Raw genomic sequence first — 144,179 nt, forward strand, 5'->3', positions numbered from 1 at the left:
CACATGGCAAAGAAGTTCTACTGGATATTCAGATTACAAGCGATCAGTAAACACTTGTTGACTAATTGCTTGTCACATCTCTGGAAATAATCAGATTTAGGACAGAGACCAGGTCCACCGCTTTGATAGGTATTCGTACTACTGAACCACATTTCCCAGCATGCATCAGATTTAGGGAGGTAAAGTTTTTTTAGATGGACTACAACTCCCGGCATGCCGAGTCCTGTCGGAGCGGACTACACGCCCCGACAAACCAGGGCAAAGACTATCAGGACGCGGGGCGGGGCGGGGCTGGGCCGGTTTGACGGAAGAAGCGGCGCTGCAGCGGTGGCTGCGGCGGCTGCGGCGGCGAAGGAGGATGGAGGCGGTGGTGTTCGTCTTCTCTCTCCTCGACTGTTGCGCGCTCATCTTCCTTTCTGTGTACTTCGTATCCTTGCCTGAGACGGGCGGAGGCCGGCCTGGGGCCCTCCGTCCGAGGGACCGGGCTGGGGCTGGGCCCGTGTGGGGGCCAGGGCAGGGTCGAGGGAACGAGGGAGGTGGCCGGCGTCGGGCGCGGGTACCCTGGGTGCTGGCACGGCTGGAGGCGAGCCCGGGCTGGAGGAGGGCCCCGGTGGCCCAACTCCGCCCCTCACCTGGGGGTCCGAGCCAGCCTTACTCGAAGCGCCCGGGCCCGGCCTGCCCACCGCTTCTGCCTCCCGCGACGCCCGGACCCGCTCTGCCATGCGCCAGCACTGGCACTTGGCTTTTCCTTGTGGCCCTCGGGGCAGAGGGTCGAGGTTTACTTCTTTTTTAGCCCCCGAGAGAGAAGGATCACGGTTTGTCTTGCAGCTGCCCTGGGCCCGGGCCTTTCGCCTGATGCTCGGGGTCCGGAGAGCGAGGGCCCACGTCCCGGGGGGCGGTCTCTCGTGGACGGTCCCGCGCTGAGCCAGGCGGAGACGATTTGGCGCCTCTTGTCATTCTTTGGGCAACTCCCCCGCTGCCTGCCCCTTTGTTCTCGCGGGTGTTGGAACTTGTAGGGAATCTTTCACATCCCCAAGTTGACTCATTTCAAAAGCGAGTGAAATGTTTTCTTTCACGATGCGCTTTTGTAGGGAGTGCTGGGAACGGTTTGTTTTAAAAAACCAGCTACAGCTGATTATTTCGTTGCCCTTGTTGGTTGCATATCTGTAAATTTTAGTATCTGTACACGTAATTTAATTCTCCGTCGTTTCTCAACTTTTAATTTTCTCTGTCGGTGCATGTTTAAAACTTCCGTATTTTGTATAGCCGTTCGCGCTACAGTATTCAAACTATATTTTCCAGGCATTAATGGTCGTTGAACTCCAGAAGGCGTGTGGGGCTATCACTTTGCTCTTGAGGAAGCTTCTAGTCTTAGTTGTCACCCAGTGATGTAATGCACAATCAAATTTTAAGTAATTAAATGTAAACTAAGGAAAAGCATGAGAAACTCTCCATTTTATTTTTTCCCCTTGGAGATTATAAGCGTCTCTTTCTGGCAGAATTAAACTGTTTGTTTGCCAGAGCATTCTGGTATTAGGATGGTTGTACAGAGTATTTTTCAGTGTGGCTTTATAATTTATTATGAACTGGCAACCTGTCGAAGTGGGATAAGGCAAAACCTGGAATCAAGACTCCTTGCTTAGCTAGTTATTTGCTATGCACATTGTTTCACCTCTCTAAGCCTCAGTTGTTGTTTTTTAAATAGGGAATGTTTACTTTCTAGATAGATAGGTGTGTGCACTGTAGAGGTGTGCTCAGCATCTAGCAGCACAATGCGTGCCCCATAGCCAATGCTTAGTAAATGTTGCTCTGCCTTCACACCTCACCCCTCACTGAACAGCAGTGTTTGCTTTCACTGATGATTTCTGATGAGGAGAACCCTGACTTTTATTAGGCTTGGGGAACTTGAAAGTGCAGCATCCCTTAGGAAGTTTTTGGTGATCTACCTCTTCCGTGGCATAAGAAACTGGAGCTTAAGTTCAGAGAAATGAAACTTGGATTTCTTTTATTGCAGTTTGGAAAACTAGTCTTGATAATTTAAAATAACCTTGTCTAGGGAATTCCCTGGCAGTTCAGTGGTTAGAACTTAGTGCTCTCACTGCTGGGGCCCTGGGTTCCATCCCTGATTCTGCAAGCCAGGCAGCATAACCAAAAAAAAAAAAAAAAAAGCCTTGGCTTCACAAACTTATGTATATAGAAACATACTAGGTGGAGTTTTAGACTTAAACATTAAGGTACATTCAGGATGTGTTTTGATGAAATTCAGCATATTGTATCTTTGAATAGTTGTACAAGCTTAATACTAGAGCCGAGAGGTAGAAAATCACGAGTATACCTTTTGCAGGAATAAGAGTTTTCCTGGACTTTGAACCTAGAAGAAAACATGCAGAGAAGGAAAGGGGTGGATATTCAGAATTAGACAGTCGAGAGTAAAGGTGCAGAGACAGATGTGTTCATGGCATTTCTGGGTGATGGAAGAATAGGCCATCTGGAGCAAAAGGTTGATTTTTGGCGGCAGCCGAAGGTCAGGTTTGGAAAGGCTAGATTAAATTCAGTTTTGGAGGGTTTAAGAAGGGCTTTCATTTTTATCCGCTAGGCAATAGTGAGCCATTGACAATTTTTGACATAAACAAAGTGGTGTGTCATGAAGATAAGTCTGCAGAGTAGGTTGGAAACAGGAAAGACTGGAAGGTAAGAAACCACTGGAGAATGGGTTCATTTGGATCTGGAGTGGGGTGCTAATTGTGGGCAGGTGAAAGGAGGGATTAATGTGAGTGGCATAAGAAAGAAATGATTGACAGAACCTGGTAACAGTTGAATCTGAGATAATGAAACAATCCAGAAACAGCTTTCCATATTTTGAGCCTGGACAAATAATGCTTATGTCATTGAGAGAAGTAAAACAAATTGGAGGTGGAACAGTTTGGGGAGAAAGTGATGATTTTGATTTTAGCTGTGTTGAGGTAATAGGGGGGACTATCCATATGGAAATGTATAGAGTTTACTTGAGAGCATTTCTTTTTACCTATTTTATTGGACACTTTCAAACATAAAAGTAGAGTAGTGTAATAGATCCCATGTTTCAGTTATTTCAGTGATTTTGAACATTTTGCCATTTCTTTCTCATTTTTCTCCCAACTATTGTGAGGAGGCTGTGGGAGCATTTTAAAGTAAATACACACAGTCAGTGGGAGACTTTTCCTTTTTTGTCTGTCTGTCCCTCAGATTTTTATTTGTGTGTTCATATTTTGTGTTAAGACCCATTTTTTCTGTAAGTCCAGTGTAATATATGTTTACTGTGGAAAGTTTGGTAATAGGGAAAAGTATTGGGAAAACAAACTATCTGTAATCCAACTTTCAAAACATAAACACTGCTAACTTACGACCATGCTGAGTTTATAGTTTTGTGTCCTGTTTTTTTCATATCTTAGTTTTCAGATATTTTATGGATATATCATAAATAAACACTTTTTTTACTATTGGGAATTAAGGTTTATAACATTTAAACTGTTTATATGGGTCATATTTTCCATTTCTTGTAGCCACTGTTCGACACTTGAGGAATCCTGGTGGAATGTTCTGATATGGGTCACGTTAGAATTGCACATAATAAGAGGATTATATTGTGAAAATAACTTGTTGAAAGAACATAAATGAGAAAATTTAGGTGTCTAATAAATGAGCTTTAAGGAAAGAACTTAAATCTTTTCAAGTCAAATCTAAATCTGCTTTGCAACTGGGGTTGCTTTCTGAAACTTAAATAGTTATTATAAAAGAAATCTAATAATTCCTTATCTTGATCATCAGATAATTACATTGTCTGATTTAGAATGTGATTACATTAATGCTAGATCATGTTGTTCAAAATTAAACAAGGTAAGATGTTTCTTTCCTCGTTTTTCGGCCTTGAAGACAGTTCTCCATTTTCTGTACTAGAGATTATTATACATAGTCAGCATATGTGTATTTGGTATACACTGAGATGTTGGTGGAGCTCCTGTGCTTTGGAATATTTTTAGATCATGAAAGCATACCAGAAGACTTAACTTGAAATTTTGTTTCTTCACTCTTTTTCCTTGTCCCTTTGTCCATTACTCAGACTAGTAAAGGTTCATTATCAGGTAATTGTTTTTGTCTTCTGTGTGCAAACCGCCTCCTTCCTGCTCAGGGGAAAGAGCTCAGTGTGTCTTTTGTTAAATGAAAGATGACCTTCTTTTGTGGCTTGATGAGAAATTGAATTAGTTAATTTGTTTTCAGACCGTTTTATCTTTAGTATATAATCAAAATTTTATATTGGCAATAACACTGAATTTTCCAGCTTCTCTAAGTATGAGGAAACCAGTTGGTCCTGATTCATTTTATGAGATGAGTAGGCAAAAGTTTTTTGGATATAAAAGTTCATGTAAAGGGAACTTCCCTGGCGGTCCTGTGGTTAAGACTCTGTGCTGTGCAGTGCCGCCAAAGAACAACTTCATAAAATGTTTATATATACAATAAAATATTTTTATTGTATATAGAAAAATACAGTGCTGAAAAAAAAATACAATACTGAGAAACACGTTTTGGCTTGACCTAAAATTCTCATGGGTCTTTTCACATCTTCAGTCTACTTGATTCCTCTGACCCAGGAGGGAAATAGAGTTATACTTGAAAAGTTACAATTTCTGGCAAACTATATTCCTCCTCTCCTCTCCTCTCCTCCCCTTCCTTTTTTCCTTCCAATTTTCCAGAACATGTTTTAATACAATGATAGATTTAAATAAAAGATTTTAAAGAAAAAAAAAAAGATTTTGTTTATCTGGTATGCTTTCAGAGTTCTTGTTTTTCCTCAAGATATAATTGAAATATAACATTCATTAGTTTCAGGCCTCCTCATCTTTATTTTTAATTCTTTTAGAATTTAAATTTAAATTAATTAATTAAAAAAATTAAAGTCCTCCAGTGTGCCAGGCAGGGTCTTCCCCCTTTTTAAAAAATTGAAGTATGGTTGAATAGCCCTTCTCATCTTTAGAAGAAGAATTTTTTACTGAGAGATAAATCCATCTCGTATATGTATATGTGTATGTGTGTTTCATATTTCTTGCTTACTCAGTATTTTTGGTGGATGTTTTGTGGGCTTTCTTTTACAAAAATAAAAATTTAGATACAAAGAAAAGATTACCTGGGTTCTTCTATTGAGAAAGTAACTCCTTCAATTTGAAGTTAAGTAGTTTTTTTTTTTAAATGTTTGTTTTTGTGAACGTTATACTTGCACACAACTAAAGTTAGAGTATTAGAAAGCTCACAGTGAAAACAGCAGACCCTTCCTGACTCTTTAAAATCATATCTGTCTTGCTTCTGAGGGGCCACTGATTTCAACCCTTGAACTGTTAATTTTTTTCTGAAACTTACATCCATATTTCTCTATGTGCTTACGATGCTGCTTCTTTCTTTCTTTCTTTTCTTTTTTTTTTACTCTATTGCATGGGTTGCAGGATCTCAGTTCCCCTACCAGGAATTGAACCCAGGCAGTGAAAGCCTAGAATCCTAACCACTAGGCTGCCAGGGAACTCTCACTACTTTTTGATTTATCAGTTTTACACATTATCTATCGACTTCTGAGTCAGTATGGTAGATTTTGTTCTTAGGTACCAACTTCTAAACGTCACTCCTGTTTTTCTATTTTTGTTTGCAGGTAAGTTCATATTTAATGTTTATATCATGATGTACTATTATAATGTTTTTTATTGCTGAGCCTTATGGCAGACAGTGATCATGTTTTTCTATTTTTTTTTTTTTTTTTGGATAGCTTGTCTTTTCAGATAACATCTTTAAAGTCTTTCAGTATTATTTCCTACATGGCTCAAACAGAAAATAATCTATCAGTTGTTTTTTTCCAGGTGATATGTCTCCTCAAGACCTCCGTCCTCTTGCTATAGTCTGGAGCGGTTGCTCTTAGACCTTTTCACAGCTTCCATCTTGGGACTCCTGGTTGGATCTCCTGATTCTTGGAAATCATGTCTTCTTTTCTCTTGGCTTACTACCTCATTTTGCTGGAGTAGCTTCTTGAGATTTGGGACATGGGAATTAAGTTTTTTGAGACCTTGCATGTTTGAAAATGTCTAATCCTTTCCTTTGATTGACAGTTTCTCTGAGTATAGAATTCTAGGTTAGAAAAGACTTCTTTTTTTTTTCCGAGTTTGCTTGATCAATGTCTTTTAACTTCCAGTGTTGATGAAGTTGGGAAATCTGGTACATTTTGATCTCTTGTCCTTTGGATGGGATCTCTCTCTCCCCTTTTCCCCCACCCCCACCTCCACCCTTTCCAGAAGCTTTGGAATCTTTTCTCTGTCCTTGGTGTTATTTATTTGTGGTAATCCTCGGTGTTTCGGAATTTTGCAGGCTTCTGAGAGGTTCCTTCAGTCTGGTAAATTTTCTTCTTTCTCTGATGATGTCTTCCCCCTCTATTTTCTCTCTTCTCTTTCAGCAACTTGGATTTGCTTGATGTTTATCTACTGGGTTGATCTGCCAATTCTTTTTTCTTATTCTTGTCCCTTTAGTTTTTTTTTTTCTACTTTCTTGTAAGATTTGCTGTTTTATCTTCTGAATTTTCTAGTTTGTATATAGTTTATGTTGAACTTTTAATTTCTAAGAGCTTTTTGTTCTCTTGGTTCATACTTGACTCTTTATCTCTCTGGGATATTGATTATAGTAGTTTTTGAAATTCCCTTCTACTTCCTACATTATATCTGTTTTTTCCAAGTTCCTTTCTCTTTCCCCCTTATTTCATACTGAGGGCTTTCCTCAATTTCTGATTTGTTGCTGTCTGGTCATACTTTATGGTAAAACACTGAAATACTCATTGGAAGCTCTTTGGGTGGTCCAGGCTATTGACTGATAGGTGGACTTCACTGAGGGTGATTGGTTTCTGCCTTTTTTGGAGGTACCTGAAATGGCAGTTTTTGTAGGTGTTTTCTCTTGTGCCATTAAGGCACTCCAGAGAAGGATCCTCCAAACTCTTGCCTGGGTGATAACAAGTCTTGAGCTAGCAATCTGAGAACACATTGTTAATGAGGGAAGAGAACAGAGGCCTTGGTTGAAAGTCAGTAAACCAATATACAAGTATAATAAGGTCACGTGTCACTTCCTGAAACTTTTGTTTTAGGTTTGTGTTTATGTAAAACAAAGTGCAGCCCATAGTAAGAAGTTCAGTTTGAAAGCTACTGCTACGTGGGTCTGATAACATGGAGGGGAGTAGTAGCAGTAACATCAGCTAACATTTATTGAGTGTTTACTTTGCATGTGGCTTATGAATGTTATTTGCTCTAATTCTCAATAACAACCTCTTGAGGTGTAAGTATTATTATCTCCATTTTACAGATGAGGAAATCATGATTTAGAGAGGGTAGGTAACTTCCTAAAATTGCACAGCTAATAAATAGGATAGAGCATGGGTTTTACTCCAGGTTTATTTGACTCTGCAGGTTACACATACTGTGTGTATGTGTTAGTAGCTCAGTTGTGTTCCACTCTTTGAGACCCATGGACTGTAGTTCTCCCGGCTCTTCCGTCCATGGAATTCTCCAGGCAAGAACACTGGAGTTGGTTGCCATTATAGCATTATGTTAAATTGGTTACACTTTAAAAATAATTTACATATTAAAAATGTCCTTGTTGATTGCAAATTAGGTTTAAGGCCCAGAAAATCCCTTCTTCTTTGTTTATTAAAAAAATAAAAGTAGCCAAGAAAAACTGAGGGAATAAATTTCCTGGTGGTCCAGTGGTTAGGACTCTGCACTTTTCACTGTGAAGGTGAGAGTTTAATCCCTGGTTGCACAACTAAGATTCCACAAGCCTCCCAGCAGTGGGCCCCCAACCCCCACCCCCAAATGTATCTAAAATCTAAATGCAGGAGACCTGGGGCCAGTGAGTCTGAGCTTCTGTTATATTGATTGCCCGGACACTATGTAGTCGTGTGACCTTGGGCAAGTTACTTAATCTCTCTTGAGTTTTACTTTCCTCCTTTATGCAAGTTGGGAGTGCCAGTTTCTGGCTCCATAAATACTAGGTGTTAACTTCCATTAAAAGAAGTCTTAAAAAAAAAAAAAAACATTTTCTGCTCGTAGGAGAGGAAGACTATTGGTGAATTGAGAGCCTACCACAGTAGCTCTTGATACATGAAAACTAGAATATTACACAATAAAGAGCATAGATAAGGGCATTGGGTGCTATAAAAGCAGTAGTCTGGGATTCTTTTATCCTGGTCCTTTATCATATTTGTTCAACTTTGAGCTGATATTGTAAGCTGTTAAAGTACTTTTTTTTTTTTTTTCGTAAATGTGAGATTATTTTCCCCAGGGTTCTGGAGCTTGGAAATGTATGGATAGATATTCTGACTTGAAGGCAGCATGAATGCGGATATAAACCATCCCAAATTAGAGTAAGAGATTTTAGCACAGATATTGGAATAGAGAGTAAATAATATTCTGTTTTTTCTCTAGTTGTCATTCATACCTGCTTAGTGAATGAATCTGAACCTATGCTTAGGATAAAATGTAATTAAAGTTTAAGTGCATTATTTTTCAGCTGTGTCCTGATATATTTGCACGGGGTTAAGCAGTGATAGCAGTATGCAAATCTGGGATATCTGAGTCTAAAAATAATCTTGAAATACTAGCTTGGAAGATTTCTGTACTCCTTTGATTTAGCTTCAAGTAACATGTACATTATTTAGGAAGAACACAGCATGAGATGTGATAACTGTGTTCTTCCCTTGCAGTGGGTAGTTCCAGAATTGGTTGGCCATACTCTCGTCACTGTACTAATGCTCATTTCATTGCACTGGTTCATCTTCCTTCTCAACTTGCCTGTTGCCACCTGGAATATATATCGGTGAGTACTTTCTGTTTATTGTTTTGTTTAGAGAAAAAAATTTAAGATTTGACAGCTTTTTTTTCCTCCAGTAAAACATATGCTAGTCATAAATGATAGCAGAATGCATCATTAAATCAGCACACATTTTTATTCACTTTGGTATATTGGGCAAGTAGCAATTTGCATGGCTCAGTCTTGTAGTAAAAACACAAATTTACATGTGTAAGTTAAAAAAATATTTAATGTTGCACTGTCTAAAGACAGTGAGTTGTTTTTTCCTTATCTAACCTCAGAATATAATATAAGGTCTTTATTATTTATATCTGCAGTTTTTAATTATACTACATGAAATGCTCTGAAGAAAATTTCATTTTAAATCTTGCATGTTAGATAATGTAAAAATGTTATCCAGATATTCATGTGGGCTACTAGGATTTGAGGGAGAATTTAAGATTTGTGGACCTCAGAGAGCCATTGCATTTCTCAGAAGCCATAACTGAGAAACCTAACGGTGAGCAACCCAAGGTTGGACTAGAAGAAGCTTGGACACGAGAGAAGGAAGAGGTCATGAACAGTGCTAGGCTAGGACGTGCATGTTGTGCAGATGGTACAGTGTGAATGCCGAAGCTCAGGTGCTTAAACTCACCGATGCTCTCAAAATTACCCTGTTTTCTTACTTGTAAAAGGAATCATTGAGGAAGATTATCATTTGTAATACTGTGTACACAGTGGTATTCCATAAATATGAAATGTTATATGTTATCAGGAGCCCCATAGACGTCACAGTATGTTAAATGCAGTGTCTTCAAGATGCTTTACGTTTGAGTCTGAGTCTGTGGGAACACTGAATTGAATCAGTCTGGTTTGGGGACTAGGTGTGTGCTTTCCATGCCCTTTATCTTCTGCACCAACTTTGTAGCCCTATTCTCCTCCCCGCAGCACGGTCATACCTCCATCACTATAAAAAGTACAGTTCTTATCTGTCAAAACAGTATAATTTAATATTTAGATGTAAATTAAATTAAATCTAAATAAAATTCTTAAGTCATGTAAAGTTAGGCACTGCATTTGTGTCTGAACTATCCATTTATAGTCTTCATTGAAGAAGAGTTTTATTTTACCACAGTAGCATTTATTCTAAATCATTTCTGTCTTCTTGAAATTGGTCTTTTAAGGTAAGTACTGTTTATTTACCATGCAGATTGAGACACATCTGTTGATCAGCAGGAGCATCACATATGAGTGTTGTATTCTGGGTTTCCCAGGTAGCACTAGTGGTAAAGAATCTGCCTGTGCAGAAGATGTAAGAAATGTGGGTTCTATCCCTGGGTCAGAAAAATTCCCTGGAGTAGGAAATGGCAACCCACTGTAGCATTCTTACCTGGAGAATCCCGTGGATAGAGGAGCCTGATGGGCTAGTCCACAGGGTCACAAAGAGTCGGTCATGACTGAAGCAGCTTAGGATGCATTCTGGATGTAGAATCTCTCTTTTCAGTGTCATCTGTGAAATGGGAATAATGTTTGACACTACTCTTCTTACAAACACATTGTGAAGGTGAAGGGAATTGCATTAATTAATTTAGAACTTTGTAGATGAAGAAGTTTCTAAGAACTTGATCAAGTTGATTTGGTCTTTGCGGCTCCTTTCACTTGTCTCAAGGAAGATGGCTATAAATATTACTGATTCAGTAGTCTTCTACAAAAAATGAGTAAAAGGGTCTTAGTACATAAAATGGGAGAAGGCAATGGCACCCCACTTCAGTACTCTTGCCTGGAAAATCCCATGGATGGAGGAGCCTGGTGGGCTGCGATCAATGGGGTCACTAGGAGTTGGACACGACTGAGCGACTTCACTTTCACTTTTCACTTTCGTGCATTGGAGAAGGAAATGGCAACCCACTCCATTGTTCTGGCCTGGAGAATCCCAGGGATGGGGGAGCCTGATGGGCTGCTGTCTCAGGGGTCGCACAGAGTCAGACATGACTGAAGTGACTCAGCAGTACATAAAATATCCTTCTCTAGAATATCAGTGGATTTGTTTCAGAGGGCAGAAATTATACCAGAAATTAATAGTATTGTATCTTTCAGAGAAAAACTTAAGTCATGACCTGTGGTGATATCATTATAATACCCTGTCAATATATGGTCTGAATATAACTATGACTGATTCCTTTTTAAAGTTTGATTATTACTGGTTACTTATTTTTCAGTGTTTATGCTGATGGTTTGATTTTCTTTCTAATGTATGTACATCCTTTAACTTATCAGGTACATTATGGTGCCGAGTGGTAACATGGGAGTATTTGATCCAACAGAAATACACAACCGAGGGCAGCTGAAGTCACATATGAAAGAAGCCATGATCAAACTTGGTTTCCACCTGCTCTGTTTCTTCATGTATCTCTACAGGTAAGTTTACAGTCCTCTTGGCATTTCCCCGGATGCCATGCCTGCTTTTGATGGGTGAGATATTACTATTCTGTGAGATTTTATTTGGACATTGTAGAACTTATGGGAGTTATGTGAATTTCTTATGACTTACATAGTTTTTTTTTTAATGTCATGTCACTGAATCAGCATTCTGTCTGACCTGCAGTAGACTTACTCCATGTTATTAGTTACTCCTTAGCTGTGGAGGCTGTCCACACACTTAAAACTGTCTTTGCTCTTCTTTCCCTGCCCTAGTATCCAGTTATGAGGTCTTACTGCCTGTTTTAAGCATTTCTAGATGTCCTCTCAGAGACTTTCCCCCTCTTGGGTCTTCTGGGAGTCAGACCACTGACGGCAGTTCTCAACAGCTTTTATCCATCCTGGGCTGCTCTTTCTTGGTGTTAGGGAATTTAGGTGTGATGGCCTTCTCTCCAAGATTCAAGTGGTCTGTTCTGGTAAGATTGCATCAGTCTTCCAGTTAGATTGGAAGTAAGGATTAATATGAAGGATTAGCTGTCAGACACTGCAAGCCTTATGCTATCCTGCTTTAAAATTAAATTTATTACCTGAAGTTTTAGAGATGACGTGCCACTTCTTTCCTTACTCATTATAGACCCATAGGATAGACCAAAGAATAGAAAAAAAAATTGTCATGTGTGTGTATGATTTGATTAAGCCTTTAAAAGGCTAGAAGTCAAGGCTTAACTTTTGTATCCAAGCGTAATTATATCATATTTGTTTTCCTGAGGTAAATTTTAATTTTCACATGGGCATAAGACTAGTAGGAACAAACTTGTACTGAATTAAACTCCTGTCACTCAAAACAGCCCTAATAATTAGAAATTGTACATAGATAAGAATTTCTAAAAATTGCTATTTTTTTCTGAAATAGCTTAGAAGTAAGAGCCATTTTAGCCTCTGCCTGAAAAAGCAGGCTTCCTAAAATTCTTTTGCTGTGCTGATTCCACCCACTAGCATAAATTAGGTTGAAATTAGAGTTTAGATGGTTTCCTTTTTACTATTTATTTGCTTTCCTGTATTTTAAAAAATAGGACCAAAAAAGCACAGTAGTATCAGTTTCTGGTTCTCATACTCTATCTTATTGCTAATGTGTTTAATTTTTAATCCTAGCATTAAAGATGCAAAGATCCTAGCATAAAGAATAAAAAGCAAAGAAGTTTAATATTAAGAATACAATGATACACCTATTCTCATTTTTATTACTTTTAAAGTCAAACTATATGAAGGTATCATTACCATCATATATGTTCCCTTGTTTTTGTCAGAGGCAAAAAGCAAGGTGGTTATCCTTTCTTCATCCTCCTCTCCCCTCCAGGTTTTATGCTTTTGGAGAGTAAACTAGAGTGGATGCCTCCTGAGTCTTGATAACACGCGCTTCTGGAGACATCTAGGGGCAAAGCCAGTGTAGTTACACTTCCGGGTGTAAACATAGGATTAGGGAACAGTATCTTGCTTAGTAGAAAAGTCTTAGGATTTTAAAATTGACAAGACTTTCTTAGTTCTTAGCTACTGAATTTAAAGAGATGGGAAGATGGACTGAAGACTGGGGATTGGAAGAATCAGAAAGCAGTTGAGGTCAGGTTTAAGGAAGGGTCCTTTACAATGAAATAAAAGCTAGTAAGTAAAGTAGCTCAGTTGTGTCCTACTCTTTGCGACCCCGTGGACTGTAGCCCGCCAAGCTCCCCTGTCCATGGAATTCTCCAGGCAAGAATACTGGAGTGGGTTGCCATTTCCTTCTCCAGGGGATCTTCCCAACCCAGGGATCGAACCCGGGTCTCCTGCATTGCAGGCAGATGCTTTATCCTCTGAGCCACCAGGGAAGCCCAAATAAAAGATAGGCAACCTATAAAACTGGTTTGACTGAGGAGCTGCATTCCTCACTGAATGCATCCTTTTTCTTTCTTTCCCCTTCCTTTCCCCTTCCCTTCTTAGCTTACCATTTTTAGCCATGGTGCTGTTACCTTATTCCTTGGCATTTCCCTGTAGCCCAGGGATTCAGGATGGAAGAGTAATCTCAGAAGATGTCCTTGTAACACTTTTTCTTAGCTTTTGGTTGTCGTCTTTAAAAAGTGTTTGTAACTCTGAATCACCACTTTCTAATGTCGGGGTTTATGCTGCTCCTTCTAGACCACCTGCCACTACTTGCATGGTGTGTTGCACCACGGCACCTTGTAGACACTTGGGGTTTGTTAAACAGAATTAAAGGGAAAAAATGCCCAACTTCTTTAGAGATTGGTGGAATCTATGCCTTTGGAGTTTGTTGGGTACTAATCTGGTGGAAGCTACTACTTCCTCATGGTGTGACCCGGGGCAAGTTTCTTACCCTCTCTGTGCCTCAGTTTCTTCATCTGAAAATGAGATAATAATAGTATCTGCCTCATGGGATTATGACACGGATTAAATGAGATAATGCACATAAAGCACTTTGTTTTTTGCTGACCTCTAGTAAACTCTAAACAACACATTAAAAAAATTAGTTACTGCCATTAATTTGTGCTATGCAGTGCTTACTGTTAGTTTTGTTAAATTTGGACAGCTAATCACTTTTAGCAGTAGTGTAAGGGTATTTCTGTGTTTTTTAGTCATTTGATCTCAGAGCAAGGCTGATTCCTGTTAAAAATGATAGTCTTCTTACTCTTGTTAAATGTGATGGTTTTAATGGCGTATTTATTGAGTGATCACCACATGTCAGACACTGTATTTGACACAAAGGAGCAGCACAGAATCCCTGTGTCAAAGTTGGGACCCTGTTGATGGCAGTATGTGGGTGTCACCTGGAAAATGAAAGTGGACAGGAACTGAGGCATGCAGGGGCCAAGGAGCTCTGGAGGGAGGCCATGGAGCTCTGGAAGGAGGCCTGGCTACTGCCTGTGGCTGAGAGGCTGGCTTCTCAGAGGAGCTGCCAAAGCCGAGCGGTCATGCAGCCTGAGAGGAATGTAGGGTGTGAGAGGAGGGGTTCCAGGAGTAGGAACAACATGTGCAGAGACCTCCATAGAGAATTAAAGTTTCTTCCCTGGATATAGCCTGTTTTTCCTCAACTATAGTCCAACGTTGGTTTTAGGTTATACTCCCCACCCTCGCCTCTACCCCAGGTTTCTTTCTTTGCTTCCTTCCTTCTTTCTTGAAACATAAGAGCCTCTTGGTGCCCCAGTATAGATCTTCTTCCCTTTAGGTATTGCTTTATGCCCAAATGAGTGTCACCTGGTGAGCCTTAGGGATGCAGGTCTGTACAGAACAGACTCTGTAGGAACATTCCTAAGGAAACATTAGTAACATGAATTTCTTCTCTCCACAGTATGATTTTAGCTTTGATAAATGACTGAAGCTGGAGCAGCCGTGGTTGAAGTCAGCCTACACTACAGTGCACAGTTGAGGAGCCAGAGACTACTTAAATCATCCTTAGAACCGTGACCATAGCAGTATATTTTTTCCTCTTTGAACAAAAAATATTTTTGCTGTATTTTTACCATATAAAGTATTTAAAAAACATGAATTGAGTTTTTGTAGCTTTCTGGTTCTCAACTTTAGCCTGAACCCCCAACATGTGAAGGTGTGTTTGATCATCTGTATATAGAAGACAGTTATTTGTATGTAGGAAGAGGACTCATTCCAGCCTTGCATGCCAAAGAGTCAAGAACATGCTGTAAATGGAAAGTGTAATAGATAAGCAAGGTGGCTCTTCAGGTCAAGAGTACAAAACCATACTGTTAGTCTGGGCAAAGGAAGAAAGAAACTAAACTACCCTTTTGCCTATATTGTGGCAGCTTCTTGTATTTCACATGGTTTACAGATTTATGGGACTGTAAGCCAAATATCTTTTCATAAGAATGTTAACATAAAAATGACATTTCAAAAAAATATATATTTCTTTGCTGAATTTGTGAGGCCTTATAAGCCATTACAGGTATAATGTAATTCCTGCTTATAGAAAGGAAAATAAGCCAAAACACATTTTATCAAGAGCTTTCATTTAAAAGCCACTGCCTCCACAATCACCCTCAAACTCATACACTCTCACTGGCTCTTGCTGGATCCTGGTTTTGTATTCTCATTGATCTAATTATATTTGATCTCTCTGATTTGTCTTTCAATGGTTTTGGAGAGGTGATTTGGTGGAAGATGCTCATCAGGTTAGATGCAGGAGTAGCTGGTCATTCAGTGTCAGTGAAATTGATCCTGCCGCCAGTCTGCGTGGTGCCTGACTGATACTTCTGTCCTGCTGCACTGATCACTTTGTCCATGTCGTGGACATAGCAATATCTAAGCAAACTCGGTGCCTTGGAGTATTTGTCAACTCTTGCAGTTGAGAGAAGTAGCTTCGTAGGTTCTGTTGGCCAGGTGAAGGGAACCTAGCATTTTATTCTTGGTTCTCCTTTGTGTTTTAATGTCTCTAGGAGCTGGTATTTAGGCGAAACAGCTGTGGTTTATGACAGAGTCCAGAGAGATTCTTCAGTCTGTGGAGGCAGAATTGGCTAGCCAGATAAGTTGGGTGGTCACCAAACATCAAATGTTGCATGTCTTTTCAGCCTTGGACTAGGCCTTGGCTTGGCAGAAGCCAGAGAGCCACTAAGCAAAACTCCATTTACGGACAGACCCACATTTTGCGGATGGTGGTATGCCCTGGCCACACGTGAAAGGAAGGGTGAAATGGTAGCAAAGTAAACTTGGTTCTTTTGTTTTGCAAGTCTCAGAATTTGCTCCTTGGGGTTATCTTGTATTTTTTCCAGGGAAAGAGCCAAGGAGCTGTAACATAGAAGTTAGTTTGTTTGCATCTCTCTTACCTTTTCTATCTTAGGCACCTTCCTCTGTTTAAAAAAAGCTGTCACTTAACTCTGGCTGTATCCCTAACTTCCAGTGCCTCTAAATGTTCTTCTGCTCAAGCTTTTAAAGCAGTGAAGGTGTTGGAAAACTTAGAACTGAGAGATAAATAAGCTACTTCAGGAAGCTCAAAGGACTTCAGAGGACTGTTGAACAAAATGTTTTACCTTCTCATTCAAATATTCTTTTTTAAAAAATGCCAATATTCACAATGTTGTGTTAGTTTCATATTTATAGCATAGTGATTCAATTTTTATTTTATTCCATTATAGTGTATTACAAGGAATTGAATATATCAAGTATTCCCAGTAACCAAAATAGAAACTCCATGTAGTTGAGAGCATCTGGCTGTCAGTTTGCATGTCGTTGGGCACAGAGCAGAGGCTGAGCAGATCAGAAAGTTGCCTTGTTTATAAGACAGGAGCTCTTCTGAAACATTAACTGTGGTTAAAAGCAAAACCACCTTTCTTCTATTGCTTGTCTGTATCAAAGCCAGGAAAGAGGGTGACTCTAGTTTTTTGTTTTTTAGGGGCTCTTCTACAAATGATGAAAAGAGGAAAAGAGCAGTGACTTTTAAGAGCTGTGGTTAAGATGCTAAAGATTAATTTTCTATGCTTTTATCTGATTGGAGAGTTGCAGAGGCCCTTAGAAATCCTTTGGTCTAACTTCATCTTAGAGGTAGAGAGCAGAGCCCTGGGGACTGCATCTGGAATCCTGCTGGTTAGTCTAGTGTTCTCTCTCGCGTATCATTCCTCTTCCCTGTCTGTGAAGACAGTACCCAGGGCTCAGCCAGTGAAGGCTGCAGTGGCGTGCTCCTGGGTGCAAAACACTTTAATCTGTGTGTCCTGTCCTTTTCCTTCTCTCCCTTCAGTGGTAGCAGGTGCCCTTACTGATCATGGGACTCTCAGCTAAGAGAGCTGAGGAAGAAAGATCTAAGGTACAGCTTGGTTTTTCAAAACCTGACAGCCACCTTGTCATGCCACACAGATGACAAAGGAATACGAGTGTCCAAATCTGCTTCCCTACATCTGAACTTTGAGAGATAAGAAAGCTCCCCAATGGAACTTTTTCTTCTGTGGCTCTCACCACTTTCTCTCTGGTATTATGGTCATTTATATGCAATTCATCTCTCCTCCTAGACTGTACACTCGCGGAGGGTAGAGTATATTCTTATTTATGTTTGTATCTTCTTCCTGTTGCTCCTGGCACCTAATACAGTGCCTTGCACACAGAAACAGTAACTGACTGTTGAATGAACGAATAAATCTGACATAGAAGAAGGGGGATGGACTTAGGAAGTAGTTCTGGGTTCAGATTTTCAAGCCCTGCATCTTCCAGTTAAAGTTATTAACCTTCTCAAGCCTCAGTTTCTTCATATGCAAATTAAAGATGATACTACTTACAAGAAAAAAAACAAGTGAATCTGATTGTGTTGTTCTATTGCTCTTTCAGCTTGAAGTCTTAACTGATGTCCTTTACGTCAGAGAAGTCAGAAGTAATGGAGCAACATAATCAAAGTCTCCCGTCTTTTCGAGGCAGTGACATTATGCAATGTTCTAAGACATGCTAGGTTAGGAAAGGAAACAGCTGTATTTGGTGCACTTGAGACTTGTGAACTTTACTCACAAGTAATATTTTGTTAGTAATTGTGATAATTATGTACTAGGTATAATTATTCTCAAATGTAAATAAAATTGTTCTAATATATGGAAACAGGCAGCAAGACAGAAGGGAAATCTGAAATTCTATGCTTATTATCTAGATTGGTGCCACCTGAATGTATGTACTTAGGCCAAATTTACTATTTTGCAATGTAGTGTAACAAAACTTGAAATATTCTTGGTGTAGTGACACTACAGTGGATAAGGTCATTCAGAGAATGGGCTGTTATGCCTTTGTGAGAACTTGTCAGTGAAGCCTTTTGGTTTTAAGGCATATTTACCATGAAAATTCTAAGACAGTAGTCAAACTGTTTTGCTCTGAATATAGTCTGAGGACTGAGGGGCATTCAAAGCCTTAGGGATTAGCCTTGTGAACTTCGGTAACCACAGTAATAATTACCTTTAGGACATAGATGTTAAAGGGATTGATCACTAAGTTGGTACTGAGCTCAAATTCTCTTCAGAATAAATTCTTTGATAAAAGCTGTTTTTGCTTTCAATTGCTTCCCTCTGAAGCTGGGTGAGGAAGAGTGAGTGGGTGGGCAGTCCAGATCAGCTAGCTGAGTTTCAGAGGTTTGATTGTGTCTTCCCTGCTGTGTATTTGGTTTGTTGCTTCCATTTACGGAGCAATCTTGGTTTCATCTGTATTAGTTCCCATTCAACATTAATGCCTAGTCAAAAAGTGAGTAAGCTTAACAAAAACTGAATTTGCTGTTCTCCGGCAGAGCACCTTGTGTGTAGAGGCTGAGAGGACTAGTAAGGTGCCAAGTTACACCCTACTATATCATCTCTCTCCAGCCATCTCTCGTATTCTTGGTTCACTTTTAAACACCCTGTGTTTTATCAGTCCCCACTTTGTTACTGACCCAGGGGACGTAGTTAATCTTAAATATGATATTTTAAGTACCATATACTCTCAGGGTAAGAGACTGGCACTTGAACAAGGAAGGAGCTTGCATCCTTCGTGTGTTTTCACAGCTCAGTTCATTCAAACTGATAACTGTGAAGGAGAGGATGTAACAGGAAATCAAGTTCCAGAGTCTGATCTCATCACTCGATCTATCAGCAGCCCGTTTCACAGACTGGATGCAAGCCAGGTGAGGGCTGAACTCGACGGCCCAGTTAAAAGCAAGTTTGGCTGCCACTGCATCTAATCTCAGAGACCTGCAGGGCAAGGCTAGTCTTCTGGTGTAAGTCTATATAAAACACTAACTTTTGGGAAGACAGTAATAGGACTAGTCCACGTTAATTGGTGATTTTCTATTTTGCCAGCTACAGTAATCAAATGTAAGGGCATTATCCACAACCTACTACCTTTCCTCCCTCACCTATTTTGAAGCCAGTACCAGACATTACATATATAAGGTTCTTAAAACACACACACACACAGTCCCAATATCAGACATAAGTTGGTAACTACTAGTACTAAATAGCCAATTGGTGCTCTGGTTTGCCCCACTGGCTCAAGTTTTAATTTGTTCACATCAGGATCCACCAAAGATCTGTACATTTCACTTGATTAGTCTCTCGTAAGGCTCTTAATCTACTAAAGTCCCTTTTTTCCTTTGCAATTTGTTGAAGAAATGGTTTCATTTGACATAGCAATCAAGTCATTTGTTGTGTAGAACTTGTAGTATTCTGGCTTTTGCTGACTGCATCCTCTGCCATAAACTCTTAAAAAAAAATCGTTTGTAATTTTACTGTGTACATTCTCACCCATCACAATGCTGTCTGATAAGATACTGTTAGATCCTTTCTTAGGTAAGGGAACTAACTTAAGTACTTGCCTAAAGTGACATGCAAGTTACAGGATTTGTATTCAGGTCTGATGATTCCAAAACCACTGCTTCTAACCACTACTTTATAAAGTAATTGAGATATTCATATTTACTGTGGAGGTTTTCTTCTATAAAACTTCATGAGCCTGTTTTATTAATTATATGGAGAAATATCAAGAATTTCAAAGGTGTCATTTTCTTCTATGAACTACACAGTTAATTAGAATCAGTCAAGTGTGCCCTTAAATGTTGTACCTATCTTTGACAAGTTTTAAGTCAATTTTTAATCCAGGGTCAAGTGGCCATCTACAGACCAAGTAAAGTTTGTATGACATAGTGGCTAAAAGCATAAGCTTGGGGGCACCTGGCTTTGAATCCCAGCTCCTTCATACCAGTTAATTTATTTAAACCTACTTCCCTCATTTGTAAAATGGAAATTAGTATTTGCCCCATGAGGCTACCTTGAGAATGAGAATTAAATGAGAATGAAATGAGTGGCTCATCCACAGTGACTGGCCTAAAGCAAGCACCAAATGCATTAGCCCAAAGGAATACCCGTTCTGTAATCGTGTTACTTAACCAACTAGTGTATAGCTTTGTGGTTGAGTATCTGAGTCTTTGCAACCCCATGGACTATACCTATACAGTTTATGGAATTCTCCAAGCAATTTTACTGGAGTAGGTAGCTGTTCCCTTCTCCGTGGGACCTTCTCAACCCAGGAGCTGAGGGGGTCTCCTGCATTGCAGGTGGATGAGCTACCAGGGAAGCTTAAGCGCTGTGGTTGGCCCCTCTCAATACCATTCTTGCTCCTACTTTTAATTCTTGGTCTCAATGCTAAAGTAATGTAGCACAGTCCCAGTTTTCAAAAACCACCAGTAAGTGCCAGCTGACAACATAGTTACCTCATGTGTTAACAAATCTGACTCATGATCTGAAGATGGCTTAGAAATCTAAAAGTTAAAAAGCCTTGAGTCCCACGTGCACCTGGATTTAAGAGTTAAAATCACAGGTTTGGGAATCAAAATGAGTTTGAAAATCCCAATGCTACCACCTATTAACTGTATTAGTTTTCTTAAGCCTGAGTTTATCACTGAAAAAAAAGTGAGCAATACTTGCTTACAGAGAAGTTTAAATAATGTATATAAAGTACCTGGTATCCGATAAGCACTCCAATTATATACACAAACATTAGGAGAAAGTATACAAGGGAAAAGGAAATTAAAACTAAACCAGTTGATTTATCAATCAGTTCTTTCTGGACAAGGAAACAAAATCTTACTGAAAAGGTCTTCATGTGGATCCATTAACAGGGGAAAAAGAACCCATTTAAACATAGTGTGAAAGAACTTCTAGAACAAATTTTTCATTGGTAATAAAATCAAGACCCGTCTTCTGGATTCACAGGCTGAAAACTGGTATTTTTCCATTTGGGGGATGAGGGAAGGTTAGTATTTGGAAACTATTTGGTACACAACTCCCAATTCAATATGTAGCTGCATTTTAATATATTAAAAAGGAAATGAAGCCACACAGACGACTTAAATGAAGAACATTAATATGTTTATTTGAATTGTAGATACCGTCTATCACCATGGCTAACTATATCTTAAATAAGATGTTTTCCCTGAGGCTATAAAAAGATAAAAGGCTTGGACTCATTACATCCACTTAATACAGTGACCAAAGCAGCCGCTATCTTCACGTCAGAAAAGGAAATGCTCATGGTTGGCACACTCATCAAGTCTGAGGGAGAAGAGCCCACTGCCATAAAACCAGTGGCAGGCACCTAGAATTGTTGGAAGTACTGACTGACCACTCCAGTATTCCTGCTTAGCAAATCCCATGGACAGAAGAACCGGGGGGGCTGCAGTCCATGGGACTGCAAAAGAGCTGAATATGACTCAGCATGAGTATGAGTGACAGGGTGATGGGGAGATTTTGTTGAATGTTTACAGGTTTGTCTTTCTGGAAAAAATGTCAAGTCATGAAATGATGTAACTAAAGACCAACTTTTCTCTTGCTTAAGTGGAAGAGAATTGTGTTTTTAAAATACAACTCTCTATTGTCAGATTTATTAAGGTTGGGAAGTTTTCTATACCTGCTGGGATCTGGCATGAAGCTTTAAACAGAGGGATAATCTGACTACGCTAAATCTGCCAAGTGTAGCTGTATATTTAAAGACTCAAGTAGAAAAAGTTCCTCTTGCCTGTTATTAGAGCAAGTGGCAACCATACCTTCGAAGAGGGGAGCAGTGTGTGGAAGCCCGACTCTCTCTGCCTCACCAGTAGATCTGCTATCCTAAGCTGACTCTCCACTTACTACCTGCCAAACACAGATTTTCCACATTTGAAGTTTCTTCTACTGTGCAGAATGTCATCCTTAGCAGTAAAAATCATAAAGCCTACTTCTGTAGTAATTCACTGATGGGCAATTGGTTTTCACTTCCATAAATACAAGCGTACTACATAGCTTTGTATATATTGAATGTGTTCTCCAAGGAGATCTTTAAAGAAGATCTTTGTTATGAAATAGATTTTAATTTCAATTTGGAAATGTATTTTCGTCCCTTGTCAACATTTCCACTGCCTAACTGCACAATTTCAGATGTAGTAGTATTTTTGAAACTTTTCCAGTCCTGTGGCTACTGCTGGGTCTTCCAGACTTGCAGACATATTGAATGCGACACCTTGATGGCATCATCCTTTAGGGATTCCATCGCATCCACTAGTTTTATTAACAGCAGTGCTTCCCAAGGCCCACTTGACTTCGCTGCACAGAATGTCTGACTGGGTGACTGACCACACCATTGTAGCAATCCAGTTCATTAACATCTTTTTGGTACAGTTCTTCTGTGTTCTTTCCATCTCTCCAGCATCCACTAGGTCTCCACCATTTCTGTCCTTTATTGCGCTCTCTTTGGGTGAAATGTTCCTTTGGTATCTCCCAATTTTCCTGAAGAGATCCCTCCGTACCCCTTTGTTGTTTTCTTCTAGTTTTATACACCTTTTCATTGAAGGCGGCCTTGTCTCTGTGCTGTTCTTCGGAACTCTGTGTCTAGTTGGATATGCCTTTCCCTCTCTCCCTTGCTTTTTGCTTCTCTCCTTTGTCCAGCTCTTTGTAAGGCCTCCTCAGATGACCACTGTGTCTGCTCTTCTTTTTCTTTGGGATGGTTTTATTCGCTGCCTCCTGTATAATATTATGGACCTCTGTCTGTAGTTCTTCAGGTACAGTTAATTAGATCTAATCTCTTGAATCTATCTGTTATCTCCACTGTGAGAGCTGGACTGTAAACAAGTGAAGTTTAAGTTGCTCAGTCATGTCCAACTCTGTGACCCCATGGACTATATACAGTCCATGGAATTCTCCAGGCCAGAATACTGGAGTGGGCAGCCTTTCCCTTCTCCAGGGGATCTTCCCAGCCCAGGGATCGAACCCAGGTCAAGGCAGACTGCCAAAGAATTGATGCCTTTGAAGTGTGGCTCTGGAGAAGAATCCTGAATGTCTCTTGGACAGCAAGGAGATCAAACCATTCAATCTTAAGGGAAATCAACCCTGAATACTCACTGGAAGGACTGACACAAGCTGAAGCTCCAATATTTTGGTCATCTGCTGTGAATAGCCGAATCACTGGAAAAGTCCCTGATGCTGGGAAAGACTGACAGCAGAAGGAGAAGAGGGCGTCAGAGGATGAGTTAGCTGGTTGGTATCACTGATGCAATGGACATGAACTTGGGCAAACTTCAGGAGATAATGAGTGACAGGGAGGCCTGGTGCACTGGAGTCCATGGGGTTGCAGAGAGTCGGACACGACCGGGTGACTGAACAACAACATTTTTGAACATGTGGCATATGAGTCCTTTAAAATGCAAATGTTCCTGAAGATTTTCTAAATTAATCCATAATTACATACGATAGCTCTTTAAAAAATAACTGGGTAAGCAGTGCTTTGTTAGACACGGTTAAAAAATTCCAGGTGAATCTATGGATGTCAAATTCAGCAAACTGATTGTTCTAGGTAACAAGTACTATTTAAACACTCAGACTAATGGCTATTTGATTTAACACAGCTACAATTTCTTAATTATTCATTCTGTTTATTGAATTAAAAAGGAGTACAAACAATTGGTTAAGTGCTATGCACTGACATGGAAAAGGTGTATTAAAAAAAAAAAAACCAGAAAAGCAAATCAAAGTTAACGTAGTTTCAGTTGAACAAAAATTTAAAGACATTTAATATACTACACATTTATAAAATAAAAGTTAACAAAGGGTGTTTTGTAAATAATTAGTAGAACAAGTGAAAATAAATATACCAGAGACCTGAAGTTTTTTATGCTTTAATGAAATAACAAAGCAAAGAAATTTAAACTACTAAATATAATCTGAGAGGCAGTTAAAAACAAAAAACAACCCCCCCCACCAAATTTAAGAACACAATCCTTTGAAACATTTAATCAGTCCATAGCAAATAATTATTACATACCAAAAGCTCTAAGTGTTAACTAGTTCCACCACAATGCCATGTAAATCTTGACAATTTAGAAATCTTGAGATCAACACTTAAGTTCTTTTTTTGATCTCTACAGCTTGGTTTGTAAATACACACATGCTTTTGTGGATCTATTTCCCCGCCACACACACACATTTTCAAGGAGCCAATAAAATTTTTTCCACCTGTGCCTAAAAATGTTCTGATTCAGTTTTAGCACATTGACCCTGATGATGAAAATGTTTTTAAGTTAAAGATGGGGACACAATTTCAGTCTTATAAAAATATACCAGTATTAACCAAACCTTAATTCAGAGAGGGCACTTCACGTGTGCACGAGACTGTCAGTAAAACTGCTAAGAACCCAGAACAGCTGCTCCTAGGGCTTAAGTACTCTCTCTCTTTCATACAGATACAACACACACACACATTTTTATACTATTAGTTTCATTAAATCCAGGCTATCTGGACTAAGTAGATAAAAGATGGGTTTTGTTTTTGCAACTATAGGGCAGCTGCTGTAACAATAGCTTAACAACACCAAAAATTTTCAATTAAGTTCACCCTGTTTTTAGAAAGTGTCTAAGTGTAAATGCAAATTCACCTCTTCTCTTAAAGTTAGCGGTTTATATTAAATCAGGTATGGTTTTTGAAATGGAAGTAATGTTTTCGGGAACAACCCCAAAAACGTTGCTAAAATTTAAATGAGAAAGTAAAACGAAACCAAGATAAACATTTTAGATATGGGACAAAAAGGATATTAATAAAAATGTCTTCTTTCCTCCCCATTCAAAAGTAGTCATTCTTCTGCTGTGAAAGAAACTGACATGGATATTTCCCTTTCAAGAGATGTAAGATATATTTACCAGTGTGAGCAGAGGTGTTAGGGTCAGTTCTTGTGTGCAGGAACCTAAAAAAGAGAATTTCAAGATGGGGAGGGGTGGGGAAAAAGGGTTTTCTATTAATGTCATGGAATGCCACTCTACAGGGACAACACTCCTAATAATAAAAATCACCAAATTACTACTAGTGTGATTTCAGATTGATAAAATATTGACGTCATTTTAATTAGTTTATTTTTAAAGTTAGGTAATCCCTTTTTGTTCTCCCACCCACTAAAATGGGCCAATCTGTAGGGGTATTTGCAAACAAAATTTCCTCTGTTTAAACTACTTACCTGGTTAAATAGAACATTTACCTGGCCAGTAACACAAAGTGTAGCTAGCATGAACACTAATAAAATACAGAAATAAAAACTGAGGCCATCTTCCCTCCCAGCTAATTCCCTACTCTTAATTCACCACCCACACACCCATTTTAGGAACCCCATATCCAACACTGTACTATTAATAACCAGTTATTTGGAGGAAAAAGACATTTAATTTCATACGTGCTCTAGCCCTTGATCAATGAATAGTTAACAACAAAAACATTTTCAAGCACATGGAAATGAGCCTACTAACCTGATTTTTGGAGCCAAAATTCTCCACTCTATTTTGATCTATGTGCAAAAAGTATTGGTACTTTTCAGTTTATACATTTGTTAGTATCTTGCAGCTGGCTTGAAAATACTCTCACCTCAAGCCTAGAGACTACAGCACAGAGGTTTCAGTTGACAGCTATGAGTTAGACCATCCTGCCATCAGGTTCTTTGTACCATAAAGCCCTAGGTTTCTTCATGTATTTCACCTTTCTAGCACAGTCGCTGCACGGCACATGCACGAAATAGACGTTTACAGCAAGTTGGCACAGCAAAGTTCCAGTATATGTAGGAAGCTGCCGATTAAGACAGACTTGGAACACAAACTCACCTAGCTGCTACAGAAACCTTTGCATAGTTGTTACTCCATTTTAATGGAGTTATGTTCTTGTAAAATGTGCCTCACTTTGCCTCCACTTTTTTAAAGTGTTCTTAAACTGTATTTCAGAAGCACTCTGAAAACTCAGATCTAGGGGTGGTTGGGTGAAGGACAGTAGACTCTGAGTGCCAAACTGCCCCTGAACGGGCACAAATCCCAGTGAATGTTACAAATGTACCATGGCACACTGTAATGCAATTTGTAAACAGCTGTGGAGTTTCTATGCCCACATTTTGTTAGTGATGTTATCATAGAGATCAGGGTAATTAATGGCTTCAGGGTATACATGAATCACTTAAAATATGAATGGATTTAACTGTACTGAGGTAAACAGAAGTTGCCACTTAATTATATACAGTTACCAATGAAGATTTTATTCAAGCTTAAAGTAAAAAGTAATTTTAGTTAAGAAAAATGAAGTACCAGATAAACTGTAACATATAGTTATTTTAACTTAGAAATATCAAAACAGGAATTCTTGATTCTCTAAGTGGTGGTCTCTGCAAAATGGAGCTTAAAGAAATCTTTTACATTACCAATTTGATAAAATAATCTGCTGACCACGATCTGTCATCTCCTCTTACTATGAGCTTCTGGGAGAATCTGAGCTATTTTAAGGCCAATTTGTGTTTTTCTTTCTTCTCCCCTTCCCTGACTTGACCATTTCTCCCTGCTACCCTCCTGTTAACCACCCCCCACCCCCATCCCACCCACCAAGGAAGAACTCCTGACATCCAAGCCTTTCTTCTCTTCTTTGTGGATCCTGAAGAAGTCTGCTCATGGTAAATAATAAAGATTTGGCTGGGTCAAAAGGAAACAGTGTTAAGACTTTTTCTTCACCAGAATCTTATTTTGGAGATATTCCCACTCTTCTCAATGTAACAGCTATGGTCACCATATTCATCCTCTACTGAAAAGGGGAGGGAATTTCAAAGGAGACCAAGTATGCTGTACTCAGCTGTTATGGGATTTTAAAAGCACAATGTGAACATCAGGCTTCTGGCGTATTTTAAATGTGAAATTCTCAAAAGTGCTTTTCCATGAAGGAAACCTTTCCTTAAACTAAACAGGGAGGGGAGAGGGACACTACCCACAGCACCAGTTTAGAATGAGGTTCAGTATGGCAATATCTGAAAAACTGAGGAGAAATAGTGTTTAAATTTATGTATCCCTATGTCAAAATATTAAGGGCAATTAGAGAAATGATTATGAGGTTTGAAACCCAGTTTAAGTATGTTTGTAACCTGCTGAATTCTAACAAGCTCAATTATACTATAAACTTCCAAAGTGGTTATATCTGCTGATTTCTACTCTCTTGCTAGATGACACCAAAATGATTCCCCAAATGGAGAACAACTTGGAACAAGCTTTGTTGAAAACTTATACGGACTACTGATCTCTCATGTTGGTACAAATTTAAAATGCTCTTTTTGAATCTTGAATTTCTTCAAGATCAGGTACTGATGTTCCTTCGGGAATAAAACAAAAGGGGGAAAATCTTCAAAGCACTACTCTGAACTTTCTGTATAATGTCCTTCCAAGTACTGTTTCTGACCATGTCTCATGTGGTATTCCAGAAGAGCATCAGTTATACTGTGTATCTAAGTCATAGAGGAAACTCTTTTTTAGCTGGTTTAGATTCCAAATGTATACAAATGAAGTCACTTTAATCCTATAAATACTTCTTAATTTATTTTTAAAAAATTGTGCTGTTAACCCTTTTACGGGGCAACAAGCTATGTGAAAAGTACAAAACTTTTTGTCAAATGTAATATTGAGAGTGCTTTTGACATAGTTCACTGGTTTATCATCTGGATCAGTATATACTGCGCAACGGGCAAGGCTAGAATCCATGAACCAAGCTGCAAAGATCTCAAGCTAAATAAGGCGGAAAGATTTGGAGAAACAAAAGAAGGAAATTCTTTCCTATCCAATGTATACTCTTCAGACTAATGCACTCTTTCTATCAAGCCTTCTAAACTGTTAAATAAAGTTTTCCAAACAAGCATTTAAACTTCATTACACAGAAGAGCAACAAGAATGGTATCCTGCCAGACAAAAGGCAGGAGGGAAAAAAATATATATACTGAGTTCAATGGGTAAGCCTGAATGTAGCACAGTTCTTCACAACCGATGGGGGGATAATTCAACATGGTGTCCAACAACGTTCTAACGACGTGCTTCATCTCAACTGGTTACTATGAAGCAAGGTGTAAATGTTTGGCCCCAATCGGGCTTCAGAAATGGTTCTTTTTTCATGACGAGCATGTCAGTCCAGCTATCAATCATGTTTGTTTGCACCAAATCCCAAGCCATTAAAATACGACTAATTTTAAGTTAAACAGAAGTCGTCTGCTCCAAATTCGCCATCAACTATCCATGCTACTGCATTCCTCTGAATGAAGACAAGATGAAATGTGTATTGGGGGAAAAGAAGAAGAGGGGAGGGGGAGAAAAAAGTCACCAGTTAGAAAGTTTTGAAATCAGCATCATGACATCACAAAATACCTTAACATTAAAAAACAATCACATCAAGGCAAATTCTTGGTATTTTCATCATGATCATTAAAACTGTGTTATCTTAGGCTACATATTACAGTCTAAACCCATGATTATTTTGAATATTGGAGAACCCAAGTGAATAATCATATTGGAATCTTATACTTTAAAAAGAAATCTTGAAATAGTTACTCAGAGTGGAAACATTTTTATGGTAGAATAAATAGAGAAGAAAGAAATAGAAGAGAAGAAAGAAATAGAATAGAAGAAAGAACATCAGGCAGTCCAAGGTAAAACTGCATTATAGCTATTGTACTGGGTTGGCCAAAGTTTGTTCAGTTCCCCAATTTTACAGAAAAATCCAAATAAACTTTTTTGTCCAATCCAATATTGTATTCTTTTAGTGGCTCAGTTTGAAACTCTGCAATATTACCCTACTCTGTGTGTGTTTGTGGGAAGGACAATGTGTTAACAGCTCTATTGATACAATTCACATTCACAATGCACCCATTTAAACTGGACAATTCAGTAGTCATTAGCATATTCACATAGGATTGTACAACCATCAAGGCAATCAATTTTAAAACATTTTCATCACCATTAGAAGTCAATCAACAATCCTAAGCAATTACTAGTCTGCTTTCTCTACAGATTAGCCTATTTGGGACACTTTCATATAAATGGAACCACAATAGATACTCTTTTGTGTCTGGCTTCTTTCATAGCATATTGTTTTTAAAGTTCATCCATGTTGTAGCATGTATGAGTACTTCATTCTATTCCATTTTATACAGTCCTCAAAAAAAAAAAAGTGCAGTATGGATTGCTACTTATAATAAAAGGTCAGCAATTCTTTTTTTTGGGAACTTAAGTATTTTTAGTTAAATGACTTATAGTATCTTAGGATACTTATGGTTTTGGAATGCCATTTCCTTAGCTTCATCTACATTTTTCCCAAATGTCTATTCCAAACAGGTATTAATTAGAAAAAATGTTTTCAAGCAGGGGAAAAAGAACTCAGAGGATACCTTAATAAAAGGCATGTAACTAAGTATCTAGTTATAAAGAAGTTGTTTTCTTATTGTAGGTATAAATGAAAATCTTTTAGTGCTATACCTATTTGCAAAGAACAACTGAGAATTGCTTAATTTGACCCAGTTCTTACAACTGGACCAAGTTTGTCTCATCCACCATAATGAGTATCCACAATAATTAAATTACCAAATAGCACTGCAACTCTTATTCCACTGTAGTGGAGGCACAAACATATCCTTAAAGCTATGTCTAAAATAAATCTACTTACAAGGTAAATCTGTTACTATATACCTAGTATTTTCCTAGTTCTTTGTATCAAATGTTTATTTGAAGAAATAATTTCCAAAATGACTAATAAAATTTGAAAATTACATATAATCTCAGTTACAGATCTCTAAAGTATCTATGAGTAGGCCTTGAAACCTAAAAAGGGCCAACAAACAAACACAAAATCAATCAAGATTTTTGCTTTTAGCTAATTTCAGAGGTGTGTTAGTGAAATCATGTCATGTAGTGATCTACAAACACAAAAAGGCCCTAGAATGTTCTGAGTAACTCAAGAGTAGTTTTCAAACTTCTTGAGCTGTGTACCCTACATGCTTTTTACCCTTGTCTTTGGCTGTATATCCTCACCTACCAGTGAGATCTGGTACAGTTTGTACCATACAGATAAAAGCACAGAGAACATGCTTTTAAGCCATTCGTGCTACCCTGACAACCCTCCTCCTCTGAGAATAACTGAGAGCAGCTGGTCATCTTTCTTACTGAAAACACTTAGGTGGGACACACTGTGAACAAAAAAATCTGTTTATCCGTTTCTAGGTAAATTATTTCCTTTTAAGCAAACTAAACATTTCTGCTCTGAAAAAAGAACAGGTAAGTCATTTACATAAAATTTCTCATTATCTCTTCTTTCTAGCATATCTTGCTCAATTAAGCTATGTGCTTAACTTTTTAGCTTTCTGGCTTTGGGCTTTCTTCTGGTATCTGAAAGTAATGGAAAACACCTATTAGACTTAGATTTGAAGACCTGGTAGCACTCTACAAGTTAATTAGTCTTGCCATGCTTCAGTTTTCACACTCCAGAAATGAGGAAAAATACACTTCTCCATTTCTCTTATAGGGCTACACAGATTGGGAAAGACTAGAGATCTCTTCAAGAAAATTAGAGATACCAAGGGAACATTTCATGCAAAGATGGGCTTGATAAAGGACAGAAATGGTATGGACCTAACAGAAGCAGAAGACATTAAGAAGAGGTGCCAAGAATACACAGAAGAACTGTACAAAAAAGATCTTCACAACCCAGATAGTCATGATGATGTGATCACTAATCTAGAACCAGACATCTTGGAATGTGAAGTCAAGTGGGCCTTAGAAAGCATCACTACGAACAAAGCTAGTGGAGGTGATGGAATTCTAACTGAGCTGTTTCAAATCCTAAAAGATGCTGCTGTGAAAGTGCTGCACTCAATATGCCAGCTAATTTGGAAAACTCAGCAGTGGCCACAGGACTGGAAAAGGTCAGTTTTCATTCCAATTCCAAAGAAAGGCAATGCCAAAGAATGCTCAAACTACCGCACAATTGCACTCATCTCACATGCTACTAAAGTAATGCTCAAAATTCTCCAAGCCAGGCTTCAGCAATATGTGAACTGTGAACTTCCTGACATTCAAGCTGGTTTTAGAAAAGGCAGAGGAACCAGAGATCAAATTGCCAACATCTGCTGGATCCTGGAAAAAGCAAGAGAGTTCCAGAAAAACATCTATTTCTGCTTTATTGACTATGCCAAAGCCTTTGACTGTGTGGATCACAATAAACTGTGGAAAATTCTGAAAGAGATGGGAATACGAGACCACCTAACCTGCCTCTTGAGAAATCTGTATGCAGGTCAGAAAGCAACAGTTAGAACTGGACATGGAACAACAGACTGGTTTCAAATAGGAAAAGGAGTATGTCAAGGCTGTATACTGTCACCCTGCTTATTGAACTTATATGCAGAGTACATCATGAGAAACGCTGGGCTGGAAGAAACACAAGCTGGAATCAAGATTGCCGGGAGAAATATCAATAACCTCAGATATGCAGATGACACCACCCTTATGGCAGAAAGTGAAGAGGAGCTAAAAAGGCCTCTTGATGAAAGTGAAAGAGGAGTGTGAAAAAGTTGGCCTAAAGCTCAACATTCAGAAAACGAAGATCATGGCATCCGGTCCCATCACTTCATGGGAAATAGATGGGGAAACAGTAGAAATGGTGTCAGACTTTATTTTTCTGGGCTCCAGAATCACTGCAGATGGTGACTGCAGTCATGAAATTAAAAGACGCTTACTCCTTGGAAGAAAAGTTATGACCAACCTAGATAGCATATTCAAAAGCAGAGACATTACTTTGCCGACTAAGGTCCGTCTAGTCAAGGCTATGGTTTTTCCTGTGGTCATGTATGGATGTGAGAGTCGGACTGTGAAGAAGGCTGAGTGCCAAAGAATTGATGCTTTTGAACTGTGGTGTTGGAGAAGACTCTTGAGAGACCCTTGGACTGCAAGGAGATCCAACCAGTCCATTCTGAAGGAGATTAGCCCTGGGCTTTCTTTGGAAGGAATGAAGCTAAAGCTGAAACTCCAGTACTTTGGCCACCTCATGAGAAGAGTTGACTCATTGGAAAAAACTCTGAAGCTGGGAGGGATTGGGGGCAGGAGGAGAAGGGGACGGCGGAGGATGAGATGGCTGGATGGCATCACGGACTCGATGGACATGAGTCTGAGTGAACTCCGGGAGATGGTGATGGACAGGAAGGCCTGGCGTGCTGCGGTTCATGGGGGTCACAAAGAGTCGGACTCGACTGAGCAACTGAACTGAACTGAACTGAACTGATACAGATGTTCTGCAAGACAGTGTACATGAAGGGCCTAGCAGGTGACTAGGCACACAGGTACACGATGAATCCTAGTTCCATTCTCTTTATCCATCACGCACAGTTCATGCTAGTGTGCTACAAGGTATTAACAGACAGTGATCTGTAAGGATAAAACCATAAGCAAGATCATCCTGAAGTTGTTCAAATTTCATATACTAGCTAGCTTTCATGAGCACAGAAGTATGAAATACTTCTTGTCTAATGAAGCAAGATTTTTAGGAAGATTTTGAAAGTGGCAATACTAACTTGCCTGTAAATGAGGTGGCATATTCCTGCTTATTCTCACCACTGTCATCAATAAAACAAACAAAAAAATGCTGTTGCATATTAGATTAATTAAAACTCCTGTGGAGTGAGATACAGTGTACAATCTTTAAATGAGGGACAAAATCTATTATATCCTACACGTTAAAAAGTGCTACAACTTTATGATAAATTAAGGCAAGGTTTCATTTGGAAAAAAAACATAATACTGTATGACGGTTACCTTCAATATTCTGGTGGTCTATAAAAGGTGCTGGTCCCCATATCCTAACAGTGCCGTCATCTGAGGCGCTGGCCATCATGGATGGAATCTGTGGGTTCCAGCTCACGCAGTTGACTGTACGTGTGTGCCCTGTCAGCTCCGCAATTGGCAGTTCACTACGTTTGTGCCAGATGTAAACCTTGTGATCTGAATAACAGTAATTCAGAAAAAAGTTGGGAAAGTGTAACAGATTAACAAAACTGACTGATTTTAAGTTTTCTGCTCAATACAGAACATTTATCAGACTTGAAAGGACAACAAAAATAATGTGAATACCAGCATATTATTTTTTGAAAAATCCATTTAAATTTTAATAAAATACAGATTTTCCCTGTTAAAAACGATTAGCTTGCAAGTCATCACAGAATCTCCAATATTCTATAATACATAATGTATAATCACAGTCAAGACCTTTGAATATAAAGAAATCTAGGATGAAGATAAATTCTATGGAAATGAGAGGTGACAGAGAAGCAATGTATCCAAACTCAAACATGGCAATTAAGATGACAGCTAAATATTGAGTGCTTACAACGTTCTAGGTGCTAAATAACTCTTATTTAATCTTCACCATCAAGAGGTGGTGCTCATCCCTTTTATGGATGGTGACTGATGAACTGCAAGTGTAAGCAATCTCTTCATGGTTAACAGCTGGTAAACGGTGACCCTGGGATTGAAATCCCGGTTGTCCTGCTCACGTGTTTACTTGTGAGACTAGACAGCTGTCCTACAGCTGTATCATGATATGACTGTGTGGTAGTCTATTTATACTCTCATCAAGTGCCCATAAAAACCAAAAACCCCAACAACTTTGTTTCTTTGGATAAACTAATCTTCATAAACAAAACGAAACAACTGGCTAGTACAGAGCAGTGGTTCAGAGAAAGGGCTGTAGAGTCAGCCTGCTTGGTCCACATCCTCCCTGTGTTCCTGACCAGGTGTGCAGCTGTGGGCACATTTCCCGCTCCCTGCAACTTTTCTTCTGTAGATGGGGAGTCATACTTACCTCATCATGTTATGAGGATAAAATAAGTCTGTATATGAAGAAATGTTTTGACCAGAGTCTAACACACAGTAAACACCATGTATTCCCATAAAGAGTTAACTAAATATAAGTGATGGTTCTTGAACAGACGGCAGAACCCCAGGGTGAGTTAGAGAAGTGTCCCATCTGAAGAGCTGTCACTCAATTACATGATCAATGTGAGAACTTTCAGCAGATGTGCTGCCAACTGAGGAAACTTTACAATGGTGAATAGGTAATAAACTTGTGGTAAAAGAACATGCCCTGGTTTCAAAACTTATAAAGATAAAAAGTTGGAACCACTGTTGAACATTTTTTTGTGTATGGGAAGCAAAAGCTAAAAGGAACTCACTGATACTGAATTTATCTTTCCTAGAAGGTATTTGTTGTTCAGTCATTTTTGAAAATAATTTTCCTTGAATAAAATAAAACTTGAAAAAAAAAAAAAAGCCCAGACTAGCTATGTTTCCCCTTGGACAAAACAAGTCCACAAAGAAAGACTACAGGCTTTCTTGAAAAGTGAGAATGCAACTGAAATCTGCCTACTGAAATCTGGATGAAAAATGCTTTTGTGAACATTGTAAATATCCAAGGAGGATATTTATTGAATATGCAGCAAAAATTAAGAAAGATCTGAGCAGTCAAGGTCAGAATGACAGGCCTTATGATCAAGTTCTGCTTACTTTTATCAGTTTAAGGAATCCAGTGCCAATGCAGAGGAAAAAATAAGTTTTTCTCTTTATTATCAGCATAATGAAAAGGCTGGAGTAATGGCATAACTTTTAGGTGGGAATGCTTCCTATTGCTCTATCTTATATTGACATTCATGATTTTGGGGGTTTGGAAGGTTCTTGGAATGTATTTCTTACAAATAAACAACGAATGGATTACTGTGGACATCTTGGGAGAGAGCATATTTGCTATAACCACTTGGTGTTGAAAACATTTTTAGAGTCATTCTAAACCACCCGAGTCATGAGAATCCTAATCTCTTTCCTTCACAGTTATGTTTCATTTTTAGCCCTAAATAGAATATAATGTGGCTTAATTACATTATTCATCAGGCTTAGTTCTAAAGTTAGTTTGGGCCGAAAAAAAAAAAAGATTGGCATCACTAGGGATAATGGTGTCAATACATGTTTTTTAAAAGTACTTCTAGGCTACATATTATTTTTAGAAAGAGTATAGGGGATTGTCACAGTTGGTAAAGAATCCACCTGCCAATTCAGGAGACATAATAGATGTGGGTTCTATCCCTGAGCCATGAAGATCCTCTGGAGGAGGAAATGGCAACCTATGCTATGGTCCATGGGGTCACAAACAGCTGGACACACACAGACACAGATACACACACACAAACAAACATACACATGCCAGGAAGATCCTCTGGAGGAAGAAATGGCAACCTATGCTACGGTCCATGGGGTCACAAAGAGTTGGGACACACACACACACACACACACACGTGGGTCACAAAGAGTTGGGACACACACACACACACACACACACACACACACGATTGTGAGGCATAATTAAGAGGGGTACGGTCCATGGGGTCACAAAGAGTTGGGACACACACACACACACACACACACACACACACATGGGTCACAAAGAGTTGGGACACACACACACACGATTGTGAGGCATAATTAAGAGGGGTAAAAAACCCCACCAAGGAGCAGGATTAAATAGAGCATGGGGAAGAATCTTCGAGTAGGAGGAGCTAAAAAGCATGTAGAAGGCTTAATATATTTAAATCATATCAAATAGAAACCAATGGAAAATCTAGAAGAAAATAACATTAAATTAACAGATAAAAAAGATTTTTTGATGGGCAAGAAGTGAACTTCCAATTGTTACCTAGCAAGCCACTCTTCTCTTTTCTTAATCTTATCTGAATGAGATTTTTAGGGGAAAGAATGAAGGCATATGCTTCATGTGAAAAATCTAAATCTCTAAATGTCTCTTTGTCCCAATCCTTAAATACACCTTATACACAAAGGAAAAACTCATGTGTCACCTTGTGATCTTTATCAGTTTTTTTTGTCAAGAAAGGGAAAATAGAAACATCTCACACAGTAACTGAACATTACCAAGTGTTCACCAACATAATCCAGGTCCTTGGTCTATCTTGGAAAACTAGATTCAGTTTAAAAAAAAAAATGACTTAAGTAATTTGCTGCTACAGTACTAGAACAGCGAAGTAGGTACTCAAGAAAATGTGTTGAAAGAAAATTTTCAATAACCTGCCATTATTTGTTTCTATTACCTTAAAATGTACAGCAACTTTTAATACTGCCTCACTTATTTGTGCTTGCCTACTTTAAAAAATTTGTTTTAAATTAGACTACTTGAGGCACATACCTGCCTGATATACTGATGTTATTAGACTAGAGTAAGTTATTAAAAAAGGTAGTAGTTAATTCCATAATTTGAGCTTTTCTGAGACCATAAGAATCCCATGGTTTCAAAGAAAATCTAAATTATTTTCTTCGGTCATTAAAGAACCACTGAAGATCTAATTACAATCAATTTTGTCCAAGATCAAGTAAAACATCATTAACCTTGATTTTTAAGATACTATTAATATCTGAAAACCGTTCAATGTCACGAAAAGAAAAATACCTACAAAAGAGTAATGATGTAACTAAATCTTGATTTGACACATGCACCAAACACACTTCCACACAGCCACAACAGGCACTACTGATCTGTGACAATGAGGGACTCAAACCATCTCAAGAAAAGGGAAATCAACAGTGCACTGGATAAATGACTCATACAGTTTCTGATTTAACATCCTGAATTTGTTTGGAGACATAACTACCTTTACAAACAGAATTATAGAACTTTCAGTCCATCTGTATATATCTGTGAATCAACAGAGACACAATTTACCTTCACTGCCACTAGCGATGAAGTCTTCATTATGGCCTCCAAAACATGAATGAATCGTATAAAACCCTTGCGTAACACCTTGATACTTTCTTACTAAAACTCTGTCTTGCAAGTCCCATAAATGAACTCCCTGAAAGCAAAAGAGAATATAGGTATTTATTCTTAACGCAAAAGAATTTTAAAGAGTAATCTGTGACTAGGCATTTGCCTGATGAACATTTCCATTTTCTGTTTATGCAAAATGCCAATGTCCTGAAAAATTTCCAATTGACTCTACAAACTTATGGATCAAACACATGAAGTAAAATTTAAGAATTCATAAAGATATTTGTTTATATCAACTAAAACCCACGAATTTTAACTAAGCTAAATTTTCCTGAGAATTATGTTAATAAACTTACCTGAGTTGCTACATTTAACAAAGCTAATCGGCCATTCTTTGAAATAGTAAAAGACATAATGGGATGATCTTCTTGTACTCTGTAACCAAAAAATAATTTGTCAAAACCAACATACTAGGAATCAAGACAATTATTTAAATACAACAAATTTTGTCTGTAATCACTATTACATACTATATTTCAATCAAGAAAAAGAATCTGAGTTAATAATTACTAAGCACCCAAATTACCAATCAAACCAAAAACATAATAATAACTCTTCTTTTGAAGAAGCAAGTTCTACTACACTTTCGTTTTAATATAAATCAGATAACTGTTGTTTAATGGATATAAAGTATATTTACATGTTTCTATCTGTAAGGTCCTCGAAGTTATATCCCCGAATTCGCTGGTGTGTATCTGATGCCAGAACAGTCTTCCCGTCACTCAAGCACCAAAGACATTGCACTCTCACTCCTTCCCAAGAGTCAAGGAGATTACCATCTAAATCCTGAGGAGAAAATTACTATTAACTTCATTACTGAACAGCACTCAGAAAGCAAACAAAGAACCAAAAGAATCTTTTTTTTACCCCAAAAGAATCTCTTAATATATCTTTTTGTAATATCTATCTTTTCCTGAGACTGATCGCAACCTAGTTGTTCCTTAAGTATTTTCAATCATCAAAATTTATATAAGTCAAATTTCATTACAAAACCTAGGGGGAGGGGGAGAATCTTAGTAAATCTATCTCCCCTTCTATCAAGCATAGATAAATACAATAAATACAAAGAAAGAAAAGAATCCTTAAGTTTCAAGGGCTCACAACTTTTGGAAAAGAATTTAAACATCCCTTTAAAATACACTATACTGGGATTTGTACTATAATATTCAGAAGTTGTGATATAGAAAAAGATAACTAATATGAATTATAGCTGTATAGAACTTAGGAATCTGTTATGATGTTTTTAAAAAAATCACCAAGTTTGTAACATGCTCTACCAAGCAAAGCTCTTAGGATCATTATCTTCCTGAACATTCAAAGCTCTGAGTGGCAATCCTATTTTTACAGGTTAGGGAACTACCAAGTCATGCACCCTGAAGGCTTAAACACTGTAAGGGACGGGAAAGTCAGCAGAAACACACAAGGCCACTTTGAATCCAGGGAATTAAGAACTAATGGCTTAAATGCCAAAATGATGACTAGAGTTAATAATACTGTATTGCATATGTGAAAGTTGCTAATAAAATAAATCTTAAAAATCCTCATAAGAAAAAAATTTTGTAACTATGTATGGTGATGTTTGTTAATAAGACTTATTGTGGAAATCATTCCGTAATACATACAAATACTGATCATATTATGTCATACACCTGAAACTAATGTAACAATATATGTCAATTATATCAATCAATCAATGAAAGTACAGCATTAGCCCATGGAGAGAAAGTCAAGACATAAAATGCTTAAATTAGTATATTATAATGGTACTGACCACTTAAAATAACTTAAAAGAAAATCAGGGGTGTATCAATAAACTGTATTGGGACAACTGGGGGAAAATTAAATGACTTACAACCATGCTGAGATAATAGCACACTAGATTCCATGAGTCTTGCAGTCAGCTTAATGAAACTGATAATTTGTAATGGCAACATAAAAGCTTTTATGATAAATGACCTACACTGAATGATTTGATGGGGTTATGATATTTAACTTTAGTCTTAAATAAATAAATCTAGAAGGATCTATTGGAACCATGGTAGGCAGTGATATGAGACATGAAATCCAGATAATAGGGAGTAATGACACTGCATTTGTATCATTATCTACTTTGTCAAAAGACTTTTTACCTATTACTTACTTTTATTATCCCAACACTCCAAGATTAATAGGGCAGGTAATGATCAGAAGACACCTCAAATAAAGACTGGACAGTTTCCTGGCAACATTCATCATCACTTTTATTCCTCAAATATTTAAAAGTCAGTCTCCTCATGAAATACAGCATTTTTCGGAGGGTGGGGGCGGGGCGGCGGGAGGCCGAGAGAGATACAAAAAATCCAAAGGGCTAAAGACCTCCCCACCAAAGAAATTAATACTAAAACTTTTTGTCCCTATACATAAGAAACTTATTTATTTATAAGAACAAAATGTTTAGTAGGACAATCTTTTTTTAATGTTTCACTAAATTCAAAGCCTATACTTTGTATAAGCACTTGAAATGTGTTTTTAAAAAAGAAAAAGATTCCACAGAAAGTTCTATTGGACAGTGTTTATCTTAGACAGTCAAGTGGGTTTTCATATATTTTATAAAAGTTATCAAGTCAAGTGAATTCTTTATTTTTACAAAACTAAATTTGCTTTTAAGTAAATTTGTAGGCATCTGAAATAGGGCACTAAATACTCACACACTGATAGAACTGCCCACGCTGACCTCCAGTCACAAAGCGTTTCCCATCTGGATTCCAAGCCACACTTGTTAAACTGTCTTCATGAGATTGGCTCATTTTTGTCCTTAGCTCTCCCGTCTACAAGGAAATAAAACTGTGGATGAGATCTTCAAGATACTCCTCTAAAGGGAATGTATAAAGAAAAAGAAGAAAAAGGATAGTAACTGGGATATCTGGTTAGTTTAATACTCCTAATTAGTGAAGTAAACTGTTTAAATTGGCCTTACAGAACAAGACTATAGCATTCAGAAGAGAAATTAAATACTTGAAAAAAACTCAGGAGTCAAACAAAGCCTGGCATAGGTGATTCAAAGAATAGCTATGAGATAAACTTCAAACAGAACTCGTCTTAAATCAATTACATGCATAAATTAAAACACGTAATTTTCCCCAAGTACAATGATGAAAAGCCCAGCACAACATACCTATTGCTTCTGAGTTCTCACTTCTCTTTAGTTCACAGTTCTTTATTTTATTCTAAAATTGTAGTTCATGCAATTAGCAACTCCTTAAGAACATGATTAATAGGCAGAAAAACTATGCCCTTACTCTAGGCCAAGAGTGTAGGTAGTCTAAATTACATTAATTTCATATCCGATATGCTCAAAATGTAGAAGGGAGAATGGGAAAACAAAAATTATTTTTCTGATACACAACTTTATTTCAATTAAAAGTAACAGAAAAGAGTGAAGGACATTTGTACTGTTTAGCATAGTCATTTTAAAGCATTCCCAACTAAGTAAGACTATTTAGTTGGTTACAACCCTCAGATATCCTCCTGTTATTTTTTCTAAGTTATTCAACTTAGAAGGTAGACACATACCATTTAATCTAGTCTTGATTCCATTTTGTTCATGGATTAGAAACAGGATCTGAGAGATTAGAGCTGCCCTTGGGATAATAAAAAGTACATGGGCATAATTTTCCTGTGAGAAATGGGTAATCAAATTAAAAAAAAAAAAGAAAAAAAAAAGGGTGCATGATCAGGAAATGGGGCCAAGTAATAAAAGCAAAGAGGGCACAAAAACCAGAATGTCTTCCTTACACTGAAAAAGAAAAAAAAAATTCAGCAGTCTTAAACCCTTCCCCCCATATTGTTAACTATTCTCAAGTCACGATCTTTTGATATAAATGGGTAAAAAAAAAAAAAATTAGAAACACAAATACATATGCAACAACTGAATCTTCAGCATTTTCTATTTATAGTAAGTTCTGAAGGCAGAAATGGTCTTTTCTTCTGTTATGCTCAGGACTGTTTGAGTATGAGGACATTACAGGTATCCCCAGAATTTTGAAAGTTTGCTTTGTACCACTTGGCTTTTACAAAGATCTACATTAGTACCTGTTTTTGCCAAGCAAAAGACATCTGAAGAGGATGTTTGCTTTTACGAAAAATGTCTGTGCAAAGTGAAAACAGTGTTTTGCAGGGAGTTGTTACAGAGGCAGCATACACTCTGAAGAGTGAGAGTGGCTCCTTCCCAGGAACTACACTCAGCATCTCAGCATCAAGCTGCCATGGCTTTGAGCTATGTGAGCACCTGTGCTTTATCTTGATTTATTTTGTGCATGCTTTAGTAAGATGTGTCCTAAGGTAACTGCTTCTTTATGCCATTTTAGCTTATGAAAAATTTCACAGGAATAATTACTTTCAGGTAGCAGGGGAAACCTGTAATGAGCAGTCTACATAAAATCTAAAAGAAGCAATTTTGAAAACTGACTTAAAAGGACCACCCTTTTAGAACAAGTCTATAACATAACACACAGTAAAACAGTTAAGCTATAATAGTCAACTGTCCAGAAATTCAAAATTGAATTTAAAGAAGACTATACAGGCTGACTCTCTGTTGTGGCACTATGACCATACACTTCTTCTCCCTTTGAGGGGTGGAAATTGTCTTTTAGGTCAGATTCATTTTAAGCTTGAGAAGCCATCTGATCTACTCTGTGCTTTGCCACCCTGAGCCCAATCACAAATACAACACTGATTCAACACTAGTTTGATAAAAATGGCATAGACACATTTTGGGAACAACTGGGGATTTTTAAATTATCAGACAAATATTAGAGAATTATAGGTAAGATAATGGCATTTGATTATGCAGGAAAATATTACTGTTAAGGAGATACATGTTTAAATAGTGGTAAAATTTAATCTACTTCCAGATGTTTTGGGTATAGATATATAAATATGTATGTCTGTATGCATGCGTGTATATACACACAAAATGTAACAAAATGTTAATAACATCTGCTGAATCTATAGTGGCACAGATACAGGTCATCACTATATTCATATTTCAACCTTTCTCAATATTTCAAAATTTTCTTAATAAAAAAACTGGGGTGAAACATAAATCTTACTGTAGAATTAGATTTATGGCACAGGTACATTTTAGTATTCATCTGTCTCCTATACCATCTTATTGAGTCATTTCTACGGAGCTTTTATCTTTACTCTTGATAAAAATCAATTTACACAGGGGTCCCTAAACTCAAAACCATATCCCATCAGCTTATACTTTTACACCCAAACTGTAGCCTGAACTATTCCCCTGCCAAGAAGTTAAAAAAAAAAATCATTTAACCAGCCAGCTTATGGAAGAAACTTAAAAATAATTTAAAATGATTAACTAGAAGGTTTCCAAAATAGAGCCAATAGATGATAGGGTGAACTCAGTGCTGAGTTTTTCTAAAATGGAACTCTAGGTAAAGTGTTTAAGTTTTCATTTGGAAACTACAATAATACTCTTGATAGTAAGTACTGTAAACATCATTTAAATCTACTAAACTAGACTGTAACATTAAATATAGGTAAGGAAACGGTGCAATTGCCACTGGGATGGAAAGTGTGGTCATGTCCATGTTTCCACACTTGAAAGTAAGTTTTATATAAAACTGTGCAACCTCAAAGCAACTGTGAAATCTTTACTGAGGCACAAAGTATCACAGTAAAATAGTACATATTACAAACTACAAAGTACAACATCCCTAAAAATACCTACTGATCATTCTTTCAAAAATGCTCAACAAAATATTTAAATTTATAAATCTGGACACCTGGGTTCCATTTGATGAATTAATTATCTTTTATAAGAAATACATCATGGGAATTTAGGTTGAATGAATAAAGTTATAACAAAGATGTGCAGTATGATTATACTTTATAAAGACTAAACCAAGGATAAAATTTGCTCACTTGTACATTCCAAAGCCAAAGCTCAGAGCAGTCATCTGGGCCACAGGCAACAAGATAGTTGTCGTCAGGACTCCATGCAATATAAGAAACGCCGTAAGCATGTCCTTCTAATGTTTTAAGCAGTTTTAGCAGGTGTGTATCCTAGGAGAGAAAACAGACAACTCAGTTAACTCTCATTTCTAAAGTCACTGTTTTTTGGGCTTAAGAACTTAAATAGCTACAAAGATGCACTTTGATAATATAGTTTAATAGGAGGACATTTTCACAGATTTTGCCAATTCCCTGCCCCTAAGAAAACCTCTAACTTGCTTCATAAAAACTCATTCACGCTGCAACATCCGTTAAGCATCAACTACACACAGGGCACTGAATGCTAGATGGAAATAAAGATGACACAGGTTTTGTACTTACAAGACTTTCAAGGAAACTTAAAACAGGTAATAATAAAAGCTACCCCCTCCTCTTAAAAAGTTTTAATGAGATGTATCTTAGCATAAAATTCATCCCTTCTAAAGTATATGATTCAGTGGCTTTTAGTATATTCAGAGATTGTGCAACCATTACTGAGAACATTTTCATCACCCCAAAAAGAATCTCTATACTAAGTGGCAGTTATTCCCTATTCTCCCTTCCTCCAATCCTGGCAATTGCTACTTTCTCCATGGATTTGTCTGTTATGGACATTTCATATAAAATAAATTATACAACAGGTCCAGTTTTTTGTAACTGGCTTCTTTCACTTAGCATAATGTTTTCACAGTTCATCCCTGTTGTGGAATGTATCAGTATTTTATTCCTTTTAATTGCTGAATAGTATTCTACTTTATGCCTATACCATATTAAGCAACATCTGGATTGTTTCCACTTTTTGGCTATTATGAATAATGCTGCTACAACTATGTAAGAGTTTTTGTGCAGACCCATGTCTTTATTTCTCTTGGGTATATGTGTAGGAGTAGAATTGGTGGGTCATATGCCAATCCTGTGCTTAACAATGTGAGAAGCTGCCAAACTGTTTCTTAAGTGTTTAAACCATTTTATACCCCCACCAGGAAAGCTACCACTTATTTGGTGCTAATCAGTATTAGCACTATTCACAATCAATCTCATTTAAACCTCATAAATCTAAAAGGTTAAGAATTATTCTCCTCCCCCATATTATAGGAAAGGACATGAAGATTGAGAAAGGTTAGAAACAACTTGCCTTTACTGATAGTATTATCAGGGATTTGAACCTGAGGTGCCTGACTCTAAAGCTACATAGGATGAAATACATAAACTGCAAACATGGAGTGGCAAATGAAAAGACTGGAAAATTGACATCTTTATTTTAGACTAAAGGGTTAAATTTTATCCTGCAAGTGAAGAACGATTTTTAAGCTTGGAAATATACAACATACTTGGCTTTAGGAAGAGAACTCATTAACAGGGAGGAAGAAGAATCAGAACAAAGAGAGACGCAGAATAAGGATACTCCCAATAAAATAGCAAAAGGAGTACCCTGCTTATTCAACTTATATGCAGAGTACATCATGAGAAATGCTGGGCTGGAAGAGGCTCAAGCTGGAATCAAGACTGCCGGGAGAAACATCAATAACCTCAGAAATGCAGATGATGCCACCCTTATGGCAGAAAGTGAAGAGGAACTCAAAAGCCTCTTGATGAAAGTGAAAGTGGAGAGTGAAAAAGTTGGCTTAAACCTCAACATTCAGAAAACGAAGATCATGGCATCCGGTCCCATCACTTCATGGCAAATAGATGGGCAAACAGTGGAAACAAGTGTCAGACTTTGTTTTGGGGGGCTCCAAAATCACTGCAGATGGTGATTGCAGCCATGAAATTAAAAGACACTTACTCCTTGGGAAAGTTATGACCAACCTAGATAGCATATTCAAAAGCAGAGACATTACTTTGCTAACAAAGGTCTGTCTAGTCAAGGCTATGGTTTTTCCAGTGGTCATGTATGGATGTGAGAGTTGGACTGTGAAGAAAGCTGAGCACTGAAGAATTGATGCTTTTGAACTGTGGTGTTGGAGAAGACTCTTGAGAGACCCTTGGACTGCAAGGAGATCCAACCAGTCCATTCTAAAGGAGATTAGCCCTGGGCTTTCTTTGGAAGGAATGATGCTAAAGCTGAAACTCCAGTACTTTGGCCACCTCATGCAAAGAGTTAACCCATTGGAAAAGACTCTGATGCTGGGAGGGATTGGGGGCAGGCGAAGAAGGGGACGACCGAGGATGAGGTGGCTGGATGGTATCACTGAGTCGATGGATGTGAGTCTGAGTGAACTCCGGGAGTTGGTGATGGACAGGGAGGCCTGGCATGCTGCGATTCATGGGGTCGCAAAGAGTCGGATACGACTAAGCGACTGAACTGATCTCAACGAGCCAGCACAACAGTCACACAGTTAAGATAAGAAATGGGCCTTAAACTAACATGGTCAGGACTGAAAGAGGTTGTGGAACATAAAACTGACATGACAGAATGAGACAAAAAATGTTCAAAGACTATCTCTAAATTTCTGTTTTAGGGAATAAGGATGAACGTAAACAGTGTGAAGGAAGCAGAATTTGGGAAGACTAGACTAATGGAGACCAGTTTGGGCTAATTCCAGTGCTGATGGAAATTTCAGTGATGACCTACAGCAGTTAGAAATGGGTCTGGAACTAGTCTGATAAAACTAGATTGGGAATTTATTTTGAAAATTCAATAGTTTACAATGCCATTACTTCTGATTCTTCTTTGGGAAGATGATAATAGGCCTGGGGTATTAGATCATAGTATCATTAAGTCAAAGTAGCATGCATAATTTAATAAGCAAGTCAAGTCTTTTGGACTAGCCCAGTATCTTCTGGGAACAAACTTTCATTCATAGTGGTGTTTTAGATTTACACAAAGATTTGCTTCTAAACTAATGACAAGCTACTACAGAAGTATTTACCTAAAAAACTAATAATTTCATGCAATTAAAAAATAGAAAGCAAAAAAATAAAAAAATAAAAAAAAGAAAGCCGTGAAAGGAAAAGTTGAAAAGAAATGAGAATATTAATATTATATCTTCAGAAGTACAATGCCTTTATAAAGAGTAACCTATTCCAAATGGTAATATCATATTCATGCACTCCACTTAATTTTGCTTGGATTCTGAGGAGGGGAACGGGTAAAGTTCTTTATTGGGAAAAAAGGTAAAAAAAAAACCTGTTAAAGGAAACACCACTGGAATAACATCAATTCAAATATTAAGGTTCTCTCTATATATTCTTTCTATCCACTAAAAATACATATTCAAAAATAGAACTGATTTTCCTAACAAGTTTTTCAAATAGCATTTGACATAGAAAAATACCATGATACCAAACTCTAAAACCCACTGTTATCTCAGATTTAAATATAAGCACTGACTCTGCATTTGCCAAGCTAATCTGGACGTAAAAGCCCTTTACATGTAACCACTGTTAACATTTTACATAACCAGTATTCTCATAAAAACACTTTGGGAAACAATGGCATAAAAGTCTGACGTCTTTAGCCAAGTATAGAAGATCCTCCTTGATCTGGTTGCTACTTACTTCTTGAACTGCATCTCCTAGTCTACAGAGTCTTCACTCAAACTGCCCAGTCACGTTATCTTTTACCTGAGGGCCAGCTGTAACGTTTTGCCTAAATAATTTACTTCTCCATCTCAGACTTATTTGTCATACTTTTCCTTGCTTTTCAATTCCAGTAGGATCTTTTTTGAGTTCCTGTAGCATTCACTAAAGAATAACTACATGTATTATTGGGAGCCCAGTCCGACTTCTATCAAAAAGGTCAAGCACACAGCAGCGGCTCAATAAATACTCCCTAAACAAAAGGGACTCATACACTGCTGCTAAAAGAAAATAGGTAATAAAGAAGTTTTGATATGGTTGCTTTCTTTTCAGACATGTTATAAATATCTACTGATTAAAAATACTTCTTATAATAGTTCAGTTCAGTCACGTCAGATTCTTTGCGACTCCATGAACCACAGCACGCCAGGCCTCCCTGTCCATCATCAACTCCCGGAGTTTACCCAAACTCATGTCCATTGAGTTGGTGATGCCATCTAACCATCTCATCCTTTGTTGTCCCCTTCTCCTCCTGCCTTCAATCTTTCCCAACATCAGGGTCTTTTCAAATGAGTCAGCTCTTCGCATCAGGTGGCCAAAATATTGGAGTTTCAGCTTCAACATCAGTCCTTCCAATGATAAGGTTATGATGGATCCCAACCTATTTTTCTAGTCACATTTCCCATGCTTTGTCTTACTCATCCTATTCGCTTACTAAATAGTAGTTCTTATACTTGAAAATGCACTTCTTTATTTTCATTAACCACACACTGATATTCAGTATTTCCTTCAATCCTGAATATAGGCAATTAACAAGGCAGCATTGGGTGGTATTAGGTGACTATTAATAATGGAAATTTCAACTATTTTCACATATTATAGCTTTGGATATCTCAAAATTTTATGCTTGTCACTACTTCAAAATTTTTGAAGTTATCAGATCTGCTGCTAGAATCTGTTACTAAGCTTATAAAAAGCAGCATATTACTATACTGTATCTGTTTTTGTACTATTTTGATAATTATATTTCAGTATAATTTGGTTTACATTTATGATATATACTTGGGCTTCCTAAGTGCTTTGGATTACGCATTTAAAAACATTATTCTGAGGGGGTCCACAGGGTTCAGACTGCCAGAGGAATACATGGTACAATAACAGGAAAAAAATGCCTGTTTTAAGGCAGACTAGATCTTGTTCATCTTTCTTCATTCATAGCATATTGCAGGTACACAAGAATTGATGTATGCTCTCAAACTGACTCTACTCTTTTTAAAATATTTCCTTCTATGGCTCCCTTTCTCAATAATATTATTTATACTTTCTGATTTTAGGTGAATGATTCCTAAACCAAATACATCGTAACCTATTTGGAGTTATGTACTTCCTTAATTGCTTGGCTGAAAGAAATGGACGTACTCCTCTCTACAAATTTGTAGTTCACCTGGTTATAAAGAAAGACAATTTTGATTTTTGAGGGAACTTAATGCCAAAGAACACTCAACCTACCGCGCAACTGCACTCATCTCACACGCTAGTAAAGTAATGCTTAAAATTCTTCAAGCCAGGCTTCAGCAATACATCAACAGTGTACTTTCAGATGTTCAAGCTGGTTTTAGAAAAGGCAGAGGGACCAGAGATCAAATTGCCAACATCCACTGGATCATGGAAAAAGCAAGAGAGTTCCAGAAAAACATCTACTTATGCTTTATTGACTATGCTAAAGCCTTTGACTGTGTGGATCACAATAAACTGTGGAAAATTCTGAAAGAGATGGGAATACCAGACCACCCGACCTGCCTCTTGAGAAACCTGTATGGAGGTCAGCAAGCAACAGTTAAAACTGGACATGGAACAACAGACTGGTTCCAAATAGGAAAAGGAGTACGTCAAGGCTGTATATTGTCACCCTGCTTATCTAACTTCTATGCAGAGTACATCATGAGAAATGCTGGGCTGGAAGAAGCACAAGCTGGAATCAAAAGATTGCTGGGAGAAATATCAATAACCTCAGACAGATATGCAGATGACACCACCCTATGGCAGAAAGTGAAGAACTAAAGAGCCTCTTAATGAAAGTGAAAGAGTGAAAAAGTTGGTTAAAGCTCAACATTCAGAAAACGAAGATCATGGCATCCGGTCCCATCACTTCATGGCAAATAGATGGGCAAACAGTGGAAACAGTGTCAGACTTTATTTTGGGGGGCTCCAAAATCACTGCAGATGGTGATTGCAGCCATGAAATTAAAAGACGCTTACTCCTTGGAAGGAAAGTTATGACCAACCTAGATAGCATATTCAAAAATAGAGACATCACTTTGCCAACAATGGTCCATCTAGTCAAGGCTATGGTTTTTCCAGTGGTCATGTATGGATGTGACAGTTGGACTATAAAGAAAGCTGAGCACCAAAGAATTGATGCTTTTGAACTGTGGTGTTGGAGAAGACTCTTGAGAGTCCCTTGGACTGCAAGGAGATCCAACCAGTCCATCCTAAAGCAGATCAGTCCTGGGTGTTCACTGGAAGAACTGATGTTGAAGCTGAAACTCCAATACTTTGGCTACCTCATGCAAAGAGTTGACTCATTGGAAAAGACCCTGATGCTGGGAAAGATTGAGGGCAGGAGGAGAAGGGGATGACAGAGGATGATCTGGTTGGATGGCATCACTGACTTGATGGTTATGGGTTTGGCTGAGCTCCGGGAGTTGATGATGGACAGGGAGGCCTGGCGTGCTGCAGTCATGGGGTCGCAAAGAGTAGGACACGACTGAGTGACTGAACTGCACTGAAAATTTTAAATCTAGAATACAATACTTTTCGTACGCATCACTTGGCGGGAAAGAAGTGTGTGTGTGTGTGGGAAATGTTTAACAGAAGTTCCACAAATTACAGAAGATAATGAAGGGTTTGGGAAGGCAAAATGGTAAATGAGTCTTTTCTAACCTGTGTCAGAATGGTTACTGCATTAATCTGTAAATCAAATACTAACAAAGATAGCCGACTGGCAGAGAAATTGAAGAGCAGTAGGCCTAGAGTAAAAATATCCCTGGATTTAAGTCTAACTCTGCCATTTACAAGCTGAGAGAGCCTGGGTGTTTAACTTCTACCTTGGTTTCCTCATCTGAAAAGAGGAGACATTAGTATCTCAAGAGAGTTAATCAGAGGATGAAATTACAAAATGCACACACAGACTAAGTACAATCCTAGCATGTAACACTCACCAATTCTGATCATACGAATCTCTATGTATTATTTAAACAACACAAAAAGAGGTAAGACATGACAAAGATGACAAAAAATGCTCTTGGAAAAGAATGCCATTTATATACACATACTTGAAAATTATGTACTTAATTAGATGAAAAATTACCTCTTTTTATAATCTAAACATTCATATTTAGAATACATACCGGATCAACTTGCCATATGATAACTGTCGTATCTTTTGATCCTGTTGCTAATTTAGTGCCATCGTTAGAGAATTTACAGAACCATACTTCATTACAATGCTCTGTAAGTATCTGCTGAGTATAACATGGGAACTGCCTCCTAAAACAAATAAAGCCACAAATAATTACTCTTAAAATCAATTAAGAGTAATAATAATGAAAAATGTTAAAAAAAACAATGAAACATTTTTTGCTCGGATTAAGTCAATTCATATAAATAAAAATTAACCAGGTCTTCATGTTTGTCTGTATTAAGTAGCTGGGATCAGTTTGTTCTAGAAAAAATAATGTACATTTTCACTGATATAAAAGCAACTTGGTGTGACAAACAGAATAGGCACTATAGAGAATTTGGGGTTACAAGCTTTAGTATCTTTGCCAAACCATTTAACTCCTGAGTCTCAACTCTCTCATCTATAAAACGAGATGAATCTACCAAGGTTCTTAGGGTTCCTATAAGGATGAGAAATACATCTAAAATTCCTGGAATGCAATAGCCATTCAAAAGTGGACTGCTAGTATTACTTTGGGGACAGCACAAGAGAAGTGCAATATATGGTAGAGGCCGTAGTGGTCAAAAGTAAAGTCTTAAGAATGGGAGCAGTAGAGTCTGAGAGACTCAGGTTCATATTCTGGCTACTTACTAGCTGTGATTCTGAGAAGCCTAATCTCTCTAAATCTCAATATATCCAACCATAACCTAAAGACAAGAGTACTTTATAGAATTCCTTATATAAGGATGAAATAAAAAGGATGAGACAATGAATGTAAAGCATTTAGACTGGCTCTGATGTTTAGCTAGTATTTTATAAAGTTGCAGTTATTATTAAAGACAAAGAATTCTATGATTAACTTTGAGTTAAAGAGAAAAAAGTTAAGACTGACTATTCTCATTAAGTATCCACTTTTAAAAACCATTCTATCCTTTTCCAGTTATCAGGAACGTTCAGTAGAGCTTCCTGTGATAATTCCAACGTTATATACCTGCACTGTACAATCTGATAACCCTAGCTGTATGTGTTTATTGAACACTTGAAAAGTGGCTAGCATACTTGCGGAATTTAGATATTTTCATTTAATTTAACTTGAATTACTTTTCATTTAAATTTAAATGTAATCAGTGGCTACTGTTGGAACAATACAGATCTGTATTGTAAAAGTTACTTAAACATTAATGGGTAAACTCTTAAGTCTATTTTTAAAAATGTTGTTTCAGGTTGCTAACTGTGTCTGACTCTTATGACCCCATGCATTTGTAGCCTGCCACGCTCTTCTCTCTATGGGATTTCCCAAGCAAGAATACTGGAGTAGGTTGCCATTTTTTTCTCCAGGGGATCTTCCTGACCAAGGGATTGAACTTAAATCTCCTGCATTGGCAGGTGGATTCTTTACCACTAAGCCACCGGGGAAGCCCCCTCTTGTATGGGAACACCAAAGTGGCACTCAAATAGTCACTATTTTATGATTACTTAAGTAATCTTGTAAAAAGACTAGTAATTAAGCCCTTAGTTTATTAAAAGGCTAACTCTAGGGTATTAAAATGATAGTCTTTGTTTTCAAATAAATGTAAAATTTGTTAAAAATATAAGGACCTTCCTTAACCAAACTGAAAAAAGTAGCATTTTAATCAAGCTAAATAACCTAACATTTTATAAATCTTGGAGTTTGAAAGATTTCACATTTTGTTTTTCAGTATCTTAAAAATGAAAGCTCTGTTGAAATTTTGGAGATCATCATTAAAACGGTAGGGACTTTCATACTCAAAATACTTCTAACATCAAAAGTGAAGCCTGAATTCTTTTAAGTTAAACTATGCAGATGCATAGGTTATGGCAACAAAACCCAAACCAGAAAATTAATACCTGTTCTTATAAGTATTTCTAGTCAAAAGGTTACCTTCAACTAAAAAGCAGAGCGTCCATTATGAAAAGTACTTCCATGATCTTCATGAGCAGAAAATAATTTGGGCCACAGTTAAAACAGTCATAATGTCTGGGAGGGGGTGGATGGGGTTGGGGCATGCAGGGGGGGTGGGGGTGGGGAATAACTAAGTGGTCTCTGGCATACAAAGACAACAAAGGCTTGGATCACTGGCATTCTCACATAGGATCACTTACAATTTCTTTAAAAAAATAAAATAAATAAAGGCCAGATACAGAAAATGACCAACCAATCCCACAGACAAGTAAAGGAACAAACAGGCTAACCAGCTTCAGTTCTCAAGGAGTAATTTCCTATACAAACATATACAAATTTCTCTTAATTGTCAATTTCAGTGGTTCTAGCTGTATTTGTAAATGCTAAAGCAAACATGAATTGCTTTATGGTGACAGGATAAAAGTCTAAAACAGAATCCTAACATTTTAATAAATTTCATAAGTGAGTTTGTAAAATGTTAGCCTACTTTAAAATATAAAATGTTTTCCTCTTACCTACTACAAACATGATCTATAAGCAGAGACACAGAATCTAGATTACTATCAAGTTTGGTATTGTGATAGAGGCACCGATCCCTTTGTAGTTCCACCGCTTGCCGCAGGAGAGTCTGTAAACGCCGTGGGGGAAGCATCACTGATGGTGGTAAATAGGCTTTAATAGAAGATATTTTTAAAAAAGAGAAATTAAAATTAAAAAACAAAACAGAACAGTTTACTTTTATTTAGGACATTTGACTCATCTTCTCTTGCACTTGCCCCTACCTGAGTGATGTCCTGACCTTTAACTAGAGCAGTTCTGGGTGAAATGATGTAACATGTAAGCTTTATGAGTATTTGTCAGCAACTACAGCTATGCTGTCACTAGAATGAATATACTTGGGTAGGAGAGCTTTAAATTGCAAGCGAATCTTCTAAAACAACAGCAAAAACCTAACAAAAAAAATTCGACAGAAAATGAAAAGGTAGTGACGATGAAAATAAAATCTAAAGATATTTGTGTCCCACAGGTAGACGAAGCATCACTAAAAGTGTAAGAAAAATCTCTACTTAACAAGGAGCAAACCAAAATGGAGGAAGAAATCAAGTTCCAGGTTTCATCAAATTGTGTCTAATGCCAAGGTACTGTGAAAATGAAGGGAATAACTGGTGTTTTACCAATTTATTTCAATCCTTTAATGCCTTATCCCTCCACAACATTGTTTTCCGATTCTGAAGTATCTCCACTCTCACCTCAGTATGAAAACATAGGATATGGTTTAAATAAAGAGGGGAAGACAGTCTTTTATTATAAAGATGTGGCAAACAGGAAATGGCTACTGTAATTTGGAAGTTATATAAAAATATCTAGAGGGAGGGTAAAACAATTTACCAAAGGAAATTGGTGCTTTACGCTTGAAATCAACATAAAAATAGGTACACCTCAGAGGTATTGAGGGTTTGGTTTTAGATCACCGAAATAAAGCGAACATCATGATAAAGTGAGCTACAGAAACTTTTTTGGTTTCCCAGTGCATATAAAAGTTGTGGTTATACTATACTGTAGTGTCTTAAGTGTGCAACAGCATTATGTCTAAAAAACTGTACAAGCTTTAATTAAAAAACACTTTATTACTAAAAAATGCTAACCATAATTTGACAACTCAAGGTTGCCACAAACCTTCAATCTATTAAAAAATGCAGTATCTGTGAAGCACAATGAGGTCTGCTTCTATCTAAAACACTTGTGGCTTAAAGCTGTGGTTTCCATGTTTCTTCTCTAACCACAGTACTTCTCCCCCAAACAAAATCTTAAGGGGAGCATCACTACATAAAAGAAATGAAGGAGACATGCTCTGGGAACAGCATCTACTCACTGACTCCTGAGGTTTAGATTCTTTGACTCCATGGTGGATTCTGAAGCCTCTAGTTTAAAGGGCGTCCTAATGGATCTCCACGCTCATCCCTCCTATATAACCACTTGATAAGAGTATGTCTAGATATAAGTCTTCCTAACGGATTCATAGTATCCTTTCTAAGAGAACATATAGAAACATCAAAAATGAAGATGCTTACTCTGAAGTTTGTCCAGCAGTTTGGATCGGGAAGCTGTTCCTTTGCCTTCCCATTCTGCTTTTGCACGTAGGTCTTCTGCATGGCTACACATCAGATACCTAAAAAATATGACAAAGAGAGCACCAAATATCAAACCCTTTTCTTTGGATTAAACATAATTGATAAATACTGATTATACTCTGGAGATCTAGTTCTTATAAAAAATATATATCAAGAAGAAATTTATATAGTGGAGTCAATTCATTAATACAATCTGGCACCTGAATAAGAGTTATAGCATAAGAGACATTATTATTTGCTATCAATTAATAGAATGTATCCGTAGATTTGGTACTTTCCTCATAGCTCAGCTGGTAAAGAATCTGGCTGCAATGAAGGAGACCTGGGTTCAATTCCTGGGTTGGGAAGATCCCCTGGAGCAGGAAATGGCAACCCACTCCAGTATTCTTGCCTGGAGAATTCCATGGACAGAGGGGCCTGGTGGGCTATACTCCATGGGCTCACAAGAGTTGGACACGACTTAGTGACTAAACCACCACCACCATCCTTAGATTTACTGTTACGTATCATTAAACATATGTAGCTCTTATGGTGTGCCAGGCTCTATTCTTCACTAAGCACTCAACATATATTGGTTCATTTTATGTTCATAACGATCATCTATGAAGTAAACACAATTATTCTATTTTTATAAATGAGGAAACTAAGGCACAGAAAGCTTAAGGAACTGGCTTAGGAGAGGCAAAGTAGGAAAATAAATCCAGGCATGGTAGCTGTAGAACTTGCTCTTAATCACCATGCTAACTTAATTGCTCCTCAATAGTTAAGACAAAACAAAACAAAAAACCCCCAACAAAAAACCTTCAAAGATACTCATACTAAGTTAAATAAACAAAACCAACATATCTTCAAGAGTTTATCATAAATGCCACTCAAGAAATGGTATAACTGGATTATCATCATTGTGTGATCTTATGAAAGTTATGGGATCCCAAAGAAGAACATTTGGGTACTATTTTATTACTCACTATATATGCCGAAGGAGGTGTAAGTGCTAAATTCATGGATTCTAGAGAATACATGAGGGCCCACTGCTGGAAGTGTGAGTCTAACCTGGTTCTGCCTCTTCTCAGAAGAACTGGCTTTAAAAGTAAAAGAAGTGAAGGCATTAATCAAACATGGAGATTAGCCCTGGCAAGTAACTCTCCTCCTATTCTGCCTCATACTCTGGTCTCAGACCAATCTGTTCTTATTTGTAAAAAGGACATTAAGAAGGGAAGTAGTGAGGATTAAATAAGATGGAATACATGAAGTACTTGGTCTACTGTCTGGTATACAGAAATGTATCAGTTTACATGAGTAAACCTTCTTTTCTTAAACTGCATACTGCATTTAGCAAATTGCATTTAGCAGGTAAAGAATTTAATAGCCTCTTACCCAATAGCAGGACTACTTGTTCTCCTGCTATCTGCTATATAATATGCCTTGACTGGAGCTTCCCAGGTGGCGCTAGTGGTAAAGAACCCACCTGCCAATGCAGGGGACTGATGTGGGTTTGTTTCCTGGGTGGGGAAGATCCCCTGGAGCAGAGTATGGCAACCCACTCCAGTATTCTTGCCTAGAGAATCCCCATGGACAGAAGAGCCTGGCAGGCTATAGTCCATAGGGTCGCAGAGTCAAACATGACTGAAGCAATTTAGCATGCACACATGCCTTAGCTGTTGAGAATTTATTTTTTAATAGTGTAGTAATCAGACTCACAAAACCCTATGAAAGAAGTTGGACACTACAAAATTTGGTTTGTAAAATAACTTTTTAGGAGGAAAATTTATTAACAATTTTATGAAAAACTGTTTTCTTTAAAAAAATTTCCGAGTTATCCATGATTACTTCTGCTTCCTTTTGAAAATATACATTATACTTTAAGGTTTCAAATGCGTGTCTGTTCATGAGGGTCACATAGTATAACTCAAAGGACACTGAACTAAGAGAAAAAAACCATGTCAAATTTGATACCTGCCTTCTATGGGCTATTTCCTTACACGAACAATATATGTCACAGTTAGAAGATTAAAATCCAAGGATGAAGTTTAAGTTTTTTGTTGGAAGAAGTGGGTAGAAGATCCTACCATTTACTGAGATGAGGAAAACCAGAGGAAGAACAGGTTTGTGGGGGTAGGTGGAGGGATCACAGGAATCAAGAATTTTTATTCTGAACACGTAATTTGTTCCTATTATATACATATATATAAATACCTATTACACATCCAAATGGACACTATCAAGCAGGCTATTAGATATATACGTTGGGAGTTCAGATGAGGGTAATTTTATGAGCTATTGGCATACAGATGGTATGCGAAGCCATGGCATAGAAGGAGATCACCTAGGAAGTGTGTATAGACAGAACAGAGGGTGGTCCAGAACCAAGGTTCTGGGCACTCTAATATTTAAAGGGTTGATGTGAGGATAAAATGAGACTATGTATATAAAATGCTTAGCAAGGACCTTGTACATGACAAGTATGTTTAAAAAAAATGTATGCAACAACCCTAGAAACTTCACTGCTTATTGTATCTATAGAACATTATGCTGTAGGACTTTTACAGAAGATCATGAAATGGCATTTCACTGTCGATACATATTTCTTCTTTTCATTCACTTAAATACCTCTATTCTAATATGGAAAGCTTCCTAGGATGACAAAAATAGTCTGAACACACATAAGTGAAACTACCCAACAAGTATTACCCAAGAATTTAGCAATACTCAGATCTTGGGAAAATGTTAAAAGAAATGCAACTCTGGGATGGTAACCTTGATAAAAATAGCTTCTTCCTCAACCTGAAGTCTAAGAACTGAGCTTCCTTACCCACTAAGAACATGAATGCGCTCTGTATTGTATTTCAGTGGCGTCAATTCACAGCGTAGAACTTGAAGTGCCTCCAGGACCTTGCCATCCTCCAGGTATTCCAGGTACTTCTGCTGCAGCAGCAAAAACTTCATCCTCTGACATGACAGAAAGCAGCAGTCAGGGGAAAAAAGTTGATGGAGGTTTCAGAAAATGTTTGTGCCTAAACAGAACAGTAGAAACCATTCTACTATGCCCTTTGAAAATAATTTTTATAAAGCTTTAAAATGACTCAAAATATCTTTATTTAATAGGGTCACAACAGATGAAATGTGACTCTATTGCTCATTTCACATCTTAATAAAACTCTTTGAACGAATAATCTCAAATTAGAAAAGATCATTAGTGACCAAGGCATCAACGTTGGAGAAAACTTATTCTGTCCTCAAAACATTCACCTAGAATTTTACTTCTGTGAAAATTTAGAACTATTTCAAATATCCTAAATTTGCTTTTAAATTACTTCTCTAATGGGTATTGGGGGGTTTCATGCAACAAGTTTAAAAAAGATGGCAGAAAAACCAGTTAATGAAGGAATTATTCAAAAGCCACAATGTGAAAGAAGGACTAAGGAGACCAAAAGCAGAACTGCAGCCACTGGGTCGAAGCTACAAAGTGTCAGATTTTGGCTTATCAAAGGTAAGAGGAGTCGACCGGCAGCTGGACTAGAGGTTGGCGTGCAAAGTACTGGGTTTCCTATGATTAAAGTGGACAAGCACGAGCTTGATGGACTCACTCTCTCCAGGTGGCAATAAAGGGATGCCTACAACTGAAGGTTAAACTTGAAGGTCTTTGTGTATTGGTAACATCTCATCCTGATGCATTTCACTATGAAGCACTACTATCAACAATTTCCTCCTCACAAAAGACAAACCATTTCCAGCTTATGGTGAAGCCCTTTCACATTTAGTTTTTTTCTGATACATGTTTAATACTTTTAATGTTCCTTTACTCTGTTACTTTACTTTTAACTTGAAAGTGATCATCACTCATTTAGCAGCTTTCTGCTAGACAAAAGTTTTTACTAACATTAAGTTTGGAATTTCTTTTAAACCTTAAACCTAATTAAAGACCACTGCTTGGAGGGTTAGGGTTTCATCTATCATATTTGCTACTTGTGGTGCTTAAGCAAGCCAAATGATGCAGATAGAAAAGTTGACAGGAAATGTTAGTCATACTTAGAGATGCCAAGGAATATAGCAGTAAAGATCTCAAATCCATTTAAAAGAAAACGCCAAATGACTTTTCTTCTTCAATAAGATGCTTACTTTAAAAAATAAGGTACTGCTGTCAAAAATGGTGTGGAGAAATCATCTTTTACTTAAAAATTAACAGTATAATGAAATGGTCTACAGGATTTTCTTTTAGGGAGTATTTAGAAAGGAAAGCTTAACCTACAAGTTTATAAAAATGGTTTCTAGACAAAGTAAACAAAACATACCCTCCCATGTAACTTAGGCATACATTTAAATATATCTTTTACAATAGACATTGCTTATGTTTGATAATGATCTAATCTTAAACCGACAGTTAAAGAACAGAAAAAATTTTAAACTATGAGATAAGCTCCTGTAACTCTAGAAAAATTACATTTACCAAATTTTACACATAAAGTTAGATAGACAGTGAATGTTTCAGAAATAGGTTACCAAGATGTCTTGAAACATATAACCTAATGTTAATCTCTAGATGGCAAATAAAATATGTAAAGTCTACCAGGTGACAAAAACCAAAAGTCTAAATTAAAAAAATCTAAAAATCAAAGGATTTTAAAGTTATTATGGGTATTCTCACCATTTTATCTTCTGGAAAGAACATCAACTCTTTATGAAAATGAAGCATTCATATATTTATCAACAAACTGTTAAAGAGTTTCATTTTATAGTGTTTTTGAATCAAATTCAAGTATCTTTTACTTGTAGAATTTTTTCATTTAAATGCCATTGGTGGCACGTGTATTTAATTTGACTAAATTTTCTTAGTAATTGAGAATTTGGTGGAAAATTTTGTTTTAATTCAGGGCACATCTTAATTTGTGGGGTATAAATCATGTAGGTCCTATGTACTCCTCCTTGCCCATTCCAATCTGTGTAGGGACAGTGCCCCAAGAGCTACTTCCTATTTCCCCCTTACTTTCCCATCAATATCCTACTACATGTTCCTCTCTTTCTAAAGGGCAGAGGCAGGGCAGGAGAGAAGAGAAAGGCAGAGTAAAAACTTTGAGAGAAGCCAATATAAACACACATTTCTGCATGTACAGGGAATGCTATAAAAGCAGTGCAAGAACATTTCTCTATGAGTCATTTTATCCAGATTAAGACACAGAATATCCTCAAACAGATACCAATTTCTGGTAGTGTGCATGGCAACTAATGTTACTGGCCAAGAACTGCTAGAGTTTTGGTTGAGAAACTGTTTATTCTGCTAAGAATCAATTTCAGTATTTGACACATATGATAAAGATGGAGAAAGTAAAGCCATTATTTTAGTTTCCAAAATTTAAAGCACAAAAGTAAAAATACAATTTCAAGAAAATGAACATCTTTCACAAAAGATGTTAACTACTGAAAAAATTTAAAGAATCAGGCAAAATTAAAGCTTGCTGAGGTAGGGATATGGTTTTGCTATGCTTTTTTTTTAAGATCACATGCTTCTTAAATGAAGAAAAAAAGAAAACAGGTTGAGAAAATAAACTCTCCTTGTATCTTTCCCCACCTCCTAACTAGACCTCTGTAAGAGATTATTCTTAATCTCTGGTAATTTTTCAGCATCTTTGGTCCTAGTAGTAATTCTTTCTCTTTTATTATCTAACAAAAACTTGAAATTGGTAAGTGACTAGGTAGGATAGTTGGAAAGATAGTGTATGTGGTAAATCTTAAGGATTTAGGTTGTCCCCTCAACCCTATCCATTGTTTGGATTTATTGTTTTCTTCCATTAATTGAACTTAATGTGAAGTTCTGAAATTCAGAACTTATGATATACAGAAAGTCCGGTTATTAAGGGCAGACTGCTAGATAACTTAGTAGTGATTCTGACTAACTCTGAAACAAGGTTATAACCAAGTTATATCAATTAAATCATGACTCAGAGAAAGGGGAAATGAATTATATTTAAACCATGGCTTTCAAAATGTCTCCCCATTTGACTTTAAAATACACTAGTAAATTTTTGTATATCAAGTTAATATCTGAACACTTTTGTTAAGCATGTTTCTATTATATTAAGAATCAAACATTTCTCGACATATAAAGTTTTCTATGTTATTGATCTCAAATACCGAAATTATCTAGACACAGCTAAGCATATCTGAATCCAAACTGAAATATGTTGATTCACAGGCTCAGCTTCTAGTAACTCCAGAAAAAAAATTCTGCTATTCGTAGAATCACTTGACTAGGAACAATTTAAAAATATGGAGGCTGAGAGGGAGAGTGGACTGGGTCAACAGAAACATTCAGGTTTAAAAAGAAAATACAATTTTAGTCTAGACTAAGTCATCAAATGTGTCTGGGTATACAATTAAAATAATTATGTTTTTTAAAAAAACCCAAATAGTTGTCTTCTAAGGTATTATTACAAATTTATGCTTACATTAGATTATCTTTTAGCAATGGAGTGGAGGAAAGGAGTATATCTAAACATAATTAGGTGAAAAAATGCTGACCTAAATCTTTAAAAGCAATTGATATTAATATTTAAAGTGAGATACAGTTGGAACCCCTTTCTTTTATAAATACCTAAACAGTTTGATGGTGTGAGGCTCAGCCAGAGATTTTATCTTCATCTCTTATTAGATCCTAGAATGTTCTATAGACTGAACAGGCTGTAAAAAGAAAGGATTCCTCCTTATTATCTACAACTACCTCTCATCAGTTTACATGTTGCTTCTAATGCAGATTTCTAATGAGATATTTATAATCAAAATCCAATACAGAAGTCTCAAACTACTACAAATAAATAAGAAAAAAAGAAGTGAGCCTATTAATAATTCTTACTACGAAGTTACAGATACAATTTGGATGAAGCTTATAAAAGGAAAACAATCCTCCAAGAAATCACACATTTATTTTAAAATAGTCCACGGGCAAGTTCTCTACTGTCACCATACAAGTAGTGCTAATGTCCAATGGGAAAGGAACCCCAACTCTTATTTTGGCCTTTTAATTGTCTTCACATTAGGGTCACCTCCATTCTGTCAGGGCTAACAATTTATTAAAAAACTGCCCAATCAAAATTTATTTGGGTATCACTTAATAAAAAAAGCAACCCCCAAACATACTGATTGGGGAAAATTTACTTGCTAGAAAATCTGCAATCTTTCTGAATATAAATGTTGAACTTCTGTGTTTCCATTTTAAAAATTTACCACAGAGTTGATTATTTCATCAGTTTATTATCAGGCATCTAATTCAATAGTAACTTAAACATTTTAGTATTTTAAGTGTTTAAGGGGAAAAACCCCACAAAACACTAGATCATCAATTTAAATGACTCCACATTTGTTCATATGGCTCCTCCTTTATTTCACCTGAAGTCCATTCTCTAGGATTATATTTTTATAAAAGATTAAGAATTTGGAAACTCTCGTAATTAAGATTTTCTTAAAAAAAAAAAAAAATCCCAAAAAACAGAACAGGAGGGTATATTAGGTTTATAGACAAAGGTAGAAAGATTAATGTTTGACCCAATTAAAAAAAAATCAAAATGTAACAGTCAACAAACAGCTGGTTTCCTTACTTCACTTCCTATTCGCCTTCTTTCCCTCCCCCACCAGACAGGAAACTGCTTTTGACAACAAATGAATCAGCTAGAAGTTAAAAAGACAGCAGCCAGGAGCTGATTCTTCATGGTTCCCAATCACAAGGACTTAGGAAAAAAAACTGATCCCCTCCTTTCCCTCACCAACATCTACTGAAGAATTAAAGCCTATTAGTATAAAAGATTCATTAAGATTTATGAAAGAGGCTAACAGGTTAAACTTCGACAATGATCTTGTCAGGAAATAAGGGCAATAAGCAGAGCCCAATGGTCAAATTTGCGTATGAGTCCTCCACCAGAGTGATTTATATCATACAAACTTTGACACTGTCAATTCACACAACTGGAATGCAGGAATGGAAAATGGTGAGCACACCAACGGAGCTGGTTTGAATTAATTATAATTCCCAAAGATTTTTTTTTTTAAGTTACTTAATGTGGTCAGCTACTTAAGGTTATACAGATACACATACATCCCAAAATGTTTTCTTTACCAGCACATTCAGTATTTTAAAGAATAAAAGGATAATTTATCCTTGATCCTATAAATATAAAACTCCTATTAACAGTATTGAGTATAAAGATCTTTCAATATAACTTAGTAGAAAATTTATAAACTAGATTCAAAGGACGTATTTATTAAATATGATTTTAAAAATATAAAGCTCAAACTTTAAAACACAATCAATATTCATCTTAGTTTACAAATGTAATGATATGAAAATTACAGCCTTATCTTTTATAAGAGGCAGAAGCCTAGACTTATCAATAACCTACTAACATAAGCATAAATGTGAAACTAAGAACAAAAGTGTATTTACCACAATTATTCCCAACAACGTTTGAGAGATTTCAAGTGCGCCTCTTACCACAATAGCATGAGGAGAATGCACTAAAGGCTTTAGTTCATTCAGGTCATTTTCTGCCTGCAAAAATTGGTATAAGAGAAAAACAGAAATGTCACAAAATGCACATCAAATACATAATTTTAGCAGCAGTTACACAGCTCTATATGCCCTACTTTACCTTATCCCAGTCTCCTTCCATGACATGATTTCGGAATTTGGTAGCAGAAGGATGTTCTAAACGACATCCTGACTCTTGCATGAGGAGATCAACAGTCTGGCTGCAGGAGAGATACAGTGTAAAAAAGACCTGACCAACTTTAGGGTTTACTCTTCCAAATAAACTACTGTCTATGAAAACAGTTTCCAAAGTTCTTAAGCTAACCTCATGATGAAGGGAAAAGAAATAAACAGCTCTGATGTGCTTGGCTAAACAAGATTTTTAAACTGCCATCTATGTTTACATCTAAAGTCAAAAACCTTCTTGAAACCAGAATCAAAATAAAATTCTTTCTTCTTTTCCATTTAATGCCTTTAATAAAGTATAAAATTTCTAAAAATGTGTTGTAACCAACTGGTTAAGGAACATGAAAAACCATGATTTACATACTAGCCACATTACTACAGTTTGAAAGATTAAAAAAAAAAAATGTTAGTTCCATACAAGGTGATGGAAATGACCTGTATTAGGTAAGAGCCTTACATCCAGGTATTATGTCTGCAAAGAATTCTAACAAGTCAATCTCTAAAATTAAAATAAATCCAGCATCAAAAAATCATTCCCTTTCTCTCTATACTAAAAATAGCAAATTTACTATGGTGTAGGTTCCAAACAGTCACGAGTTATTTCCTCCTGCTGCTGTCAGCTTGCTTCTTGTCTCAGTAATAGGTTCTGTTAGCATTTACAAAAATCTGTTTTCACACTAATCCTTTTCCTTAGGGAACAAAGTGAAATCTTCCTTCGATACATTTCTTTCAGAGCTTAAAGGATTCACAACATGTGGTTTCTTCCATCAGATATTTTGATATCTCTAAGAATCTTTATCCATCTTACATACTTATGTTTCAATGCTTTCTTATTCAGCTCCATTTTTCAGCAAAAACAGTGCAATAATCTGCTTGAGAATCAAAATATTTATGTCACTCTTAAAAATGCTCTTTCACCTTCTTCCCAGAACAAATCTATAAATCCAAAAATACTAAGTGTAGGCTAGGTCTAAGAACTTATTCTATTTAATCTATGCTTTGAAGCTGGAAACTGACTGTTGCATGCTGTTTCCTAGTCTTATTCTGTCTGGTTCCTCCATCAGCCTCCTCCGTACTCTCACCAATCCTACCGTCCACCCCCAGCCCCGGCTTGGTTTTTCTTTGTGTGCATACAAAACGGGGGTGGAGGGGTTGGGGCCAAGGTCGTCTACCTTCACCCCATTTTAGGTACACAAGGCCATCTAAATTGTATCTGAAAATAAATGATTCACCAGATCCGATGTCCCTTTTTCAGAGGCAACCGCTTTCTTGGTATTACATTGGGATTTCAGGTAAGTTAGTGGTAGGCCTCTTGCACACACACAAGGGCCTTTACATGTCATCAACATGGTATCTTACTTCATTATTCCCATCAGATTTATTTAGCAGCCTCCTTCCGAGTGATCCCAGCCCCTCAGTTCCCATAAACACTTGTAACTGATTGTCTTTCCTGATTGGTAGTTTGCCTGGGTCGTCTGTCATGGTTGGGGGTGGGGAGGTGTCCCACAAAGATGCCTCTGAGATACACTTGAAAAACAAATCCTCCAAGGTTCATTATTTCCACCAGCTCTAATCCACCCCTCCCCCAACACATACAGAGACACACTCCCGCATCTGTCTTTACTGACAGACAATTAAGCACTGAAGGTGTGTGGAGAGGGGTGAATCTCTGGGCTCCTACGCCCCCTCTCCCCCAACCCTCCCAACCGCCTGTCTCCTCTCACAATTTGTCCGACAGATTGATTTTCCCTTATTTCCCTTCAGGTCAGCTCCTCCTCCCCGGTCAGTCTGTCTGGGCCGCGTCCTCCGGTGTCCTGGGCCCAGCAGTAATTCTCTTTGAGCTCTTTCCAGCGCGCCCCGCTCCCCTCGCCTCCCCGCCAGCTTCGGTCCCCTTGGTCCGTCCACACCAGCTTGCCTGTAAGGGATACTTACTTGAGCCCTAAGCCATTCAAGTGCTGTCCTATTAGCCTAATGACATCCTCATCTGACTGGGAGAGCCGCTTCTTCTTCTTGAGGCTGCTGCCCAGTTCGGGGGTGGCCAAGGAAGAAGAGGCGGCGGTGGTGGCGGAGGCAGCGGCGACGGTGGCGGAGGCAGCGGCGGCGGCCCCGCCGGGGACCCCGTTATTGACATTCAGGCTGTTGCTATTGTTGCTGGCGGCGGAGGGGGCGGAAGGCAGGAGCCCATTAGCGTGGGCCAGGTCCCCCGCGGACGACGAGGACGAGGGGGACGACTCCCCGTTCTGGGCCGACAGGCAGGCGAGTTCCTGGGTCTGTCCCTGGCCCCCGCCGCCCCCTCCTCCTCCTCCACCGCCGCCGCCGCCGCCGCCTCCTCCTCCTCCTCCTGCCCCGTTGGCCTGCATGATGCTGCCGCTGACCAGGCTGTGGCCGCTACTTCGGTGGGGGACGGCAGCGGCGGCGGAAGGGGCAGCAGCCGGGGGGAGTCCCACCACTACCACCACGGAGGAGGAGGAGGAGGAGGACGACGACGACGACGAGGACGAGGACGACGAGGACGGAGGGGAGAGGCCTGCTCTGCCTGCCGAAGCCCCGGGCTCTCCTGCTCCCTCCGCCGCCGAGGCTCGGGGTTTCTTCCGCGGGGGCGGGGAGGCTCCGCCGGTGTCCGAGTCGGAGGAGGAGGAAGCGGAGGCCAGAGTTTCCTCGCCGAGAGAGGCCGTGGTGGGAAGCCGGTGGGGCGAGGCGGGGGAGGGGAGGCGGGGGCCGGGGACAGGGTCGGGGTGAGGGGGGGCTGGGGAGGCGGGGAGGGGGGTCAGGGTAGGGGGTGAGAGGAGGGGGAGGAGGAGGGAGAGGAGGAGGGGGAGAAGGAGGATCCGGGCCCTTTCCCCCCCCCCCTCCCGGAGGCAGCTCGGGGTGCGCGGCCCGGGGGTCGGGCCGGGGGGGGCGCCGCGGGGCGGCTGCGGGGGGCTCGGGGCCCGCCGCTGGGCTAAGCCCCGGCGGTGGTGGCGGCGGCGGCGGCGGCGGCGGCGGGCGGCAGCGGAGGCAGCTGCCGCCTCTGTCCTCGGGTCCGCTCCGCTCTGCTCCCTGGTGTGTTGATTCTTCCCCCAGCTGCTGCCTAATGGAGTCCAGGCGCTCGCGTCACAGGAAATGCCTATACTGCCCTCCTCACTCACTTCCGGTGGCAGGTATGGAACCTATAGGGGGGCCTGTCACCCGGCACGTGCGCCGGGGGCCGGCCGGGCGGGAGGGGAGGAAGGCCGGCGGGCCGGCAGGGGGCCGACCCCGACCCCGACCCCGACCCGACCCGACCAGATCCGCCCCGGAGCCCGGGCCTGGCCGGCTGGGCCTCGCTCCCAGCGCCCCTGGCAGGGCTGCCTCGGCGAGGAGTAAGTTTGTAACCGCCCTCCGAGGCTGGGCGTGCACAGGAGGGCGGCGATCTCGATCGTGTGCGCGAGAAGTGTGCGTGTGGACCCCGGGGTGACCTAGAAACGCCAGGGGTGCGGAGGGACTGCAGATTCTCCATCCCCGGCCGAGGACGGGGCCGAGCAGGTGGCGAGGTTTTTGTCATGAGAACGATCAGGCACAGGGCTGTAGTAGGCCCTGTCGACTCGCTCAATGGTAACCAGGACTGGCCAGCTCTTGGTTTGAGTGTGGAAAATTCGAATTTCCACAGCCAGGTGCCACACACAGTTGTCGTGCCTGGGCCATCCCTGGAGGTTTGAGATGATGAGCCGGCCCCCTGGGAGACTCTGTGTTCCACCCAGGGAAGATGGAATAAGATGGCTAAGAGCGATATCTGATGGGGGCAAGGAGTCAGAAAAAGGCTGTGGGTGTAGAGAGGCGGAGAGGGACTTTGCTGAAGGGCTTTCACTTAGCTTTTGCCCAGCATCTCCTTCTCCCTTCCAGTTGCCTCTTGAGTCACTGCCTACTCTAGGCAGCAGTAGTAGAGACCAAACAGCTTCGTCCAAAACATGCATCTCAGGGAGAATTCAGACTCAATTTGAGATCCAGGCTTAAATGTTTAGGTGAACTGCGAGGCTTCAGCGTCGCTGTAACTTAACCCATTTATGTGGCTGTAGAAATACAACAACCAAGAGCGAGGCTGAGTCTTGATCGTTGGTGAATAGTCTCTCTCCATTATCCCAAGCAATTATTTACATATATGTGGTCGATAGCATATACACCTGACATGTACAGTGATTTTCTCAGACATTTAACAATCTTATTCTGAAGTAGTTTCCATGTGGAAAAACAGACTCAACAATAGAGTATATTACAGCTCAGAAATCTCAAAAGTTTATAGCGCAAAATAACTTTGAGACTTTTGGTTAGGTTTCTAAAGTTAGAAAAATTCGTTGCTCAGTCGGTAAAGAATCTACCTGCAATGCGGGAGACCTGGATTCGATTCCTGGGCTGGGAAGATTCCCCTGGAGCAGAAAGTGGCAACCCATTCCAGTATTCTTGCCTGGAGAATCCCATGGACAGAGGGGCCTGGTGGGCTACAGTCCATGGGTTCATAAGAGTCGGACACTAGTTAGTGACCGCCGCTCTGCATTCAGTTGTGTCCGACTCTGCGACTAAACCACCACAGAAAATAATTCTTATGAGAAAGTATTAAAGAATCCTGAGCTCTGTTGATCCTCAAACTTAAGGAAGGAAGAAGACCAATGCAAGATCTGACAGAGATTTAGCTTTTAGTCTCATCTCTTAAATATGCTTCCAGGTGGCAGTGTAATTTCAAGGTGACTCACATTCAGTATTCTTACTCACCTGAGACAGACCTGAGTTCTACCTGAGGTTCATAGGGCATTGCCATTGTATCCAGCAGAGCCTGAATTACTAGATAGTTAACACTTCAGAGAGTCCTGGTTGTATGCTAACTTTAGACAGCCTTATTATTAAAAGTGTTGTTATTGTTTATACAAAATTAAATTTTGCAAAGTCATTTATAATAATTTATGAGGCCCATAGCAGTACTGAGGACAAGCTTCTGAATAAAGTCTGTAGCTTTCATGAAGGAAACAATTACTTAGTGATAGCCACAGACAAGGCTTACACTTCATGAACAAAAGTAAAGGATGAAAGGCAAAGGAAACTGGTCTTAATTGGTGTCTAAACTCATATATATACACCCCAGCTTTTGTATGTTTTATGTGACTAAGGTGGCTGTTACTAGAATTTTGAATTTATGAAGTCCATGTGGGCACACATTTTTCTCCAAACTAAAATACAGCTGGAGACCCTGTTGTCTGAACTTTGAATGTTTTTAGAGCCAGGTTTGAAGCCCATGTACAGATGAATAATTATGAAATACCACTCTGTGCACACTCAGAATCTTCAGTAATACCGTATTACCTGCAGGATGCAATCCAGAGTTTATCTTGCTCTCCACAGATTGTTCTCCAGCTTTCTCTTTGACTTTGTTTCTTACTGCTCCCTTTATGAACTCTTCACTCTCCAAAATGTGCTGGCCTCATCTTCTGAGTCTGATCACATGCTCCCTCCCACCTTTTCTCTACCCTTCTGATTCAAGACTTGGCTCCTTTCTCACCTCCTTGGAGGAGTTTTTCCTGACTTCCAGCCTCCTTACCCTCCTTCTGAGAGTCATTTATTTAGACTTCCAATATTGAAGCCTGCTTGCAATATTTAACTAGAACCCCTTCAAGTCTTCAGAGAGGACTGATTCAGTCCCCCTGATTCTTCCCCTTTTCACCCTCCTCCTGGAAAAGACTGAGATAGATTTATGAGTAAAGGTCCAAGATGTCTTTTAAGAAAAAAAAAATTTGAATGTATATTCAGGTATTTGATTCATTTATTTTCATTTCCTGTGCTATTTTAACAGGTCTTTACATGACCAGTCCTGTGCTAGGTTCCAAATAAGAGGCAACTTTTATCCTAGAGATACTGAAGCAAAGACTTAGAGGGATGTAAAAGATAGTTGAGCTAATTTATGTCTGAGGACTTTCCAACTACAAGATGTCTGTGAGTTATGTACATTATGTGTCTCTCAACTAGTGTATAAATTCTTTGAGGTAGGATCTGTGTATTGTTCATTTAAGCCAATGTTTTTCAGATTTTGGACCCTGACCTGTGAGTCATAAAATTGCTGTATTGGTTGTGATTACAATTTTTAAAAATGAAATGGAAAAATGGAAAAGAGTAGGAAACATCTAAGTCAGTCACTAGTAAGAAAGGTCATTATTATTTTGTTAAAGTTCTGTTTTAATGACAGACATATCTCTCAGCTTTACAGAGCAAAATGCATCTCTTCTGTAGACCATTCTCATAAAAGTTTGCAGAACACTCATCTTGGACGGTCTAGACTGACAAAAGGCAACTCAGGAAATCAGTGTTAGACAAGTTCTGTCCAGAGCAGTGTCTTAGCCATAAAAATTAAAAGCTACTAGATTAAAAAATTAAAAGCTACTTAGATAGTATGGGTGTTCATAATAAAACATAAAACCAAATTTTCATAAAAGACTTTGTAAAAAAAAAATAGAAGAGACTGTTTACTCTTCTGTCAAGTTTTAAATTTAGTGTTAGCAACATTACTATTATTCAGTTTGTTAAATTTCTACTGGAAGAGGTAGTTCTCGGGTGTCCTTGGAGAGGGATATATTTGTATTTACATCTCTAGCATCATTTCTGGGGCTTCCCTGATGACTCAGATGGTAAAGAATCTGCCTGTATCATTCCTAGCTTTTCTTTGTTCAGGGTTCTAATACTGGCAAGCTGGACTTGTTGGACTTGGGAGAATTCAGGAAAGAGCACTGTTCTTGGAGTAAGAGCACATTTGATCAGCCAGTTGACCTTGGGCAAGTAGTTTGACTTCACTGCCCTGCACTCATTTCACAAAAAAGAAGTGTGGATAATGGCACCGGCCTACCTGCCTCAGAGACTTGATCTGGGAGTCAAAGAAGATATCAGGTATAACAGATAGCTGGAAAAAGACTATCTTGAAGGTTTTAAAACATAACTTAAATCTTCCATCATTTCAAAAAGGATTTGAGGCAATGAAGTTCTAAGAGAATTTAATAACTGCTCATATTTCTGAGCTGTGGACTCTATAGTCATTTGTTAACCCCAACACTGCCACTCCACTGGGTTCCTGTGCCTGACAGCTCTCAATACTGTGCTTCCGATTGGTCTTCCATGAACGGGGAGTTTCCAGTACCTGCATTGTACAGTGAATGGCACGGTAACCCGGCAGTTACTGCTCTGTGCGTGTCTCTCCAGCACTTGCTTGTCCTCCCCTCCTACAAACATTCTGCTCTTGGCCACCAGCATCCTCCAGTACCCTCCAGTACCGTCCACCAGTACCCTCCTGAAAGGGAGGGGTGGGGTGGCACACTGGGTGAATCCAAGTGCAAAGACAGGAGCCTTATACTTAGAAGGGAACATGTGGAAGTATTCTTTCTCCTCTCAGCTGAATACTGTCCTTTTTGCCAAGAAAACTAGATTGTTCTTTTCCCACCACACAGCTGGGTTAGACTGCTTGGAGTAGCTTGTTCTTGCTGCTCTGTCACAAAATGCATGAAACACGAAGATGTGTGTGCAGAGATATTCACTGAAGCATCATTGGTAGGAGCAAAAAGAATGGGGTCATCACCTTGTGCTAATATGGAAATAGGATCAAGATATATTGAGTAAAAAATGCCTATAACAAAAGTGTGCCTAATATGACTCACCTGATAAATAAATGAATAGATATGTATGCATTATTTTTTTCTGGTAGGCTAGAAGAGCATAAAGCAGTGATTTATCTTTGAGTGGAAGGACTGGGGTGGTTGAGGAGGGAGGTTCTGATTTTTCTGTTTGATACTATTCTGCAGTGTTTGCATTTTCTAACTAAATATAAGTATTTTTTTTAAAGTGTCAATAGAGGTTATTTGGATTTTGCTTTTTTGTGTATTAATAAGTGCCATGTTTTTAAAGTAAAGTTTCTATTTTTATTTTAATTTTTAAAATTTTTTCACATCTTTAAAAGTACACTCAAAACCAATCAAAATATTCATGATCATTAATCATAATAAAAGATGCCAGATGAAGCAGTGTTGTGTATAATTGATGACATTAAATATATTTGCTTTGTAAACATCTCTTTCTTTCCCATTACCTGCACTTCCTATGTTCTCAGATTGCTGACTGCACACACACACACACACACACACACACACACACACATTTCTCATTTGGTTAAATTCATCTGGGGAATAAAGGGCAAAAAGACATTCCTATTTATTAACTTTGAAAAGTAGATAAATAATTAATAGCCCCTGGAGTCCATGGACACTGGACAGCTGGCCCTTTGGGCAATCTTTCTTCTTCTCAGTTTCCTGTATGTGGTTCATCTCTCTGGCACTATGTTAATTGTAAATAATAATCAGTGGAAAAACACAATTATTGTTAACCAACAAATTCTAATTAGTATGAGAAAATATGTTTTCTGATTAGATTATACACAGGCCAGATAGAAGTAATGGTCTAAAGCCTAAACATTTTAAAGGTTTTAGGTGATTATTCGTGAAGTTTAAAAAAACTATTGAAAGAGTCCCTGCATTTCTTCATTTAATTTTATCTCAAAAAATGTGCTGTTTACTTAATAATACTAAATGTGTAGGCAAATGTGGCACAGGATGGTAGCCTAAATTTAAAAAGCTGAAGGAATTAATGAATGCCATTCATTAACAACAAAAGCGCGAAACAGTTCTTAGCTTTTTTTTTTTAATGGCTTGTGGAGCAGTCTTTGGCTAAGTCAGGACCTAGAGGGTTTTAGGACTTTCTGGTTCTATAATACCAGTGGGGTTTGTGTCTTTTCATAAGAGTGACCTTCCTGTGTACATCTGTGAAATACAAGAATGTCCACTTTCTAACTACACCTCTGACCCTTTCTCAGAGCAGCTTTTTCTCTATCCCTAAATTATTGACAAATATTATGAAAATAGAAATAGATGTGTTTGTAAGGTTCAGTCACAGAGTTTCAACAACACTGTTCTTTTCCTTTTGTTTCCTGGTGTCCATCCTTTGCATTCTTATCCTGTCTTTCCTATGATTGGACATGTCCACCACAGGGTTTACCATAATCATAAAAAAAAAATGAAGAGCTAACACCTACCAGGCCTTGTTTTAAGTCTTTACATTCACTGTACTATTTTAACCTTCCCATCAACCTTATGAGGTATGTAATATTATTGATGGTATACAGTATTATCAATATTACCCCCATTTTATGGGTGATAAACTGACACACAGAAAACTTGAGGTCACATAGCTGGTGTGTGGGAGAGCCGGATGCACAGGCTTCAGAACTGTATGCTCTGCGCTCCACTGCTTTTCGGAGATGGCTGGTACTCTGAAAAGTACTCATTGTTTAAAGGGGCCAAAAAGAAGAAATAGAGCAAGTCCTATAAATTAATTCTTTTAAAGAATTTTTTAAAAAATGTGGACCATTGTTAAAGACTTTAATCTGTTACAGTATTGCTTACATTTTTATGGTTTGGTTTTTTGGTATGTGGGGTCTTAGCTCCCTGCCCAGGGATCAAACCTGCACCCCCAGCATTGGAAAGCAAAGTCCTAACCATCGACTGCCAAGGAGGTCCCTGAATTAATTTTTTGACTTTGCCCTTTTTGTGCACATAAAATTTTGGTCCCTCACCTTTGAAGCCCCTGTTGTCTCATCGGCCCATTTAGTGGTAGATAAATGACTTCATGAGCGCTAGGAAAAGGTTTTCCTTCTTTCGGAAGCTACCTGGGGGAGTGCCCGAAAGCTCTTTGTCAAACATATAGTTCATTTCTTCAAAAAAGTCCTGGTTGAAATGCAGCGTCTTGCGTAGAAAGGATAGATAGCACACTAGGTATAACCTGGAGATTTGTTTATCCATTTAGCGAACTTCATCTTAAAATAGTGAAGGAGGGCCAGAAGGAATGAATGAACTTAATTTCCTTTTGAACTGGGAGAGCTCCAAACCTAGAGGGCTTCTTGAGAGACACATTAAGTCAGGAGGCCTCAGCTGGGTTGTTTTGCAACTGCTTGTGTCTCTCTCTAGTGCGAGTTTCTCAACTATGTAAGCCTGTACTTGTCTAGGATCCTGGGAAAAGAAAGAACCAGCCTTGATTTATACAAGAATTCGTACTTGATTGCTTTACTCCATTAGTGGCTCCAGCCAGGTCAACTGGCAAAGGAAGATAGATGTCTAACTAAGATGAGGCCAGACAGCAGATGCTTAGTATCCAGGGGCAGGACAGGAAGGGCCAGCTTGGAGACTACAGGAGCTTCTGTTGAGAGTCTACTGTGAGGGAGGGCGGCCGGGCTGCTTGGAGCCCTTACAACGGCATGTGCCCCGAAGAATGTGGGTAAATGATTGCTCTGCCTTGTGCTGGTGCCCTAGTCAAGTTTCTTTTTTAGCGGCTTCTCTGAGGGTAAGCACACTGTGTCTCCTGTGCCCATCACTGCGTAGTTGGGGTGTGGGTTCTCTTCTCTTTCAGATACTCTACTTGATAACGAGAAAGTGGCCTAGATGACTTCTTTTTTTATTGTTATTTTTTAATTTTGTTTTTTTTAAATTAATTTTTGTTGGCATATAGTTGCTTTACAACGTTGTATTTCTATCGTACAGCAAAGTGAATCAGCTATATGTATAGGTATAACCCCTCTTTTTTGGTTTTCCTTCCTATTTAGGTCACCACAGAGCACTGGGTAGAATTCCCTGGGCTATACAGTAGGTTCTCATTAGTTACCTATTTTATTCATATATAAATATATCAATAGTGAAAGTTGCTGCTCAGTCATGTCCAACTCTTTGTGACCCCATGGACTGTAGCCTGCCAGGCTCCTCTGTCTGTGGAATTCTCCAGGCCAGAATACTGGAGTGGCTAGCTGTTCCCTTCTCCAGGGGATTTTCCTAACCCAGGGATCAAACCCAGGTCTCCCACATTGCAGGCGGATTCTTTACCGTCTGAGTCACCAGGGAAACCCAAATATGTCAATATATGTGTATATATATGTCAGTCTCAATCTCCTAATTCATCCCACCTCCCCCTTCCCACCTTAGCGTCCATACGTTTGTTCTGTATGTCTGTGTCTCTATCTTTTGCAAATAAGATCATGCCCTAGGTGACTTCTTGAGGTCCCTGTAGCCTAAGGGTTCAGTGTATCTGGTTTCTGTTGCCACTACATAGTATTACTTGATTAGGTTTTGCAGGTAGAAGAAAGGAATCTTAAATAGCCCCAAAGCATAAAACTTTGGCTATGCCATAGCTTTGTTTCTTTTTTTAAGACTTATTATGCAAGATTTTAAGGATACACAAAGGTAGAATAGTCCAGAGATTCCCATGTGCCCACTGTCCAGTTACAGTAGCGGTCAATTCATCCATTCTCCCTCTTTTGCTTATTTTGAAGTAAATCCAAGATATTATTTATAATATATATATTTATATTTCAGTATATAGGTCTAAAATAACAACCCTTTTTGAAAACATTGCCACAAAGCCATCATCATACCTAAAAAGCTGAATAATCCCTTAATTACCATCAAATATGCAGTTAGTGTTCAAATTCCCCCAACTGTCTCACATACATATTCTTTTTAAACAGTTGGCTTGTGTGAAGCAAGATCCAAATAGGATCCACACATTGCTTTTGGTTGATATATTTCTAAAGTCTCACTGTTTAAGGAAGCATTTTTATTTAGGTGTAATATTAAGAGGGGAGCGCACACCTCCTGGTGTACAACTCAGTGAATATTTCTCCATGAAACCACCACCCATGTGTCATGAAATAGAGCTTTAACCAGGATCCCATAGTACCTTATTGTAGTTTTAATTTGCATTTCTCTGATGACTGATGATGTTAAGTCATTTTAAAATATATATTTTTGGAGCCATTTCTATATTCTCTTCTATGAAGTGCCTAGAAAAGTTCTTGTGCTCCTCTCTCTCCCTTTTAAAAGTGTGTTTCCTTCTTATTGATTTGTGGAATTCTTTATAGATTCTGAATACGAGTCCTTTGTTGAATGTATGTACTGCAAATGTCTTCTCCTACTGTGTGGCTTGCCCTCACTCTCTTAATGGTGTCTTAATGAGCAGAATTTCTTAATGAAGTTCAATTCATCAATTGCTCCCTTCATGGTTTGTGCTTTTCTTCTCCTACTTTAGAATTCAATCCCTGGCCTCAAGGGCATGATGATATTCGCCTAAGTTATCCTCCAGAAGTTTCAGCGTTTTGTTTTTTTAAATTGTCTACATCTACACTCCTAGTATTTAGTTTTGTGACAGGTATGAGGCAGGGGTCTACATTAATTTGTTTTTCCATGTGAACATCCAGATATCTGGCACCATTTTTGTTGTTGTTTGCTTATTTGTTTATTTTGCCTCACCGTGCAGCATGAGGGTTCTTTGTTCCCTGACCGGGGATTGAACCCAGGCCCTGGGCAGTGAGAGCAAGAGTCCTAATCACTAGACAGCCAGGAAATTCCTGATCTAGCACCATTTTGGAAAGACCATCCTTCCCCCTCTGTCCTGCAGTGGTATCATTATCCTACATTAGAGGACTGTACCTGTGCGGGTCTGTTCCTCAGCTCTGTTTGTTCTATTGGCCTGTTTGTATATCTTTGTGTTTCAGTTGGCAAAAGTTTGTGCTAATACCATGCTGACTCAATTGCTATAATTTTATAATAAGTTTTTTCCATGTGGCTATGTAAATCTATCAGCTGTTTTTCTTCAAGATTTTCTTGGCTGTTCTTGGCCCTTTACATGCCATAGAAAAATAGAATCATCTTGTCAGTTTACACAAAATAACTGCCGAGATTTTGACTGGAATTAAATAAAATCTGTGCATTGATTTGTGAGAACAAATATCTATAATATGGCAAGATTTCATCTTTTATGGCTAATATTCCATTATGTGTGTGAGTGTGTGTGTGTGTGTGTGTGTATATGCACATAGCTATACCTATGTACACACATCCACACACACGTTGTTGTTCAGTCACCAAGTCATGTCCGACTCTGACCCCATGGACTACAGCACGCCCGCCTTCCTTGTCCCTCACCATCTCCAGGAGTTTGGCCAGGTTCATGTCCATTGTATTGGTGATGCCATCCAACCATTTCATCCTTTGTAACTCTCTTCTTCTGCCTTCAATCTTTCCCAGCATCGGGGTCTTTTCCAGTGAGTTGGCTATTCGCATTATACACAAAATTGTGTGTGTGTATCATATATACACACACATATATACATATATACACATATATACACACACACATAGGTCCCATCACTTGATGGGAAATAGATGGGGAAACAGTGGAAACAGTGTCAGACTTTATTTTGGGGGGCTCTAAAATCACTGCACATGGTGACTGCAGCCATGAAATTAAAAGACGCTTACTCCTTGGAAGAAAAGTTATGACCAACCTAGATAGCATATTCAAAAGCAAAGACATTACTTTGCCGACTAAGGTCCATCTAGTCAAGGCTATGGTTTTTCCTGTGGTCATGTATGGATCTAAGAGTTGGACTGTGAAGAAGGCTCTGCGCCAGAGAATTGATGCTTTTGAACTGTGGTGTTGGAGAAGACTCTTGAGAGTCCCTTGGACTGCAAGGAGATCCAACCAGTCCAGTCTGAAGGAGATCAGCCGTGGGATTTCTTTGGAAGGAATGATACTGAAACTGAAACTCCAGTATTTTGGCCACCTCATGCGAAGAGTTGACTCATTGGAAAAGACTCTGATGCTGGGAGGGATTGGGGGCAGGAGGAGAAGGGGACGACAGAGGATGAGATGGCTGGATGGCATCACTGACTCGATGGACGTGAGTCTGAGTGAAGTCCGGGAGTTGGTGATGGACAGGGAGGCCTGGCATGCTGCGATTCATGGGGTTGCAGAGTCGGACATGACTGAGCGACTGAACTGAACTGATACACACACACATACACACACACACACACACACACATATATATATATACACACACACAATGGAATACTGCCTGCCTTCCTGTGTGCTCAGTTTTGTCCAACTCTTTGGACCCCATGGACTGTAGCCTGCCAGGCTCCTCTGTCCGTGGGATTCCCCAGGCAAGAATACTGAAGTGGGTTGACATGCCTCTCTCCAGGTATCTTCCCAACCCAGGGATGGAACCCACATTTCTTAGGTCTCCTGCATCTGCAGGCAGGTTCTTTACCAGTAGCATCACCTGGGAAGCTACTCAGCCATAAAAAATGAAATTTTACCATTCACAAGGGTGTTATGCTTGGTGAAATGTCACACGTGTGTGCTAAGTCACTTCAGTTGTATTTGACTCTTTGCGATCCCATGGACTGTAGGGATCTCTTATGTCTCCTGCATTGGCAGGTGGGTTCTTTACCACTAATGCCATCTGGGAAGCCCATAAGTCACACAGAGAAAGACAAATACTTATGTTACCACTTATAAGTGGAACCTAAAAAATAAAACAAATTAGTGAATATCACAGAAAAGAAACAGACTTAATATATATGCAGAACAAACTAGTGGCTACCAGTGAGGAAAGGGAAAGAGGGGAGGGATAAAAGAGAGGTAAGAGATTAAGAGGTACAAACTACTATGTATAAAATAAATAAGCTACAAGGGAATACAGCACAGGGAATATAGCCAATATTTGATGAATCTGCCTGCAATGCAGGAGATCCAGGTTCGATCTCTGGGTCAGGAAGATTCACTGGAGAAGGAAATGGCAACCCACTCCAGTATTCTTGCCTGGAGAATTGCATGGACAGAGGAGCCTGGTGGGGTGCAGTCCACAGGGTTGCAAAGAGTCGGACACGACTGAGTGGCTAACACACACTCACACACATACACGTATATTTTATTTATATGTTTATCTGTTGATGGACAGTTAGGTTGCTTTCATACCTTGGCTATTATAAACAATGCTGATATGAACATTGGGGTACATGTATCTTTTCCAATTAGTGTTTTTGTTCTCTTCAGATATGTACCCAGAAGTGAAATTGCTGGGTCATACGGTGTTCTATTTTTAGTTTTTTGAGGAACCTCCATCCTATCCTCCATGGTGGCTGCACCAATTTACATTCCCACCAAGAGTGCGCAAGGGTTCCCTTTTCTCCAGAGTCTTGACAGCACCTGTTGTTGTCTTTTTGATAACAGCCATTCTGACAGATGTGAGCTGATATCTCATTGTGGTTTTGATTTGCATCTCTCCAATGATCAGTGATGTGAGCATCTTTTCATGTGTCTGTTGGCCATGTGTATGTCTTCTTTGGAAAAAGATCAATTCAGTGTCTGCTCATTTTTTTAGTTGAAGTATAATTGATTTATAATATTATATTAGTTTCTAGTATATAGAAAAGTGACTCAGTTATACATGTATATTATATATATATTCTTCTCATATTCTTTTCCATTATGGTTTATTACGGGATATTGAATATGGCTCCTGTGCTATGCAATAGGGCCTTTTTGCCTGTCTGTTTTTCCTTTTTGGCCACGCAGTGGAGCTTGTGGGATTTTGGTTCTTGAACTCCACCACTGGGCTGGCAGGGAATTCCCTTGCCTGTTTTATATATAGTAGCTTGTATCTGCTAATCCCAAACTTCTAATTCTGCCCTCCCCACCGCCTTTCCCCTTTGGTAACCATAAGTTCATTTTTTATATCTATTTCTGTTTTAGAAGTAAGTTCATTTATATAATTTTTTTGGTTCCACATGTAAGTGATATCATATGATACTTGTCTTTTTCTGTCTGACTTACTTCACTTAGTATGATAATCTCTGGGTCCATCCATGTTGGTGCAAATAACATCATTTCATTCATTTTTCACAGCTGAGTAGTAGTCTGTTGTATATATTGTATATACACCACATCTTTATTATCCATTCTTCTGTCAATAGACATTTAGCTTGGTTCCATATCTTGGCTACTGTAAATAGTTTGCCCACTTAAAGTATTTTTTAAAATTTATTTACTTACCTGTTTTTGGTTGCACTGGGTGTTCGTTGCTGCATGCTGGCTTTCTCTAGTTGTGGCAAGTGGGGTGACTCTTCCTTGTGGTGCCCAGGCTTCTCATTTCCGTGGCTCCTCTTGTTCTGCAGCACAGGTTCTAGAGTGCCTGGGCTTCAGCAGCTGTGTCCCACGGGCGTAGCTGCTCTGAGGCATGTGGGGTCCTCTCAGGCCAGGGATTGAACCTGTGTCCCCTGTGTTGACAGGAGGATTCTTAACCACTGGACCACCAGGGAAGTCCCTGTCTGCTCATTTTTAATTGGATGGTTTATTTTTGCTGTTGAGTTCTGTGAATTCTTTATATATTTTGGATGTTAACCACATGTTGGACATATCATTTGTAAATATTTTCTCCTATTTAGTAGGTTGCCTTTTCTTTCTTTTTTTGAGTGTTTTTGTTTTTTAGTTTGATTAGCTCCAATTTGTTTATTTTTGCTTTTGCTGTCCTTGTTTGAGGAGACAGATCCAAATAAATACTGCTAGGGCTGACATCAAAGAGCACGTTGTTGTTGTTTAATCGCTAAGTTGTGTCCGACTCTGTGACCCCACAGACTGTAGGGGTCCAGGCTCCTCTGTCCATGGGATTTCCAAGGCCAGAACACTGGAGTGGGTTGTCATTTCCTTCTCTAGGGGATCTTCCCAGTCTAAGGATCGAACCCGCATCTCTTGCATTGCGGGCGAATTCTTTACTGCTGAGCCACTGGTATCAGGTCTTACATTGAAGTGTTAAACCATTTTGAGTTAATTCTTGTGTATGGTATAATGGTCTGGTTTCATTCTTTTGCATGTGGCCGTCCAGATATCCCAATTATATTTATTTCCAGCTCCGTTGTACGTTCTTTGCTACTTTATTGTAAATTACTAATTGTTCTTGTATGTGTGGGTTTATTTCTGGGCTCTCAGTTCTGTTCTGTGTATTGAATTTTTTATGCTAATATAAGTGGTATCATGTTTAACATTTGATTTTCCTCTGCCTGTACTAATGTTAAGACTATTGACAGGTAGTTTATCATTACAGATAAATTAAAAGTCCATATTAGAACTAGCCTTTAGTCTTGAATTCAGTTTGTTTTTACAGTTTATATTTGCTTTCTACTTACGAATAATTTAACAATATAGCTGGTCTTTTACCCTTGTCAAGTATCAGATTTAAATGCTTCGTTTGGAGGGATTGAGAAGTGGGTGGCTCCAGGAGGCTATTTAGGTGAGGAATGAGCGATTCTCTGGGGAAGAACTTGTCCTAAGGGAGTGGGAGCCAGGCTGGACCCACTTGACCCTGTAATGAAGCCCTGCCCCGAGGGAGTGAGACTGTGTGCTCTCTGTCACTCATGTGTCTTCTAGCCGTGGTACCTGTGGACTCATGTCTCAGTCCTTTGGCGTGGGGAGGGAGGGCTGCCAGTGAAAAATGCAAAGAACTCTTTTACTGGCAATTTTAGAAAACACTGTATGCATGCACTGTACTGCTTTGTGGCCCCTTTGATATGGTGCAAAAGCAGGACGTTGGCCCTCACCTTAGAACTCGTTTTGCTTTGGCACTTTATTTCAGAACCTACCAGAGGCACCCGCAGTGCCACTGAGAGCAGTAATAGTAGGAGTAATATTAAGAGCTTCCATTTACTTATTTATTTAGATTGGACTATTTAAAAAGTTTTTTGTTGAATTCGTTACAATATCGCTTCTGTTGTTTATGTTCTGGTTCTTTGGCTGTGGACAATGTGGAATCTTAGCTCCTCCACCAGGAATCAAACCCATACCCCCTGCACTGGAAGGCAATGTCTTAACTACTGGACCACCAGGGAAGTCCCTAGTAGCTTACATTTATTGAGTGCTTGCTACTTGTTACTCTGTTAGGTACTGTTTTCAGTACTTTATTAACTCATTTAATAATCACAGCTACCCCATGAGGTAAACTAGATAAAAGTATCCTTATTTTACAAGGGTGGAAACTGAGGCACAGAGAGGCTGGGTAACTTGCATGAGATCACACAGCTTATAAATGGTAAAGCCAGGTTTCAAGCACCAGTGCCCCCTATCTCTTAACATTATATAGGCTCTCAGGTGGCAGCAGCAGATGGGGGCTAAAGTAGGAGAAAAGGAATAAGCCGGGGATCCCTGAAGGGCCTCTGGCCAGAGAGCCCACTCTGCTTGCTTTTTGTCACCCGTGGGCTAGCTAGCCCATGAGGACCGGAAGCAGTATCTTGGGGTTGGGGTGAGGGCTGCTTTAGACGGATCTGAGGGCTAAATTAGCAATTAATATCAAGAGAATGTGAAACACAGGGGAGGTAATCATAATTTTCTCTTTAGATCAGATTTATAGACTTAAGAAACATGATATCAATTTGTTTTACAATTTCGTCACCTTAAAATTTCCCTGGAGTAAGTGGAATCATGACTTCTGGTCTGTTCTTTCTCTGAGGTGACAGGCACATCTATATTTAGACCAATAGTCATGCTCCTGTGGTGATGGATCAGTGTGTGCCTCCAAAAATGGCCGAGCATCGAAAGAATACTGTGTGTCTTTGTGAACCGATAAATCATCGACGTTGTAGATTTGATGCACACACTTCAGAGGGACATCTATAGAAATTTACTTGATAAGCAGAGAAAGGAACCTTTGTGCTAGGATCACAGAGAGCCACCTGGGCAAGGGTCCATGAGCTTATGTTAGTGAGCAGACTCAGATTCAGCCACATCACAAACAGAGTGAATCTAGGCTTCCCAGGCCTGAAGCAGGAGCACCATGCATTTTGATGACACTGACCACAGCCTGGGATTTTCTTTAACCCTATCCTTTCTTTTACCTCCCACATTTCATATGTCACTAAGCTCTATTGATTCTGCCCTTTAAGTAGCTTTCATATCTGCCTGCTCTTTTCCTTTTCTGCTGCCACTAATTGGGATCCTGGATTGGACAATAACCTCCTGAATGCTTTTTTCCCTCTAACTAGTTCCTTCACTGCCATCAGCATTATCTTTATAAAACATAAAACCATCCTATCACTTCCCTGCTTAAAAACATCTCAATGGCTCCCACAGATCACAGAATTAAAATCTCAACATCCAGAGGCTGGTCTGTGAGGCTCCTTAAAAACTAGCCCTGGTCTCTCTTTTGAGGCCCCATCTCTCTCATTTTGTCACTTGTGGAACCAACCATCCCAGTCCTCCTGGGGCTTCTGGAACCCATAGTTTGCTTTCACATATCATGCCTTTCTTGGGAAGTTTCTCAACAGGGTGCCTTCCCTGCCACCCTTCTTCTCATCTTTGCCCTTTTGGTCAACTCTTAACTTTCCTTAGAGATTGTCCTCCTACTCACCTTGGGTGGAAGGCATGGCACGTGTCTTCTTTTTAGAAAAATATTTATTATTAATTTGGTTGTACCAGGTTTTAGTTGCGGCACGCAGGGTTTTTGATCTTTAGTTGCAGCATGTGGGATTTAGTTCCCCGACCAACAACCGAACCTCAGACCCCTGCTTTGGGAGTCTTAACCCCTGGACCACCAGGGAAGCCCCATGGTATTCTTCTATAAGCAGTTCTCTCGCCATGTTGTTCTGCTTAAATGTCTGTCATCCCTGGTAGATTGTGGAGTCCTTGAAAGAGGATTTCATTCCTCATCTCTTCCCAGGTTACCATAGATGCTTCACAGATATTTGCTGGATGCATTCTTCCCTTCATCCAACTGTCCATTGTTCTTTCGACTAATATTTATTGAGCAGTTGCCATATGCAAAGCACTCTAGCTGCTGGAAACACATGGTGAAAAAGACAGAAAATCCTTATTTCCATGGAGTTTATATACCAGTGAGAGAGGACAAGCAATAAAGAAAGAAATGGGAACTGAATCAGATGGTAGGAAGTGTAGGCAGAGAAGTAAAGTAGGGTCACGTGACACAGAATGCGTGGGTGGATTCTGTGGACGGCCAGAGAGGGCCAAGCGACAGCCTGCAGGCTGAGGCCTGAATGCACTACCTTGTGGAGATCAGGGTAAAGAGCATTCCAAGAAGAGGGAACAGATAATACAAAGGCCTTAGGGTAAGAACAAGCTGACTTAGAACAAACAGTGGTTACCTAAAGCCAGGGCAATATCAGGGCACGGTAAGGAAAGTGTCTGCAGCAGGCAGAACTGAAGCCATAGGTCAAAGCTGGTTTAGGAGTCAGAGGTTCTTTAAATCATACTAGATACTTATTGGCAGCTACAAATAGCAAAATAAAAAGGCCCTGCTGTTCACACCTGATGCACAAAAGCACTTAGGAATGTAGGTGCCTCCCCACTTCACTGGAAGCCAAGCTGTCCATGTCAAGATGGCCTGTGTGAAGAAACTGCCCAGTTGTAATCCACTTGGCTTTCTCTTCCTGGAGCCTTCAGTTTGCCCAAGCCATACAGTTAATATAGCCACAAGAATGTGGACTTTTATCTGCTCTGAAATTTGCCTATTTTTTAACCTTTCCAGTGGGAAAGGGCCTTTACCTTACCCATCCCTCATTATTTTCCAGCTTAATGTTTTTTACTCCCTTCCTGTAACTGAAACAAAGCTGTATCTGAAGATCTGTGTGCTTTTGTACAGGGTGAGCATGTGCTCATGTACACATGTGGGCCATGGCCGAAGGTTACATAACAAGAGCTGTTCTGAGTACAGTTGGCTCATGCCAAAAGCCCTGATGTGGCAACTCCAAATTTCATCGCAGGTAGGCTGAGCATGAACTTGAAAATCAGGAGTCGTGGCTCAGGGCAGCCTGCTGGCCAGCTTTATTTTCCAGCTCAAAATGTTTCCTGAAAACCCTGGGTTTGGGTTCAAAAGGGCCAAGAGAGTTCTGTTTTACAGACAGGTGCTCCCTGCCACAGAAATGGTGATATACAATTTTCATCTTCCCCAGTGGGTGGGTGGCTATGATAGAGGTGATCAGGCCTGATAGAAGTGTTCACATTCTTTGTGGTTTTATTAACCAAGTGGCTTGGCCACATCAAGGCCATGTCTAGACAGCATAATAGGCCCTGCTATGGCACAATGATCTGTTTTTTTGTGTGTGTGTGTGTGTCCCCCTCCCCCCCCCACTTTAATTATGTTTCTGGTTGTTCTTTGTGGAATTGACCATCTAGAAAACTTATTTAAATATACAGTGTAATAATTTAGGATTAAAAGGATTCTTGGACCTCTAAACCTTTCAGACAAGGTAACTGCAGTGTTAGGTGTCTTGCCCAGGGATAGACGGTGGGTTGGTGTCAGACTAGGTCTGACAGTCTTGGGTTCCTGGCTTCCATGGTGGCTTTTCTGTTCCCAGTCATACTGCCTTTAATCACTGAAGGGAGATAGCAAAGTGGCGAACTGATGAGTTTTTTTAAACTGGTAGCTCATATTTTAAAATTGGGAGATTACACATCAGAATCTGGGTTTCTGGTTTCTCCAGAAAGACTTGAGTTCATACTCTTGCAGGACTGGCTGTTGGTAGCAGCAGTGGCTTCTTCCTTTATACAGGTCATGTGGTCTCCAGTTTACTACAGTCTGCACTAGTCCTTATTATCTCTCAAACACTGAAATTGACTGTCAGCTGCCATTTATGGTCCATTGTGAGCTGCTGTATTTCTGATAGGAGAATTAAGAGGAAAGAGAGCTATTTCTCATGCCCACCTATCTATTAAAAGTGGGCCATATTTCAAGAAGAATGGATTACAAATTTTTTTTTTTTTGCCACACCCCATGGCATGTGGGACCCTCATTCCCCAATCAGGAATCACACACTGCATTGGCAAGCAAAGTCTTAACCACTGGACCGCCAGGGAAGTTCCAGGATGGATATTTTAAAAAGCAAAGTGTTTCAAGGCCAAAGAATACAGCTCAAGATATTATAAAACAAACCTATTTGGAACCTATAAGGCATTGGAAGTTGCAACTCTTGTGCTAAACTCTGATACCATATCAGAAAAACTTTGGATACATTTTTTTCAGTGAGGTTACAGAATACCCTTGACAAGTTTTGAAAAGAGATTTTTGTAGCATAGGGCCAAGAAAAAAAGCGGAACAGAGAAAGGAAAAGGGACCCTTCTCTCGCTTTGCCCCATAGCAGAGCTATTAAATGTGAGATTAGTCTGCTTAGACAGTGAGTGAGTCAAGTTGTCCAAAAGGCTGTACATTAAGAACTCTTCATATTAACTTTAGGCAGGAATATCTTGAACTGTTCAGCTGTGAGCTGATAATCAAGGCAACAGAGATACTGAGAAAGTCAGAACCGAGGATTCCTTTCCCATTTGCTGGAATAACCGTGAAATTGCTTAAAGGAAATGTGCTATATTATTCTGAGAAATCAATGACAAATAAACAACACCCAAAGTGTACCACACTGATAATTTCTTGAATAAAAGGCTCATTTCTCCTCGTGATTTCTTTCTTTTTTTCTGGTCTCTGCTTCTAGCTATCCTTCAACTTTACCAACAAACATTTGGTTTGTGAAGCCAAGAGGCTCCATAAAAGGTTAAAAATAATTCAGCTATATTGTGTTGAACTTAATTGAAGTGTCATGAACCATCTTGAGAGCAGGAGAACCAGTTCTCTCTTGTTGCTATTGGCTTAGTCTGTTTACCTTTCTGGTGCCCTGTCCTCTGAAGCTTGGGCTGGGAGGCCTGGTGAGGAATGTTTCCTCTGAGGTTTCGACAGGTTTGGCTGTTCAGCACTGCCTCAGAAGCCGCTTGGCTGCAGGTAAGGAAGGCTGCTGCCCTATGGGGATAATTATGGTCAGTGAGTTTGAGCCTTTAGCTTGGCCTTACTCTGCACCCAAATTCACATCTGATTCAGGAAATCTATTTTTGTGTGTCCACATCAACAATTTCCTTGCTCGCTTTATCGAAGGGAAACAGCCTTGCGTACTGGTGAGGAGATTCTGAATCAGGCCCCTTGCCTGGCTGAGTTGCAGGGCTTGAAAGGATTAAGTCAAGGGAGGAGTCACTGTCATCAGAATATCCACACACAACTCCTCTCTGACTTACCTACACAAAGCATGATCACCCTGGAGGGGGCAGGTGGTGAGCAGGCATTGGGGAGGCAGGGGCCTGAAATCCTTTTTTTCCCCAGTTCAGGGGGCACCATTGGTTGTGCCTTTTCCAGAGAACCTTGAAGTCTGGGGATCTCAAGATATGCCTTGACTGTGAGAAGTCTCTTCTGGGCTTGTGACAGCCTTGTCGCTTAAGTGGCTCGAGTATCCATCACAAGTAGAACATGTGATGGACAGCCAGACTTTTCATGGCTAGGGGAGGCTCTTTGACTTACAGGAACATAGTGGGTCCAGGATTGTCCAGGAGCCACAGTGAGTGGGGCCTCCTGAGGTTGATAAACCCTGAGTAGGTTAGGGTGGAGCTCCCTTGGGAAGGGAAGGGTCCCTTCCCTTGGCTTAGTCTGGAGAACCTTGCCTTTGAAACAGTCAGGCTGTGGTTAGCATTATGAGAGATTCTTTTTGTTCCATCCCTCTTATAGCATATGTAATAGCATAATGGAAAAAAAAAATCCCTTCAATTGCCATACCAGTGTTGCCACATCAAAGCAACAGTTAATGTACTTGTCATGGCAAATTAACATGGATCCCAATATAAACACTGCTTGATCCCTTTTTGTTTTTAAAAGAAGCATTTGGCTTGTATATTCTGTTTGAAACATCAAACATAATGCATGGTCATATTTGAATATGGACACTACTTATGTTTTAATAATAACTGGCATTTTTATTATGTCTGTGGCACCACAGGTGTATCATTTTAAATTATGTATATAGCATTTAAGGTGTATAGTGACTTACATAATTACTGTTGCTTCATGTGGCCTACATAGGATGTACCAATTTAGCAGATGATGTCACTCAAATCACATGAAAACTCCCCTTAGAATTCCCTGGTGGTCCAGTGGCTAACACTCTGCGCTGTCTCTGCAGGGGGACTCGATTCAGTCCCTGGTTTGGGAACTAGGATTCTGCATGCTGCTGGTACCGCTCCGCCCACCCCAAAATAGTCCCCTTAATCTTCCTGTCTGAATTCATGGAAATCACAAGTCTGGAGAAGTATTTTCATACCAATAACATTGTCCATGAAATCTTGACACCTTCTTACCTTCTCCCCTCTCCTTACACCACCTCCTCCCACAAGCGTGGCATCGCTTCACAGTAAAGGTCCACCCATGACAAGCCCCAGTGTGTAGTGGGTCTGAACCCTTGCCTGGATCCACAGCCAGAAATGGGATGTGGTCCAGGGAACAGCCTAGACGAGTGCCAACAGGGACACGTGGCAAGGGTTCTCCTTGCTTTCTGACACTCTTCAGCTGTCGTCTCCCAGGGAAGAGGAGCCTTGGCCATCATCCCCTCCTCCTCCAAGTCTGTGTTGTAACTGCCTCAACATCCCCTTTTGGCTGAGTCGGTGAATCCAAGAAGGGTAATGCTTGCCATGAGCATCAGCTGGAATCCTCCACAGTATGTGGACTCCACTAGAGCCGGGTGGGTGGTGCCAGCGAGGTGGTTGGGCCCCTAGAGGAAGCGTGTAACTAACCCTGGGCAACAGCCTGAAGACTTTGGTGGTAGACGCCCCGCCCTGTGCTCTCAAGCGTGGGCGGGTGCATGTTTTCTAGGCCAGCAGCTCTAGAGGACAGCCAACAGGCTCCACCATCAGTTCTGGTAAAGGAAATATATGTGAGGAGGCCAAACTGGAAGTGAATAAGAGACCATGATGTTCAAGGTTAGATAGGAAGAGCTCCTGACACAGAAGTGGGTTTTCCCTTTTAAAATGAAGATGGCCACAGCTGATGTGGCCTCCTGTGTGTCCTCCTCTGGTGATCACCATCCTCTGGTCTCCTACTGAGGAGAGGGGAGATGGCCCTGGATTCCCAAAGTAGCCTCGCAAAGGGAGGAGGCCCAACTCCGCCCAGCCATTTTCACATTTCCCCTGTGAAATTCACCAGCACTCGGAGCTCTGAAGATCCAAGCGTGCCCACCTGAGTGGCAGTCTGTGAGTGGCAGTCTGTGGGGAGAGAACGTAAGATTTCTTTCCTGCTGCTCCCTTCACTGTCTCCCTACGGAGCCCTAAGTAGACAAAATATTGGGCCAAAGGGCCAAATAATCTTGTTTGGGGAATCTCAGCATCTCATTTTCCAGCCAGGCACTTTCCCCATCTGTAACTTTCCAGTTGTAATTCGGGGAATATTATTGATAACTCTGACACCTGGTGGTCACTTCAAAAACTGCACTCTGGGAGGATCGACAGTCTTCTGATCACTTTTAAGTTTTTGTTTTTTCCGTTCCAATTTCAATGTAAATAAGATATACTTTGTACCTTATTCTTACTAATTGAATTATTTATAAGTAAGATTCTTGAGAATGCATTTAACAGAATACACTTGTATAAAACATTTCTGTAAAGACATACCCCAAACTGCATGTTACGGTCCTTGGAGTGAAGCTAGGTTTGGAGGGGAAGGGGAACTTATTTACTTTACACCCACTAGTTATGTCTGAAATCGATTTTAAGCAGGAAGGAAGGGTTACTCTGAGTGTGGCTGGAGGACCCCACTTGGGCAGGTGGCCCGGAAGTCCAGGATATTCCCCTCCAGGGCTCCGACCCTCTCCTGGTTTTGTGTCCAGGGACCTGTAGTGCTTTCATGTGTTTGGAGGGCGTGGAGTATGGCTGGCCTCCCTCTGATCTTGTTCACTGTTGGTGGTGGGGGAGCCCAGCAGCTGAGCAGAGGCTGGTCCTGGGGAGCTGAATGGCCGGAGTGCTGAAGCTGGGAAAAATTCCCCTCTCCCTTGATGGTCACGGGCTTCCCTGGTGGCGCAAGTGGTAAAGAACCTGCCTCCCAATGCAAGTGACGTAAGAGATGCATGTCTGATCCCTGGGTCAGGAAGGTCCCTTGGAGGAGGGCTCGGCAACCCACTCCAGTATTCTTGCTTGGGAAATCTCATGGACAGAGGAACCTGGCGGGGTACAGTCCATAGGGCCACAAAGAGTCCAACATGACTGAGGCGACTTAGGAGGCATGCACGTTGGTGGTCACAGAAGTGAAGGAAGCAGCCATCCTGTCAGGTGTGGGCTGCCCGCTTCCCGAGGTCGTGCTCCGCGGTGGGGCTCCAGTTGGAGAGTCAACCACTCATTTGAGTTTCTGACGCCTCACAGGTGAAAGGCACCCAGAGCTAAACTTCACAAGGTGTGTGAGGTGAGGCCCCTTGAGGTGCGGGGCAAAAGCTCCCCAGATTTTAACCCCAGAGAAGTGGGCTGGGGGCAGATGTGGCCTGGGCCTGGCTGGCAGGAGCGCCCGGTCTGACAAAAGCCATCACCTTTTGACTAGCTTCTCTGTGCCTTTTACTGAGCAACACCAGCATTGCCTTCTGCTCTTGAACACACCTCCCACCGCTTTCCCACCACTCCCCCTCATGATAACGTGCCTTCATGAGGGTGCGTGTGTTGCACGTAGCCACTTTCCAAGTATGTGCTCTGGACAGCAAACACTCCTCTCGCATGACTGTGCCCATTCACCCAGCTTACCAGCCAGCAGCCCAGAAACACTGGGTGACTGGGTGACTGCAGAGGAAGTTGCAAGGTGTTCAGGGCACAGCCCCAGAGAAGTCTCCCAGGGCCAGGTCTGATCTCCAGGGAGGAGAGAGTTCCTGCCTGCGCTTGTCATGTGGTCCCTGAGGATGGAATCAGGACCAGGACACAGGAGTGGAGCTCTTTCAAAGCAGCTCTTCAGGGAAAGAAAATCTCAGCACTGCACTCAAGTATTGGTCTTTATACCCAGAGAACATGTTTCAGCTCCAGTGATTAACTCTTTTTTTATTTTTGGCCCCACCATGTGGCATGCAGGATCTTAGTTCCCTCACCAGGAATTGAATCCATGTCCCCTGCATTGGGAGCTTGAATCTTAAGCGGTGGATGGTCTAGTGATGAACTCTTTTAGGAGTCCCTCAAGGTGCAAGACAGCACAAGTGCTGTCTCAGGATTGGCCCGAGTGTCCACCATCTTTTGACTTCCAAAGTCAGGCATTCCTGGATCACTCTTGGTGACCCACCTCTCCTTCCTCCAGGTAGTCCCCCTCTTCTACCTTCCTGGAAAATCAAGGTACCTCTCTTTTCCTCCTTCCTTCCTCCTCCTGCTCAGATCAAAGCTCTCCAGCCAACACCATGTGACCTTGAGGATGGAAAACACGTGCTTGGGGAGACAGAAGAAGGCTGAGAGCCTGGTGACTTCATGGAGCTGCCAAAACAGTTTGACTGCTTTACTCTCAATAAAGTGAGAAAAGAAACCCACCTACGTGAATGACTGGACTTTCTTATGTGAAGCCAAACTTCGTGGTAACAGATAATAGCGACCCTCTGTGATAACCAGGTGTTTCCTTGTTTCTCATCTATACTATTGCATGGCGGCAAATAGTTCTTAATAAAGAACAGAAATAACACAGATTGAATCTCTGGGGCTAGGGGTTGTTCCTCTGGTAGGACTCTGCACATAGTAATATAGATCTGGTTGGGCTGTTGTTCTTAAATTACTGATTTTAAGTGTTCCTCACAGTGGAGTGGAGTTTCAGAAGCACGTATTTGGTTGCCTTAGCTTCAGTTTAAATATGTGGAGAGCAGTGAGGGAGGCTCCTAAGGACACAGAGGGGAAAACCAGGCATTGCCTTTGTAAGATGGACGAATGGGGAATTCCCTGGTGGTTCAGTGGCTAGGACTTGACGCTTTCACTGTTGTGGCCTGGGTTCAGTCCATGGTCAGAGACCTAATGTCCTGCAGGCTGCCCAGCGTGGCAACAAAACAAACAAAACCAAAACACATTTGGAGCTCGTAAAAAGCTCTGGCACTGACCTCAGAGAAAGCTGGGTTGAGGCCCTTGGTTCAGTTCCCCTGCCCACCAGCACGGTGAGCTTGTTAGTGTCAGATGACCCATGTATTTTTTGATCTCTGAGTCATCTTAAAAGTCAGTTTATCAAGGTATAATTGATATACAATAAACTACATCCATTTATTTTTTAATTGAGTTTTTGGAGTATAGTTGATGTACAATGTTGTGTTCATTTCTGCTGCACGGTGAAACGAATCAGCTATATGTATAGATATATCCCCTCTTTTTTTTAGGTCACCATTGAGCATTGAGTGGAGTTCTCTGTGCTATACAAGGTTCTCATTAGTTATCTATTTTATCAGAAAAACTATGACAAACCTAGACTGCATATCAAAAAGCAGGGACATCACTTTGCCATCAAAGGTCCCTATGCCTGCCTGCTAAGTCACTTCAGTCATGTCCAACTCTTTGCAACCCAATGAACTGTAGCCCACCAGGCTCCTCTGTCCATGGGATTCTCCAGGCAAGAATACTGGAGTGGGTTGCCATTTCCTCCTCCAGGGGACCTCCCCAACCCAGGGATCAAACCCACATCTCTTATGTCTTCTGCATTGGCAGGTGGGTTCTTTTTCACTAGGGCCACCTGGACACATAAAAGTCCATATAGTCAAAGCTATGGTTTTTCCAGTAGTCATGTACAGATGTAAAAGTTGGATCATAAAGAAGGTTGAGCAGTGAAGAATTGATGCTTTTGAGCTGTGGTGCTGGAGAAGACTCTGGAGAGTCTCTTGGACAGCAAGAAGATCAAACTAGTCAATCCTAAGGGAAATCAGCCTTGAATATTCATGAAGGGCTGATACTGAAGCTGAGGATCCAATACTTTGGCCACCTGATGTGAAGAACCGATTCATAGGAAAAGACCCTGATGCTGGGAAAGATTGAATGCATAAGGAGAAGGGGGCAGCAGAGGATGAGATGATTAGATAGCATCACCGACTCACTGGTCATGAATCTGAGCAAACTTCGGGAGATGGTAAAGGACAGGGGAGCCTGGCCTGCTGTAGTCCATGGGGTCGCAAAGAGTTGGATAGGACTTAGCCACTGAACAACAACAACAACAACATATACCCAGAGTGGAATTGATAGAGCATAGTAGTTCTATTTTTAATTTTTTCTATTAAAAATTATTTTTATTTTTATTTTTAATTTTTATGGAGTTTCCATACTGTGTCCTGTAATGGGTGCACCAATTTACATTCCCACTGACAGTGCACAAGGAGTCATGTATATTTCATGCTCTTATTTTCTCCCATTCTGTAGGTTACCTTTTAATTTTGTTGATTGTTCCTTTTTCTGTGCAGGAACTTTTTAGTTTGATGTAGTTCCATTTTTATTTTTGCTTTTGCTTTTGGCATCAAATCCAAAAGGTCATTGCCAAGAGTGATGTCAAAGAGCTTACGTCCCATGTTTTCTTCCAGAAATTTTATGGTTTCAGGTCTTATATTTATGTCTTCAGTTCATTTTGGGTTGATTTTTGTGTATGATGTGAGATAGTGGTCCAGTCATTCTTTTTGTGTAGCTATCCAGTTTTCCCATTACCACTTACTGAAGAGACTATTCTCTCTCCATTTTGCATTTTTGCTTTTTTGTCATAAATTAATTGATGAAATATGCATGGTTTTATTTCTAGGCTCTTTATTCTGTCCCATTGATTTATGGGTGTCTAGAAGTTAGCTAAGAGTCTTTAAAAATATCTTTCATGTGTTAACTAAAATTCTGAACATATATAATACAACTATTATCATTATTTTTACATCTTTGGACACAAAACCTCTGGGTCAGTTCTGGCTCAGCTTATTTTGACTTATCATTCTCTTTAAGAGTAAGTTTTTTCTGTTTCTTTCTGTGTCTGGTAATCTTTGACTGAATGCCAGACATTGTTAGTTTCACCATTTTGAGTGCTGAGTATTTATGTATTTTTATTAATATTGAAAAATATTTTAATTAATTATCAGAAATGTTATTTTTGCTTAGTTTTTTTTAAAACATCATACAGCTTTTTTCCTTTAGGGAGAAAAAGAACAAGTTCCACCAAATCAAATAAACAATCTGTCTTAACTTGAAGTTTGGGGATCACTGGTTTATAAGCTAGGATTGAATGAAAGGAGGTCACAGCCACAGTTGACAGTCTCATGCCAATGGCAGCAAACAACAGGATCAACCAGGGCAAAATGAATATGTGGAAGCCTTGATAAGTGCTTAAACGGACTGGTTCCCTGAGATATCACTATAGATATATTTTTGATATATATACAAATATGTTAATATTTCTTAATATTTTGGACTTTGTTCTTTGGTGCAGTTATGTTCATTGGGAACAGTTCTCTGTTAAAAACTTGCGCTTTTCTCATGAACTCCTTGTGTACTCATTCTCAGCTCTTCTGTATTGGGTCACTCTGGTGTATTTTCCAAGATATTGGCTTTTCTTGGTGATTTAGAGTCCTACATTTCTTGTAAAAACACTTTCAGGTTTTAACAGGAGGATCTTTTCCTTTCTTTCCTGAGTTTTGTTCTCTTGAAATCCTAGAACTATTGTTGAACTGGAGGAAAGAAGTTCTTTCTTCAGTCATTTTAAAATCAGAGTTTCTTTGTTTTCACACATCACTCTTTTTCCATCTCCAGAAGATGGCTATTCTTTCTTTTCCTCTTTTCTTTTTTTTTTTCCTCTTTTCTTCCTTTCCCTTCATTTCACACCTTTCTTTCTTTTAAAACTCTAATTATGGAAAATTGTAAGCCTGCAAAAAGACAGCGAGACTGATACAATGGATAGTTCCACATACCAATCAACAATCATTAACTTGTGAAATTGTATTTTTCTTTAAAAAAAGTTTTTTTTTCTTTTTAAAATTGTGGTATAGTTGATGTAGAAGCTTTATTTTTCTAATGCTTCTGATTTGCAAGCATTAGAGACTTATTTTCAAGTTACATTAGATATCATGTGGTAGAGAGCTGCATAACCCATTTTGTCTTGTGGGGTGTGTGTGTGTGTGTGTGTGTGTGTGTGTGTAGGACTGTTGGTTTTTATCCCAGGTAGGATGCATGCAACGTGAAAACTAAGAGCCTCCAGTGAGTTCCAGGTGATAACTGCAAGCATCTCAGTTACCCTTTCCCTTTATGTTTTATGCACAGTCCTTAAGTGCAGCCTGTAGCCTTTGCTCTGTGATTTGTTTCTAGCCTCTGGTTGATTTAGGCCATGTCTTATATTCAGTCTAGGTTTACACTCCTGGAATGCATTTCCTAAGTTCCTTCCCTTTTTTCCCTGTAAGTATATATGTATACCTCGAGTGTTCTTTATATTTCAACGATGCTTAAGGAATAAAAGCAAACTAGCAAAAAAAAAAAAAAAAAAAAAAGCAAACTAGCGTATAATGTAGTGAAAGGTATCTGAGAGAATCCTGACACCAGTACTTACTAGTTGGTGTGACTTTTCCAAAGTTGCTAAACCTCTTGGAGAGTCAGCATCATCATCTGTAAATTGAATAACACCCATCTTCAGGATTACTGTCAGGATTGCAAAGAATGCAAGCAGAGTGCTTATCCCAGTGTCTGATGCATAGTAGTAACTCGATAAATGACAGCTATTATGATCATGACAGATGTAGCAGTGCTGTGAAATGGATAGCAAAGAGTATTATCCCCAATCGACTGACTAAATAGGCACCAGAGAGACTAAAATACTGACTAAAGTCACAGACAGATTCATAACCAAAGTCATAAATGCCACTTCCTGGACTCAGAGGCTCCTGCAAACATACCGAAATCTAATTTCTGCTTATATCTTTATGAGTGAGTTCTATTTTTTAACAGAAACAAGACATTTCCAACAGCTCATTTCAAGGGGGTTTACTAAATTCATGGTTCCAGGCATCTAGGTTTGGGCTTTGTGCCCCAAACCATGTCCTTACATACATAGTCATACTTGAAATGAGCATATCAGACCAGTGCATCTCTGTTGTGGTGTTTTGCTGAGTTTATTTGTGGATAGACTGGCTTTCAGAATCACAGATTGTTAGTAGATAGTTTTTAAACAAACTGAGTGAAGTGCTTCAAGCTTTCACACAGAGAAAGGAATGTTGAGTCCTACTTTGTCTCTCTCAGTGTTCTCTCTCTCTCTCACACACACACATATGCACACCTAATTCTTTTGATCTTATACACTCCAGGTTCTGGAGAGGTATACACATTTCTGTGTATTCTTCCCAAAGTGTAGACATTTTCTTTCTCAGCTGTTTCCTCCCATATTTTGCTGAGGTATAAAAATATGTCCTTACTGACCAAGTGTCTAGAGGACATAAGTTCTGCCTGAAAGCTAGAGGCAAATGTAAAAAAAAATTAGTGAAAATTGTACAGAAGTGTCTCCCCTATTTGTCCTAACTGAACCAAGTTGGGGAGAATAGGACTGTTTGAACAGGCTCTGGAATGTAGTACCTATAACCATGACCTCTGATGCGAGAACCCCTCTCACTCTGGATATACAATGTTATATTCTTCTTTTGATCTCCAGGAGATCAGTCCTGGGTGTTCATTGGAAGGAATGATGCTGAAGCTGAAACTCCAATACTTTGGCCACCTCATGCGAAGAGTTGACTCATTGGAAAAGACTCTGATGCTGGGAGGGATTGGGGTTAGGAGGAGAAGAGGATGACAGAGGATGAGATGGCTGGATGGCATCACTGACTCGATGGATGTGAGTTTGAGTGAACTCCGGGAGTTGGTGATGGACAGGGAGGCCTGGCGTGCTGCTGTTCATGGGGTTGCAAAGAGTCAGACACGACTGAGCAACTGAACTGAACTGATTCTCCTTTTAGCAGGGATTACAGTAAGCAAGTTAGATGAATTGCCTAGGGAAAAATGAAAAACAGGAGCCATTGGAAACCCTTCTTCAAAACAACTGAGGCTTCTCTCTTTTATCTTTTTCAAAATTTTCTTCATTAAGCACAGTGCTGTAACTAAAGCATCTTTGTGTCTGTAGCACCTTTCATCATGCTTTACAGACAGCAGGCACTCAATAAATAATCATTCTTGATGCTGAATATATAAATATGTATTAATTGAGAACCCACTATGCAGCCTTTGATAGGTGCTATGTGGATGAATAAAGAGGTACAACTCAATTCCTTGCTTTCATTGAGCTTATGGTCTAGCTGGGGATATAACAATTATGGGAAATGTTTGGTTATTATTTCCTTAAGTATTTTGTCTGCTTTATTTTATTCTTCTCCTTATGGGACTCTAGTTGTATATGACAAATCTTTTGATAATGTCCCACAGGTTCCTGAAGTTCTCTTAATTATTTCAATTATTTTTTTCTTCTGTGCTTCAGATTATTAATATATAATTAATCTATTAATCTTTCTTCAAGTTCACTGGCTCTTTCTTGTTATTTTTATTCTGCTGTTAAGCCCATTCAGTAATTTTTTAGTTTAGTCTAATATTATACCTTTATTTTTTACATTAAAATTTTTAATCCATCTGGAATTTACTTGTAAGTATGATATGTTATTATTGTTGTTTAGTTGCTAAGGCATATCTGACTCTTTTGCGATTCTAAGGACTAGAGTCCACCAGGCTTCTCTGTCCATGGGATTTCCCAGGCAAGAATACCGGGAAATTGCCATTTCCTTCTCCACCAATGGGTAATTTTTTAACATTTCAAATGTATATTTTTAAATTCCAGAATTTATTATTAGTCCTTTTCTATGGCTTCTAGTAACCTGTTGATACTTCTTAGTTTTTCTTTCATTACTAGCATATTTTCCTCTGTGTCCTTGAACTTAAGATATAGTAATTGTTTTATAACTCTTATCTACTAATTTCAATACATGAATCATTTCAGGATTGACTTTCATTGATTCTTTTTTTCTGAGAATAGGTAATGTCTTCCTATTTTCTTTGACTGTTAAGTAATTTTGAACTGTGTCCTGGATGTTGTGAATGATATGTTATAGAGATTCTGAATTCTGCTATGTTCCCATGAAGAGTAGTTTTTCTTTTTTTAATAGTAATCAGTTAACTTGGCTGATTTCAAACTGTAAACTTTATCTTCCTTGCTGTAAATGGTGGCTCAAATTTCTGCTCAGTTCTTTCAGTCTTCTGCTTGAAGTTGGCCTCACACATGTATAGTTTCAACCTCAGCCAGAGATCTGGCTAGAATTTATACATATGATTCAGGTCCCCTCTTTCCTGGCTTGCTACTTTTTAGGATTTCTCCCTTTGCTTTCCAGCAGCTGTGTTTCCCTCAGACTCTGGTTTTACCAGCTAGTAAGATTTTGAATTTTTCTTTGATTTCTAGCTGCATTGCATTGCAATTTGAGGCCTTCTCTCAGGGAAAAAGTCATAGAAAATGGAAACTCATCAGTGCTTTTCTCTTCATCCAAATGTTGACTCCCTTTCAGTATCTACCTGTTCTTAGTTGCCCTTCAATATCATCAGATAGTTGCTTGTATATTTAGCTCAGTTTATATTTGTTTTCCGTGAGAAGTTTGGTCTGATAGGCACCACTTGGCTGTGACTAGATAGGTAGGTAGGACCAAAAAACAGGGACAAATAAGCAAGTTATTGTCAAACAAAGACTCAGAGACAAAAGCATTTAGGAGAGAAAAGAACTTTACTTAAGAAGAGGTTCGCAAGGGACTCTAAGCTTTAGAGAGGCTTCCCAGGTGGCCTCCCAGTGGTAAAGAATTCACCTGCCAATGTAGGAGATGCAAGAGATGCAGGTTCGATCTCTGGGTCTAGAAGATCCCTTGGAGAAGAAAATGGCAACCCGTTCCAGTATTTTTACCTGGAAAATCCATGGGCACAGGAGCCTGGCGGGCTATAGTTCATGGGGTCACAGAGAGTTGGACACAACTGAACAAATGAGCACACTAGGCTTTAGAAAAATAGGTTTATCAAGTAAAAAAAATGCAGCAGATGTTTAAAGGGAAAAAAATTACCAAATCACAGCGTCTACTGTCAGTGTCTCTATGGTAGAAAAATAGTAGTTTTCTTGCACGACTTTAATATTTACAAAGGACAAGATATATCTTCAGACACTGATATTAGAAAAGTTAGGTATAGAGACATTTTTGTTAGGTAGGCAGTAACTCATAGGAAATATTCAAGGTTTCATATTTTGAGGACTAGAAGTGTATACAGTGACCATGTTTTGTGTGTGTGTATGTGTGTTTGTGTGTGTGTGTGTGTGTGTATTGTCTCTGGGATTCTTTATGGTCAAGTCTCACTCACATGCAGATTTGACCTCATAAATTGTTTAGAGATTATCTGATTCAATGTAACTCATTTGATTTGTTTTATTTAACTGGTTTTATTTATATAGTATATAAGAGATGTTAATATACAAAGACATCTTTGTTATATATTAATAAAACTGGAGCAGTTCTGGTTTAAGAATTAACTTGTAACTCCTCTACAGTTATAATTTACTTTTAGGTATCAGAATTATTTTATTGCCTTTATCAGCTCATCTATTGAGCTAAGGAACAAAGACCTTCCAATTTGTTTCTATGAGGTTTACCTATTTAGTAGCCTGTAAGGGTCTCTCTGTGATGTTGGAGAAGACTCTTGAGAGTCCTTTGGACTGCAAGGAGATCCAACCAGTCCATTCTGAAGGAGATCAGCCCCAGGATTTCTTTGGAAGGACTGATGCTAAAGCTGAAACTCCAGTACTTTGGCCACCTTGTGTGAAGAGTTGACTCATTGGAAAAGACTCTGATGCTGGGAGGGATTGGGGGCAGGAGGAGAAGGGGACGACAGAGGATGAGAAGGCTGGATGGCATCACTGACTCGATGGACATAAGTCTGAGTGAACTCTGGGAGATGGTGATGGACAGGGAGGCCTGGCGTGCTGCGGTTCATGGGGTCGTAAAGAGTTGGACACGACTGAGCGACTGAACTGAGCTGAACTGAAGGGTCTCTCTGTCTGCAACACTCGGGTTTGTCAAGTTCCTGACCTGCTAGGAAATTCTTTATTACCTAAAAAGCTCATATTCTTTAAACCACAGAATAAGTTCCAGGACAGTTTCCTGAGCATGGTATACTGGAATTGGTTCATGCTGGCTCATGAGAGCTCATTGCTAAATATATAGGAATTTTGGAAGCTGCTTATTAAACATGGCCATTATCAGAAATTAAACTTTGTAACTTAAAATTAAATGGGTTGTATTTAAATCAGTGGTAATAAATACTCAAAACTTATCACTTCCTAATTATTGTATGATCTTTTTGAAAGCTACTTTTAAAAATTGAAGTATAGTTGATTTGTAATGTTCTGTTACTTTCTGATATATAGAAAAGTGATTCAGTTATACAAACATAATCATATATGTATAATCTTTTTCATATTCTTTTCCATTATAGTTTACTATAAGATATTGAACATATACCACAACTTCTTTATCCGTTCATCTGTGATGAAAATACTATATAATGGTGTGTTATTGCATGTCTTTTCCCAGCTCCATGTTTAGTGATGTCATGTTAAAATTGGCCATGATGGAAGTGTTTACACCACAGACATCGGCAAATGCTTTTTTTTTTTTTTCCTTTGGTGAGCTGGATGTTAAATATTTACTAGCATATTACTGTTTGGATGCATCTCCCTTCAACCTGTAAAGTACAGTCCTTGGTCCTAGTAGCAGCTTGTCATATGTAATTAAATGACATTTGAGTCTTACTGTTGCAAATTTGATTTATCCAGTTAAACCTTATAGGAAAGAGAATGAATTTTTACTAAGCCTGAATAAATAACTACATGATTATAAAAAATAGAGGAATTTGGTAAAAGCATTTTGAATAATATCGAACCATTGTTACTGTTGTTTTGGGTACTGGAGATAAGGCCTATTAATACAGTCTATAGAATCGCTCTTTTTAAGTTTCTCTAGGTTTTTTTACATTGAAAATATATACTGAGAATTTTCATAAAAATTTTTTTCCCATGAATTCTAAGGAGGGATGTTGGAATAATACACCACTTAAAGAATGTTTCGTTCCAGTTTATGAAAGTATTAGTATGTAAGTATCTCTACCTTAAACTGATAGAGATAAAAGAGAAAGAAAAGGATTTTTTCTCATATGTCTACTCAAAAATAGAACATTAACTACAGTTAAATCAGTTCACTTAATCACAATTCTTTTCTTTTTTTTTTTTTAACACGATCTCAGGATAAGTAGGCTACTTTTACAGGATCATCTTTTTCCAGGCTAGAAAGCAAGAAATCCTTGGTACAGACTGGACATGTTTCTGTGGATGTCAGCTCCGGGGGGAAGCCTGCACTTTTGAGTCTGTTTATTGTACTATCAATAAAGTACCTGCTGTAGTTTTTATTGAATCTGTTTTTGAGGTTGCTATCAAAAATTTCAATTTTTCTTCTGAGTTTATGGCAGAGGCCTTTAGGCAAATATGAGAGAAAGGCAGAGACCATCTTGTTTATAACAAGCCTGAATGACTTAGACTGTTTTACAACATCGAATAATAACAGAATGGAGGAGAGTGAGCCGTCTAATCAATTTACAAGGATTTAGTCAATGATTTCTGTGGATAGTGAGGGCATTCATCCTAGGGCCTTTAAGTCAACCTACAAAATGTGTTTTGTTTGTTGCTAGTTGACAAGAGCATCTTAGGCCTACTAGTAAAATCTTTCTCCTATTTATTTATTTTGCTTAAAGGGATTAATTTGTTGAAAGTTATTTGGTTAGTTTATGTATATCAACTTAATATGGTGGGTAATAAAGAGGTTGTTGGGTAGGTGGCTGATTTATGTAATAGACATGTGGAAATTTTATATTTCTAGAGCATAAAGGGAGTTTACAAGCCACTTTTTGGTTCTTAAAATTGTCCTTAGCAAACCTACCTGAGGTTTGACATTGAGAATGTGTGTGTATGTTTATGCACATTTTTGGTGGTGGCTGGAGAGAACTGGGACGCTTCTCTGAATGTAGTTTCAGTGTGCCCCAAGGGCTCAATGAAGGGATATGACTGCTATTAGCAAAAATAATGAAAAGTAAACATTGGGGTAGGGGGTAGAGTGGGGAGCAGATGGTTCCCCATATAGAACAAAGCACAAAGATGAGAGAGTCCTGTTTTTGCCTGTCTGTGCACTAAAACTGCTTAAGGAGTTGCATATTGAGAAACAGTCCTTTTCTAGTTTACCAATATTATTCTTCTTCACATCTTAATTTTGATTGACTTTAGGGTTGTTCTAACTGTTAAATTTAAATTCTTCTCTTTTTTTTCTTTTGCAGATGTTCTATCAGGTTGAGGTAGCTCCTCTCAATTCCTAACTTGCTGCTTAAATGGATATTGGATTTTGTTAAATTACTTTTGTCAGTTAATGTGATTGTTGTTGCTGCTGTTGTTTAGTCACTAAATTGTGTCCAACTCTTTGTGACCCCATGGACTGTAACCTGCCAGTCTCCTCGGTCCATGGGATTTCTCAGGCAAGAATACTGGAGTGGGTTGCCCTTGCCTTCTCCAGGGGATCTTCCCTGCTCAGGGATTGAACCCATGTCTCCTGCTTGACAGGAGGATTCTTTACCACTGAGCGACCTAGAAAGCCCTAAGATTTATTTTAATGGGAAATATTAATGGTTTTAAAATGTTTGAAATACAGATTTTCCTGAACTTAAGTGAAGTTCGCCATAGAAAGATCCAGATAGAGAGCATGACTGAATAATTATTCAACTCTATCAATAAGATTCAGCACATATTTCTTTTACTTTATAGTTTTAGTTTTAAAAACATCATTCCAGAAAGTTTGGAAAGCAGAATGAGACACAAATAACTCATATCCCATCTCCTAATGTATTATCATTTTTGGTAAATGTCATTCCAAAATTTTATCATATGTACATCTATGTTATTTAAAAATTGCAGTCATAGTGTGCACACAATTTTGATTATTTTTTTCCTCTCAACACTGGCTCATAAGCATTTTTCATGTTGCCACAAAGTCTTGGTAGCTCTAGTTCTGATATTTTCTTAATGTGGAATTCCTTTACTTTTTTTGTTAATTAATTAATTAACTAATTTGGCTGCACCAGGTCTTAGTTGTGGCACTCGGGATCTCTGGTTGCAGCATGTGGGATCTGGTTCCCTGACCAGGGATTGGACCTGGGCCCCCTGCTTTGGGAGCTCAGAGTCTTAGCCACTGAGCCACCGGGGAAGTCCCTGGAATTCCTTTAAATAGGAAGCTCCCTTTGTGCCTTTCAAGTGCCATACCATTTACAAGACATGAAATGCACACAGGTTTCCAGGAACATAGTTATTATGTTAAGTGAGATAGAACTACAAAGAGTTTGAAAGGAAGCTAAATTACTCCGTTTGTTAGCAGAGAGTGGTAATGTGTAAATGTGGATTGGTAAGCCAGTGTATCGTTTTTTTCTTTTTTTCCCCTGAGGAAAGCAGTCAACTCCATATTAAGTTTCTCAAACAGGTGTCCAGATGAGTTACAAGGTGTATCACAAGTGATTGTTAATGTTATAGTATAATTTGTGAATGATTTGCTTTCATCATGCATTAGAGTTAATTCAGGTCACTCTCACTCCTGGCCCTCCCCAGTAGTTTTTGGTCTAAAGCTGTATGTGGGGGTTGGAGACCAGGAGAGCGAGGAAGGACAGAATGCAGTTCCTTTCTCCTCTGGCCCCCCAAGTTATGGTCTCATATACTTCCTCTCCATTCTGCAAAGGACAGGTCAGAATTCCTTCAGTAACTCTACTTTGTGCTCGTCACTACCCCAGAAACAAAATGCCATGTAAATTAGCTGTTGTTACTGCAGTATTTTAATAGACAATAAACTTGAACACATTGGATGAGAAAGGACAATGTAAAACCAGTAATTGTGCCCTTCAGGTTTTTAGTCTTAGAAGTCACCAGGGTCGATATTTGGATGTCTTATCACAGATGTTGATTCAAAAGCCGTGGTCAGGTAATTTCTATTTTACCAGCAGAGTTGGTATTTCACATCTTTTATTGATAAAATTGACTAAAAGGACTTGAAAAATTAGATCTCATGTCATTTTCATACCGAATTTCCAAAATGACCAAGCCCCTTGACATGCTGTGTAGTCTGAGTGATTAGAATGAATGAATTCCGCACATATTTCCTTAGCACGCTAAGTCCTCCTAATTTATCTCTGTGTCCTTCCAGTGCTCTGAGACCACTAGGCTGAGAGAATATATGTCTGAGAGTAGCCAGTGTCACATATTCAGATCCTCCTTCAACCTACATTTTGAAAGCAGAAAGCAGTCACTAATTAACACACTGCCTGACAATCCTTTTTCTTGAACCCATTCCTGCCAAGTTTCTGCAAAGTTGAAGCAATGCAGTCACTAGCTTGATGACTTCATAGCTTAACTCCTATGGCTCTTTTGAGGTTCTTTATGCAGCAACTTTCTTCTAGAGAGCTATTAGGGTTTCAGTCCTAATCATCACAGGAGAAGAAACCTTATTTTTTTGTTAACAGGGAGATCAAACCAGTCAATTGTAAAGGAAATTAACCCTGAACACTCATTGGAAGGATTGATGCTGAAGTTGAAGCTTCAATACTTTAGCTACCTGATGTGAAGAGCCAACTCACTGGAAAAGATCATGATGCTGGGGAAGATTGAGGGCAGGAGGAGAAGGAGGGGGACAGAGGATGAGATGGTTGAATGTCATCATCGACTCAACGGACATAAGTTTGAGCAAACACTGGGAAATAGTGAAGGACAGGGAAGCCTGGCGTGCTGCAGTCCGTGGGCAGAGTCAGACACGACTGAGTGAACAACAGCAACAGATGTGAGCCAGTGAGCCCTGAGGGAACTCAGGAAGGAGAAGAATGCTTGCCATCTAGCAGCCATCTTTGCAGATTTCTCTGGTGGCTCAGACAGTAAAGAGTCCACCTGCAATTTCAGGAGACCTGGGTTCAATCCCTGGGTTGGGAAGATCCTCTGGAGAAAGGAATGGCAACCTACTCCAGGACTCTTGCTTGAAGAATCCCATGGACAGAGGAGTCTGGCAGCTAAGGTCCTTGGGGTTTCAAAGAGTCAGACACAACTGAGCGACTGAACAATGACAAATGATGACACAGGTTAACTGGCCTTATTGTGGTGATCCTAATCGAATCATTATGTTGTGTATGTGAAACCAACATAATGCTAAATGCCAAGTATACCTCAGGAAATACTAAGAAGAGGTGGCAAGAATACACAGAATAACTGTACAAAAAAGATCATCATGACCCAGATAGTCATGATGGTGTGATCACTCACCTAGAGCCAGACATGCTGGAATGTGAAGTCAAGTGGGCCTTAGGAAGCATCACTACAAACAAAGCTAGTGGAGGTGATGGAATTCCAGTTGAGCTGTTTCAAATCCTGGAAGATGATGCTGTGAAAGTGCTGCACTCAATATGCCAGCAAATTTGGAAAACTCAGCAGTGGCCACAGGACTGGAAAAGGTCAGTTTTCATTCCAATCCCAAAGAAAGACAATGCCAAACAATGCTCAAACTACCGCACAATTGCACTCATCTTGCACACTAGTAAAGTCATGCTCAAAATTCTCCAAGCCAGGCTTCAGCAATATGTGAAACGTGAACTTCCAGAAGTTCAAGCAGGTTTTAGAAAAGGCAGAGGAACCAGAGATCAAATTGCCAACATCCACTGGATCATGGAAAAAGCAAGAGAGTTCCAGAAAAACATCTATTTCTCCTTTATTGACTATGACAAAGCCTTTGACTGTGTGGATCACAATAAACTCTGGAAAATTCTGAAAGAGATGGGAATACCAGACCACCTGACCTGCCTCTTGAGAAACCTATATGCAGGTCAGGAAGCAATTGTTGTCCAGTTGTTCCAGAACTGGACATGGAACAACAGGCTGGATCCAAATAGGAAAAGGAGTATGTCAAGGCTGTTTATTGTCACCGTGCATATTTAACTTATATGCAGAGTACATCATGAGAAACGCTGGGCTGGAAGAAGCACAAGCTGGAATCAAGATTGCTAGGAAAAATATCAATAACCTCAGATATGCAGATGACACCACCCTTATGGCAGAAAGTGAAGAGGAGCTAAAAACCCTCTTGATGGAAGTGAAAGTGGAGAGTGAAAAAGTTGGCTTAAAGCTCAACATTCAGAAAACGAAGATCATGGCATCCGGTCCCATCACTTCATGGGAAATAGATGAGGAAACAGTGAAAACAGTGTCAGACTTTATTCTTGGGGGCTCCAAAATCACTGCAGATGATGATTGCAGCCATGAAATTAAAAGACGCTTACTCCTTGGAAGGAAAGTTATGACCAACCTGGATAGCATATTCAAAAGCAGAGACATTACTTTGCCGACTAAGGTCTATCTAGTCAAGGCTATGGTTTTTCCTGTGGTCATGTATGGATGTGAGAGTTGGACTGTGAAGAAAGCTGAGCGCCGAAGAATTGATGCCTTTGAACTGTGGTGTTGGAGAAGACTCTTGAGAGTCCCTTGGACTGCAGGGAGATCCAACCAGTCCATTCTAAAGGAGATCAGCCCTGGGTGTTCTTTGGAAGGACTGATGCTAAAGCTGAAACTCCAATACTTTGGCCACCTCATGCGAAGAGTTGACTCATTGGAAAAGACTCTGATGCTGGGAGGGATTGGGGGCAGGAGGAGAAGGGGACGACTGAGGATGAGATGGCTGGATGGCATCACCGACTCGGTGGACAATGTTTGGGTGAACTCCGGGAGTTGGTGATGGACAGGGAGGCCTGGCGTGCTGCGATTCATGGGGTCGCAAAGAGTCGGACATGACTGAGCGACTGAACTGAACTGAAATAGATAGATAGTACCTCCCTCCTCCAGTTGAATTCATTTGTTCAGCAAATATTTATTGCCCTGCTGAGTTTCAGGCTTTGTTCTACGTGCTGCGGTACAGAGCTGAGGCTAATAGAGAGGGTCTCTGCTCTAGTGGAGTTTTTAGTTCAGCTGGCTGTAGACTTGAGTGAACTCATCACAGTCTGCGTGTACTGTCACAAAGAAGCTGTGCCTAGAGCAGCTGTGCTCTAGAGAGCCTAGAGGAGACACTGTGGCTCCGAGGGAGCCTCCTTGCAGATTCTGTGGTGCAAGAGGAGCCAGGTGAGGCAAAGAGACGAAAGGAGGTCAGCGAGTCTGGAGGACAAGAGTGGAGTGGGAAGGGGTTGGAGGGAGGAAGCCGACTTTGAGGAGAAACATGGAAAATTTGTGTTTAGTTAAGTTGAAGATGTTTGTGAGATATCCATGGGGGAGAGAGAGACCAGCTAAGCAGTAGGGTGTGCTCTTTTCATGTGGAGTGGACATCATCTGGGAAATGAAAAATTACTGGAGAGCTCATGTAATTCCAGAGAGTCAGCCCTCGTCCTTCCGGCTGCAGGAGTTTGTTCATCTCTGATCTGCAGTGACACAGTGGTTACCAAGCAACGCCCTTCCCTTCTTCTGGGTACCTATCTTCTGCTTCCTCAGGACGTCTGCTATCGTCTCCTCTCTTGTGTCTTCTGAAGTCTGCCAACCACCATCTACCTGAGGAGGAAGAGCTGATTGGCCACGGGTGGGTCTGGGGAAGGACTTTCACATCTCCTATCTGCTGGCACATGGAATGAGTCAGTGGTGGTGGTCGTGCAGCAGTGAATCTACAAAGCCCCACCCAATGGTATACTTTAAAATGGTGTGTGAATTTTAACTTGATTTGCAATAAATGTAGGAATTGATCAATTATACTGTGATGTATTGTGATGCTTTGAGTCAGAAAACATGGGTCAGATTTTCTTGTGGAGTCATCATTACCCTCCACCTCTAGAATCAGGAGAAGCTATATTTCCTAGATGGCTATGAATATTAGACAGGATAATGCTTGTGATAGACTTGGCTATCTGTAAAAGACCCTGAGAGCTTGCTTTATTGTTATGGTTATGGCATGGTTTGGAACCGCTTTATTTATTTAATTGAAATATAGTTTATTTACAATGTTGTGTTGATTTCTTCTGTATAGCAAAGTAATTCAGTTACATACATATATATAAGAGAGTCATTTCCTAGGCAGGTTGATAAGAAGTCTAGGGATCGCCAAGGGGAGAGGGGTCTGGAATTCTCAAGGAGGAAGAAAGGACCAACTTTTTTCCCCTCTACAATCCTTAGGATTATATAACAACAATGTATCCTGCCTGAGGACAGTCTCTGGATTAAACCTTCTGGCTAATCCTGTTATCTTAAAATGTAAAGTATGGGAGTAGGTCTATATAACAATAATGTATCCTGCCTGAGGACAGTCTCTGGATTAAACCTTCTGGCTAGGCCTGTTACCTTAAAATCTAAATTATGGGAGTAGGTCTGGTGAGGTCTTTACAACCTCCAGACACTCTTTGGATTCATTGGAAAGTATATAACTCCATTGCTAACACTAGGCAAGTGGGTACTGTTTCTACCCCCTTCTGATGTCTATGTCAGAAGCTTTCTCTATCTCCTTTATACTTTAATAAACCTTTATTACACAAAAGCTCTGAGCGATCAAGCCTCATCTTTGGCCCCGGATTGAATTCTTCTCCTCCAGAGGCCAAGAATCCCGGCGTCTTTGTGTGGTTCAGCACAACCTTTCATTTATATCTCCTTTTCAGGCTTCCCTGGCGGCTCATCGGTAGAGAAACCCCTGCAGTGCCGGAGATGCAGCAGCCACAGGTCTGATCCCTGGGTCGGATCCCCTGGAGGAGGAGATGGCACCCCACTCCAGTATTTTTGCCCGGGAAATTCCATGGACAGAGGAGCCTGGCAGGCTACAGTCCATGGGGTCACAAAGAGTGGGGCACAACTGAAGCAACTGAACAGCAGTAGCAAAATATCCTTTTTGTATTCTTCCCCAGTATGGTTTATCACAGGATATTGACTATATATTGAATATAGTTCCCTGTGCTATACAGTAGGACCTTGTTGTTTACCCATCCTGTATCTAATAGTCTGCATCTGCTAATCCCAAACTCTGAATCCTTCTGTCTCCACCCCTTGTCCCCCTTGGCAACCACAAGTCTGTTCTCTATGTCTGTGAGTCTGTTTCTGTTTCATAGATGAGTTCATTTGGGTCGTCGTTTAAATTCCACATATAAGTGACATTACATGATGTTTGTGTCTCTCTGACTTAGGATGATAATCTCTAGGTCCATTCATGTTGCTGCAAGTGGCATCATTTCATTCTGTTTTTGTGGCTGATCAGCAGTGCATTATATATGTCTGCCACATCTTCATCCATTCATCTGTCGATGGACATTTTTTTACCTTGCTTCCATGTCCTGGCTATTGTAAACAGTGCGGCTGTGAACATGGGGTGCATGCATATTTTCAAATTATAGTTTCTTTAGATGTATGCCCGGCAGTGGGATTACTGGATCATACGGCAATCTTATTTTTAGTTTTAAAAGACACTCCAAACTGTTCTCCCTAGTGGCTGTACCAACTTACATTCTCACCAACAGTGTAGGAGTGGAGCCCCCCTCATTTTATTCCTGCATTTATAAAGCAGCTTCTAAGTGAATTGCTCTCTGCTGAGGCTCTTTGAGACGACCTTGGAATCCAGAGAAATCCCCAAACTAGAGTCATGCAAAGGGGTGAGTGTTTTCCCAACTGCCAACCCTGCAGCCAAGCCTGGTCCTGGGCAACACTGTGAAGTAATCGACATCTGTGTCACTTTTCTGGCCTGGTTGTCTTTTGGGTTATCATTTCTGCATCTCTTCCATGTGCTTTCTTAAGTGATTCGTGTTTTCCAAAGTGAGCTCATCATATTAATCATATTAGGGTGTGAGTGGCCTGGTTAAGTTGTCTTTGTATCTTAAAGGAAGACCAATAAAGCTCAGGGGGAGGAATCATCAGGCCCTGCAGAAAAGGCAGGGTAGGAGAAGCAGAAGTCATTTTGAAGCTGTGGTGCCTTCCTGGGCATCCCTGAAGTCACCCTGATTCAGGGCCCATCTGGTCTCCTTATCCCAGGGCCAGCCTTGCTTGGCCTGTGCTGACTACTGCCTCTGCTACACCATCTGGAAGAGAAGATCAGGAAAACTGCTTCAGTTTCTTGCTCTCCTAGGGTTAGGCTGTGGGCCACAGCAGCTTGGGCATAAGCAGGGTTGATGGCGGTTGGTGGTGGTGGCAGGGTGTCATTACAACACTAATGAATCACTGCTGGGCCTGGCTCTCTTCTCTGACTCAGCTTGAAACTTCTTTCTGTTAACAGGAAGCCAGTAACCAGTGAAGTCAAAAGCTTGTATGAAACTCTGGATTGGAAACCACGGGGTGCTTTTTAAGCTTCTGTTTCTAAAATAAGAAGGGAAGCCATCAGAGAGAAGCTTCCCTGTCTCCTTTGATGCGGAGGGACTGGGTTGGTAGAAGGTTGATTGTGAGTCCAGGCTTTTGTTTCTTATGAAACGAAAAAATTGTCCAGGAGTTTACAAAAACAGGAAGCTGGCAATGAGTGCTATTGGAATTATGTAAATTAAACAGTTGCTGTGGAATGCAGGTGGCAGTCTGCCTGTGGGAAAGACTGGAGAATGAGGCCAGATGGGAGCAGCCAGGTTATCAAGCGCTGTTAAGGCACTGGTGAGGAAGCTACGAGGCAGGGGGGCTAGATGAGGGGGTGTGGCCCATCACTGCCCTGGCGTTGTCAGCCCAAGGCACTGCTGGAACGGTGGGGCAGCCCAAGGGCGGCAGGGAGCAAGGGCTGTCTACGTGCAGTGTGAGAAAATGAAGATGCTTACATCTCTCCAGGAGAGATTTCTATCTTCTCGTGGATATAAAGGATGGAGCCACATGAGTGCTGGAGGCCCCTTCTGTGCACAGGTTCTAGAAGGCCCTAGCAAACTGATAGCTGCCCAGGGGCCTGGGAACCCAAGCTGTGGTGTATGTTCCCATCAGGAAGGGAGCTAGCAGCACCATGATTTATCAGTGATTCACTCGGGGAATGGAGACATTTTGTTTTGGCTTGTTGTTCTGGGGTGTATTCTTTTTCCTACCCTTTAAAAGTATTGTTAGTTCAAACGTTTAAGTCAGTTGAAATGCACTTTGTTTTAGATTAAAAAAATTTTTAAAGTCCTGTTATTTGAAACTTCTAAGACAACTAGATAGCCTGCTAAGGGATCACAGTACTAGGATTTGGGTTCTCAGCTGTATACTGGATGCCTTTGAGGGCAAAAGGAAAGGCCTTTGGTAGTGATAAGAGGGGTTACCACAGGAGTATTTTTGCTTGCTTACGGCTCCCTACTGCAGGCAGTGTTGACCTCTGGGGGGTGCTTGATAAAATTTCCTTTCCCCAAACTCATTGCTAATCACATTTTCTTGCTTCTAATCTCTCTTCCCTGCAGTCTATCACTCATCCTGCCATCAGAGTTAATTTCCTTAAGCACAGTGTATTGTGTCACGTCCCTTCCTCAACAATTTTCAGTGTGGGTCTCCCCACTGCCTACATACAAAGTCCAATACCTTAGTATGGGTCAAGGAAAGCCCCTCATGATTTAACCCTCTAATTCCTTTCAAGTGTCAATGTCTTTTACAGTCCTCCATGTTCCCCCACCCCCCAAATTCTTGCTATACATACTTTGAGTTCATCTCTTGAACATCAAGACATGAAAAGCTTGGCTTATACAATCCAGGGATTTATTTGCTTCTGGGTTTAAAAAAAAGGCCATTATCTGTCTGAGCTGCAGGCAGGGCTTGACCCAGCAGCTCAACCATTTCCCCAAGGACTCAATTTATTTTCAACTGATTCTCATGGTCCCAAGATGATTGCCAGCAACTCCTGGGCCTTGTGCTTCTTTGTTCATGTCTCTAAAGAAAAACAGAATGTCCTTGCCCCAGCATTCCTGATCCATCTTCAATCTGATCGTTGCTTAGTCTCGTCAGACTTTTGTGACCCCCTGAACTGTAGTCAGCCAGGCTTTTCTATCCATGGGATTATCCTGGCAAGAATACTGGAGTGGGTTGCTGTTTCCTCCTCCAAGGGCTCTTCCCAACCCAGGGATGGAATCTGTGTCTCGTGTGACTCCTGCATTGGCAGGCAGATTCTTTACCATCGAGCCACCAGGGAAGCCCAATCTGCTTAGACTTTGTTTATACCATCTTTTTACTCCTGCACCAAAGCCTGTGGTCAGTGGGAGGTGCAGCTACAAAGTTCCTCCTTACATCAGAAGTTTTTCCCAGAACTGAATGGACCCCTAAATGGACATTGGGAACTGTTGGGAAGAAGGAAGACAGGCTAGAACCTAAGGAAGCATCCAGCATTGTTCATTCCATACACCCTGCACCTTCTCATTTCTGTGCCTCCCCTGATGCTTCCATTGGCTTCCACTGATCACAGACCTATGCATGCTTTAAGACCTTGCTCAAGTGCCACTGCTATGTCTCTTCTGTTCTCCTGGTAAGACTAATCCTTCTTTTCTCCCCCACCTCCCCCAGGATACACCATACTTGTAGCTCATATGTAAATGCATTTATTCCAGTTCATATGTAATTCTGTTTGGCATGTCTGGGGCAAAATGTGCTATGTTTTCCTATACCCTCACACTCAGTACTTTTGAGGCCAGATGTGTGGTTTTGCCCACACCAACCCATTCTCTGACACCAGCTGGGTATCTGACAGTTCAATTCAGTTCTGACACTATTTTCTGCCTATAAATTTAAGGGCTCAGTCCCACAGACTGTCCCACTTCAGATGCTAATTGCTAGTCCCAGACTGTCACTTGTACTTCTGATCAACTGGCTATCAGTTGTGGTTCTCATGACCTCCTATTTAGGTTTGATAATATACTAAAATGACTCACAGAATTCAAGAAAACATTTGTGTTTACCAGCTCATTATAAAGGATACAGATGAACAGTCATATGAATAGGTACATGGGGCGAGGTCTGGAAGGATGCTGAGCATTCAGGAGCTTCTGTCCCTGTGGAGGTGGGGTACACCATCCTCCTGGCACATGGATGTGTTTACCAGCCTGGAAGCTCTCAGAACTCTGTACTTCAAGGCTTTTTGTGAAGGCTTCATCACGTAGGTATGATCGGTTGGGAACTCATTTTGCTGTTCCTTTTCCCTACCCAGGTGGGGCTGAAAGTTCCAAGCTTCTAATCATGGCTTAGTCTTTCTGATGACCAACTCCCCATCCAGGAGCCTGCCAAGATTCATGTCCTTAGAACAAAAGATGCTCCTAGAAAGTTCCAAGGGTTTTAGGAGCTCTTGTGTCAGGAATGAAGGTCAAAGACTAGACATGAGAAACCAGAGATAGAGACGCCTGTCTATATCTTACTATTTTATAGCATTGTATCCAGTTGTCCATTTGTCTGACTCCTCCAGTGAACAGGAAGATCCTTGAGGTAGGGGGAGTCCTACTCAGCTCATTGTAGTGTTGAATGGTCATGAGTAATAATAATACCATCACTGAGAGCTTTCTGTGCAAAAGGCGCTTTTATTTTTTATTTTTTCCCTCCCCCTCCCCCCCCACACTCAAAAGGCACTTTTTAAAAAATGCTTCTGAGAATTTTATTTAGTCTCATTTAGTGTTGGCAACACAGTCAGCAGTAGTAGAGAGTTGAACCTAGATTTTTTCCTACTCCAGAGTTCATGTTCTTAAGCGTTTATCATGTTTGTGCAGAAATTTGCAAAGAGATACTTTCCTAGAAGATAAGTCCCTGTAGAGTTGACTCTGAGTGGAGAAGGTAGAGGAGGGCAAGGAGGTTGAGGCTCCCTGAGAAACTGAAGGGATGGTATGGAGGAGTGTGGGGTAGGGATCAGGCGAGTAGAGGAAGATTATGGGCTTTGTTCAGGATGGTTTGCCAGAGAGGTCTTCCTTTCTGGTGCCGCTCATGGGCAGAATCGGAAGTGCTGCTGAGTATGGTACCCTGACTGAGGCTCCTGTTTGCTTGGAGTCCTCACGAATGAGGAAATTAAGTCATTTGACTGTCTCGATGAACTGGAAATGAGAAACCCAAGTGACTGTCTGCTAAGATAAAAGAAGTGGTGAAACTTCACTGGTGGTCCAGTGGCTAAGACTCCATGCTCCCAATGCAGGGGGCCTGGGTTCCGTCCCTGTGCAGGAAACTAGGTCCCACATGCTGCAATTAAGACCAGGTGCAATCAAGTAAATTAATTAAAAAAAAGAAGTGGTGAGACTGTGTCCAGATATTACCTATGAGAAAGCAGCTGGGCAGCAGAGGGCTTCTCCCTGTAGAAACTCCATGCTGATGACTTCGAGGGAGGAGATGAGGGGCCTCTCTGGGAGCAGAAAGCCCAGATCTCCTGAAAGGTGGCAGCAGTGCAGCAGGAGCTGAAAATCTGTGATCCGGAGGCTCACTCCTTCCTTCATAACTGAGCCCCCATTGCCTGCTCCAGGACCCCCTGGCTTGGGAGAGCACAGGGCAAAGCCTTTGCCCCTCTGGAGGTGACTTTGCACTAGCCAGTCCTGGGGAGGTGATTTGCTATCCCTCCAAGAAGAGTTGGGGCCCCCACAGGATGGGGGCCAGGTGGATGGAGCCTAGCAATTACTGAGCACCCCCCTGCCTGTTTTTCCTGCTAAGCTCTACATAAACAATCAGTTGAAAAAGACTGTCCCCTTTCATAGGCTTTACCACTGGGTGTTTTCAAAAGCAATTTAAACACTGGCAAACATAAAGGAAAGCTTTTATCCCTTCTCTAACCACTGAAAGGAAGCGGTGGATTTAAAAACCATATGAATTGCAAGGAACAGAGCCAGAGAGACAGAAAAGGTGGAGGGGAGGGTGAGACAGATGATGAAAATGTGTGAGCTGATGGGGTAGAGTGGAGGGGGGCAAAGGTGGGGGGACAGGTCCTAGGGAGGGAGAGAGGGGAAGAGGGCAGGAAGGCGGTGCCAGCCTCGGGAGGAATCTGTTCTAAAGCACGTGGCTCTCTGGGGGAGAGAACCCCACCTGGGAAACCTGGGAGACTTCTGCAAGGATGAAGTCACCATCCTTTTGGGAGGAGGATGTGAAGGAGGATGGTCTTTATTTTGTATTAAGGGCCAGTCTGCGGTTTAGTCCACAACGTAGTAAATTTGGGCTAAAACTTAACTTTGTTCAGTTAAAATTTCTATTTGTTAAGCAGAGGCTGAGACACCAGCCTCAGGTTTGATTGAAAGCTAGGCTGGCAGCACAGGTAGTACCCTCTTTCTCCAGCGTTAGTCTTTTGGCCCGTAATTCCTTTGTCTTCTCCTCCCTGGCTTTTCTTCATTTGCTTTGTCTCTGTCTTGCTCCCCCTCTTCCTTTCCTTCCTCCTGGCATGGGCAAAACCCCGGGGTTCCCTGCGGAGGGAAGGCGATGCCTTCCAGGGGCTCCTGGTGCTGAAATTGACATCCCCGGCCTCCCAACCCCCAGGGCCTCACAGGCGGTGGCCCAGGGGAGGCCTGTGCCCGAGGTTGTCCAGGCCCAGCCAAGTCCGGGGCCTCGTCGGTGCCCACCCACGGCACAGGGGCGGGGCCCCCTCCTAATCTTATCCTCGCACAACCCTGCGGCGACCGCGCACGGGAGCCTGGTATTTAGTAAGGGGAGTTGGAGTGCGGTCCTCCCACGAGGAGAGGCGAGCAGGAGGCTCTCCCTATTGAAAACACAGCTGTTGCAGAGGAGATAGACAGGAAAGCCGACCCAGCCCTCTGGCAGAGGCCTCGGCGGGAGTGCCAGCTCCTGTGAAATAACAGGCCCAGCCCAGAGGCGCAAACATGCGGTCCTGGCGGTAGCCAGGCAACCGGTTTCCAGGAGGGCGGGAGCTGGAGACCCCTCAGTCCCCGGAAGGCAAACAGGCTCTCCCTTCTTTAAGGGAGTCCATCTTACACCTGGTCGGAGGAAGGGGACTGGGGAGGCCTGTCCTGGGTGGTGGAGGGGTAAGCAAGGGGTAGGTGCTGCCAACCTGGTTTGGTTCTAATGGAGTAAGCTCACTCAAGTTACTTGCTCTCTTTGAGACTCACTTTCCTCCTCTGAAAGATGACAATAATACTTGCCCTGCTTACTAAATGGGTTGTTCTGAGAACCACGTGGTTGAATGATGTCTTCCAGAGTTAAGATCTGGGCTTAGACCCTACTGTTGCCATGTGTTAACTGACCTAAACATCTATTTTCTCATCTGGGAAGGACAGTAATAGAACCTGCCTCATTTGGGTCCTGGTGAGGCTGGAATGAGCGTAATACAGTGCCTGGTTTATTATAAAACTGTACGGTTACTCGCTCAGTCGTCTCAGACTCTTTGTGACCCCATGGACTATATAGCCCACCATGCTCCTCTATCCATGGATTTCTCCAGGCAAGAACACTGGAATGGGTAGCCATTCCCTTCTCCAGGGGATCTTCCCAACTCAGGGATTGCACCCTGGTCTCCCACATTGCAAGTGTATTCTTTACCGTCTGAGCCACCAGGGAAGCCATGGTTTATTATAAGTTGCTCAATAAATGTTGCCTCTTGTCATCATCAAATGCAAAGATTTTGTGTAAACATTTTGTAAACTCTGGTGCATTGTTTAAAATATGGGACATTATTCTTACGTGTGAGGCCAGCTGAAATTCTGGGTTCCAAGCAGTATTTTGTAAAGGGATTCTCTTTCTGGTTTCTTTTCCCCTTATGAAAGTTTCCTCTTTCTTTCTGTGGTCCTTTGGAGTCTTCAGTGGGAGGCTTTTCCTGCGATTTACTCACTCTGCGTCTTCTGCTGGTCCAAATCCCACTCTCCTCTGGGGCCCAACTCACCTCCTCCAAGAAGTCTTGAGTCACTAATTTTCAGTCACTCAGTTGTGTCCAACTCTTTGTGACCCCATGGACTGTAGCGCACCAGACTTCCTTGTCCATCACCAACTCCCAGAGCTTGCTCAAACTCATGTCAATCGAGTCGGTGATGCTATTCAACCATCTCATCCTCTGTCGTCCCCTTCTCCTCCTGCCTTCTATCTTTCCCAGCATCAGGGTATTTTCAGATGAGTCAGTTCTTCATATCAGGTGGCCAAAGTACTGGAGTTTCAGCTTCAGCATCAGTCTTTCCAATGAATATTCAGGACTGATTTCCTTTAGGATTGACTGGTTTGATCCCCTTGCAGTCCAAGGGACTCTCAAGAGTCTTCTCCAAAACCATAGTTCAAAAGCATCAATTCTTCAGCACTCAGCTTTCTTTATAGTCCAACTCTCACATCCATACATGACTACTGGAAAAACCATAGCTTTGACTAGATGGACCTTTGTCGGCAAAGTAATGTCTTTGCTTTTTAATATGCTGTCTGGGTTGGTCATAGCTTTTCTTCCAAGGAATAAGCATCTTTTAATTTCATGGCTGCAGTCACCATCTGCAGTGATTTTGGAGCCCAAGAAAATATAATCTGTCACTGTTTCCATTGTTTCTCCATCTATTTGCCATGGAGTCATGGGACTGGATGCCATGGTCTTAGTTTTTTGAATGTTGAGTTTTAAGCCAGGTTTTTCACTCTCCTCTTTCTCTTTCATCAAGAGGCTCTTTAGTTCTTATTTGCTTTCTGCCATAAGGGTGGTGTCATCTGCATATCTGAGGTTATTGATATTTCTCCTAGCAATCTTGATTCCAGCTTGTGTTTCATGCCGCCCAGCATTTCTCATGATGTACTCTGCATATAAGTTAAATAAGCAGGGTGACAGTATACAGCCTTGCGTACTTCTTTCCCAATTTGGAACCAGTCTGTTGTTCCATGTCCAGTTCTAACTGTTGCTTCCTGACCTGCATATTGGTTTCTCCAGAGGCAGGTCAGGTGGTCTGGTATTCCCATCCCTTGAAGAATTTTTCACAGTTTGTGGTGATCCACACAGTCAAAGGCTTTGGCGTAATCAATAAAGCAGAAGTAGATGTTTTGCTGGAACTCTCTTGCTTTTTCGATGATCCGGTGGATTTTGGCAATTTGATCTCTGGTTCCTCTGCCTTTTCTAAAACCAGCTTGAACATCTGGAAGTTCACGATTCACATATTGTTGAAGCCTGGCTTGGAGAATTTTAAGCATTACTCTGCTAGCGTGTAAGATGAGTGAATTGTGCTGTAGTTTGAACATTCTTTGGCATTGCGCTTCTTTGGGATTGGAAAGAAAACTGACCTTTTCCAGTCCTGTGGCCACTGCTGAGTCACTAGTCTAACTCCCCTTTAGTTTACAAGACTCAGTTGTATCTAAGTCATGCCTGTAGATTTAGATTGCTGGAGTTCAAAGCCGGTATTTGAGCTCTGTGGCCTTGGGTAAGTAACTAAATCTTGCCAAGCCTCAGTTTCCTCATCTGGAAAATGGTGAATGGGTAATGACTTCATTGGGTTGTTAAGTGGATCAGATGAGACCCTGTTCCTGAAGTCTGCATGTGTTCACCACACTGTAAATGCTCAGTTGAGGTTCATTATGACTTTTATGTTGCTAATCGCCTAATGTCAACATTTTTGTATCCTTGTCTTGAGTTTAAGCTCTTTAAAAGCAGACGTATCCTCTGTTTTCCCATCATATCATGAACTGTGGTGTACATGTGTTGGATAATCAATACATACCTTGGATACATTTTCCTCCCATTTAAAAAATAAGCCAGAAGGCTGATTATTTGCTTATTCATCTATTTATTTTTGGTTGCCCTGGGTCTGTATTGCTGTGTGTGGGCTTTCTCTGGTTGCAGCGAATGGGGGCTACTCTTCCTGGTCGTGTGTGGGCTTCTCATTGCAGTGGCTTCTTTCATTGTGGAACACAGGCTCAAGGAAATTAAGTTGACCAAGATTACACAGCTGCCAGGATTGAGAATCCTGTGCAGGTCTGTTTGACTTTAAGGTCTTATTTCGTTTTATCTTATTGTTTGTGCCTTTTAGTCACACTGTCTTTGCAGAACATATTCTGAACTTTAATTTCGTTTACTGCTTACACTGACACCATACCAACTCTTGGCGTTAGACAAAATTGAACTCTCAATTTATGACCAAAAAGACCTGCAGATGCTAAGTGCCTTGAACAGGTTGAAGCCTTAACTGGAAGTAGTACTTTGATCCCTGTGACTTATGGCACTAAAAGTTTGGTTATTTCTCTTGAAGTGATTGGCTTAAATTAAGCTTAATCTTGTTTGCCACTTTGAAAACGCACTCTCTCTCCAGCCCCCAGTCAGAAAGATTTTGGTGCCCAAGGAGGGAAGCTTCTTTATTTTTAGGAATCTTGGCTCATAGAATTTTGGCATAATGATTCTTTGGGAATGAATCTTTCGGGACAAGTGAATCTCTTGGGAAGGAATTCCTTTGTGACAAAGGCAACTGGGTGTTAAACACAAACAACAACTCCACAGCGAAGTGGTGTCGGTGTGAGTCACCAGGACAGGGGCTGCATTCCCATCCTCTGCACACACAGCCACTCCTCTTTGTCCGAGAACAGAAGAATGTGAAACACTGCGGGCAAAGTTCTGAAGCGAGCACATTCCGTCTCGACTGTCTTTGCTCCTTCCCTTCAGGCTTGGCCTCTGTTTTGCCAGGCATCGGTGCTCTGCTCTGTAACACCCTCCTGCCTCCTCCCGGCCCTGGTAACAGCAGCTCTGCTGGCAGTCACGGACTCCACTGCTCAGTGGACTGAGTTTTAGTGTGCGTGTTACTCCTGGGGGCATTTGAGTCAGAATGGGGTTTGTCTCATGCCTACCTCTGAGGCCTTCTCTGACATTAAACCTGACCTAGCCCTTTTAGGGGAACAGTGTGAGCTCAGAAGGGGAGCAATAAGTCACCATGTCCAGCGGCCATCCTTTGTTGTTCAATCGCTCAGTCGTGTCTGACTCTTTGCGACACCATGGACTGAAGCACACCAGGCTTCCCTGTCCTTCACCGTCTCCTGGAGCTTGCTCACACTCATGTCCATCGAGTCGGTGATGCCATCCAACCATCTCATCTTCTGTCATCCACTTCTCCTCCTGCCTTCAATCTTTCCTGCCTTCAGCCATCCTTGAGAAATGGAATTAGTTGTTTTTACATTAGACCCTTTTCTGTAGTGGAATTTTACATGTATTTAGCCATCAGACTATGCCCAAAATTGGACTAGAGAGGAAATGATCATGTTTTAATCAACCCAGAAAAGAGGTGTGTACAAGGCCAGGAGTTAGCGTTAAGACACAGAATTTGGTTTCAAATCTTGACTGTCGCCTGGTAGCATTGGCACCCTGGGCAGGCTTAATATCCTCTCTGCGTCTCAATTTTTTCATCAGTAAATGAAGGTAATAACAGTGCCTGTCTTCTGGGTTTATTATGAGCATTAAATTAAATGAATATTTTAAAGTGATTAAAAATAATGCTGGGCATATAATAAAGTCTGTAGAAGTGTTTGTCAAATACATGTATATTTGATTTATCTCAGACCCCCATGATATTAGAGACTGCAGCCTGATTTGTTAACTAGGGTCCATGGTTAAACCAAAAGGTTTTGAGCATCGGTCCCCAACCTTTTTGGTATGAGACCAGTTTCCTGGAAGACAGTGTTCCCATGGACTGGTGGTGGGGAGATGGTTTGGGGATGATTCAAGCATATTACACTTATTGTACACTTTATTATTATTGTGTGTGTGCTCAGTCTCTCAGTTGTGTCAGACTCTTGTGACCCCGTGAACTGTAGCCTGCCAGGCTCCTCGTCTGTGGGATTCTCCAGGCAAGAATACTGGAGTGGGTTGCCATTTCCTCCTCCAGAGGATCTTCCTGACCCGGGACTGAACCCCTGTCTCCTGCATCTCCTGCATTACCACTGAGCCACCTGGGAAACCCTTTCTATTATTATTACGTTGTGATATGTAATGAAATAATTATATAACTCACCATAATGTAGCATCAGTGGGAGGCCTGAGCTTGTTTTCCTGCAACTAGACGGTCCCATCTGGGGGCGATGGGAGGATAGTGGAAAGCGGCTGTCAATACGGATGAAACTTTACTCGCTTGCCTGCTGCTCACCTCCTACTATGCAGCCTGGTTCCTAACAGGCCATAGATTGGTACTGGTCTGTGGCCCAGAGTTTGGGGACCCCTGGCTTTGAGTATGACACAGCCTGAACCCCAAATTAACCCCATCCTTGCTCTTTTATCAAAGGTGTCTGCAAGAAGCAGGTACCTGGCATCTTGCTTCCCAGTTAGAGTCTTACTGAATGCAGAAACCTCATAGGCTTATCAGTGGGAGGGACCAATTTAAGTTTATACTTTGTGTCAAGACTTCTCTTTAACTGATTGTATATACAATTACATTTGAAAGTGTTTGCTACCTGCCTGTATGTGGAGGCTTGGTCCCCACTAGACCATGAATGTTGTTTATAGTTCACTTATAGGTTTGACATCTGTGCCTAAGGGGTAAGCATTTCTGCCCATCCTGGACAGCTCTTCATTGTTTTTTAGGCTCTTGTTTCTGAAAGCAAAGTCCATTTCCTTGAACGTCAGGAGCAGGTCATCTGCCATAGCCAAGTAACAAATGAGACAGGTTTCCATTTTAGCCCCTATTTTCTGTTATTTGTAAGCATTGTGAAAATCCAGGCCTGTGTGCTTTTTTGGTGATGGGGAAGCTTCTCTTAAAAAAGAGAAGCTAGATGGTTTGAGAGAAAACCTGTCCCTCCCCATTTACCCCCAGATGCAAGGTTTTCCCTCCTTTCTAACTCTCTAGCCATGTTTCTTTTTTGACAGTGGTCATTAAAGCCAGATGTGGGCCTCTTCAGACTCCTAAGATGGTACAGGCTGAAACTTGGAAGAGTTGTAAATGCCTTTGGCATTTGAAGGAGTGGGCTTTCCCAAAAAAGACAAATATGCGAACTAACACAGTTGGACTTCATACTGTATTTGCGTCTGTCTTAATTGGAATTCCTGGGATGTGATTTCCAATTTAATGAGCAGTAACTTAGCTCGCATTCTATAGAATGGGGCCATAGGCCATGAGTGAACTCTCCGCAGGAGTTCTTCATGCTAAAATATTTCTGACTGATCCTACTTCTAGTTCCTCCCTGCTCTAATCTCTTAAACATATCTTGGCCTGTTTGGTTTTCCTAAGCATTGTGGTAGTCACTCAATCATGTCTGACTTTTGTGACCCTATGGACTATAGCCAGCTGGCTCCTCTGTTCATGGGATTTTCATAGCTCTGATCAAATTACTGTCCTTCTTATAAAACTTCCATGACTCCCCATTACTTATAGTATCAAATAGACAACTATCCGCTTAATTCAGCATCCTTAGAAATATGGCTTAGCTCTACCTTCCAACTTCTCCCACTAATTCTGTGTGTATATGTTCTTGTGGGCTTCCCTGGTGGCTCAGATGGTAGAGAGTCTGCCTGCAGTGTGGGAGACTTGGGTTCGATCCCTGGGTCAAGAAGATCCCCTGGAGAAGGGAATGGCTACCCACTTAACCTGGAGAATTCCATGCACAGAGGAGCCTTATGGGCTACAGTCCAGTGGCCAGACATGACTGAGTGACTAACACTTCTGGTGCTTCCCTGGTGGCTCAAACAGTAAAGAATCTGCATGCCGGTGAAACCTTATTGACTTTATTTACTAAACATTTATTTTATGTGAGGTACAGTGTTAGACTCCGGGGTTCAAAGATAAATACAGTAAGATTTTTTTAAAATAGAAGTTATTTTATTTTGGCTGCACTGTGTGACTTTTGGAAGCTTAGTTCCCCGACCAGGGATTGAACCCTAGCCTCCAGCAATGAAAGCACCGAGACCTAATCACTAGACCACCAGAGAATCCCCAACTAATACGATTTTTTTTTTTTATCATAAAGTAACTTATAGTTTGGGGCTTCCCAGGTGGCTCAATGGTAAAGAGTCAGCCTGCCAATGCAGGAGGTGCAGGATACATGGGTTTGATCCCTGGGCTGGGAAGATCCCCTGGAGGAGGAAATGGCAACCTGATCCAGTATTCTTGCCTGGAAAATCCCATGGACAGAGGAGCCTGATGGATTACAGTCCGTGGTGTTGCAGAGTTGGACATGACTGAGCTACCGAGCACCCACCCAACTTATAGTTTAGTAGTGGAACTAGGCATTTGAGCAAAAACTGGAGGTAAAATGTGTTAGATACTCCAAGGGAAGAATAGCCCTTAGTGTCTGCTGCTGGGCAGAGTAAGTAAAACCCCCTTCACTGCTGGTATACTGGCCATGAGTATTCCTCTTGGTTCCCTCTGTCTGTTCTGGCTCCATGCTTCCCCCACCTCAGATATCACCACCCTGCCCTGGAGACCTGGCACCCTTCTCCCTGAGTCCAGGGGCCCTGCACAGTTCAGGCTCTTGCCATCTCCCCCAGACTCTTGTCACCATCTCCCAAGTTGTCTCCCCACCTCCATACAACTGCCAGAGTGGTCTTTCTGCAAAGCCCCCATCTGATCATGTCACTCCCCCAGGAGAGACTCCTCGGTGGCTCCTTGGCCGCCAGGTGATTCCAAAGCTGTGGTGTGAGGTGTCCAGGTAGTGAGACAGGTGCTCAGCCTCTGGGTGCCTCTGCGTTTCCCTCACCCAGGGGTGTGAGTGCTGGAGTCACGGCAGTGCCTAAGTCTGGCCTGCCGGGGCGGCATCTGGACCTAGAGTGTCCTCAGGCCTCGTTGCACCCTCAGAGCTTCAGTGGACTGGGTCAGTGTCTCCAACGGAGCAAACCCAGGGAGCCGTGGGGCGGGAGGCCTGGGAAAAGTGGTGGTGTCCGCAGCTGGGCGCTTCCTTGGCTTTTTGCTGCTGGCCCACCCTCTTCATCCTGCCTGGCTTAAGCTTGATCCCTGAACCCTGCACTCGTCCCTCCTCACTGACCCATGGATGGCACGTCTGGATGCTCTGTGGGGAATTTCTCCAGGGGGGCTCTGCTTCTGGGAAGGGGGAGCAGAGGCAGGTGAGGCTGGAGGCCTCATGCCCCATGCGAAGGAGTGTAGATTCCATCCTCCACAGGTGGGGAGGCCTTACATTTTCAGTGGGGGCCCACCATGGTCAGATTTGTGCTTCAGGACTATTGCACCCAGCAGTCTGGAGCCACAGAGGCGGGTTAGGATGCTAAGAATGGAGGCAGTTGAGACGGTAAGGACCAGAACCTTATCAGTGTCCCGGCGAATCGCTTGCCCTTGATGCTGTGGGGATCAGGTAGGCAGGGAAGAGGAGCTGTAAGAGGAGATGAGTTCCAGGATCAGCCGTCAGAGATGTTTCCTATGACTCCGCAGGGGATTCCGGAGCCAGTGGTCTCCGTACTGGCTCTGCTCGGACTAGGCCTCCTCTGGTGGTGGAGGCCCGAGGCCAGTGGCCTTCCCTGTTCCTGCCACATCCTGTCTGCTGAGAGAAGGGGACACAGGACAGGAGGTGAGCTGCCTCATTCCACCAGAGGCCCTGCGCTTAAAAAAGCCGAGCTGGGCATGTGAAATAAAAGCCTGAGGATGTGGTTTGGGTTGTCCCTGAAAAAGATGTCTATTTATGTGTGGAAGGATATTTTCAGATGAGGCTTCATGTGAAGAAAGGGAGGCTGACCTCTCTGTCAGGGCTGTTCCTTCAAAGCATGGTGCATTATGCTATGTCAGTTCTGAGGGAGCCGCCGACGCTGTGGCCTATTCATCTTTATCGGGGAGACCCATCACAGTTGTGGTGAGGCCAGAGGGCTGCCTGTCGAATTTCTAAGTCTCTAGTCTCAATGTAGAGTGCCTCTCATGGTGTGATGTTAGACAAGACGCTTCATTTCCCATAGACTCTAACTATCTGTAAAATACTCCTCCATCTTTTCAGAGGTGACAGGAGATGCAATTAATTTGTGTTTGGGAAGTTCTCAGAGGCCCCCAGATGAAAGCTGCTGTGAAACAGAACTTTCCCCACCAGGATCGAACCTGTGGTTTCACGGTCAAGCTCAGATGTGATTGCTAAGAGCCTGATTTTCATGATTTCATATTCTGATCCTTGGAGGATTCATACTCGCTTCCAGTGTCTTTCCTTCTTCTTGAAAAATATTATTTAGGAAAGTTCTTTAAAAATACAGAACTGTACAGATATCATGAATGGCCCTGTACTCACCAACCAAAGTCGGACACGACTGAAGCGACTTAGCAGCAGCACCAACCAAATTAACAAATAATGAAATTTTTTACAATTAACAGTTTTATTAGCATTTAAAGCTATATTTATCCAATGATACACCATGTCATGGTTTTAAACCTTGTTTGTTTTTTACAAGAAAAGAAATAAATGTTTGTATATTTCCCATCCCACCCATTGACCTTCCTCTGACCTTTGAGGGGACCCTGTGGTGGATATGCACCCGTCCTGTCCACGAGTGTGTGCCCAGTTGCGCCAGCGTGGGTGGCTGCGGCTTCCCCCGGTGAGTGACAGAAACAAGGCATAGAGGATGTGGGGTGCAGAGCATGGAGTTTGGAGTCAGGCGGACCAGGGATTGAGACCTGCCTCTACCACGTCTGGCTGGTGTCCTTTGGCCTTTTTGAGCCCGTTTCCCCATCTGTAACCTGGTGATGATCAGTTCACAGTATTATTGACATGGGGCATAATGATAAATGGCTGGCAATAAATGCTGATTAGTATTATTTAGCCATTTATGTTTTTATCTCTTTTTTTTTTTTCCCCTGGATGGGAAACCTTTGAGAACAGGGCCCCTGCTCCTAGTCTATATTAAATACCTTTTGGATTATTTCCAGCGCCTCCTAACTCAGTATAGAAGTTTATTAATTTCTTGAAGAAATCTTGGAACTGCCTCAGGCCTGCTCCCAGCCTCAGTTCTAAGGCACACAGGGGCTGGCTTACAGGAATTGTGTTCTCGGTATACCCAGGAGACACTGGGACAGTCTAGCTGAGAACACTTAGCGGGTTCTGCTGTCATCTCAGATCGCACAGCGGTTCACTGTAGCGGTGAGGGACAGGGATGCAGAGCCCCTTCACTGCACTTGATCTTTTAAACTTTATTAACTAATTCTTTATTTGGCTCTGCCAGTGGTAATATGTGAGATCTCGTTCCCTGACCAGGGATCAAACCCAAGCCCCCTGCTTTGAGACAAAGAGTCTTAATTACTGGACCATCCCTGCCCTTGATTTTCTTAACAGTCATGGATTTTATCATTGATGTTTCAGATGCAGTTTTACAAGACTGTGCCCTCATTCCGCTGTTACATGCTCATTTTGCAGCGACTCTTCCCGCCCACCATGGTTGGGGATGTCTGTCTCCGGCAGAACTTGGGATACACAGGACACTGGACACAGGGGACGCAGAACCCAGAGAACACAAGACACAGACACAGGCAGGAAGGGGACAGTAGGGGGCGCCAAACCCGCACGGTTCTGCTGGCAGATGGCGCCTGAATGAGTGACAGGGCCTCCAGTTCACATTTTTATTAGTCTGTTTGCTGTCTTCTCTTTCCTGGGATTTGGTCATTTCTTTCCATAATAGATTTCACAGAATAGCAGAGCATGTTCTTTGTTAAAAGAACAACCAAATTGCCCGTCCCGTTTTTCTGGAAAAAGAAACAAAAAGCTGCCCAGAGATGTTAGGAATTCCCAGAGGGTCCTGTGAAGGTCTTGGGCTCAGAGATCAGGGTCCCTGCCTCAGAGAAGCTGTCACCACAGAGGCCATGTCAGTCATCACGCTTTGGTTTGCATTTGTTCATCTTAATCAAGAGCCAGAGTCCTTTGCTCCAAGTGCGATGGATTGAATGTTTGTGTCCCTGAAATCTGTATGTTGAACTGCAATCCCCAATGTGATGGTTTTAAGATGGGGCCTTTGGGAGGTGATTAGATCATGAGGGTGGAGCCCTCTTGAATGGAATTAGTGCCCATATGAAAGAGGCTCCAGGCCCTTCCACCAAGTGAAGACTCAGCCAGAAGAACCTGAAAACCTTCACCTTGATCCTGGAGGTCCCAGCCTCCAAAACTGAGAAATAAATGTTTGTTGTTTAAGCCACTCAGTCTGTGGTGCTTTTGTTATAGTAGCCTGAGTGAACTAAGACATGGGGAAAATCTAAACTGAAACATGCTTATCTAGGTCCTATTATTTGCTGTAAGAGCTTGACTATATTTGAGTTTCAGACCTGGGTACCGTATAGAGGTTATCTAGTCCGGTGTTTCCTCATCCATCCATCTCTCTAGTTTTTGACATATGAGTGTGCACTCCAGCTAAATGACTTGCTTAATATTTTAACACTCATATAAACACTCATATAAGCATGAATTGACTTTTATAAGAAAACCATGGCCATAAAAGGAAAATTAATATTCCTCAAGTACATATTACGATGAACAGCAAAGGACTTCCCTGGGGGTCCAGTGGTTAAGACTTTGCCTTCCAGTGCAGGGGGTGCAGGTTCAGTCCCTGGTTGCGAGCTAAAACCCCACACGCCTCACAGCCAAAAACCTGAAACATGAAACAGAAGAAACATTGTAACAAAGTCAACAAAGACTTTAAAAAATGGTCCGCATTTAAAAAAAAATTAGCATTATAATAAAAGCACCTAGTACAGCAACTTTGTTTTGCATGCCTGGAAGCAGTGTGAATTGCCCCAGATCTCTGTGAGTTGCAGAGCTGAATTTAGCTGGGTCTGTTTCCTCTCTGGCACACGGCCATGGCGGAAAGGAACAGTCTGGTTAAACCGGTAGGTCTTACGCTTTGGGATGGTCTTTGACAAAGTTGTGAACATGGCAATGCCTAGCTTTGCTTCTTAACAGTTTTCCTTCTGTTGCCAAGTGCGAAAGCCAAAGAAGTCCGCGGGAGGAAGCGGGGCTGGGGTGGGGGTGTAGGCTATCTCTGGATGGCATCTTTCAAGGCAGTCACTTCCAAGGCGTTGTGAATGCCCACTGTTGGCAGTGAAGTGGGTTGCATGTGCACTCCCAGCAGATGTACACTCATTTATTTGTGATTTTGTACGTGCATTACAGTACCAACACATCGTGCATAAAAATTCAGAAAAGACATCTTAAACATAATGCAAGCAATATTTTAAAATGCTTTGTTAATTGCTATGGTTTCTCTACTATCATTCGCTAATATCTCAGGCGCCATTGATGCTTATAATTAGGTTCATTACCAACAGTAAATGTAAAGCTACATTTCAAATTGTCTTCCGAGTAATTTAAAAACTTTCTGGCTGACGTGTGAGGTCTGATTATATTGTTGTTGCTAACAATGTGTCAGGGTTGCCTTTTTCTTGGTATTCATATTCTTGGTCTTGCATTATTACATCAACCCATATTTTCTTTTTAGATTAAAAAAAAATGTAAACTTCTATCCTCTTTTTGGGGTGGTTAGTTAAAAATTAAATCCGTTGTGTAATTCCACTGACTTAGGCTTGTATGGAGTAGGTCACGCGGTGCTGCCAGAAACAAAACTGCCACTGTCCACCAATGTCTACATGCTTCCAGGATCCCTGGAGACCCTCAGTGATGTGTGATCATCCCTGATGAGTGGACCTGGTGAAGATGTGAAAGTCGTTGCTTATATGAATATTAATAGATCTTATTTTTGTGTTTATTTATATAGAAATAAATAGGTGGACAGTTTACTATTTTCTTCCTTCACCCTCTGGATCATCTTTTGCAGCCCACAAAATCTAGAGATCACAAATGTAGACATATAATCCATATGCTTCAGCTTGGCACATGAAGCCCTTCATGGAGCAGCCTCAGTTCATATGCAATGACAACTCTACTATTTGGCCCCATCTGTGGTTTTTCCACAAGAATGTGAACTTTGAGGGTGGGAGTCCTAGTCATCCTTGTATTTTCAAAGCACAGCTCATGCCACAGTCCACAGACAGCAGATTCTCAATTTTCAAAGCAAAAGTGCTATCGTGAAGGGTCGTGGGCTTCTGGCCTTTTGGGCTGGGCCTGCAAGAACCCTTTGTACACCCCAGACTGTGGGGCCTGGTCCTCCTGGGAGAGGTCTCCATAGACTGCTCCAGCAGCCTGGGCCCCAGCCCTGGCTGGCCTGGCAGGAACTGATGGGCTGTCTGGTGCCTGTGGACAGAACAGCGCTGAACAGAGGGGGCAGCCTGCAGGCCTTGCAGCATGTTTTCTTAGCCTGGTTCTTCCTGGCATCATCCCTACTAGATGATCTGCCCCTAGGCAGCGCTATGGTGACACCCTCTCGCCTTTGAGGCCTTTCTGGGCCTCCTGGGGTATTTTAGGAGACTGAGGTAGAAAGCCAGATGGCTCCACCCACTCTCCCAACCCGGCTTCTGTTTCAGGGCCTGGGAAGTGATAAGCTATTTTAAGAGTGGAAGTAGGGGCAGAATTTTTCCTGGATCCTGGAGCCGGAGTACCCCGTGTGTTGTGGTGGGCAAAGATGAGTGTTCTGGCAATGGGATGTATTTGGGTTTGGGGTGCTACTTCAGTCTCTTGTGTGTCCCCCTGATCCTCTCAGCTTTCCTGTAATGATGGAGGCTGGTGGGCTGAAGGTGACCCCTACGAACCTTGCTGACTTGAGTTCCCATGATGCTGAACAGACCTCAGAGGGAGCCTTGTCCTCAGGGCATTAGCCTGTGAAGTGTGCAGAAATGGCAGGCCGGGAACATATTTAGCTGATTTATCCCATAAACGAAGATGCATAAACTCACACTGTTTTTGTTAGGTTCAGGGTGGGGCTTATCTCAGCCTCAGGAGGGTTGAAGTACTTCTGTGAATAGGCATTTGATACCTTACCTTCTAGGGTGACTCTCTTTGAGAAGTGTGTTCTTCTCTTTTGGCTGTACCCCAAGGCTTTCAAGATCTTAGTTCCTCAACCAGGGATTGAACTGACCCTCAGCAGTGAAAGTACGGAGTCCTAACCCCCAGACCGCCAAGTTTGAAGTCCTGAGTTTGGGCCTTGAATCTGCAAGCACTCTGGAGAGCAGAGCAAGCCCTCACCAAAGGGGCTGCAGACAGACACTAGTGCTTTAGGAGTCTCATGAGTTTGTACTTGATGATATCCTACAGCTTCCTAAGCACTTTTGGATGCATTGTTACTTCCGTAAACATTTATTGAATGCAAAATGCCAGAGATGCAAGACAGAGGTGGTACCTGCCCTCAGAGCCAGTCTTTTTCATTTGGTTACTGCAGTAACTGTGACACAGGCAGGGCGGGAGGCCTGGCCTCATTTTACCATGAGGAAACTGAGGTTTGGAGACACAGAGCGGCCTGGGCAGGGCCAGAAGCCAGCCTTCAGGGTCCAAATTCAGTCCTACCTACGCTTTTCACATCCATGTCTCTTGAGATCCGCACGTGGCTTATCAGGGTTGAATCGCTGGGTCATGTGTGATGGTCATTTATTTTAACCCTTTCAGCCTCAGTCCCATCATTTATTCAGTTCAGTTCAGTTCAGTCGCTCAGTCATGTCTGACACTTTGCGACCCCATGAATGCAGCACTCCAGGCCTCCCTGTCCATCACCAACTCCCAGAGTTCACCCACACTCATGTCCACTGAGTCAGTGATGCTATCCAGCCATCTCATCCTCTGTTGTCCCCTTCTCCTCCTGCCCCCAATCCCTCCCAGCATCAGAGTCTTTTCCAATGAGTCAGTTCTTCTCATGAGGTGGCCAAAGTATTGGAGTTTCAGCTTTAGCATCATTCCTTCCAAAGAAATCCCAGGGTTGATCTCCTTCAGAATGGACTGGGTGGATCTTCTTGCAGTCCAAGGGACTCTCAAGAGTCTTTTCCAACACCACAGTTCAAAAGCATCAGTTCTTTGGTGCTCAGCCTTCTTCACAGTCCAACTCTCACATCCATATGTGACCACTGGAAAAACCATAGCTTTGACTAGACGGACCTTTGTTGGCAAAGTAATGGCTCTGCTTTTGAATATGCTATCTAGGTTGGTCATAACTTTCCATCATTTATAAAAGGAGTTAATAGTAATACCTATCCCCTTGGGTTATTTTGCCAATGAGATAAGGTTTGTAACCACTGAGCTCAACATTTGAATATCGTGAGCACTTAATAAGTAGCAGTTATTACTATGATTGGGCTTCCCTGGTGGCTCAGATGGTAAAGAATCTGCCTGCAATTCAGGAGACCTGGGTTCAATCCCTGGGTTGAGAAGATCCCCTGGAGAATGGAATGGTGACCCTCTCCGAGAAGCTCCATGGTTAGAGGAGCCTGGTGGACTACAGTCCACAGGGTCTCAAACAGTCGGACTCAACTGAGTGACTAAGCACATGATTATTATTGTGAGACTTGGCTAACTCTGGGTTTGGAGATACTGGGGTGAGCCCAGGAGACTTTATACTGTACCATCAAACAACTGTCCAGCATTCAACACTCACTTCAGTGAAACCCTTCAGAACTCACAGGATGTGCCTGTTTACTAAAGTTGATGACTTCCTTTGTTGACTGCGATTTATGTGAGGGAAGCAAAGCAGCCTTGTTATTAGTATTAGTGTTATTACTGATTATGACAATGATGATAACAGCTTTACTACTACTACTAATTGGTGCTATTATTCTTATTAAACTTTCCCTAGGTATCACCCGTGGGCTTCCCTGGTGTCACAGTGGTAAAGACTACCTGCTAGTGCAGGAGACCTGGATTTGATCTCTGGGTTGCGAAGATCCCCTGAAGAAGGAAATGGCAACCCACCCCAGTATTCTTGCCTGGGCAGTCCCATGAACAGAGGAGCCTGGTGGGCTACAGTCCGTGGGGTCGCAGAGAGTTGGACCCTACTTAGCAACTAAACCATCAGCAAGTATCACCTGTACCTCTCAGGGAGAAGAACACTGAAATCCATAAGGACCAGATTAGCTTTATCTAATATTTTTGTTCAGGGGTTTTTGATTCTGAATTTATGTCACCCATGGGCATCTTTATTTTCTGGTAGGAAGTGGGCCTCTTTTTACTCCTGTCTCGGGGAAAGAACCTTGTGAGGCAGATGATAAACCCTAGAAAGGTAAAGTTAACAACAAAAAAATTGAGGAGCCCTGTTGCAGGATTTACAACAAGGAAACATGTTCTTAATAACCAAGGATTCTCACAAAGAAGGAAAGTTATCAAATTAACATCCTGAAGACAGGTATTCTTCATTGACTGTAGTGATTTTGAGGCAGATACAGAAAGAAAATCATGGTGTAAATATTAAGGCTATACTTTATTTAAGACATTAAAAAAAATTATTTTTAATTGAAGGACAAGTGGGTTCCCTTACCCTACTGCTCTCTGCCCGGGTGCCCTTTTCCAATAAAATCTCTTGCTTTTTCAGCACATGTGTTGCCTCAAACAATTCATTTCCGCGTGTTAGACAAGAGCCCAGTGTTGGGCCCTGGAAGGGGTCCCCCCTCCTGCAACAAATGGACTCTGGCGGGGACTCTTCTTTGCCGCGACTGACATCCTGACCAATTGGGGTACTCAGGGACCAGCTTGCCTGCCAATGGACCAGACCCAGCGGCCGCAACTGGAACCCGTTTGTCCCTGGTCTCCTCCTGACGTGGACAACTGGCCAGAGTGCCCCAACTGGGTAAGGAACAAGAGACTCTATTGACCTCTCTCCTCTTCCCTCTCTCTTTCCTTTCCTTAACCCTTCCTGACCTTCCCCTTTTTTCCTAATCCCCTAGTCCTGGACGCAGGAATCAGGTTGAAGGGCCTCAGCCCGAGATGAAAATTGGAGACTGATCACCTCCTCTTGGCAGAGAACTTGAATTTTGGGCTTCCCTGGTAGCTCAGAAGGTAAAGAATACACCTGCAATGCAGGAGGCCCTGGTTCGATTCCTGGGTTGGGAAGATCCGCTGGAGAAGGCATAGGCTACCCACTCCAGTATTCTTGGGCTTCCCTTGTGGCAGTATTCTGGCCTGGAGAATTCCATGGACTGTACAGTCCATGGGGTTGCAGAGTCAGACACAACTGGGCGACTTTCACCTTCAAGTGCTTTACAATATTGTGTTGGCTTCTGCCATACATCAACAGGAACCTGATGTGGACCATTTTTAAGATCCTTATTGAGTTTGTTACCTTATTGCTTCTGTTTTTTTAAGTTCTGGGTTTTTTTTTTTGGCCCTGAGGCATGTGGAATCTTAGTTCCCCAACTGGAGATTGAACCCCCCCCCCCCCGCCCCCTGCACTCACACGCACCCGCTGCATTGGAAGGTGAAATTTTAACCACTGGACTGCCAGAGGTGTCCCATAAAGCTGTGCTTTCAGTTCAGTTCAGTTCAGTCTCTCAGTCGTGTCCAACTCTTTGCAACCCCATGAATCGCAGCACGCCAGGCCTCCCTGTCCATCACCATCTCCCGGAGTTCACTCAGACTCAAGTCCATCGAGTCCGTGATGCCATCCAGCCATGTCATCCTCGGTCATCCCCTTCTCCTCCTGCCCCCAATCCCTCCCAGCATCAGAGTCTTTTCCAATGAGTCAGTTCTTCTCATGAGGTGGCCAAAGTACTGGAGTTTCAGTTTCAGCATCATTCCTTCCAAAGAAATCCCAGGGTTGATCTCCTTCAGAATGGACTGGTTGGATCTTCTTGCAGTCCAAGGGACTCTCAAGAGTCTTCTCCAACACCACAGTTCAAAAGCATCAATTCTTCGGTGCTCAGTCTTCTTCACAGTCCAACACTCACATCCGTACTTGACCACAGGAAAAACCATAGCCTTGACTAGACGGACCTTTGTTGGCAAAGTAATGTCTCTGCTTTTGAATATACTGTCTAGGTTGGTCATAACTTTTCTTCCAAGGAGTAAGTGTCTTTTAATTTCATGGCTGCAATCACCATCTGCAGTGATTTTGGAGCCCCAAAAAATAAAGTCTGACACTGTTTCCACTGTTTCCCCATCTATTTCCCATGAAGTGATGGGACCGGATGCCATGATTTTCGCTTTCTGAATGTTGAGCTTTAAGCCAACTTTTTCGCTCTCCTCTTTCACTTTCATCAAGAGGCTTTTTAGCTCCTCTTCACTTTCTGCCATAAGGGTGGTGTCATCTGCATATCTGAGGTTATTGATATTTCTCCCGGAAATCTTGATTCCAGCTTGTGTTTCTTTCAGTCCAGAGTTTCTCATGATGTAATCTGCATAGAAGTTAAATCAGCAGGGTGACAATATACAGCCTTGACGTACTCCTTTTCCTATTTGAAACCAGTCTGTTGTTCCATGTCCAGTTCTAACTGTTGCTTCCTGACCTGCATACAGATTTCTCAAGAGACAGGTTAGGTGGTCTGGTATTCCCATCTCTTTCAGAATTTTTGACAGTTTATTGTGATCTACACAGTCAAACGCTTTGGCATAGTCAAAAAAGCAGAAATATATGTTTTTCTGGAACTCTCTTGCTTTTTCCATGATCCAGCGGATGTTGGCAATTTGATTTCTGGTTCCTCTGCCTTTTCTAAAACCAGCTTAAACATCAGGGAGTTCATGGTTCACGTATTGCTGAAGTCTGGCTTGGAGAATTTTGAGCATTACTTTACTAGCCATGGGAGATGAGTGCAATTGTGTGGTAGTTTGAGCATTCTTTGGCATTGCCTTTCTTTGGGAATGGAATGAAAACTGACCTTTTCCAGTCCTGTGTCCACTGCTGAGTTTTCCAAATTTGCTGGCATATTGAGTGCAGCACTTTCACAGCATCATCTTTCAGGATTTGAAACAGCTCAACTGGAATTCCATCACATCCACTGGCTTTGTTCGTAGTGATGCTTTCCAGGGCCCACCTGACTTCACTTTCCAAGATGTCTGGCTCTAGATTAGTGATCACACCATCATGATTATCTGGGTCATGAAGATCTTTTTTGTACAGTTCTTCCGTGTATTCTTGCCACCTCTTCTTAGTATCTTCTACTTCTGTTAGGTCCATACCATTTCTGTCCTTTATTGAGCCCATCTTTGCATGAAATGTTCCCTTGGTATCTCTAATTTTCTTGAAGAGATCTCTAGTCTTTCTCATTCTGTTGTTTTCCTCGATTTCTTTGCATTAATCGCTGAAGAAGGCTTTCTTACCTCTTCTTGCTATTCTTTGGAACTCTGCATTCAGATGCTTATATCTTTCCTTCTCTCCTTTGCTTTTCACCTCTCTTCTTTTCACAGCTATTTGTAGGGCCTCCCAGACAGCCATTTTGCTTTTTTGCATTTCTTTTCCATGGGGATGGTCTTGATCCCTGTCTCCTGTACAGTGTCACAAACCTCACTCCATAGTTCCTCAGGCACTCTATCTATCAGATCCAGGCCCTTAAATCTATTTCTCACTTCCACTGTGTAATCATAAGGGATTTGATTTAGGTCATACCTGAATGGTCTAGCGGTTTTCCCTACTTTCCTTCAATTTAAGTCTGAATTTGGCAATAAGGGGTTCATGATCTGAGCCACAGTCAGCTCCTGGTCTTGTTTTTGTTGACTGTATAGAGCTTCTCCATCTTTGGCTGCAAATAATATAATCAATCTGATTTCGGTGTTGACCATCTGGTGATGTCCATGTGTAGAGTCTTCTCTTGTGTTGTTGGAAGAGGGTGTTTGCTATGACCAGTGCATTTTCTTGGCAAAACTCTATTAGTCTTTGCCCTGCTTCATTCCACATTCCAAGGCCAAATTTCCCTGTTACTCCAGGTGTTTCTTGACTTCCTACTTTTGCATTCCAGTCCCCTATAATGAAAAGACATCTGTTTTGGGTGTTAGTTCTAAAAGGTCTTGTAGGTCTTCATAAAACCATTCAACTTCAGCTTCTTCAGTGTTGCTGGTTGGGGCATAGACTTGGATAACTGTGATATTGAATGGTTTGCCTTGGAGACGAACAGAGATCATTCTTTCGTTTTTGAGATTGCATCCAAGTACTGCATTTCGGACTCTTCTGTTGACTATGATGGCTACTCCATTTCTTCTGAGGGATTCCTGCCCGCAGTAGTAGATATAATGGTCGTCTGAATTAAATTCACCCATTCCAGTCCATTTTAGTTTGGTGATTCCTAGAATGTCGACGTTCACCCTTGCCATCTCTTGTTTGACCACTTCCAATTTGCCTTGATTCACGGACCTGACATTCCAGGTTCCTATGCAATATTGCTCTTTACAGCATTGGATCTTGCTCCTATCACCAGTCACATCCACAGCTGGGTATTGTTTTTGCTTTGGCTCCATCCCTTCATTCTTTCTGGAGTTATTTCTCCACTGATCTCCAGTAGTATATTGGGCACCTACCGACCTGGGGAGTTCCTCTTTTGGTATCCTATCATTTTGCCTTTTCATACTGTTCATGGTGTTCTCAAGGCAAGAATACTGAAGTAGCTTGCCATTCCCTTCTTCAGTGGACCACGCTCTGTCAGACCTCTCCACCATGACCTGCCCGTCTTGGGTTGCCCCGCAGGTATGGCTTGGTTTCATTGAGTTAGACAAGGCTGTGGTCCTAGTGTGATTAGATTGGCTAGTTTTCTGTGATTATGGTTTCAGTGTGTCTGCCCTCTGATGCCCTCTTGCAACACCTACCATATTACTTGGGTTTCTCTTACCTTGGGCGTGGGGTATCTCTTCACGGCTCTTCCAGCAAAGCACAGCTGCTGCTCCTTACCTTGGACGAAACCCACTAGCACCTTTATATGGGGATTGACCAAGTGGGTGACTGACGCCCTGCCTAGGAAAGAGCAGGGCATTGGTTACCTGCTTGGCCAGAGGGTTAGGGAGGGACTAGCTCTTCCTGCTGCCCGTACAGCTCATCCCCATCGAATTGTCTCATGTTTTTGGCCTCTCACCTTGGGCTCTTGCTGCAGGAACTGTGATTTCAAACAACATAATCCATGGGCTGATCCCTGCTGGTATATTCTATTTTTGTAAAGGTACGTGATACAAACTAGAAAGAGGAATGTGCTGAGTTACGTGCAAAATCTTTCAGAAAAAATTGAACCTCTCGTTGTACTTTATATCCTTCTCTTCATTTTCCCCCTATGTTCCTTCTTTCCAACTCTGGGTGTTTAGCTTGGTTGTATTTATGTGTAATTTTTCTCATGCGGACAGAGGATATGGGGCTTGGGATGTATATGAATAGGCCAGGACTTCTGTTCCTTTCCCCAGTTTTGTGCTGCTTTGATTTTAAGGCTTAAATCAAGGTTAAGTTGGAAGTATATTTAAGCCATAAAGCATCTCCCCCAGACTAAGGGGTTCAAATTTTTCTGGAACCACATAAAACATCCATTGCTGAATTGTTCTCATGTCTTGGTCTTGCTAATGCAAGTGCCTGTTGTGGGGTGTAAAGCAGTCATTTGTTTCCGCTGTGTTAGTTCATTGCAATGACCATGAAGTAGAGTTTTGTCTAGTTCCAATCCTGTGTGGGTTCCATGATAACCCTGAAACGTGAATCCAAGCTCTTGTTCATGAAACCAAAGAGTAGAATCCATGGACATGCAGACACTCACACAGGCAAAGTTTTATTTCAGAGAGAGAAGTACAAAGCTCTCAGCATAGACACTGAGAGGGGGAAAATTGTCCCAAAACAGTGGGAATCACAACAGTTTGTATCTTTGCCAACACTGACCTGTTCATTTTCGGCTGGTTTCGGGGTCCTGATGTATGCAGTCCCTGCCCAGTCAGTTTGAAAGTCATCATGCATAGTTTGTCAATTTTATGGCCTTTTTTGATCTCTCAGTCCTTGAGTTTTCCTAAGACATTGAGTCTCCATCCCCCGACCTTTTCTCGTGACCTCAGGCCATCATTTAAGGACCAGATGCATATCTTGGTGTTGATGGTTCACCTAGTGTTTTCTTTCTCAATGAGTTGGACAGCAGTTACTGATTGTCTTGTCATGGGTTTGAATGTTTTATGGCCTCCAGGCCAGGGAGGCATTCCTCTGCATGCCAGGAAAACTGGAACAACGAGTATGGTTATAGTTTAATGAAGTGAGATGCTTGTGTAAGAAAACAGGTGGAAATTTGAATTGTATTTTTAAAAGAAAACGAGGCCTTAACCCTACACTGACTACCTAATAATTTTCTATCTCAACCCGAGAAGGTCAACAGAGAGGAAGTGTCCTTTGCTTATCACTCTAGTTCCAAGAATAGTGGTTTTCAACCCTAGCAGCACATGAAAATCACCTGAGAGCTTTAGACAACACCTGTGCCTGAGCCTTCCCTTCAAACATGCTTATTTAATTGGCCTGGAATGGGCTCAGGCTTTGATTCATTCCCAGCTGGTTCTGATGCTCTGTGACAGTTAAGAACCACTTCTAATCATATCATTTTCAGATAATTCTCCAAGACTCAGCTCAGGCTGGCTTTCCCTGAGAAGCTTTTTCTGACACCCGCTCCTCACAAACCTCAGCTCAGAGCTTTTTCTCTCTGCTCCCAGAGGTACCCAATCTCTGTGTGTCTTGTTCCTGGTGCTTATCTCCTTTCTATTATAGTTTATTTAATAAATAAATTAGTTAGATTTATTTATAATTTCCGAGGATCAGATCGGAGAAGGCAATGGCACCCCCTCCAGTACTCTTGCCTGGAAAATCCCATGGATGGAGGAGCCTGGTAGGCTGCAGTCCATGGGGTTGCTAAGAGTCACATATGACTGAGCGACTTCACTTTCACTTTTCACTTTCATGCATTGGAGAAGGAAATGGCAACCCACTCCAGTGTTCTTGCCTGGAGAATCTCAGGGACGGTGGAGCCTGATGGGCTGCTGTCTATGGGGTCGCACAGAGTTGGACACGACTGAAGCGACTTAGCAGCAGCAGTAGCAGTAGCAAGATCAGATACCATACATTTTTAAATCTTTGAGCCTCCTGCACTTAGTACATTTCTGGGCATTCTGCATGAAATCAGTATTTGTTCAGTGAGTGAATGAATGAAACTGTTATCAAGGCTTGCCCCAGAATCACACTCCTGCCCCTCCCTTGAATAGAAACCAGTTACTCTTATCTAAGCTTTAGGAGGAAGATGCAAAGAGAGAAAAATAAGAACTGGTTAGAGCCAACTGGGTCCAAGATGGTGGAAGATTTGACTTCCACTTGAGCCTCATTATATGCTCATTGTAATAAGTTAGCATGTTATGACACACCCACCAGCACCATGCTCATTAACAGTTGCCATGACAACAACAGGAAAAGCCCATACAAGGACTGAAAAGGAGAGTTGCATCAATTCCGGGTCCAAACCACACCCCTGTTCTTGGATAACTCATGAATATTCCTCCCACAAACCCTTTCCTTTTACTTCGATCCTCCTACATATTTGATGTCTCCATCCGAACTGGGTTGAGAAGTTGATTTGTGAACACAGTTCCCACTTCTCCATTTATTTGGCCACTGAATAAAGCTTGTGCTGTTCCAGCCTCAGCATCTGTTTTGTTATTGGCTACTTGAATCTGATTGGAAAAAGAGCCTCCCTCTCTGGCCAGGCTAGGATCTCTACACAGGTCCAGTTGGCCAGTTTGGTAACAAAACTACACATAGATTGACCAAGAAGTCACTGCAGTCAATTTGCAAGCTAAGTTTTCCTACAGTTATACCCTTAGATCTATACTGATCGTGTCTTGTTTTTGGACTTTTCTCAGGATGAGCCTGCAGGCTTCAATATGTCATAGAGATATCTAGTCCTGGAGTCTTCTGATCAGAGTTTAAAAATATTAGGTTGTTTAAAACTCTGGAGAGATCAGAAGAGAATGCTGATGTCTTGAGCTGTTCACCACACAGAGCCTTGGAGGTATTCATTCACCTCCTTGGTTGTTCTGAGGAATCAAGCTGTTCCTAGGTCCTGCATGGAACATGTGTTAAGGCAGTCATCACCTTCCTTACCATGATATATGCAACACATCTCAAAATTTCTTTGAAATCCCAATCTAGAAGCCTGCTCTCATAGCCCAGGAGAGATTCTGACATTGAAAGGGATGAAAATGAGTAGAGTGTTTCCCAAATTACTTAGGATACTAAGCTCCTCTCCGAAGGAACCTAGTTTTCAATAGCAGAACTGCTAGGGTACCTTGTTTAAGAATCTGTGTTGAGTCTGCAGGATCATTCCAGGTTTAAAAAGCCTTTTTAGAATGAGCCACTTGAAAGTAAACTACTTGCATACAGGGGCCTTGTTCTGCTCATCTCTGCATCTTCAGACCATACAGAGATTCTTGGCCCATAGGAGACATTCTGTGTACTAAACTGATAGATAAATGAATGGATATGAAGTTCTTTTAGCTTGGTTTTAGACCCCTGCTGCAACAAGCAGAACTCTGAGTTGGGAAAGAGGACCACAGACATTCACAGACAATTGTATTTCTTGCAACAGGTTTGGTTTGACCCCAACTGAGACTGAGAAACTTGTGGACAAGACTGAACTGTTACCATCATTCCTCACCACCCTTAAATAAAGACCCTAACTGAAGAGATGACATTAGTGCCTGAGGTTTCCTGAGGCTTGATTTCTGCGGAGACGTGAACCAGAACACTTGCTGGTTTTCCAGCCTTTGTGTATTATATCCTGCTCTGCAGCGGGCATCCGTCCTATTGAGTGACTGGGGCGCAGCACACAGCCTTGACCTTCTCCAACCAGACCTAGCTCAGGATTCAGGCCGGTTATTGCTTTTTCTGCAATCTGCTGTTTAGGTCATATTTACCATAAGATTTAACTTTACTGGAAATGATGGAGCAGGATGAAGGTCAGTCTCTGCCATTGAAATGAGGCCTTGGAAACAGTCATTAAAAATCTAGAGCTACACTGTCCAGTATGGTTGCCATCAGCCAACATGTGGTTATTGAAGTTGAAATTAATTCAAATTAAATGCCGCTAAAATTGTTTCTCAGTCATACTAGGCCCCATCTCACATGCTCAAGTGACTTGAGCAGCCATATGTGGCTAGTGACTACCCTATTGGACAGCACAGAGCAGAATGTTTCCTTTACTGTAGAAAGTTCTGTTGGCTAGTGCTAGTCTAGAGTGTCCAGAGACCATGGCTGGGAACCAGTTGATGAGCAGGAAGCCTGTTCCCCAGGGTGACTCAACAACAGCTGCACCTGTCACATCTCCTCTAGCACTGCTTACTTCTATTATTGTTATGTTTTACAAATGTTGCTCAAAGATTCACCATGGTTGGGAAATGAAGAAAATGATTTCTCAGGTTCTATAGCTGGAAAGATTGAAGGCAGGAGGAAAAGGGAGCGACTGAGAATAAGATGGTTGGATGGCATCACCGAATCAATGGACATGAGTTTGAGTAAACTCCGGGAGATAGTGAAGGACAGGGAAGCCTGGTGTGCTGCAGTGCCATGGGGTTGCAAAGAGCTGGACATGAGTTAGCAACTGAACAGCAACAACAACAGTTGTTAACATAGAGACAGCCTTGTATAGGGGTATAAAGGAACATCCCTCCTGGTAAAGAGATTATATTAGATTGAACCATATGAAATAGCTTTTTCTTTTTCTGTAGGTCAGAAAGGGCTAAATATCAATTTCATGAGGTTCAACCTAAGTCAAGGGAAAGAGTGGAGAATCAAGGGCAGAATGGGCATCTGTGGGTTGTGTTCCTTTCTTCGTTACGGGTTGGCGATAATACAGGTAGTTTTAACTTGGCAATGGGTGGTTGGCTGAAAGCCTGCTTCTTCCTTGCCTGCTGCTGCTGCATAAAGAGAGGCTTATGTGTGTTCGTAGTGAATAGTCATGGAAGAGTTAGAATGTATTAGCGGTAAGAAACAGAAAACCCAGCTTCATAGATACTGTTTTCCTAATAAGCAGCCTGGATGTGGTAGCTCTAGAACTGGATGAGCAGTTCCATGACCCCAAGGGCTCTGAGCTGGAGTCTCTGCTTATTCTCCTGGCCTTCTCCTCCCGGTTTACCGGATGGCTGCAGCAGCTCCAGGCATCACATCCCTGTGAAATGATGTCCAAAGGCAGAAACTGAGAGTGGGCTCAGGGGTGGGCAGGACAGTGAGTGAACTCTCTGCTTGGACCTCTTTTCCCTTCCGGGAGCAAAATCTTTCGCAGAAATACACCTCCCCAGCAGATTTGCTCTTTGTCTTAGCCACCAGAGTTTGTTATGAATCCACTCATTAAATAATCTGGAAAAGGGAAGTGTGTTTATTAATCTTAGTTTAAACCAGCTATGATTCATGGCCTAAAACTGGGCATATTTCCAAGCAAGCTAAATTGAGACTCCATCAGCCAGGAAGAAGGAATAGAGAAAATGGACCATGGGTGGATAAGTCATACTGTTTCTTCCAACTTATTAAGATGCTTTCTGTTGGTAAATGACTGTTGAGAACATCTTTTATTTTCACCTGCCAGACATCCACTGGGCCTCCTTCAGTGCTACTCACTGGTTTTCCTCTGGCTGTGGAGGGAGGGGGAAGGGACCCTTTCCCAAATTTCTGCAAGTGGGAACATGATCTGAGGATAAATTTCAGGACTTCTGTTTGAACTGTTAGGAAAAGACATGTTCTACTTACCCTGGAGTCTGAGAAAATAGCATGCCAGTTAAAACTGTTGGTGATTTTGCCTGCCTGCCTGCCTGAATGCATGAATGATACACATGCTCACACAATGAATGCCACTTGATTACTTTTTTTTTTTATTGCAGTGCATGACTTGTGGGATCTTAGTTCCCTGACCAGGGGTTGGACCCACACCCTTGGCAGTGAAAGTATAGAGTCTTAACTATTGGGCTGCCAGAAGATTCCCATGAATGACACACAGTGTTAACACAGAGGAAAGAAAAGTGGAAAGATAGTGAGAAGCTTGGTCCAAATGGAATTGAGCCCCTGTATGCAGTTATGACTGATTTATACTGAGACTATTCAGTTACATGACCTAATAAATTTGTCGCCTACTCCCTCCCCCTCCCACCCCCCCACTCCCCTGGTCATTTTTTCACAGAAGCTAATCTGAATTGTGAAAGATTCCTGCTAGGTGTCAGTCTCTAGCCGTGAGGTGTTACAAGTGATAGACTTTATTATTTATTTGTTTTTATGTTTTGAGTTTTCAGCTGTCAGGCATGTGGGATCTTAGTTCCCTCACCAGGGATTGAACCTGTACCACTTACTTTGGAAAGCTAAGTCTTAACCACTGGACTGCCAGGGAAGTGCCCAAGTGATAGACTTTAAAATGTACCATCTAAGGTAGAATGGAAAGGCAGGCAAGATCTGTACCCCTGGCTGAGAAGTTAGGTGTCTTTGTTATGCTCTAACAAGGCACCTAGTTAAATTGTTGCCCATTCTTTCTTGGAACTCAGAGCATGTGCCATTTGAGACTGGAATCATTAAAGTCCTTGTAGAATGTCTTAGCCTGTGGAATGCGTTGGCTGCCTCTTAAAGTGCTCAGTGAGTTTTTTTATGAGAAAGAGACAAGTTTCTTTCAAAGGTGGTCCATCTAGAAGTAGAAAAAGAGGAAAAACATGTCGACAAAAAAGGTCTTTTCTGCCTTTCGTAACTGAGAGACAGGTGAAGTTTTACCTTGTAAGAGTGGAAGAGGTGAGTTCTCTGCCTTATGATGAAGTTTGTCCCAGCAAAAGCAGGAAGATGAGAAACAGAATAGAGGAGAAGACAAACCAGGAAGGAGCCTGAGCTTGACTGCAGCTCATCCTCATGGTCGTCAAAAGACGTCACGGTGGAGTGAAAATAGAAGCCGCAGGATGGGAGAAGATATTACAGCACGTATAACTGACAAAGAGCTCATATCTGGAGCTCCTATAAGCAAATAAGAGACAAACCAACAGGAAAGTGGGCAGGACTGATCAACAGGCCTTCACAAAAGGGACTATCCGAATAAATATGAGAACATGCTCAACCTCATCTGTCATGAGAGAAATGCAATGACAACAAATAGGAGATCCCACTATAGGTTCTGCCAGAACAGCTAAAATAAAGAAGACAGATCATACCCATGTTGTTGAGGAACTTTTGGAGCCCACAGACACTTCTGGTAGGAATGTAAATAGGTGGTTTGGAAAAGCAAGGTAGTATCCATTAGAATTGAATGTGTGGGTATCTTATTACCAAACAGTTCCACTCCTAGATATATGAGTGCATATCTACCAAAAGGTGCAACAATATTCTTAGCAGCATTGTTTGTAACGGTCCCAAACTGGAAAACTTTCAACGCCTATCAACAGCGAATGGGTAAATAATTGCAACGAACTCTATGGTCCAATGAACACGATCACACTATTGCCAGCATCACCAGGAGGACTAAATCTGGTAGATATAATTTTGAGTGAAGAAGCTTGACATAACACATCCTGTAGGGTTCCATTTATGTAAGCTTTGAAATAAGCAGAAACAACCTACGGTGTTAGAAATGAGGTGAATGGAGACCCTGGGAAAATGGGAGGAGGTCTGATTGGGAAGGCACACAAGGGGCTTCCGAGAGCCCTGATGTCCTGTTTCTTGACCTGGCACTGGTTACACTGGTGTGCTCACTTTATGATCATTCATGTGTGATTTCAGCATTTCTCTGTCAATAACATTAAAAAAAATCTTCTAATCATAGGCTATGGAAGAAGAGAGATGGTTGTGAGAGTGCAAATCAATGATTCATTAAAATAATAATTATCCCCTGGCTGCTGGTTGAGAGGCAGCTTTGCTGAACCTTCCCTTTCCAGGCTCTGGTTTGGAATTTCACTGATGCAGAGGAGAAAGTGGAGGCCATTAAGCTGAGAAGGAGGGAGAGCCCTCAAGCTGCTGCTAAGAAACCAAACTCCCAGGCCAGAGTTTAGATTAAGGACAATATCTCTTCCTTTGGTTAATATTCCATGAAATGACCAAATGCAAATGGAAAGAGTAGTAAGTAGTGAGCTTCTGAGGGATTTCTTTTGCTGGAGAAAGCCAAAGGGGCTTGTGATTGCTCAGCCCTGCTGCTGCTAAGTCTCTTCAGTCGTGTCTGACTCTGTGTGACCCCAGAGCCAACAGCCCACCAGGCTCCTCTGTCCCTGGGATTCTCCAGGCAAGAATACTAGAGTGGGTTGCCATTCCCTTCTCCCTGAGGCAAGCCCAAATTCTGCAACTGGCACCATCTGGAAGTGAGTCCTCCCCAGTGTCTCTCCTCAGATGGGAATGCGGGACACCGGGCAGAGGAGATTGTCTCAGAGCAGAACTGGGGTTGTCAGATGGGCTGGCAAGGACCCCACTCACTGCTAGCCCATGAGTCCTTACTGTTTTTGTCCAGCAGAGCACAGTAAAGGCAGAGGGCTGCTCATCATGGCCTGTTTCCCCTTCTCATTTCCAAACGAGACATTTATTGTAGTATCCTATTTTCTTTTCACTGTTTACAAGAACACTGCTGTATATGTTGGGAATGTTTATGTCTGTCATTTAGTCTGAAGGATGTCAGACTCTAGGTGCTATATCCAGACCTCATTGAGAGGAATCCACATGACTTAGAGATCCTGGTCTTGGACCTGCATATAAAAATGGCATAATTTGGATTGTTTATGACTGGAGAGGGTGTGATTTAATTTTTAGATGCATGTGGTTTGGTTACATTATATTATGGATAGAGATTATATTATATAGAAAATAGATTATAGAAATTGTACAAATGGAAAGAAGGTTATATAGGGATAATAAGAGGGTAGGGATGGACTGTAGGATACATTTGTTATTTTTGCCTTCCTAGTTATCAATTTCCTCTTCCTAGGTAATAGCACGCTGATATTCTTTTGAAGAACTGTCTTCTTCTCAATTCTCAGACTAGTGGTTTATCCTTGTCTCTTGACCACAGTGGTTGATTCAGAGACAGCCCCATCAGGAGGTCAGAGGTCGGGCTCAGCCATGAGATTCCATTTCGGAACTTTTGAGAATCTCCTGGGAGAGAGAAGTTTCCTTTGCACTGGTGGTGTTACAGTGATAGGATGTGAGCTTGGAGCCATTGGAGGACTGTCCTGCATTGCATAAGAAGTGTCTGCCTAAATGTAGCCAGTAGAGATGAAACCAGGGCAGGAGATGGAGAGAGGCCAAG

At 41.0% G+C, this 144,179-nt stretch overlaps 2 protein-coding genes across 5 annotated transcripts; one reads left to right on the forward strand and one right to left on the reverse strand.

Annotated features, from left to right (window-relative positions):
• Positions 1 to 310: 310 nt before the first annotated feature.
• On the forward strand, positions 311 to 14,749 carry CNIH4 (cornichon family member 4). Of its 3 annotated transcripts, XM_068986152.1 has the most exons (5): positions 311 to 427; positions 3,808 to 3,876; positions 8,759 to 8,871; positions 11,122 to 11,262; positions 14,600 to 14,749. In XM_068986152.1, the coding sequence occupies exons 1-5, from the start codon at positions 359 to 361 to the stop codon at positions 14,625 to 14,627; spliced, it is 420 nt and encodes a 139-aa protein (XP_068842253.1). In that variant the 5' UTR covers positions 311 to 358; the 3' UTR covers positions 14,628 to 14,749. The 3 variants fall into 3 exon arrangements, with proteins under 3 accessions (XP_068842253.1, XP_068842254.1, XP_068842255.1); XM_068986153.1 differs by lacking the exon at positions 11,122 to 11,262; XM_068986154.1 differs by lacking the exons at positions 311 to 427; positions 3,808 to 3,876 and adding an exon at positions 6,627 to 8,419.
• An 11,903-nt stretch (positions 14,750 to 26,652) lies between these two features.
• On the reverse strand, positions 26,653 to 65,189 carry WDR26 (WD repeat domain 26). 2 transcript variants are annotated; one of them, XM_068985911.1, is made up of 14 exons: positions 64,566 to 65,189; positions 62,569 to 62,668; positions 62,364 to 62,468; positions 56,745 to 56,881; positions 53,873 to 53,970; positions 52,316 to 52,472; positions 49,845 to 49,983; positions 42,844 to 42,984; positions 39,606 to 39,725; positions 37,559 to 37,704; positions 37,215 to 37,293; positions 36,814 to 36,943; positions 32,850 to 33,035; positions 26,653 to 28,305 (listed from the first exon to the last, which is right to left on the reverse strand). In XM_068985911.1, exons 1-14 carry the CDS (start codon positions 64,991 to 64,993, stop codon positions 28,280 to 28,282), a joined length of 1,992 nt encoding a protein of 663 aa, XP_068842012.1. In that variant the 5' UTR covers positions 64,994 to 65,189; the 3' UTR covers positions 26,653 to 28,279. The 2 variants fall into 2 exon arrangements, with proteins under 2 accessions (XP_068842012.1, XP_068842011.1); XM_068985910.1 differs by having other exon boundaries at positions 62,412 to 62,468; positions 64,566 to 65,070.
• Positions 65,190 to 144,179: the final 78,990 nt, after the last annotated feature.

Source organism: Capricornis sumatraensis, chromosome 14 (genome assembly GCF_032405125.1).
Source record: "Capricornis sumatraensis isolate serow.1 chromosome 14, serow.2, whole genome shotgun sequence".
Classification (NCBI taxonomy): domain Eukaryota; kingdom Metazoa; phylum Chordata; class Mammalia; order Artiodactyla; family Bovidae; genus Capricornis; species Capricornis sumatraensis.

Excerpts from the sequence above, each read along its gene's own strand:
- CNIH4 (XM_068986152.1), top strand. The coding sequence starts at position 359 with ATGGAGGCGGTGGTGTTCGTCTTCTCTCTCCTCGACTGTTGCGCGCTC. Across the intron at positions 8,872-11,121 it reads GCCACCTGGAATATATATCG|GTACATTATGGTGCCGAGTG; the intron begins GTGAGTACTTTC and ends TTAACTTATCAG. Across the intron at positions 11,263-14,599 it reads TTCTTCATGTATCTCTACAG|TATGATTTTAGCTTTGATAA; the intron begins GTAAGTTTACAG and ends TTCTCTCCACAG.
- WDR26 (XM_068985911.1), bottom strand. The coding sequence starts at position 64,993 with ATGCAGGCCAACGGGGCAGGAGGAGGAGGAGGAGGCGGCGGCGGCGGC. Across the intron at positions 62,469-62,568 it reads TGGAAGGAGACTGGGATAAG|GCAGAAAATGACCTGAATGA; the intron begins GTAAAGTAGGGC and ends CAATTTTTGCAG. Across the intron at positions 53,971-56,744 it reads CGCATTCATGTTCTTAGTGG|GTATCTGATGTGTAGCCATG; the intron begins GTAAGGAAGCTC and ends CATATTTTTTAG.